General features: G+C 31.4%; 5 protein-coding genes and 1 pseudogene across 18 annotated transcripts; 3 read left to right on the forward strand and 3 right to left on the reverse strand.

Moving 5' to 3' along the window:
• Positions 1–23,860: 23,860 nt before the first annotated feature.
• Positions 23,861–25,620, forward strand: LOC126665022 (probable peroxidase 61). Its single transcript, XM_050357691.2, has 4 exons — positions 23,861–24,167; positions 24,416–24,595; positions 24,759–24,918; positions 25,050–25,620. The coding sequence occupies exons 1-4, from the start codon at positions 23,925–23,927 to the stop codon at positions 25,475–25,477; spliced, it is 1,011 nt and encodes a 336-aa protein (XP_050213648.1). The 5' UTR covers positions 23,861–23,924; the 3' UTR covers positions 25,478–25,620.
• Positions 25,548–38,618, reverse strand: LOC130014573 (uncharacterized). Of its 3 annotated transcripts, XM_050357677.2 has the most exons (12): positions 38,448–38,616; positions 37,919–38,162; positions 37,124–37,222; positions 35,047–35,150; positions 32,290–33,089; positions 32,072–32,194; positions 31,840–31,928; positions 31,542–31,742; positions 28,908–29,309; positions 28,102–28,185; positions 27,722–27,930; positions 25,548–25,876 (listed from the first exon to the last, which is right to left on the reverse strand). In XM_050357677.2, the coding sequence occupies exons 2-11, from the start codon at positions 38,063–38,065 to the stop codon at positions 27,889–27,891; spliced, it is 2,091 nt and encodes a 696-aa protein (XP_050213634.1). In that variant the 5' UTR covers positions 38,066–38,162; positions 38,448–38,616; the 3' UTR covers positions 25,548–25,876; positions 27,722–27,888. The 3 variants fall into 3 exon arrangements, with proteins under 3 accessions (XP_050213634.1, XP_050213639.1, XP_050213641.1); XM_050357682.2 differs by lacking the exon at positions 37,124–37,222 and having other exon boundaries at positions 38,448–38,618; XM_050357684.2 differs by lacking the exon at positions 38,448–38,616 and having other exon boundaries at positions 37,897–38,024.
• A 29,780-nt stretch (positions 38,619–68,398) lies between these two features.
• LOC126665021 (probable peroxidase 61) lies at positions 68,399–69,960 on the forward strand (annotated as a pseudogene).
• Positions 68,964–84,408, reverse strand: LOC126665019 (uncharacterized). 12 transcript variants are annotated; one of them, XM_056106453.1, is made up of 13 exons: positions 84,138–84,406; positions 83,607–83,857; positions 82,809–82,907; positions 80,969–81,072; positions 78,308–79,107; positions 78,090–78,212; positions 77,858–77,946; positions 77,560–77,760; positions 74,700–75,101; positions 73,890–73,973; positions 73,510–73,718; positions 70,628–70,714; positions 68,964–69,298 (listed from the first exon to the last, which is right to left on the reverse strand). In XM_056106453.1, exons 2-11 carry the CDS (start codon positions 83,754–83,756, stop codon positions 73,677–73,679), a joined length of 2,094 nt encoding a protein of 697 aa, XP_055962428.1. In that variant the 5' UTR covers positions 83,757–83,857; positions 84,138–84,406; the 3' UTR covers positions 68,964–69,298; positions 70,628–70,714; positions 73,510–73,676. The 12 variants fall into 12 exon arrangements, with proteins under 12 accessions (XP_055962428.1, XP_050213629.1, XP_050213632.1 ...); XM_050357672.2 differs by lacking the exon at positions 68,964–69,298 and having other exon boundaries at positions 70,506–70,714; XM_050357675.2 differs by lacking the exon at positions 68,964–69,298 and having other exon boundaries at positions 70,506–70,747.
• A 19,708-nt stretch (positions 84,409–104,116) lies between these two features.
• On the reverse strand, positions 104,117–105,242 carry LOC126665738 (uncharacterized). Its single transcript, XM_050358631.2, has 2 exons — positions 105,121–105,242; positions 104,117–104,631 (listed from the first exon to the last, which is right to left on the reverse strand). The coding sequence occupies exons 1-2, from the start codon at positions 105,172–105,174 to the stop codon at positions 104,218–104,220; spliced, it is 468 nt and encodes a 155-aa protein (XP_050214588.1). The 5' UTR covers positions 105,175–105,242; the 3' UTR covers positions 104,117–104,217.
• Positions 105,243–118,733: 13,491 nt separating this feature from the next.
• On the forward strand, positions 118,734–120,468 carry LOC126665377 (uncharacterized). The gene is made up of 2 exons (XM_050358157.2): positions 118,734–119,139; positions 119,954–120,468. Exons 1-2 carry the CDS (start codon positions 118,873–118,875, stop codon positions 120,389–120,391), a joined length of 705 nt encoding a protein of 234 aa, XP_050214114.1. The 5' UTR covers positions 118,734–118,872; the 3' UTR covers positions 120,392–120,468.
• Positions 120,469–144,179: the final 23,711 nt, after the last annotated feature.

Genomic DNA, 144,179 nt, shown 5'->3' on the forward strand with positions numbered 1-144,179 from the left:
CCACGTTTAAGACTCAGAGTTGGCTGAGCACTTTATAATAAATGTTGTATATTATGAACTGCTAGATTTAGGCTGAAGTCTTAGTTGCCCCCGAGCATTGGTTTTCTTGCAGGTTTATGTATTTGTTGGTTATCCACAAGGCTAGCTACGGGTTTTGGTACAACCATACCCATACCCTAGCGCCGGTTGCGATTCATGAAAATGGGTTGGGACAAAGACCCCCTTAGACATACTCATGCCTCTCAATATAGTCACAAATGGGAGAAGAAAAGTATGAAAAAGAATCATGTTCATCCATATCCTTATGCTCATTCTCATGACAATGCTCATGCATACACATATGATCACTCTTATGCACATTGCTATGCTCATACATGTGAGGCTCCTAGAGCCAAGACTAACCCATATTATGCTCACATGTTCCATAGGCTTCAATGTGTTATATGGTCATAAGAATGTTGATTGTTATGTTGGAAAGGTTCAATTGAGGTTAATTATCTTGGAGTATTCCAGTTCTAACTTCCAACGACCCAATATGATTTGGTTATCTAAAAGTTGAGTTTGTTTTCTCTAGGTGCCAAAGGAAATCGTGGTGAATAAAAACAAATGATATGTTGATAGCGGTTGTTCTAGGTACATGACCGGCCACATCTCCAACTTCACCCAATTGGAACATAAAAAGTTAGGAAATGTCACCTTCGGTGATGATGCTAAAGGTCACATTATGGGCATAGGCAAGATAGGTAACTCTTCTTCTCTTTCTATAGAAAATGTGTGGCTTGTAAATGGTCTAAAACATAACCTTCTAAGTGTAAGTCAATTGTTTGACAAGGACTATATTGTCAACTTCGATTTCAAGGCTTGCTATGTTATAAAACTAATGGATAACACGGTTATCTTCAAAGGAAATTGAAGGCAAAACACTTACATAATTGACTTTGATACGCTTGAAAACCGAGATGGCAAGTGTTTACTATCACTTAGTGATGAGTCTTGGTCATGGCACCATCGACTTGGTCATGCTAACTTAGACCTCTTAAATGAGGTTAGTAAGGATGAACTTGACAAAGGTTTGGCCAAGTTAAATTTTTCAAAAGACAAAGTGTGTGGACCTTATCAAATGGGAAAACAACACAAGTCTTCTTTTATAAAAAAATGTTGTTTCTACCTCTAGACCATTACAATTGCTTCACATAAACTTGAGTGGACCTATGAGAGTTGCTAGTTTGTGTGGCATGCACTATGCATTTATGATTGTTGATGGCTACTCTATATTCACTTGAGTTATATTTTTGGCTCATAAGAATGAAGCTTTTAACGGTTTTAAAAGTTTTGCAAAATATGTTCAAAAAGAAAAAGATTTAACTATTTCAAGTATTCAAAGCGATCATGGAACATAATTTCAAAATAAATCCTTTAAAGAGTTTTGCGAAGAAAATGGTATTTTTCATAACTTTTCCTCTCCTTGAACGCCTCAACAAAATGGGGTTGTTGAAAAGAAAAATCGCACTTTGGTAGAAATGCCTTGTTCTATGCTCAATGAGTATGATTTACCTCACTACTTGTGGGCCGCAGCTATGAATACCGCTTGCTATGTTTCAAACCGTATTTTTAAAATATCAATTTTGAACAAAACTTCTTATAAGCTTTGGATAGGAAGAAAATCCAAGATATCTTCCTTTAGAGTTTTTTGATGCAAGTGTTTCATAATGAACACCAAGGATGACCTTGGAAAATTTGATTCCAAAACGGATGAAGGTGTGTTTTGGGTTATGCATCTAATAGAAAGTCTTTTATAGTCTTTAACAAGTGTACTTTATTTGTTGAGGAGTCAATGCATGTGGTATTTGACAAGTCCTCCAAGGATTTTCCGGAGAAGGACTCATTTGTTCATGATTTGTTAGGTTCTTTTAAGGATCTCACTTTGTGTGAAAATCAAGAAGCTCCTACAAGCTTATTTTAATCTCTTTAATTTTGACTTTTAACAATCAATTTTAAGGTTCTAATATTGTTTATTAGTTTGTAGGAACCTATTAAAACAATTGTGGGCCAATTCGGAGCTTTTTAGCGAGAATCAAAAAATCAGAAATTTGACTTTTCCAGTAGCTTTTCGCACCCGCTACCTTCAGTCTGTTGCGAGAGCGACTCACTAGTAGCGGGCGCTACTTCAGCCTTTCACGGGCGCTACCTAGTGGTTTGAGAAACCCTTAGTTTCTCTTCATAAGTCGTGTGCGCGACTCAGAGTCATCGCGGGCGCGACCTTCATAACCGTTGAAATCCTCAACGGTCATTTTTTAATGCCCCAATGAAGAGGTGCCAAACTAATAAACACATAACATGCATAAGTCTGATACCAAGTTTGTCACGACCCATTTCCATGAATCGCGACCGGCGCTAGGGTATGGGTATGGTTGTACCAAAACCCGTAGCTAGCCTTACGGATAACCAACAAATACATAAACCTGCAAGAAAACCAATGCTCGGGGGCAACCGACACTTCAACCTAGTTCTAGCAGTTCATAATATACAACATTTATTATAAAGTGCTCAGCCAACTCTGAGTCTTAAACATGGCAGAAATTCATATCAACCCAAGTTACTAAAAGAATGCCAAAACAGCAATAATCCATTGAATAAGTTTATAACAAGTATTAGACATATAAGACTTATAATTACTACTGCGGTTTGAGAATAAAATCAGTTTAATAACTTTATTAACGAAAGTAAAATCTCCGAGGAAATAAAGAATCGGAGAGCAGCTGACTCGCTCAAATCATAACCCTAGAAAAATTGAGAAAACAACGGGGTCAGATATACCGAGATGAGTTCATACCACTATTTACATTTATCAAGTGGAAAACCTTTAAAACCGTTTTAAAACATTTAATATAAACATTACGTATAATAGTTGGAACCCTAATCCATAATACTAAATATAACAATAATTCGATAGGCCTGGTTTCGAGAGCTGAGCTACACCGAGTTATTCTACTGGTCCCGAGAGTCACCGAGTTACCACCACATATCACATACCTTATCTAGATCAATACTGGTGCGCACGTAGTCCTAATGATGCCCATAAGGTAGCATGTTCCAACTAAGAGCCATAATAGAAAAACAGTTCGCAATTGTACGTATACAATATATATAGGTATTAAAATAACAATTTACTTAATAAAGCGGTAAATAGTAAGTACAAACTCACTGCTCGCTAATCCACGTGAAAACTCCTGGCAAGCAACCTAGACTCGGTTCGCCTCAAAAGCACGAACAATCGACGAGTCTAAACACAAATAAATAATTATTAAAACGACCCTAACTCTAGAGAGTACTAGACACCACATAGGACTGGTACAAACAACAAGTCAAGGTAAAGCAATTCAGAGTAAACATAATACTCAGATAATTAACAAAACATAAACAAGTCAAGTCTATTGAGTTCCCGCTTAAAATTCATTTCATAAAATATTATTTAAAACGATTATTAAATAATAATACAAGTAATTTCCAAATAGTAGGTTAGCCGAGTTACCGATAACTACCAAGCTAACCTCACATGTCAGGTGACCCAAGTGCAACCCGACCCAACCATTTTATCAAAATATAAACCATAGTTATAATTCTAAGATATGATTTGATAAAATAATAATTACAAGCGGAACTCAATATCCATAAACAAAAGTAACCTTTAGTTACTGACAAAACTTACTAAATTAAGTTTAAGAAAACGTCATAAAGTCGAAACGTAACTTTAGCCAAGATGGAACACTAAGTGCCCAACAAGTATTAAACAGCTCATGGATAACTTAAACAATCAAATTAAGCATAATTCAATAATTCGTCAAATTCGAGACTTGCACTCACACAAGTCTAAACCGCTAGCTCCAATCCATAAACAATATTAGCATGCCAAAATCATCATAAACAGCCCATAAGGCATCGATGGCAGTAATTATAACATCAAACGACCAACATCCTAATCCAAAGCATTTAAAGTTAATTATGCCCAAGATATCACACATAATTTTTCAAATAATGCCAATTACTATAACATTGTTCTAAACATATCACATCATTCTGAACATGTAATTACAGCCCTAATACAAGTCAAACAGTAGCCATTACAAACATGTCAATCTATGAATTCACCAACTCGATTCAAGTTATAAACCCAAACACTTCTCAGCCCTAAGACATGAAATATTCAGCCACCATAAAACCCAAAACAGTAAACAACATCATCCTCAAAGAGTACATGAATCAGATTAATCATACTACTAATCAACAATTAGCAAACTTGCATAATCAAACATTATTATCATATAACATCAACTCAATCATTTATTTCCAGAATTATCATGCCCATAATAGTACATAATCACCATAAGAATCAACAATCAATCACAACATTAAAACGAAAGAATTACCACGTACCAAGAACGAATAACACGTGATTTTCACTCTAAGGGACATGAACAAATTTGGTTAGCAATAGAAGGTGAGTTACAGCCCTACCATGCACCTGGAACATAGAATAACAAGACATGACTGAAAATAACGAGCTTCGAATGAGATAGAATAAACGGAACATAAGGATTTCTTACCGAAAGCCGAAATCAAGTGAATGGGATGAATGTTGTAATGTTTCTGAGAGTTTTTGTCCGTGAAAGTTGGCTAGGGTTTTTAGAAAAAGTATCAGAAAGAGTTTGGTCGAGTTATGGAGTCTATTTATAGACCCTGACAAGAAATTACAGCTCAGGCGCGATGGAAGGCGCGATGCGAGGCGCGTTCATCTTATCGTGCCTTCCCTTGGCGCACAAACAGCATGGAGCGCGTTGCGAGGCGCGATGGCCCATCACGCCATCCAACGCGCCTCAAATTTTGATCCAACAGTCAACTTTTTCTCGTGCACAGCATATCCAAAAATGAGCCAGATCCAATGGTGCAATTTGGAGATATGAATGGTTTCTCAAAACATGTCAAATTCAGAAGGTGCACGATTACATCATCGATTATAAACCGAATACAAATCAAATCGCCATCGAAAACTCACACGACACATGCGACACATACAAGATACAACTCAAACCCAAAACAAAGTGTCACACTTGCTAAGTCCACCATTAACAATCCAAAACTAAGTCGGAAATACAACGAACCCATGACGGAAAAACACGGGATATTACAATACCCATACCCTAGCGCCGGTCACGATCCATGAAATTGGATCGTGACAGTTTTATTGTTATAAGTTAGAGGTTAATCAATTAGAACACAATTAAAGTTAAAGTGGAACATTATTGAATTAGTAAAAGAAAAAAAAACATAGAAGTGCCACTTTGCCATATTTACTTTGATTATTTTTATATTTCAATTTTTTTATTTATTCATGCTTTATATTTTATGAAAGATTTTTGTTTGTTTATTTGATAATTTATGTGATTATATTTAATTATTTCAGTTTTATTTTTTAGTATAATTATTTTATGATTTCTATTTTCTCATAACAATATATAATTTCAATTTCTTATGCGTTTGAATGTTCAATTTATATTTTTTGATAATGTTTGTAATTCTTGCAATTTTAGTTTAGGATTATATGATAAGGTGTTTGATTTGTAGTTATTTGATCCTTTGAATATATAAATTTAGATTAAGTAGTCTCTATGACCTTTGGTAGAAGATAATGTTAGTGATATGCACTAAATCAATCATGTTTGACCATGTTTTAACTTTATCATTTTGTTATTTATTGAGTGGAAGTTTTTATCATTCTATATTAATGATTAAAATACTTGAATGGTTAAATTTTTATAAGGTCATCAAGTATGTGACTTGATAGTAGAACCCTTAGACTTTATAAAAGAATTATATACCATATTTTGATACAGTCTTACATTATCTTTAACAGGATAATGGAATAGATTGTCATTGGATATGAAAGTAACTATGTGAGAAATGTGAGTGACTGAGAAGGAATTTGCCCCTCATTTATTTGAGTAAGATATCTATGGGCCCCTTGAAGAAGATAGACTGAAGGAAATGCATGGCCATGCTAAATGGATTGATAAAGAGTTATCATTTTCAGTATACTTAGAATCAGGAAACTAATGATTGAATATTATAAGGATGACATGACTATGCGTTATATTCAATCTGGATATCGAGAGACAAAGGGATTAAAATATTATTATAAATGGTTAAATCGGATTGTCGATATTCGTATAACTTGGGTAGTCATAATGTCTTGCTAGAGGCCACTTATGACTTGTGGGCCGAAATAGGGATTTCGGGCCTACTGCCAACGTTATATGAACCTACAGGATCGCACACTAAGAACAGGCCCAAAACAGTTATGGGTTGTACAAGCCCAATGTGATTAAATGATATATATGTATATATATATATATATATATATATATATATATATATATATATATATATATATATATATTAATTCGAAATTTAAGGATAATTGTTTTCTTTAATTTATTATTTTTGAAGATAATAATTATAATAATTAATATATATGGATGATTATCAAAAAGGAATTTTTGATAAACATAAACTTATAAGAGTTACAATGAGATTAAAATACGGATTTGTCTCAAACCCTAATGTTGTTGTTTGACTATAAATACACATTAAGGAATAATTTTGAGAATCACGAAATTCATTATTCACTAAATCACTAAAATTCGAAATTGCTTGTGAAACAATAGTGCTAGCACACAAGCACTAGTTTTGGCTAAGGTCTGTTCGTGTGGATACTCGTAGAGGACGTATTCTTTTGGAGGCGTTTCTGATTCGAGACCAGGTATCACCAAAGCGAACCACCTCCTTCCTTCCTACATTGCTGTTGAATTCGACATACAAGTAAGTATTAATTCTGTTGTTAATCTATTTATTCGAATTACATGGATCTTTGTTTAGGTTTTAGATAAATTTTTAAAATTCCGCTGTGTTGTGAACCTAGAAAACCCAACAGATGAAACAATTTTAATGACACAAATCTGATTTTCTTTATTGCTATTGTGTCTGTCATTTAATTGAATTTGGTTTATCTTTTCCCTCTCTGTACGCTCTCCATATATAATGACAATAGATAAAAACTTATTATATGTATTCAGTTCAAAAATTAAGTGAAACTTACATTATATATTTAACGATCATCTAATATTTTACAATGGTTTCAAAAGATGAAGACTTACAGGACACAATTGCCTCTTTTTAGAAAGCAATAATTTTTTAATCTTTTGCTGTCAATGTTTTTCAATTTTTGTTGTACTTTATATTTAACAATTTTATCAAAAAAAAAACAATTTTATAACTTTAATTTTTTGGTGTATATGTTTTATGGTTTAATATTTTAAATTTTTAATTAAATTGCATCTGCCTTGTGGTCTGGCTTCGTCACCTGGAGTATAAATGAATTGTTGATGTAATAAATATTATTTAATTATTTTAATATGGACTGCTAAAACACCAAAATTAGATTGGAAACAGTTTTTAAAATAAAATTTAAAATTTAATGACCTTAAATAGATAAATTATAGTTTCGTTTTCTTATTAAAAACATTTTGAAAATTCAGGAAGTATGATGTGTTTGACCCGATCTAATGGAGTATTGAACTTAACGGCTATGATGGCAAAGAAATAAAAAGGAATTTCAGTTATTTGCATGTCCTTGAGAAAAATAACTGACCAAAAACATGAACTTTATAATTTAATTCAGGGTTAATTTGTATACTTTTTTCTTTTAAATTTTTGTTTTCCTCTCACTTTTTGTGATTTATGCTTTTATTACTTTTTCTTTTAGAAAAGGGTTAATTCCTAAAATAATCACGAACTTTACACGAAGTTTCATTTTAATCATGAACTTTAAAAGTTGTCATTTAAAAGCACGAACTTTCATTTTGTTTCAAATCTATCGCCAAAGTAAAATTCGGTGTATTTTATCAAACCAAAAATTCCTAATCCTATATACTCTAACTAAAAGATAATAAGATTTAATGTCGATTTATAATTTGGGTCTTTCATTAATGGTTTATTGAAGAATTTAGTCAACAAAAATACACTGAAATGATAGATTTGAAACAAAATGAAAGTTCGTGCCTTTAAATGGCAACTTTTAAAGGTCATGATTAAAATGAAACTTGGTGTAAAGTTCGTGATTTTTTTAGGAATTAACTCTTTAGAAAATGAATAGATTTTGTCTTATAATTTCGTTCTTCTTTTCTCTTTTCATTAAATTTCAAGATTTTACTTTTCATGAACTAAGTTACTGTTATTCCAATTGCTGAAAATACACTGGAATTCGATGAGACTGAGCCATGGACTACGTCACTTTTTTAGACGTTTCGCAACACAGCTCGGTGGTGCAAAACTGATTATCAACTGCATCGTCTTTAGGATAAAACGGCTGGAATACTATTATCACCATACTGCAATAATAACTCTAAAACACTTTATGTATTGCTCGTTTTGATTTGTATGATTCTATGTATCTCAAAATAAAAACGGAATAGGTTTATATAGGGAGAAAGAAATAGAGGTTATGCAAGCATTAAAACCAAAAAATATTTTACAAATATAATATAATTAAAACGTTTTAAAAAAGGCTTAATTATTTAAAAACCACCCACCTTGTAATTTTTTTTCATTTATACCATGACCTAGGAAAATTTTCAATTGTACCCTATTTTTGATTTTTATGTTTCATCTCTACCCTAATGAGTTGAATTGACCTATTTTTTTTGAAAAAAAGTTTAAATTAGTTCTTCATTTTTAACCTACATTCTAATAAAATGTTAATGATAATCATTTATCTATCTTGTTTTTAATATTTTCATCTTTAAATTAATTAAATTATCAAAAAACTTACTCTTGGGGTACAAACGAAACATAAAAATCAAAAATAGGGTACAAATGAAAATTTTCCTAGGTCGTGGTATAAATGAAAAAAAATTACAAGGTGGGTGGTTTTTAAGTAATTAGGCCTTTAAAAAATAGTGGAGGAGAACATATGTTTTATTTAAAAAATAAAACTGTTGACAAGAGTGTTCCAACCGAACCACCCAAATTAGACCAGGCCGACTGACCGTATGGCGCGTGTGTGTGGTATATTGGGAAAACTTTCACTCTTAACCCGTTCACAAAACTTTTTTCAATCTTTTTTACAATAATTTTTTTTCAACATGTTTTCAATTAATTCAATTTTTTTATTTTATTTCACATATAATGTGTTCTTTTTTGTTAACGTTAAAATTAACTGAATATTAACATAATATCAATATAAGATCAACATTGTAACATTATAATAATTTAACATCATTATTATCTTTTTCACCAATGCTAAAATCAACAAAATATCAATAGAAAATCAACACAATATAAATACTGTAACGTTACAATAATTCAACATCATTATTTGTCTTTTTCCGCGATACTACCATATCATTATCTAGTCTCAGTTTAATTTAATTTAATTTTTTTAGTTTATTTCACATACAACATTATTTTATTTGTAATGTTAAAATAAAAAAAAACTGTTGATATCAACATAATATCAATATAAAGTCAACATAAAATCAACAACAATATAACATTACAATAATTCAGCAATCAATCATCATCAATAAATCATTCTACAGAATAAAAAACGCATAAATACAACAAAACACAAAAAAATCCAGAACTAACAGAAATTTATTTCATAAAATCATAAAATTATTCTACATAACATGAAATGAGTATTAGATTCTTTAAAGATACTCTTTATACATGTTAAATGATGAAAAACAGTAAAAAATAAACAAATTACAGATTTGAAAATGAAATAAAAAAGAACAAAAAAATTCAGATCTAAAATCAAAAAGATAAAAGAAAGATGGCGGCGAGACAAAGGCGAAACAATAGAGGTCGAACGACGGAGATGGAATGGCGGAGGCGGAACAGTGCGCAGATCTGAGAATTGTGTGAAAAGAGTTAAGAGAGAAATGAGAGAGAAATCTAAATAGAGAGAAAATAATTGTAATTATGAGGGTTTGTGTTATAAGGGTTCTATTTATATGAATGGTATAAAAGTAATAAATTATTCCTTGTATGGTAGTTTTGAAATGTCAAACATAGGTCAGTATAAAAGTAAATCAAACCCGAATATTGGTTATTTGAGTAAAAAGCCCTTATAAATTCAGCATGAGCCTTTTTATCAAAATCTGACCCATGAGCTAAATCTATGCGGTTTCGGGTTATACTTTTTTGAGTCTTTGTAACATTTTTTTTAAAAAAATATAAGTCTGATTCCGCATAAAAATTGCATCTATATAGACTCAAGTTTGAATACAATCTGGAAAAAAATATCCAAACTCAATTCAAGTGTGCGTAGAGTCCTACACTAAAAAGTTCGGGCGAAAACCCTGCCAATGAAAAACTCTAGTGATAGTAATATACTACAAGTTCAAGAAGAAATAACTATAATATTTTATTTTAAGGGGAATATTTTATAAGGCCAAATGATAAGAAAAGGTCAAACTTTTCATGGAAGTTTCACAAAAGTCCAAACCTTTCAATTTTATCCAATTTGTCCTGAAACTCATGATTTCGTTTCAATTTTATCCAATTATGTAGTTTTATTCATGTGGTGCCTACGTGGCGCTCATGTGATAATGCTACACATTGGTGCCACATAAGTAAAATTGTGTAGCTGGACAAAATTGAAAGGAAATCGTGCATTTTAGGACAAATTGGATAAAATTGAAAGGTTTGGACTTTTGTCAAACTTTCATGAAAGTTTTGGACTTTTATGAAACTTTTATTAAGGATTGGCCTTTTTTTTGTTATTTGGCCTTTATATAATTAAATTGAAGTGTATCTATCAATTAATTTAAATTGATATTTTAACTAATGGTTTGAGTTTTAAAATTAATAGAGATATAATAAAGCTAATCTCAACGTCTATTCAAAATCTTTTAGGAATTTCTATAAAAATACTTAAAATTTTGAAAACATTTATAAAAATATCTGTTGACTTTTTCATTTACAAAAATACCGAGTTGACATAAAATACCAAAAAAAAATTATTTACAAAAATACGGTATATAATGTTGGTATAATGTCGATATGTTACAATTTATGAACCAGAGAATTTGAAAATAACATTTGATTTAATATTGGTATAATTTCAGTATATTTTCAGTATATCAATAAAAAAAATTAATATATATTTTCTATTTGATAATATATATACTTTTTTATATATATTTTTACTATAGTTGGTAGTGAACCAGAGAATTTGTATACTGTTAGTATAATTTTAGTATGTTATTAGTTTAATTTTTAGTATACGATGTAGTATAATGGTGCTATTATGTTTATTAAATACTAATAAAATTTTGGTATGTTCTGATATGTATACTCTTGGTAAATTTTAATATATTGTCAGTTTAATGTTTAGTATATACGATGTGGTGTAATGTTGATATAGTTTTTATTTAATATTTAATGAAATTTCAGTATAATTTGATGTGTATACTCTTGGTATAAGGTTGATATACTTTTAGTATACTGACATTATACCAAAAATATACATTATATTTTTGTAAGTAGTTTTTTATTTTTTTGATACTTTTGTAAATATTTTTAAATTAACTCGATATTTTTATAAATGAAAAACATCAACGGGTAATTTTGTAATTCTTCATATAAATAGTGTAATTTCCTCAATTTTTTTTGCTATATGTATATTTGAGGTCCGGGAATATCAAAATTCCCAGCTTGTAGGGAAGCAATGAACTAGACAATTAGTCCAGGCTGAAATAAATTTATTTATGAAGGCGATACTCTCCAAATCCAAGGAGTACTAAAAATGATTAATTTTGGAAAATGTAATATTTCTTTGTGTTAGAGAATTTGCGATGATATTCGGTGTCTCTAAAATTCCATTAATGAAACTGCATACCATCATATTTGAAGATCGGCAATTCAGAATCGCACAACTGGGCAAAAGAAATTGAACTGCTCTTTTGTTTGATAATAAAATTTTGAATGTTTTACTTATGTACAAAATAACAAACATTCTAATTGGATTCATGGATCATTTTTCAGTCATTCATTGAATGATAAATCACTACAAGTGACGGAGATACACGATTTAAATAACGAAAAATCCAATATTTGAAAATTGTATCGAGAATGACTGGAAAAGTGGAAATAAGGCCAGATATAATTTGATCGTTATTAGCAAACCCAAAATCTTTGTAGACAGAGCCGATCATTAGTTCCCAACCGTGGGGTGAATGGAATCCTATACATAAATCGGTTAATAAAAGAATGGAAAAAGCTTTGATAAATATGCAAATGACATTTAATTTTCTGATAGCTTCTTTTATTTTCTATATAGTCTCCTTTTTTTTCATCTACCTCAGTTAAAAAAAACATTGCTCCCTCCGATTCATATTATTTGTCACATTTGAAAAATATTTTTGGTCCATAATATTTATCACTTTATAATATCAAGAGAGTATTAATTGCTAATTTTCCATTTTTGTCCCCATTAATTTATTAAAAGAATATAAGTAATAAACAAATAAAAATAATAGTCATAAATATAAATAAGTTTCAATGTAGGATTAACTTAATAAAAATGTTTACAAATTACTCCTTCCGGTCCATAAAATTTGTCGCATTTGGCAATTTCACATATATTAACACATTAATAAATGTGTTTTGATTTGTATATACATTTATTAAATTGTCTTTATTAATTATCTGAAGTAGAGATCATCTTTAACCAATGAATAATATCATGTTACCGTGTATAGATTTAAGAAAAATGAAAATTGGTGTAACTTTATAATAAATTTTAAAAAGCGTAATTAAATCAAGAAAATGTGTAAAACCGGTGTTATAATATTGACCCTTTTAAAAATGATGCTCAAATTACTAAAAACACAAAAATTAAACTTTTTTTTCCGATTAACTTAAAAATTAAAATTATCATCTCAATAGCATCTCATTCACATAAAAAGAAAAATCAATCTGCATGTTTACAACATTTTTTGTCTGAATTGAATCCCATTTGACAGCTTTACAAGAAGATGTGAAACCTCATGTGGCATGTAGGTCGGATGCTTCTTTAAGATTCACATCAGCAAAGCAAAAGTAAAATTTTATAAAATTTAATACAAATTGCAATTATGGTCGGTCATAGCCAAGTATTTTGCTCTATTTAATTAATTTCCTTCTTAAACATACTTAACCTTTAATTAAGCAGCCTTAGACAAGCTAAAGCCAGAACTTCAATTTACTTTAGTTGTAGTTTTGGACCAAAATTAAAAGGCTAAATTCAAGTTGAATTTAATAAAAAATGAGAAGGAAACTAATTAAAAACTGCCACAGTTGGAAATTTGTGTGGCATTTTGAGATTTTGATCAACAAAGATTGTTTACATTATGTTACCCATTTCAAGTCTTTACATAATCTGATAAAGCTAACATATCCATATTATAAATTAATTAACATAGATCATTCATTTATGTTTATAAAATATTAAAATTAAATCTATTTAAATTATACGATTTTGGTCCATTTGACTTCCTCATATTTTTAAACTTTTATTTTTTAGTCCATTGAATCCTTGAACTTTCATTTTTTGATTCAATGCGTGTCTAAATTTTTGTATTTTTGGTTCATTTGATCCTTAAAAGGATTTTCGTTTAAAAATCTAATGGACCTAATAAACCAAAAATTTGAGAATCCAAAAATAAATTTAACCTATTAAAATTAATTACGAACTCACGAGCCTCCTCGCATAGAATTACTAATATTAATTATTTATCTCTCTAAATATCATTAATAAGTTTTCTTCTAATTTACTGGATTCCAAATTATTTAACACATAAACAAATAAATAAAATACAAGTCAAGATAGAACTCAGCTCCTATAGCCACACGAATGAACAAGCACGAGCCCTCTCGAGCCAAGCTTGAGCTTGATAAATATTATATGAACAGAATTTGAATTCAGTCATATAAAGCTCGTATTGAATTACGTCAAAATGCCAAGCTGAGCTTATTTGTCCCATTTTGCTCAATTTGTAAACTAATTGTTTTCAAAATGGACAATTCAACTTATATATTAATTTGTCCAAATGGAGTTAATTGCTCATAATCAATTAGGAAATTCCTTTTAACCGACTAGATAGCCTTACTCGACTCTGGTAAGACTATCATGCATCGGACCAAAGATTAGGGTTCGTGGACCTCCCCGAGACTCTTGTGCTTGGCTTATCTGCTACCGACTTTATTTACTGGACATATTTGTTTATTCTCATCTCAACTGTAATGTCCCGTAATTTTCTTAAAATTTTCCGATGAATTTCCGGTTGTAATTTAAAGTCGCTTGCGAATTTAAAGATCGATTCTTGGTTTGATTATTTAATAATCAATTTTTTTTGGACCATGCATATTAATTGGCCAATCATGGGCCATTATTATGCTTGTGCGGCCCATGCAATTATCTACGTGATAATTTGCATGGGCCATATTTTGTTATTTCAACAGGTCTCTTAAGAGACCTGTTCTTTTTTATTGAAGCTGGCTTCCTTTTTTTTATTTTTTTTTGGTCGTTTTTGGCTTTTGATCATCTTATATAAACTTAACTTTCTAAACCTAAATCTTCCTTACATAATCAACTAAACCCTAGTTGTCTTTCACTCTAAACGTCCTGTGTTATAACTCTTTTCAATTATCTCGTTCCCTGCAAACTTGGTAAGTTTTCTTTGAACTTTTTCAATTGTTCGTTCATCATTCTGTCGATACCGTTTATCGTTTCTTGACTGGTTTGTTCGGGGTTACTGTAGCATCATTGTGAGACCTTATTGTCATCATTGTTCTGTTCGTTCTCAATCTTTAGGACGTTTGTCATCGTTCATTCATCGGTACGTCGATTCCTTCGTTTTCACTGTGATACTCTTTGTTTTTGGGCTATTGACATGATTTATTTTGATGTGCTGATATCGAACTGTTGTTGCCAATATATTTGATAAGATTTTGTATTGTTGGTATCTGTTGTTGGATTCTTTGTTAAACCGGGCTTCAATAAAGTTATGTTAGATTTCATTATGCGTTGTCGTCGTCGATTCGGATCCACTATTTTGAATTGAGGTTAGCGGCTGCCTTTAGTATGATTCTATTCCTTGTTCTTTTTTTTTGTATTATGGCTATGGTATAGCTTACTACTTGTTTGTTACTGATTCATGGAAGTTTGGTTATTTGAGAAGGATAGTTTCATTGTTTGATTCTGCAACTTTTCAATTATTGAAGACGATACTTTGGGTGGCAGGGCTTTGCTTCAGTCCTTTTGGGCTTGCAAATTAATGAGTTTTTATTATTGGAGTTGGGTTTTATTGTTTAGTTATGGAGTTTAATTTTCATTGTTTTGGAATTACTGCAATGTTGGCGGGAGAGTTGGGCTTCAATATGCCTTTGGGTTTCTATTGATTAATTTCTATTGGATTATGTTTATCAAATATTGGGTTATTCATTAACTAAATAAAGGATTTATAATAGGTTAATGTATGATCAAGAGTTGTCTTGGATTTAATTTCATTTGAGTCCTTTAAATTGTTTTTGCTTCATAATTGAATTGAATTGGTAATTATAATTTAAATAGCGTATTATTTATAATTTTTATTATTACTCGGTAATTATTTAAAATTAGGAAATTTTTGACTAGACGTGTCAATTGGACGTTTTAAGATTTTAAACGTTATCTTAATAAATTTTATTAAGTAAATTATTTTAACTATTGGTTATTTGAGTTTTAAGTTATTGAGTTCCATTTTTAACTTTGATTATTATTTTACCAAAGTGGTTCTATAATTATAAACTATGGTTTATAATTGAATATAATTATATGTATTTTATCAAAGTTATATTTGGAAATTATAAACTCTGATTTATATTTTCGATAAAATATTTTGGTCGGGTTAGACTTGGGTCACCCGACATGTGAGGTAGCTTGGTAGTTATCGGTGACTCGGCTAACCCACTATTTGCAAATGGATTTATTTTATTATTTAAATAATATTTAAATAATATTTTCTGAAACAGATTTTAAAGCGAGAACTCAATATACTTGACTTATTGTTGGCTTATTAATTATTAGAGTATCGTGTTACTCGATGTTGTTCGTATTTTGACTCGGGTCATTATGTAATTAATTGTCCATTTTATTTCGGCTATACTTGTGTTTGACTTGGTATTGTGCTGTTCATATATGTTGTCTAGTACTCTCTAGAGTTAGGGGTGAATTTTAATATTGGTTTTTACTCTGTTCTTAGACTCGTCGACTACTTGTGCTTCGGAGTCAAATCAAGTTTTGTCGCTTGTCAGGTTTTCACGAGGATTAGCAAACTGTGAGTTTATATTTACTATTTACCGCTTTATTAAGTAAATTATATTTTTGCTAGATAAAAATGTTTGCAGTTTTCGAAATGTTTTCGAAAATCATTATGGATATGGATTGAAACGGGCTACTCGATGGGCATCATCGAGACTGCGTGCGCACCGGTAAAGATCATTGGTATTGATGTATGGTTGGAGATATGTCTCGCCTTAGTGAGGGCGCCGGTGGTAGATTCGTCTCCTGGGACTCACTCGTTATTATATGTTGAGTGACGGTCGGGGATCGGTTATGGAGATACGTCTCACCGACACGACATTGGATATTAGTATATATATATTTGTGGTTTAGGGTTTCAATACTTATCCGTAATGAACTATATATGTATATAAAATGTGTTTAATGTTTTTTAAAGGTTTTCCACTTAATAAATGTAAATAGTGGTATGAACTCATCTCAGTATATCTGACCCCGTTGTTTTCCCAATTTTTTTCCAGGGTTATGATTTTGAGCGAGTCAGCTGGTCTCCGATTCTTTATTTCCTCGGAGGTCTTATTTTTATTAAAGTTATTAAATTGATTTCATTCTTAGACCGTAGTAGTAATTAGAAGTCTTATTTGTCTAATACTTGTTATACAATTATTCAATTGATTTATATATTATTTAGCATTCTTATATTAACTTGGGTCAATATGTATTTATGCCATGTTGGAGACTCGCAGTTGTTCGAGCACTTAATATATAAATGTGATTATTATAAACTGCTAGAATTAGGCTGAAGTCTCGGTTGCCCCCGAGCATTGGTTTCTTGCAGGTTTATGTACTTATATGGTTATCTGCAAGGCTTGCTACAGGTTTTGGTACAACCATACCCATACCCTAGCGCCGGTCTCGATCCATGAAATTGGATCGTGACATCAACAGTATATGCAGTTCACATGATATGAAAGCTGTAAATAAACAAGTATGAAAGCGGTAAACATGTTTGACGCGTATGACTCGATCTGGACTGACATTTGAGGCAAGTAGCAGGTACTCCTAAACATACATCTAACTTTAGAGGTTTCTAGCAAGTAGCAAAAGTCTGGCTGGTCTGGATTGATTACATGCACAAACCTAAATCCGGACGTATAAGTGTAATTGATTGATTTTATTAGGTGAGTCGTGAAAAACCTATACAACCGTTACTACTTTTTCGTATTAGTCCTACGATGTCTAAGTGATGGGCTGAAATTGCATTAATGGGCCAATTTTAGGTGATTAGTCCTTTAACCGATTATTATTGGATTTGGAATGCTTTTGAAAAGAAGTAAACATTATAGGCATGCTCAGGGGCAGTTGGATATGCATATAAGGTTAGAAATACTTTTAAACCTCGTTGACTTTCAGTGCCTGGCACTCGCGCGGGTTTTGACCATCGGTCAGGTCAGAATGGGCTCTCGGTCAGATCACAGGAGTTGTGCGTCTCTTCAATCCGGTTCTACTGGTTTGATCCGGAGTCGATACCGAATTCGGGTTGGCCCGGAATTGGCTCTTGAAGTCGCTGGTTTACTAGGCCTCGGGCTTGTGGGCCCGGTTTATACACTATGTTACATATTTGGACTTATGGGTCCGTTTTACATAGGGTCTGACCTGTTGCAATACAAAATATGATTCTACACTAAATTATCTACGTCTGGGTTCAAATATGGCCTAATTTGGAGTCTGAATGCGCTCGGAAATACGTTTTGAAGTTCGGATCGAAGTCTGGAAGATCTGGGAGCGAGTCTGGAGAACTGGCGAAGGAGGAGCACGGCGCCAGCGTAAGCTGCCGGTGTCGGCAGGATGACTTGGCGGCGGCGGCGGTTCGTCAGCAGTTTCAGGGCTCGTTTTGTTTTGCTTTGTTCTCACTCGTTTCAACTCCGTTTCTCATGCAAAAGTAGTCAAAATCGCATAAAATCAAATAAGGAATCCAAATATAGCATAATTAGAATGTTTAAAGCTCATTTATTCAAATTTATTTTCTGGACAGCAAGTACGAAAATAGATTTTTATGGAAAATAAGCTTAAAATTGCATCTATTATGCATCTTAAGAGTTAAAATTTACTGGGATTCCGGATTTGAACACATTAAACACATTAAATCAGTCATTGACATGCTTTTTCATTGATTTCATGGAAATTTGGCAATTTAATGATTAAGCTAATTATGATAATTTTATAGCTAAAATTAATTCATAAGCTAACATACACCCTAAAATACACAATTACAACAATTATGATATTCATGGCATGACAAGTCAAAGGAATAAATATAGAGGGCCCTTAGAATTACCGGTCTGAGTGCTTGGCTCGTTTGCTGGCGAAGTGGATGCGGAATCCAGCTTCAAATCCGTGCGGATGTTGCGTTCTTGGAGAACTAACACGTATTAGTGTTTTCAATACTGGATTTTAGTGTGTGTGCGTGTGTGGTGGCCGAATTCTACTGTCTGATTTCTAGGGTTTGTGTGCCACCTTTAGCCAGACTGGCTTAAAACTGTATTTATAGGGGAATGTGTGACCTAGGGTTCCTTATAATCTTTTAGAATATTCTAGAATTTTCTAGGGTTGAAAGAGTATGAAATGATAACCTTTTACGTTTTAGGATTAGTTAAAAACAATGTTTTGAAAACCGGACCGGATCGGATCGTCAGCTCAGACCGGATTAATCGGAACCGGTCGAGTGTCCAGTCCAATTACAAGGAAAAACCCTACAGTTAAAAAATTAGTCAGAAACTGGGTTGAACCGGTAAAACCCGATGTCTGACCAAAACCGGATGAATCCGGTTTTTGATAAAATGAGTTTAAAGTGTCCTTTTTTTTCAAGTCAAATTTTTGTGGTCCCCTAAACATGTGTCATTACTTAAACCACATTTATTTTTTCTCTTCCTTACACAATATTCACTTTTCTCTCTCTCTTACACGACACTTTATTCTCTCTCTTACACACAAAACATACTTTCTCTCTCTTAAATAGAATATATTTTTTCTCTCTCTCTCTGAAATACACATTAATTATTCTACATACTTTTAAAATATTAATTATTAATATATTTCACACAATATAATTTAATACATAATTTTTATTTAAATATATTATCACATTTTATATCTATTAAATTTGAATTTTAAAATTAATAATTATTATGTTTTAAAATTTAGAAATTATTTTTTCATATAAAATAATCATTTTATATACATATAAATATTGATTAATTATAATTGTACTTCACAAATTTAATAATTAATTTTAATTAAATGTTCCATCATATTTTATTTATCACTTTTAATTATATAATTTTACTTTAAGAATAATTATTATTAAAATGAAAAAAAATCATTTTTTCTCATAAAAAGTAATTATTCTATATATTTTCAAGTTGGTCAATTATAATTATGTTTGACATAATGATATTCTAAAAATAGTTTATATAAATATTTAATATAAATATTTTATCATATTTTTTATAAAACTAATTATTTTTAATTTAAATAATTTATATTTATTAAAATTAAAAAATACGGTCGAACCCGGTTGAAACGGTCCAACCGTGAACCCCGATGAAGCCGGTTCGCTCTCCGGTCCGGTTCTGAAAACATTGGTTAAAAACTCTATTTTTTAGTTAAATTCGTATTAAGGATTGGTGGCTAAGTAAAAGATTGTTAAAAGTGCGTTTTTGTGTCCGAAAGTGTTAAAAAATATTTCTTGGGCCCTATAGGTTTGGTCATGGTCAATTTCAGTCCGTCAAATTTGCAAATTGGCCTATAAATTTTTAAAATATGGCAATTAGTCTAATTTCTAGGCTTAAATTATAAGTTTTTTGGATTTATATGAGCTATTTACGCCTAATTACGTTTTAATCTTCCAAGTTTGCAACTGTGCACAAATTACGCCTGCTTAGATTGCAGTAAGCAAATCGAAAACTTATCACCCGGACGGATTTCTCTGAAAATCATCATTTGACGCTTCAGTTCCTTATCACTTTAAACCTGTCCGAAAATAGGTGTCTACAACCTATTTCGCATTTTTGTAAACTTTTTAAGTATTAAATGTAAAACTTTTTGAAAAATACATATTTTTGTAATTTTTTCCTGTTTTTGTAATTTTTCCCAATTAACTTAATCCCCTTGCCAATCTAGTTCGGTTTTAATAATACTGCTAGCAATTAAAAGAAAAATTGGAAATAATTAGTCTTTCATTATATATAAAAGAACTAAATACTTATTAAATTTCGTAAATAAAATTAATTATTTCTTATATTTGAAATAATTGCAACTTTATTTAATTAATAATTTAAATTTATTTTTCCTTATATGAAACTGATCATTTTTGAAGATTCTGAAGTATTTTTGACATTAAATTTATTTGACATTTGATTTATTTAAAATTAATAATAGGTAGACATACGCTCTTAAAATTTTATGAAAAATATATTTTTATTTTTAAATTTATTTCCGTACAAGTCTGACTATTAAAATTATAAAATGGATGAACATCAACCTTTTAGACTAGCTTCGTTAATTTTTCCATTAGAAAAACAATTTATTTGCACCAAACTGGACTACACCGACTTAAAATTCAAAAGCATGAATATTCTTTCATTAGAAGTTTAAAGACTTGTATACCTAATTATTCACAGTAAGCTAGTGGTAGGGAAAAAAAATAAAAAAAGTCAAATTATAAAGTATCTTCAAACTTTACCTATGCGCCAACTTTACAGTTTGATATCCAAATTTAGCATTATATGAGTAAATGGTACTCAAAAATCATAACACGCTTTTGAGACCCATAAGCATCAACAATAATTTTATAGTCATGGTCAATTACAAGACAAGGTCTTAATTTCATGATTCCACATATTATACTTTTATTTAGGCAAAAATATATTTATCTATCTACAAATATACTTCATTTACTAAATATACTGTGATTTTGAAATTTTACAGTTTTTATCCATCATCTTTTATCAATATATAGACCTAATGTTCCAAAAAAAAAACCTCGACTTTTTAACTCTTTTTTAATTTCACGTTTTAAAATCGTCAATTGTACTTTCAATTGTATCATAAGTAGTAAATTGACCTATTTTGCATTGGAAAAGGGATCAAAAAAGTCATTTATTTTGAATTTTTCAAATTGAAAGGAGTTCAAATAAGTTATTTATAAAGGGTTTCTTGAATTTTTTTTTCGAATTGAAAAGAGTTAAATTTACAAAGTTAGGGACAATTGAGATTCAAATGTGTGAATTTTGGTATAACTGGCGATCTTACAACGTCGGGGTGAAATTGCAAAGGGGTTAAAATGTCAAAGATTGTTTGAGACATTAAGCCATCAAATATATCTATTCTTAATTTGTGGTTGATGGGACGTGATATTATCTAGGTTTAATAGCAAAATAAATTCAAATTTTTGCAAGTTGTTCCAATTTTATTTGAGATTTTTAGTTTTTGTAATAATGTCCTAATTTCAACATTTCGTATATATTTGTTTAACAAATCTTTTTCAATCAATTTAATGTTTTATAATCTTGGGGTATTGGCAAAACGAATTCCAACATTTCACTTTTATAGCGATTTATCCCAACATTTAAAACATTACGAAACAAATTTCAACATTTTTTATTTTTGTAATTTGTAGCCGCGATCAGCTTTTCGGCAGTTTTGTCTATTTTTTAGGCACAAAGTGCAAAAATAAGAAAGATTAGGATTTTATTTGAAACGTTTTTGATACATGTATCTAATATGACTACCACGTATGCACAAAGTTATCGGAAAATGTTTGGAACTCTTAATTGCAAAAATAAAAAAAAATTGAGATTTGCTCTGTAACATTTTAAACGTTGTGATTAAATTGCTACAAAAATGAAATGTTAGAATTTGTTTTGAAAATACCCCTATAATCTTTCACCTCAATATAGTAGTTATTAGTTTTATTTAGCTTTTCTAGTCATTTTTAGCTACAAATTCGTATCTTTCTTCAACTAGCAAAAATGTTAGAGTATCTAGAATTAGATTTTAACGTTATTTTTTATTTTTTTTAATATTAAAAGTTAAACTTTGAAATTCTAAAAAATGAATTTTGCAATTAAATGATAATCTATAAATTCAACTAAAAATTGAAACAATTAAATTAATTAGAAAAAAAATTACAACGAAATAATAAAATCAAAACATTATTACAAAAAATAAAAGTTTTGAATAAAATTACAACAACCAACAAAAGTTTGTATTTATTTTGCTATTAAACCTATTATGTATGCCAAATAGGATAAGTTTTGTACACGTATACAAGGGCATAGCTAAAAATTAAAACTAAGGGACAAATTATACTATTTTCATGAATAATATATAAAATTTAAAATTTATTAAAATTAAGAGGGTCAATATATAATATTTATAGGTAACTAATACAGATAGAAATTAACTATACATAGAAAATTGTATTTTTTTGAAAAAATAAAAGGGGCAGATGCCCCTTTTATCATGCATGTGGCTATGTCACTGCATGGATATGAATAATTTTGCGCTATGTCATCTCTAGATGAGTTGTGAATATATTTGTACGAGCTGTGGGTATATTTGGCAGGATTGAAAAGATCAAGATCATATTATATTTGACAAACGAGGTATAATTATTCATAGAATACATTTTGCATTTTATTTACCAGTACATCTTTTCCTTTTACCAATCATCGCATCTAAGACTTGGTAGATTACTTTTTCAAAATATTAGCGTATGGTTATTGTCTTTTCAAGCAATTTCAATAAGAAATTATATATATTGCGAAAGCTCATGAGGGCGTATCCGTATTTGGCGGAGTAGGCAAACGTACTCGTGAAGGAAATGATCTTTATATGAAAATGAATCAATATCGACTTAGAGTATTCTGAATAGATAAAAGAAAAGTCGAAACAAGTGAAAAATTAAACATCATTTGATCTGCAAAATCAAAAATTAATAATCATAATATTTACATGTTGAATCGCTCTTTCTTATGTTGGTTATCGATTACTTCAACAACAAAATATATAAAATTGAAATCCAAAGATTATATGCTTTGGGTATTTAAAACAATTTTGGATCACATAAATTTTGCATTGTGAAACTTGAAAAACCTAATGCCAATGTCAAGGTCACATGCATTCACGTTTCTTGCTGCTTAAACCCCTAATTAGTGGCCATATTAATACATAACGTAATAGAATGTTGAGACACAACTTGGTCCATGTGTACAGCCTAATTAAACATTTATCACTCGTTTCCTTCATACTCAATTCAAATCTAACTACAAAAATTTATTATTTACCTTTTCACTAAAATATGTATTAACTCATAATTATCCAATCTGGCTTCCATCTGTGATCCACGTGGATAAACTCCAAAATTTAGTCTATTTAAGGACTAAATCTCCATTCGCCAAAATACTGTATCCATCAACTAAACTTATATATTTACATGCAAGCTTAGTGCAATTAAAGGGCTAAAATATTGGGGAAGAAGATGAAGAGATCGGAGAGTTTGATAATTTTCTCACTATTGATTATTGCACTAAGCTTGTGTAATGTGGAGGCAGCATCATCGCTTCAACCACCGGTGAAACTGAAGTGGCAATACTACAAGCGGTACACGACATGCCCGGAAGCAGAGGTTTACATAAGGCATCAAGTAGGGTTGTTTTGGAAGAACGATACGAGCATTACTCCTAAGCTCCTTCGTCTGCTCTATTCAGATTGTTTTGTTACTGTATGTATAACCTACTTCCCTCTTATATATATTATAGGACGAAATGACTGCTTTCTCCCTGTATTCTCAAATTATTAAACCTCAACATTTAGGAATTAGACAACTAAAACCCGCAACAGTGATTTTAACCTAAACCTTAGGGGGGGTGATAGTAATTATTCCTAATTTCCTATAAATTAACATGCACTTATAAAAACTAACTGTTCATGTTTCTCCTTGCTAAAACACTTGGTTTGAAACAATTTCAGGGTTGTGATGCATCAATTCTACTTGATGGACCAAATTCGGAAAAGACAGCACCACAAAACCGGGGACTTGGTGGATTTGTAGTCATCGACAAGATCAAAACTGTCCTGGAAGATCGATGTCCAGGAGTTGTCTCCTGTGCTGATATTCTTAATCTTGCAACCAGGGACGCAGTTCATTTGGTAAGACCCTCCTTGTCTTTGGTATCTTAAGAATATTTCATATAAAACTTTCCCCTAAATTACATATGGAAATCATCTGCTTTATCAAAAATGAAAAAACACGGGAACTAGGAAAATTTTCCTTCAGATTTCATGACTAATTAATTATCCGATAAATCAACAGGCAGGTGCACCATCTTATCCAGTATATACAGGAAGAAGAGACGGAATGACATCTACAGCTGCATCAGTTGACCTCCCATCACCATCCATCTCGTTGAGTGACGCCTTGGCGTACTTCAAATCTAAAAACTTAGATGAGCTGGATTTGGTGACCCTTCTAGGTATGAATCTCACTTCACCCCGAAAAAGTTCAACCAAAAAATCAACCTACAATCACCTTAATTTGGTGATGTACCTTCTATTTCTATAAACAAAATTTTCAGCAGAATAATCATGTGCATATGTATATCAGGGGGACACTCATTGGGTCAAACCCACTGTAGCTATGTTGAGGACCGGTTGTACAATTTCAAGGGTACAGGAAAGCCAGACCCGTACATGGACAAAACATTTGCAACTGAAATGAGAAAGCTGTGTCCACGTAGAACAAAAAAGGGCCAAAGCGATCCTCAGGTGTTTCTAAACCCTGATTCTGGTTCTAACAACAAATTCACAGAGTCATTCTACAAGAGGGTTTCATCGTACAAGTCCGTCCTTGGAGTCGATCAGCAGCTACTATTCAGTAATGACACACTACAGATTGCACAAGAATTTGCTGCTAATTTTGAAGACTTGAGGAGGTCATTTGCTCTATCAATCAATAGGATGGGGAATATCAATGTTTTAACAGGAAATACAGGAGAGATACGCAGACATTGCCGTTTCACGAATAAGAAATAACAGAATAATACCTAAGGGTAAAGTTGTCATCAAAACAGAACTTGGACAAAAAAGTCCAAGAATAAAAGCATCAAGAAATTTGTTTTCCCATTCAATATAAAATTTATATAAAATAATACTAAAAGTTAAAATTTGATCTTCAACATTTAGACCCTCATAAGATCATTTGACCTCTCAATCCAATAAGTCTTAGTTCTCTTTAAAATTTCGTATTGATAAGGGAAAATCCCATCAAAATCTTCAATACATGATTTGCTCTATAGATGTATGGTATAAATAAATCTAATTAGGAAATAAAATGTGTATTTGCCTAACCTGTCCGAAGTATCCGTAGCAGCTAAATTATCAGCAACCACAAGCACCAAAAAAGAACTCTGCACGTATTGATCCTTCCACTTGCTACAAATGAAGGGGAGAAGATATAAGAAAAAACCGTAAAATGAAAAAACAAATCCAGATTTCAAATGATGCCAATTATTGAAATACTGAAATCATCCCCAAACTAAGATTCTATAAAATAAACTTGCGTAAATAAATAGAGATACAATTATATATTGTGGCATAGTGAATTACCAATCCATTGTATTGTACAAGCTTGTAAAGCTTATTTCAGTTATCTGACCCCAAAGCATTTATTTGGCAATTGGGAATGTAAATCAGGATTTTAGGATGGTTTTCATTCCCTAAAATAACCAATGATCAATCCACTAGTATCTTGAGCTAACTCGTGCAATTTGTTCTAGTTCACTAAACCTCACCTGTAATTGACCAGCAGTCATTTTTTTTAGGACTGGTGAATCCTACCAATATTTGGTAGGGCTGGTCAATACATTCAAAGTTTAATTGTCAAGGATAAAGTTTTTAGGCTATGATGATGAGGGATGACATTGAATACAGAATCAAGGTTCAGCAATGAAACTGAAACATTTCAAAATTGAATGGTCAAGGATAAATTACTTTGAAAATCTTAAAAAAAAATTGAGGTTCAAATTTTAATTTTTACTTGTACGTGTGATATCTGAAATCAATGACAATTATCCAGATTCAAATAATTGAGCAGTCACTCAAGATGTAAAGTAACTGCTATACAGTTCAGCAGAAAAGAAACTAGAATTCCATTGCTAACTTCGCATTGGGTTTTTACTGATGCACCAAATTGCAAGTTGCAACTAGAAATTTGAAAATATATAGAGAAACATATAGATCTGGTTTAGATTATCTATTACTGTAAATACTCAAAGACCCATGTATAACACCCCTTTACAGGAACTCTTTTCCCTAACAAGTACTAATATTTAATAGTCCTAAATTAACTTGATTAAGTTTCTATTGAACAAGGTTAATAAAAATAAACCCTAGAGTTTGATCTGACACACAATTCAGGTTAATCAAACAATTCGATATTTTAAAAAGAAATTAAGGAATACCAAACTCCAATTTACGGTCCTATAAAACAAAAAAGACATCAAGCTGCAAAACACATAATAGGTCTACAGCGTACAAGCTATTAAATTTTCGTCGAGGTATAATGTGTTTTGCAGCTTGAGGTCTACAGTGTACAAGCTATTAAATTTTTGCAGATCAAATAAGGCCAAATCAAGAATTTTAGTAACCCCTGTTACCAAGTCATTATACTCGGCCCAAAACCACTAGTGCGCCTGTAACCTTTATCCCCACCCTAACTTTAATTGAGAAAGTGCCCCATATTGTATGAAGTGCTCACGTAGAACAAGAATTTCATACCAATAAAGGATCTTACATTCAGTGGTTTTATCAATTAATCATTTTAGTAGTAGTTCATATAAATGATTGAAAAAACTAAACAAAACCTAGCTTTCAAGATTAATTCATATGACATATTCCATGTTATCTTCACTTCTCTTCTTTTGTGAAATAAAACCTATAAGTTTGATGCAATAAGCTTTTATGCAAAGAGCAGAAACATGGCTAACCAACAGACACTTTCAAGAGATGAGCAAACATATGATTACTAAAAATTGGATAGAGACCACATGTCCGAAACAGAAACTGATTTAATTTAATAAAAACCTAGATTTACTTCTAAAGTGATGCCAGTGCATTAAAAGTACTTCAGACAATTTAGTTTCTGAAGGATGCACATGCGACATAAGAACTTCATATGCCAGATAGCACCAGTACAAACCTAACTTCATAACTTTTCTGGAATAGGCATTTAATGGTAACAAGAGAAAAAAAACAGAACCATAACCACAAAGTAGTTACCTCACAAAAGTCATGGAGGAGAGAATGAAAGTACATAGAATTGAACTAAGAGTTTGAGTGGCAGCAGCAGCAAAGATTCCATCGTAAAAGTTCCACATTACTGCATAGCAACTCAAACTTTGGATCACAAACCGTACTTCCTTCTATTACTAAAAGAATGGTGGAACCTAGTCACCATTCTGAGATGAAGGACTCCTGTTTCTAATCAGCTGTTCAGACAAAAATTACTTTTAGATAGCAGCCATGATAGAAAAATATAACTCCTAACAAGCATATATGACAAATAATATTTTCCTTCAAATAAAAGAAACTATGGAGCTAAAAAACTTTTAGAGATAGAACTGCTTTAGTATTTATCACTCAATATATAAGCATCTAACCTTGTAAAAATACTTCTTTCGAAGCTTGATAGCCAAGCAGGTGCATCTTCTGACATGAATCTTCAGCAATTTATCATTGAAAATCTACAGCAATTTCAATGTAAAAGGGTTAACATATTTCAATTCAGCAGACTCAATGCCAATCTAATTCATATTACACACATCTTTGCAAACAATCAACTAAGGGCATGAAAATAAACAAAATTGTAAACCAAAAAAAATTTGTGCGTTTACGATCAGGACTCTTTTTGACTTGCGACAAGTAACGCAACCACACTATATATAGATCTTGATGGTCAAAAGAACTTCCAAAGAAAAAGTACATATAACTTGATCCTAATTTAATAAAGCATTAAAGAAGATAAGAACTTAATGGAGTCCATGAAGAAGATCAGGTCAATTTTTTATTTGCTCAGCACTCATTTAGAGCAACAATATTACAAACTTGAATCTTTATTTTTTTTGAGTATACGAACTTGAATCTTTATATTAAAATCTTTTCTTTTCAAAGCAGTACATACCACTGTTGTACCAACACATCCAGTAAAATAAATCATAAGCAACAAGTATGTTGCTCCATTCTAATTTGTAATTCATTACTTAAAAAAGAGAAAGTCATGAACAATTAAAGAAGACACTGGCTAATGAAAATGTGCAGTCCCATTAATTTAAAGAAGAATAAACAAGGATTAGTGGTAAAAAATGTCCTTGTAAAAATTAATAAGAATCAAATTGGAAAACAAAAATGCTGGCACCAGTTCATGCTGAATAAATCAAGCATATATACTCCAAAATAATGCACATGCCTTAATCATATCGTCAATCGAGCGAGTTTCTCGAATGATTTTCTGACGGTTCATAATAAGAATTGCTGCCACGCAGAAGACAGGTAATTCATCATCCCCGTTCTTAGTTGATGAGACTGCAGCACTTATCTGCATGGGTTCATTTCTTGACCAAAAACCCCTAGTCAAACCACAAAAAGGATAAGCTGAGCCTGACTTTATTGCAGCATTTTCAGGCACAGGGTGCTCAATGTTTCCATCCTTTGTTTGTGAACTGTCATTTGAGCTACCATTACCATTTTCCATGCTTTCTTTTTCCATTTCCAGTACAGAATTTCTCGGAAGAGGTAGTACCAGTGCCTCCAGGCAGTTCTCCATTAAATCACAGGCCAAGGTTTCATCAAAATCAGCAGCCCACATCATCTGTGTTCAAGATGAAATTACAAAAATCAAAGTTATTACCAAAAACTCTAAAAATGCAGAAAGTTGTAACCTGCCATAATTTATTACTATTTCTCATCTCCATAGAATAGTTTAAGAAATCATGCTCTTCAAAATGCACAACTAGAAACATCTCTAATTTACTAATCAACACAAAATAGAGAGATAAAGAGGTCAACAATTTCCTATCATTTAAAGTTTTATAGATTTCTTCAACTAGGCTAATACCAAGACGAGGAAATATACTTATGTATTACAAAAAACAGAAATGCCGAAATGGGGGAATTTGAAAACTGGCATTTTCAAAAAAATAAATTAAATAGAAATGTGGAAGAAACATGCTAATATTTTTGAAATAAAGAGATTTGTGTGTGTGTGTTTGTATTTGTAAAACTTTAAACACCAAACAATTAATAAAGTCTTCCAAACAAAGGAAAAAAAGTGCTCAAATTTTCCATTCTAACAAGTGTCTATTTGTGTTAGTATTTCACATTGGTTTTCTCCATTCTTTGTTTAAGTTTATTTTTACTGTTTCCTTAAAAATTTAGGAAACCCAACACGGTTTAAAAATGAGTTTTTAGTTTTGATAAATCACGGAAACAGCCCCAAAACACCTTGGAGAATATTCTCTAAAGATTAATTTTTGACATGCAGAACCATCAATCTGAAGAATTTTCCAAGCATCATAGGTAATAACAGGTCATCATGAGAGAATTTAAAAAGAACCTGTGATTTCAACTATGCTACCTGTCAGCGAGAATGTTTAATTCATGAAAAAGAAAGCAACTTTAGGTTCACCTTGCTTTTAATATTGTCTAAACAGGCAGTAATATCATACACATCATGCACATGCAAATGATGCAATCACAAATAAATAATGCAGGTGGAATCCTAACTTATCATTTGAATTCCTCTTAACGTGAATAATTATTCTAGCTGGCAAACAATAACTATTACCCATTATAGCCTTTTTATATAAATGAACTACTCAGTGTGCCCCGAGATGCATGATTAATTGTTAAGCCTATTTGAACTTCTAAATGTAAATTTGTTGCTCCAGGGAAAAACCTAGGAACAAAGGAAAAAACAAATAACATATCAAAATCAAGCATTTTATCAAGTTGTAGCCATGTTAATGGGGTCAATGTTAATGGGGTCAATGTTGATGGGGTCATACCATTTCACAACTTAACATATTAAATAAAGAGAAATTCTTACTTACACTGTGTGTGCATACATCAGCTGTTGGATGATTGGCACCTTGTTAAATGTTAATAAAATAAGGATTTAACATGCAACTCACAAATTTAATCTATTCTTTATAATTCAATCGTCGGTTGTAATACACCGGCTTAGATAAGAATTTTCCTTAAATAAATTATACAGCTCATTCATTTTATTTTATTTATTTGAACTCACAGTCATTTTATTTGTTATACAGATATTTTGTCTTTTCATATGGATTTGACATAAATAACCAAGCATGTTCGAATATACCGATCCAAGTACTATTATTCTAAATTATGATCTCTAGCGTTCTACCGTCTAGCGGTCTACCACATTTGCAAATGTCACCATAACATGTTTTCCAGATAATTGGGTCCTACATGATCATTTCTTTATAGGGAGCTATAACTAGCAACAAACTTCAAATTGTGGAAGAACTCTGTAGATTTCTGCGTAATCATGTTATCCCTCTTTTCCACTTAATCTTAAGCCCCATCAACTCATTATACAACTGAGAAAAAAATAATGAATATCACAAACAACAAGCCCACCTCACCCCACATCCTGGTGACTAATAAGGTATGGATACCCTTGGAACAATGTAAATTGTTCTTCATTAAGTTGGTGCATCAAAACAACAAATTACGCTCAATCATAAATTTTCAGGAAAGGATAAAGAATTAAAGAGGGTGACATGAGGAAAGAGGCAAATCCGCCAAATAGAAGATCAAAAAAAATTATGCTTTTTGAAGGGAAGCAAACAGCTTCGAAGAGATATCTGACAAATTTTCAGACTACATAAGAATATGCAACTAGATTATTAGAACATCAATAAAAGTTAAGGACTCATAACCTGATAGTGTCTAATGGTCCAAACAAAAAACAATTGCAGACAAATTGTTTCCAGTAATAGGTACATATATATTTGACCAACAGGGCAATTTGCTGAAATTTAAGATGCAAGAACAGTGACTAAAGTCTACAAACCTCCCACATCTGAAGAGCCTCATCAAAAGATAACTCCCGACGGAAAAGAACCATTAGCATTCGAAATGCAAAATGTAGGCTTTCAGCACCTATACGTGACAAATGTGTAAACATTTCTTTATCTGTGAGTTCCAAGATATGCCACAATGCTTGCAACTGCTTCATCACTCCCGTTGGTCCTTCCATCTGAAAATTTTCACGCTGTAGAGGTGCAGAGAAGGAAACTTCAGAGAGATGTAAAACCACAAATTAGAGATCATAAATTTACATAGCTAACAGGGTGTGCACTTGTACATACCGTCCTCCTTAGAAGCATCTCAAAGCACCAAAATGCATCAGCATCATCCTCGAAGAGAAGAACAAAAGGAGATAGCAAATCGCTCATACCTAAAAAGCCAGAAAACCGAAGAAAGCTTCATGTTTAAGATGAACAGATGATGAGAACTTAACACAAATATAAGTTTTTTCTAAAAATGATTGCATAGCCATATATGGTTTAGTAACAAAACATAACAATCCAATGCCACAACCTTGACAGTAACCAGTGGCAGGATCAATCCATGCATAGACAGCAAGGATATCAGACATCCTAGCTATATTCTTCTTATCCTCGTAGAATTCAAGATGACTATCTGTTCGTACCACATCAACAGCTGAAAACAAGAGATAATGGTAGCTTAAAATGTAGCAATAGGAAAGGAAATTGTATACTATTTTTACAATGTGAATAGATGCATAATCATATTACCTATCCGATGCAATGTCCAAAGCCATTCAGTTACTCTGTCTTCTCCAGTAGTCCTTTCTTGTGATGTTACCTTTGACATGGGTGTTTCTGGAGCATCTGATATTCTCAATCTGTTCACTACTTCTTTTCTGTTATACTGACTATTTGACCTTATTATAGGTTCATGATCATCATGATGAACTATTTCAATTTCAGAGATGTGATGGGAAACATAGTTAGATGGTGAACCATTGGAACCGACAATTAGATCTATGTTGTTATTAATTTGAAAACTGTGCATTTTATCGTCTCTAAAACTCAATTCTGGTAGTGTTGAAGGTTCAATATCATGCACAATACCATCCTCTGTATCTTCTCCTCCCCGATTAAATAAATCTGTAACAGGTAACGAAGGAAAATTTAAATAACTCCCTGCTACATATCGTGATCCAAGGGATTCACCCCCTCCTTCAGGGGAACTACTATATGGGATAGAAGTAGGTAAAAAACAAGAAGAATCATATGCTGCACTTTCCACACTTCCCCTCACACTGACAAGCTCACCAGAATGACTAGAACTCTCTCTATCACATGCATATGATGTTTCTGTACAGCTATTATTCCAATCACTATATCTCTCTAATTTGTTAGTAGTATCAGCAGAAGCACGTCTATGTTCGACTTTAGCTTCCAATTTGCTGTCATCCTTGGATGATGTTCTCATATCCATAACTTTGGATCCCACAGCATATGCAAGGGCACCAGTTCCTACACTTGAATGCATCATTTGGCATTGTTGTATCAGATCCTTGTAGCGCTCTCTGCATGAAACATTTCAGCTATTTCATCAAATAAAACCAGAGAGCTTTACACTAATGCGGAAACTATGACAGGTTTAACCCAATAAAAAAAAACTCCCTTTGTTCCATTTTAAAGGGTCAATATGTTTTCCACACATTTTAAGGAAATACAAATTTATATTCATTTGTTCTTATTAATCCTTATTAATGATTATCTTGTAAATTGTGTCCAAAGTATTAATATTTAATTTAAAAAATATAATAAGGGCAAAACAGGAAATTCAACCTAAAACGTTTCCAAAAAATGAGACATTTAAAATGGGCATTCAAAAAATGCCTATCTTTCTTTTTTATCCAAACCTTTGTGTCTTTTATCAATTACGACCAAACCTTTTAATTTACACAATTATGTCCAATTTGAAAGATTTGTTTGCAATTGTGTCCAAAACTTTGAGTTTCATTTTTTAAATCCAAACTTTTGCATCCTTTATCAATTACGACCAAATTTTAAAAATGTTAGTCTAACTTCTAAAACTAGTTACTATGAATGTTCGGTCGCAATTGATAAAAAAAAGCAAAGGTTTGAATTTAAAAAATAAATTAAAAGCTTTGGTCATAATTTCAGAAACAGCTTTCAAATTGGACATGATTGAAAAAATACAAAGGTTTGGTCGTAATTGATAAAAGACGCAAAGGTTTGATTTAAAAAATAGTTTGGCCTTAAAAAAAAAGGCGGATAAAATACTTAAGTATCTAAGATGTCATTTATCATATTTAAGCAAAGTATTACAAACTCCAAAGGGCAATCAGACATGAGATATTTGATCAAAAAAGGAACAGAAATCACTAGTTCACTCTCCTTACATTCTGGAAATACTCGGGTATACAATATACATGAGTACACAAGTGAGGATAAGGCGCACAGGCGTCTATAAAGGTACATTGGCTTGACAATCTATGACTAAGAAGGCATCACCAGAAAGAGGACAATTGTACCTCCACTTGAATGAAACCAATAGGATGGAAGAAATAATACAACACCACAGCAGAGTGTCTCAAGGGCAATGCTTCTCTCTGCTGTTTTATCATTGATGAGCAAAGGCAATAGGTGTATAAGAGAAGAGGTTTATTGAGAAGAGAGACTGGGATAAGAAGGTAGAGAGCAAGTAAAAGAGAGAGACAGCAAGAAACAAAAAGGAAAGACAGATATTAAAAGAAGACATAAATTGAAGTAAATGAAAAATATAGCAAAAATCTGATGGTTTTTGTGTTAAGATCTTACAAACAAAAAAAAACTGAAAAAGAAATATCAGAAGGACTTACACAACTGCTACAGCATCAGTAAGTTATGATTTTTCTTCAAAGCAAACCAAACTCAGAGATTTAAAAAAAAAATAACGTTAAATCATGGAGTTCAGATAAAAAAATTCTTTCGAATAACATTATAATCTTAAGCATCCAAAATTTCACATCACAAGCATAGAGGAATGCAGTGAACATTGAACTATTCATATCATAGTACTTGGGTTGGGACCATTATTATCCATGTTTAGGAAATCAAGTTGCTTTAGAACAAAAGTTATACTCCCTCCTTCCCGTAAAAACAGAAAAAGTGGCCACTTTTTTTGTCCCATAAAAATAGAAAAAGTAGCCATATTTATTATTAATTTAAAATAAAATTATGAAACTATCCTCATAATTTTATTGTATGAGCATTTAATGTAGTGACTTCATAATAATTCACTCTTAAATTTTTAAAGGGTATTGTAGGAATACTTTAATAAAATAAGTATAATTAATGAGTTTCTTAATTCTTATAAAAATACTACTTTTTCTATCTTTACGGGAGGGAGGGAGTATGATTTACCAAGAAAATCTAAGCCATTTAACTTATATGCAAGCTGAACAGAGAAGGCAAATAGCACTTAAATGACAAGTTAATACGGAAAAACAAATGAAAATAGAAAGAATGTTAGACCTCCGGGATGTTCTCAGCTGCCTCCGATACTCAGCAGTGCTTCCCAGGGCATAACAACCAAGTAGAAATTCCCAAACTTCTGGCCTAATAGCTGGATCCACACCCTATCATATAAAATAAAGTCAATGAAATAATATGAGAGATATTACCATACTAGAAAGGATGATCTTTTAGAGGTAATATAGAGAGAAAGTCATTGAAGACATTGAAATAAGTAATGTCATTTACACTAAGCTTTAATTGATTACTTATCCAAGCATAAAGAACAGGTGAACAAGTGGGCAAGGAGGGTAGGTAAAAATTGACCAATCATTTAGAATGACTATACAACATTAAAGTTACAAATTGAAGCATAAGAAAGATTACATAATCCTAAGGTGTGGTTAGCTTAGCTGGCATGATAAGCTAAGGTTGAGCACCAATTAGATTCTGAATCCAAAAATGCAAATTCTCAAGGCAAGTAAAATTTGCAAACTCCTATAAATAGAAGCTCAAACGACTCAGACTACATCAAAAAATGCTAACTAAGTAGTCTTATCACAAACATTCAGAGCCATTCAACATGTCCCAAACATTTTGACTCGATATTTCACAAATTTTGCCCACTAATATACTAAAGTAGAAAATGTGATTGGAACTTCAAATTAAACTAAAAAAGGGGCTACCTTCACCCACCAACCCCTAAATTAACATATATACATTATTATAGGGATGCAGACTCCCAGACTTAATATACTAAAGTAGAAAATGTGATTGGAACTTCAAATTAAACTAAAAAAAGGGCTACCTTCACCCACCAACCCCTAAATTAACATATATACATTATTATAGGGATGCAGACTCCCAGACGTATTTCATAGTACTAAACAAAACTAAATATTGCCAAGCAGGCAATAACAGCACAAAGGCATACCTTAAACTGATGTTACTCTTTTCACACTTAACAAAATATTCAAATAAAATAATACTTGCAGCATTCAGATATATTAGAAATTAATTTGAAGCTGCCAAAAATATCAACAGTTTGTTCTCTGTGCGCTCCTTTCTAATTCTACAAATAATATCAAGAATAAGAATCTGAGAAAGGGATAAGTACAGCAATAGAAACTTACCCTAATGACAAGGTTTATAAAGTCTACCCAAAAAAAAAATGATAGTAGAGACAGTGTCATACTGGAAGCAAGAACTCTTCAAGACATCTGGTACAAGCAACACCTTTGTTCCCAGGTATTATTCCTATCACTCACTAAACACATACTGCAAACTATGCCTGTGTTGAGTAAAGCGAAGGATAACAGAATGGACTAGGAAGGTTTATATTTTACCATTGTTGCTTGTTTCTTTTAAAACTGTAGGACAGATAATGACAGAAATTGTAAGAGGAAATTTCTCATTTTGGACCTCCCTAGATATCTTTATTGGTGAAATTACTATGAGTAAGCATGCATACTATATAGTAAGTGTAAGACAAAAATTCCATAGTCCCTATAGAAACCATCAAGTCAAATTAAACAAAGATCACCTCCCTCTCCCTCCTTTTTTTTTTACTTCAAATGTTTCCTTTAAAATGCTGAGCATAATTATGATTCACTAAGGAATTAAGAAAAATACATGCCCATAATTGAAATTGTTACCCTCAGAAAAGCAGAATTTAAATTCAGTATTGATACAGGCTATATATAAGAAAATAATACAGTTACAATTTTAGTCTCAGGGTCTCCATAACCCAGGTAAAGCTAGAACTTCCGCAAATGGAAAATATCAATATTCAAAAATCCAAAAGATATTGATTGAAGAATACTAGAATTGCTTACATGAAAAGCTACTGTGATACATGTTAAATTATTTCAGAAAAAAAATAGCATATGAAAGGACACCAATATTAACTGGATTCAAGTGATGATTATGAGTAATTATGAGAGTCAGCAACAAGTATCTTAGTTCTATATTTGTAGGAAGAAAAAAATGAACCCTTGCCCAGAAAAATAGAGGGATAAACTCCATTTTGGAATGCAAAAATTCTATAACATGAACAGCAGAAAAATATCACAGACAAGGCAGTGGTGAAAAAACATACCCCTAAAACAATCAACTTGAGTGCTTTATGAAAACCAGAAACTTTCCCATCACTATCAAAAGTTGTTTGCCACTTGTCTGGTTTAAGCATTCTGCTTACCTGCCCATCATGGAATATGATATAAGAACTTCACAAGAAAAATTTCATATTTGTTTGCATAAGAAAAAATCATACAAACTCCAAAAGCATATCTTAGGATTCCCAAGGGACACTCTATCATCTCTATGATACTAGCATACACCAAATTCAGTTGAATCCAAACAAACTGGCATAGAACACTCTAATGATATCATAAAATACGGATACAAACGTCGAGCCGTTATTATATAAATAAGACTTCTGCTTCACAAAATCTTGTTTTTCCTATGGTTATGGAATTATACTATCTCTCACCATATAGAAAATACCTACCAGCCAATATACATGAGCTGCATTTCTGCTCAAAAGGAAAACAACTGTTTGCATTTATGAATAGATTTAGGGGGAGGATAAGGGAAAGAGAGAGACACGACTGACCACGCCATTTCAACAACTAATAAGAAATTAACTCATTTCTTTCTAGTTTGTTCCCTTGAGAGCGTAAAATGGCAAAAATCTCACATCAAAAACCTCATCAAAAGTCTAGTAATTTTATGCACAGAATGACAATAGAAATGGGGCTCAAATTGCCAAATCACTGAACAAGCACAATCTAACAGAGTCGAAAAGAAACATTACTATAAATTTAAAGGAGACGAATTAAAAAAAAATGGTTGGTGAGAGAGTAATCTTACAGGTAAAAAAACTAGAAACAACCTTTATTGTGGATTGAGCTAAACAAGGGTCTCCAATATCGCGAACAATTGAACCAACTCGTTGCAAATTGACTGATCCCGGTTTTCCACAATTCCATTGCTTCTCCTCTCCTCTTCCTCCTCCTCCTCCACCTCCACCACAAGACATTAACCTATTTTCACACTTCACCACAAACCAATACCCTCCCTTATTTTTCCATCACAAATACAAAAACAAATCTCAACTTGAGAAACAATTACAACAACTGCCAAAACAGAAAAAAATAATTAACCTAACAGATAAAATATTTATCAAAAACAAAAATGTAGCAGAATAACAAACACAAAATCAAATCATATCCAATTAAAATCCTAATAATCGGAAAACATTAAATTAAAAATACAACATAACATATAAAATCAATCCGATTAAAAAGCAACAACAGCAATATAATCAGCTCAGATTAACATAAACTAAACGAGGATCAGATAATTGAAGTTTTCGTAAAGTAATTTATTGATTAATTAAAAACTGTAATTAAAGAGAGTACCTGAAGAACAGAATTGAGATCTTTGAAAATGGTGAGATGAGGAGCTTCTGCTCCTCCATCGCCATTAACAATTTTTTGATTTTTAATATTTTGATTTTGATTAGAAATGACAGTTTCGTTTGTGTGTTTCCTCTCTAACAAACAAAATATTTTCGAAAGTTTAATGCATTGTTTTGAACGGAGCCGGATGGGTCGCCATTTATGGTTTAACCGGTCAAAATTAGTTCAATCGGACGAACTAACCAGTCTATATCTATTTTAATTTAAGGGTTAATTCCTAAAAAAATCACGAACTTTACACGAAGTTTCATTTTAATCATGACCTTTAAAAGTTGTCATTTAAAGGCACGAACTTTCATTTTATTTCAAGGCTTAATTACTTAAAAAACCCTCACCTTTAACTTTTTTTCGTTTATATCCTGACCTAGAAAAATTATCACATATACTATTGATGTTGTGATTTTGTTTCACCTCTATCCCAAAATTCAAAAAAAAATGATTTATTCAAAACAACTAAATATAAGGATTATTTCATATTTTTTTCAATTAATAAAAATACAAACAAACCCTTCATCTTTAAAAACGTTTAAATAAGTCCTAAAATTTAATTTTTTTTTATTTAAAAACAAAAATCGAACCGCCATCCGACTTCCTCCGCCACCCGAATTTTTGAAACCCGCCGCCGGAATTTTTTTAAACCGTCGCCGCCGTCCTCCTTCCATGGAAGGAGGAACACTGTTCCTCCTTCAGGAGGAGGAACGATCGGAGGAACAGATCTGTTCCTCCTTCATGGAAGGAGAAACGATATGTTCCTCCTTCCATGAAGGAGGAACGATCAGTTCCTCTTTCCGTGAAGGAGGAACAGTCTCCTTCCGGTGGAAGGAGGAGCAGCGGCGCTGCTCCTCTTTCCGGCGGTCGTCCGGAAAATTGAATTTTTTTAATTTATTTTTTTGTTGAATAGCGGGTTTTAAATCGGAGTATGGTGGTAGGTCGGAATTGAATTATTTTTTAACGGTTTTAAAATTTTAATTTTTTTAATAACTAATATAAATTAATTAAAAAGCATGAGGTGAATTTTTTTAGAGAAGAAGGTGTTTTGGTATAATTAACAAAATTAACTTGTAATTAGAATATATGCTGAAAATGAAGGATTATTTTACACTTTTTTCAATAGAAAAAAGGTCAATTTAATACCTTGAGGGTAGAGGTGAAACAAAAAGACAACGTCAATAGTATATGTGTCATTTTTCCTAGGTCAGGGTATAAACGAAATAAAGATTAAAGGTGGGGTTTTTTTAAGTAATTAAGCCTAATTTCAAATCTATCATCAAAGTAAAATTCAGTGTATTGTATCTGACTAAAAATTTCTAATCCTAAATACTCTAACTAAAAGATAATAAGATTTGATGTTTATTAATAATTTGGGTCTGTTATTAATGGTTTAGTGAAGAATTTAGTTAATAAAAATACATTGAAATGATGAATTTGAAACAATATGAAAGTTCGTGACTTTAAATGGCAACTTTTAAAGGTCATGATTAAAATGAAACTTCGTGTAAAGTTCGTGATTTTTTTAGGAATTAACCCTTAATTTAATAAGTTAATTGCTTTTATGTTTTAATTGATTTAAATTCAGATTAAGGCAGTCAAAATCGGTCAAATCAGATTTAATTATATTTGCTCTGATTTGCCTCTTTTTTTAATCAATTTAGCTTTTAGATTTTTGCCAATTTATTGATTGAATTGGAAAAAAGATATGTCCCTCCGCCACAAATTAATTAATAATTTAGAACAAATACAAAAATTAAGCATTTGATAAAGTTATTAGTGGTAATTTCTCATAATACATGTTTCGGTAATTTAATTGAACAAAGGATCACTTTACCCCCCGAACTTGGCGCAAAGTATCAAAAACGTCCAAATTAGCGAAACCGGATCACTTTTACCCCGAACTTGGCAAAACCGTTTCAAAAACACCCCTATGCTGATGTGGCACCCTAATTGGAGAGTGAGATTCTAAATTTCAAATAATTAACCCTAATTAACTTAATCTAATTAAATATTTAATCTTAATTAATTTAAAATCCATCTTCTTCTACCTCTATCACCACTAGCCCCCACCTCCATCAACCACCACCAAAAATCTAAACACCACCGCCGGAACCCAAAACACCACCGCCGGAACCCAAAACACCACCGCCCGACATCTGAGCCGCCTTTCATCTGTGAGAGACGAAGAGTTCGTCTCTCACAGATGAGAGACGAACTCAGAGTTCGTCTCTCATCTGAGAGACGAACTGAGAGTTCGTCTCTCATCTGAGAGACGAACTGAGAGTTCGTCTCTCATCTGAGAGACGAACTCAGAGTTCGTCTCTCATCTGAGAGACGAACCCAGTTCGCCTCTCAGATGAGAGACGAACTGGGTTCGTCTCTCAGGACGAACCCAGATCTGGGTTCGTCCTGAGAGACGAACCCAGTTCGTCTCTCAGATGAGAGACGAACCTTCGTCTCTCAGATGAGAGATGAGGGTTCGTCTCTCATCTGAGAGACGAACAGAGACGAACTGAGTTCGTCTCGAACTCAGTTCGTCTCTGAAGATGAGCAGCTGCCGGAATCCGGCAGCTGCTCATCAAAATTTTAAAAAAAAAATTAATTTTTTTTATAAAAAGTGCAAAAAGGTTCCTTATGTTTTTAATTAATATAATTTTGATATGTAAAGTTTTAAAATTAAATTATTATTTCTAATTATTATGGACTAATTTATACAATGTTAAAAGAATTAGGATTATTTTAAACCTTTTACCATTAAAAACCACCTATGAGAAAAAAACCACCTCCAAAACCAGAGAGTGTGCCTCACTCTCTTAGGTGAGAGTGGGGAGGGGTGTTTTTGTACCAAATTTGACAAGTTCAGGGTAAAAGTGATCCCGTTTTGCTAATTTGGACGTTTTTGATACTTTGTGCCAAGTTCGGGGGGTAAAATGATCCTTTGTTCTAATTTAATTACAACTTTACCTTATAACTTTTGACTTCTATTTTGTGACTTTTTTTATTTTCTAGAGTTACCTGTTTTTCAGATTTAATATCAAAATAACCTTCCACTCTCTCATTTTAACTTTCCGTTTAACGTCTGTTAATTGAAAGATCCACTTTTCAATTCTTATAGAACACGATGGATGTCGACGGTGGAGGAGGAGGTAGAAAGATTGGCGCATCCGACGAAACAGCTACAAGAATAGTATGATCTTTGATTTCTTCATCTCTTTCAATTCCATCTCTTTCTTCAACCAGCAGCGCCGCTATCGATCGTGAAGAAATTTGGCCGAATGATAGAAAACCATATTAAACTTTTGTAATCAATAATTAATAATTTACAAAAAATGTTTCCCTCGGAAGCGAAGAGCGTAGACCAAAGACCGAACAGGAATGAGGCGGGTGCAGCTTACGGATCGGGCACTGCAATGGCACCGAAATGGGGTCTGTAGGACGAGAACCCTACACCAGCTGGCCTAGCTTGCCCTTTCTCTTATTCGGATACAGCTACTGCGGATTGAGAGGCATCGGACCTATAAGAAAGATTCTAATAATCTCACGGGAGTACACGACGACGGCGACGAATCAGTATAATCGTCAGAATTACAGAATAGCAGCGTTTTAACGCAGCTGAAGCTATACTGCTTAGAGCTTCTAGAACTTCTCCAAAACCCTAAAAATGAAAATTTCTCTGCCATCGCTTCACTTCTACAGTTACTTTAATCCTCTCCCTCAACTATTCTCCAACCATTCTTTAAGTAAGTCTATCTTCTACTTTTTTTTCACGGTTTTTTATTGCAATCAGTATTGGAATTAACTAAGTTGAATTCAATTAACTTGCAATTTAAATTGAATTCAAGAAATTAACATGCATAATTCTTATCATGTTATGTTTCAGCTGCGCGGCCTCTGCCTGAAGTCGATCATGAAGAAATTTGGCCAGATGATAGAAATTTGGCTGGATGTTATTACAGAAATCTGAAACACATGAGCTGGTTCAATCAATCCTCCAGATGACAATGCCTTCTCTTAGGTAATCCCTGCATTTCCATTCATTACGTAATCAACTCTAACTGCTCCCTCAAATTTCATTCACTTTTTTCTTAGTGTATTTTTAATGTTTCTTTGGTGTTTGTTACTGATTTTTTGTGTTTTTTTTAGTGTTTATCTATGATTTTTTAGAAGTGATAATCTATGGTTTTTCTATGATTCTACATTCTGGTTACAAAAACGTTTTTGAGATTCTGAAATTTCATGTTTACAATATATTCTTGTAAAATATATTGTTTCAATGTTCTTTGTTTAAGCATTCCTGTTTTCGGGCAACATAAATTTGACCAGATGATTATTTGTTTGAATGGAGGAGGAGCTGCTCGAGCTCCTCCTTCCATGGAAGGAAGGAACCGAGCTGCTTCTTCCTTCCATGAAAGGGGGAGCAGCTCGTGCTCCTACTTCGAATAGGGAACCATAATATTTTTTTTTAAAAAATATACATAAATTTTATTTTTTTACGGTTTTTTATTTAAACAAATTATTAATAATTAATATAAATTAAATAATTATTATTATTTTGGATAAATAAATAATTATTATTAGTTGCATTTTTTGAAGAAAAAGGTGTCTTTGTAGAATTAATAATATTAACATCTAATTAGAATATAAACTAAATATGAAGAATTATTTTGGCCTATTATTCACATGAAAAGGGATCAATTTAGTACTTCGGGTGGAGGTGAAACATAAAAATCCGAAATAGGGTACAATTAATTTTTTTTCTAAATCAGAGTAAACGCCAAAAAAAATATAAGGCAGGAGATTTTTAAGTAATTAGACTTAAAATAAAACCATTACAACATATTTGACTCAAATTTTTATGGGTTAATTCCATATAAAATCATCACCTTTACATGTTTTTTCATTTTAATCACGTCCTTTAAAAAGTGTCAAATAAAATCACCACCTTTTATTTTTTTGCAAATCTATCACGAATGTGAAAATTCAGTGTATCTTTATTGACTCGGCAACCAAAATCAACAAGAAAAGAGTAAGAGGAATGTATTTTGTGTGTTAATAGGTCATTAGTCAAATTAAAATATTTATTTCAAAGAAAAAAGACATCAAATTTTACTCATCGATGATAGATTTGCAAACAAATGAAAGGTGGTGAATTTATTTGACACTTTTTAAAGAACGTGATTAAAATGAAAAAACATGTAAAGATGGTGATTTTATATGAAATTAACCCAATTTTTATTGATAATGACAAGCAATTATTTCCTCTGTTCATTTTTAATTATTTATTAATATAAACTAAATATGAAGAATTATTTTGGCTATTATTCACATGAAAAGGGATCAATTTAGTATTTCGGATAGAGGTGAAACATAAAAATCCAAAATAGGGTACAATTAAATTTTTTCCTAAATCAGAGTAAACGCAAAAAAATATATAAAGTAGGAGACTTTTAAGTAATTAGACTTAAAATAAAACCATTACAACATATTTGACTCAAATTTTTATTGATAATGACAAACAATTATTTCCTCTGTTTATTTTTAATTATTTATTTTTAACAATATATATATATATATATATATTAAAAAGGTCATTAAAATTCTGGATTACTAAATACCGCCCTTTTTTACTACCCACCGTCCCTACACTTTACCGTTTTGTCCTTTTCCCTATTTCTATACAAAACTAAAACCACTCAATCCATTGAAACTAAAACCATATTTTACGTGACTGTTTTCGGCTGCGACCGGAAACGTCGCAGCCGGGTTTTTAAAAAAATATATATAATTAATTTTTTTTTGTAATTTTAGTTATTTTAAAAATTTAATCGATTTAATATTTACTGAATATTAGTAGTATGCCTTAATATTTTTTCATACGTCGGGTAACGTTTATCGACGTTCGGAAATAATTTTTTTCAATTTTTTTAAATTTTTTATTTAATTTTCTAAAAGGAACATCCCTGAGGGACATACCTCCACAAGGAGGGACGTCTCCGGTGAACGTCCCTCCATAAATATGGGAAGTCCCTCCACAAGAAAGGACATGGAGGGACTTCCCATGTGGAAGTCCCTCTTTGTGGAGGGACGTCCCTCTGGGATGTCTCTCCTTGTGGAGGGATGTCCCTCCAGGACGTTCCTCTAGAAAATAAAAAAAAAATTATTTCGGAAAAATCGGAAAAATTTTGTTCCGAACGTCGATAATTGTTAACCGACGAATTGTAATCGTTGTCCGTCATTTTAATCGACATTTTGCATATTTGTTCGAATGAGTTGAGAGAATTTTTTATTTTTGGTTTTGCTAAAAGGGCGAAAATGTCTTTTGTAGGGACGGTGTTAAGTAAAAAGGGGCGGCGAATAATAAAACCCTTAAAATTGCATATAAAAGACAAAATAATCTTATATTGATATACTAATAGTTCACATATCAATAAATATTTTTTCTATTCCACTAATTACATTAAAAGATAATAATGAAGACATTTTTAAAATTTATTATTGAAATTTGTAATTAATAAATATTTTTAAAAGAAAAAAAAATTGAAAAAAGGACAATTATAAGAGGAAGTAAAAAATTAAGAGATGTTTTTGATAATTGAAATCAAAGTAAAATAAAATATACTCTCAACAATATAAAATAATGAATTAATAATTTAAATTAAGTAATAAGACAATTATAAGAAGTAAAAAATTAAGAGATGTTTTTGATAATTAAAACTAAAGTAAAATAAAATATACTCTCAACAATATAAAATAATAAACTAAAAAATTAAATTAAGTAATAAAATATAATTTTAAAAGATTAAATATTAAGTTACTTTTCAACAATAATCCAGACATCATACACTTGAAGGCTTAGCCCAATAGGCTAAACTCTAATAATATGTGTATGAGGTTGAGGGTTCGACCTTCAGCACTCACAGACAGTGTGCCTACTAAAAAAATGTCTAATATTAATTCCCGCTAACCCCCTCTAATAATTAGAGTAGACTATTTTTGATAAACAACAATCCAGACATCATGTATCCTTTACACTTTCTATTTATTTTAGATTTAATTTTTTAATTATGCATGTTTATTATTTGTATAATTCAATTTTAATTTCCTTTTTCATTGCATATTTCATTGTCAACGTAAACATATTTTAAATTTAAAAAAGTTTAAAAATAAATATTATAAGGATTAAATTTAAATTGATATCTTAAAATTAAAAAAAGGCTAAACTCATTTTAAGATCCTTAAACTTTTATTTTTTTGTTCATCAATAACCTTCAACTTTTATTTGGCTTTTTCAAATCTTTAAACTTTCATTTTTTTGTTTATCAGGTCCCTCAATTTTTATTTGACTTTCTCAAGTTCTTAAACTTTTGTTTTTTAATTCATCAGGTCCTTAAACGAAAATTAATTTAAGGACCCAATAAACTAAAAAAATAAACAATTAGGGACTTGAGAAAGGCAAATAAAAGTTGAAGGACCCAATGAACCAAAAAAATAAAAATTTAAAAATCCGAAAAAGTCAAATAGAAGTTAAGATACCTAATAAACCAAAAATATATAGTTGAAGGACCTTAAAACAGATTTAGCCTTAAAAAAATGAATGTCTATCTTCTTGAATAGTAAAACTGATTTAACTCTTATTTATTTTACTTTAGAAATTAATATCAAGTTAGACTTCATAGGCAGCTTATTTTCAATTAATGGGAATAACTACATAACTATCATAAAAAAATCACCTAATTTACAAAAATACATACTTAATAAAAAAAATTAATTTTATCTAAAAATTAGAAAACTTTACATAATTTACATACTTTTTTACTATAAAAAATATTTATGATATATATTTGATACATATTGATACTTCTCTGATACATCTTTTATACATCTCTAATACAATATGTAAAAAATGAAGACTTATTTCGTAATTTTGTAAATGGTTTATGTATTAAATGTATACTTTTTGAAAAGTACATATTTTTATATTTTTTTCCCATTTTTTAGAATTTTCTATAATTTTTCCCAATTAATTTAGTCCTGTAGCCAATCTAGTTCGGTTTTAATAACACTGCTAATAACTAAAAAATAAATTTGGAAATAATTAGTCTTTCATTATATATAAAATAATCAACTACTCATTAAAATTTCAAAAATAATATTAATTATTTCTTATATTTGAAAGGTTGCAACTTTATTTAAATATTTAATTTAAATTTATTTTTCCTTATATATATAATATTGATCGTTTTTAAAGATTCTGAAGTATTTTTGACATTAAATTTATTTAGTATTTAATGTATTTAAAATTAATAATAGGTAGACATGCCCTTAAAATTTTATGGAAAAAATATTTATATTTTTATATAGGCAAAATACATACGAAAGCCCTTCTACTTTACCACGTTTGTTCAGAAAATCCATGTACTATTGTTTTGTTCGTCAAGTCCCCGTATTTGGCATATTCTAACTATAACACTTTATGTGGATGAAAAATGGCAAGTAAAGCCCACTCTCCGTTATATGAGAGTATAAAAAAAATTGCATGATTTATTTAACTTTCAGTCCTCATACATAATGAATAAAATACATATAAAATAAAAGGACCTCAATAGAACTTTTTCCCTTTTCTTCTTCACACTTTCCTCTAAAACCAGTATGCTAACCACAAACATACAACAACCTAATCATAGTGAACCCATCTGGCTCAAAACCACATCGCCTTCTTCCGTTAATTAACGGAGAGCGGGCTTCACTTGCCTTCCATCTACGTAAGGGTGTTATAATTAGAACTTAGCAAGTACAGAGACTTGACAACAACAAATAATATAGAGACTTTATGAATAAAAATAGTAAACTAAAGGAGTTTTCGTATGAATATTGCCTTTTAAATTTTAGTTCCCTACAAGTCGACTATCAAAATAATAAAATGGGTGAACATCAACCTTTTAGACTAGCTCCGTTAATTTTTTCCATTAGAAAAACAATTTATTTGCACCAAATGGACTATACCGAATTCAAAAGCATGAATATTCTTTCATTAGAAGTTTAAAGACTTGTATACCTAATTATTCACAGTAAGCTAGTGGTAGGAAAAAGAGAGAGGAAATTACACGGAGCACGGCTAAACACCATAATAATCTCACTATTACGATCACGCATGTCTCGCTACAAAAATACATCAATCTTCTTCTTCCTTTCTTTTTTACGATTTTTCTTTATACTTCTACCATTTAATATATTGAAGAATACAACTTCTTCTTCTCAGATAGGTAATATGCTATTCTTACGATTTTGGGAGTTTATTTGAACAAATATCTCTTATATGAGTTTGTTCTATCCATTTTTTTGGTCAAAAAAGATGAGATATACATAAAACATGGAATTGATTTTATCGAGCTGAGTTGCTCTCTCCCTCAACAATCGCCTGTAACAGCGGCGATGATTTTGTCAATCGGTGGTGGAGACGGCTACAACGACGATAAGTTTGTCAATCGGTGGTGAAGGCGGCTACGGCGGCACAGGGTTTGTCGATCAGTGGTGAATGCGGCTACGGCGGCACTGGTACGTTTTCATTTCTCACAATTTGTTGTTCGGAGTTCTAATTTATCAGCTAGAAAGTTCAGTGTATTTGTTAACGCTAATAATTTATATACTCATTTTTATTTAGAGATTGTTAAATTTTCATTGTTGAATTTTGTTTAATTATGTGTTCTTTGTGGTGTTTATAGATGTATCGGGGAGGCAATATATGTCTGTTGTCTGTTTGATAGAAGTTCTCAATCATTTTTTTCAAAATTAAAGTTATAAGCTTTTTGATGATTCTTTGCTAATGTACTGCCAATAGATTAAATTTATTAATTGCTTGTAAATATTTTTACTGCATTGTATTTTCTTTTATTTTTATGATAATTGGTAATGCTCATTTTTGTTTTGGATTAATGGTTCACAAAATAGTAGGACTTTTCATTTGTTTCAATTTTTTTTTTGTTCAGTTACAATAAGATTTCAAGTCTTGTAAATTATTTACTATTTTTATTTATTTCTATGTTTCAAAAAAATTTGCGCTCCGTGGGTTTACTTTCTTAGTTTATTGATTTGTTTTTAGTTTAGCAGTTAGCTGAGAGTGGGGAAAAAAGAGATTGATGGAGCTTTTAGTTGTTGCAAAATCATGTCATTTTGTCCCGGTTTCACTTAAGATATAGATCGATAACAAACCGATAGTTTACTAATAGTAGACTGATCAATAACAGACTGATCGATAGTGGACTAATAGTTTTAAATCTAGATCGATAGTAAACCGATAGCTTTTCTGTTATTGCAAAATCATGCCATTTTTATTGCAGGTTTGTGTGAGAGGCATAGATCACAATCAACATTCCATCATGTATATAGTTAAGAATTTTTTTTAATTGGTTCTTGCAATGGTTTACTTTTGTGTATTCTATCGTTACTGTAGTGTTATCTATACAGGGATAGCTGAAGAGTAATTTGAGTTGGACATTATCAACAAGAGAACCTAATAAATTTTATTCTTTCCAGTTTTCTTCGGATGGGGTCAGTTGTCCTTGCCTGCATGATGCAAGTGATGTATTTCTAAAAGCTACAAGGATATGTAAATATTCTGAAAAGGAGCTTGGAGCTAGCACTTTATTTGGTTGAAACTGATAAATATTCTGGAAAGGAGCTTAGGTTGGAACAACAAATGGTGGAGCTTGTTTTGATTAATTAATAGCCTTCTTTTAATGTATTATATATGAAACATCAAGTGGTGGAGCTTGTTTTGATATAATGTATTATATATGGAAAATAATTTAAATTAAATTTAAAAATAAAAGATATATAATTTTTCTTTTTATGAAGATAAAGTAAAACAATATAAATATAATATCAATTATTGAAATGGATGTATTTTCAACATGAAGATTATTCATGACACTGATTTATCTTTTTAATAAAATGTTAGTAAATTTGTTTTTAAGTAAATTAATAGTAAACTAAGCAATAATATTTTACGGTTAGCAATTTTTTTGGTAATAGAAAATGAATGGGTATTGGGTAATCAATGGTTAACATTGGATAAATTGTTAGTAAATTCATTTTAATATTTATAATTTAAAAATAAAAAAGATAGTAATTTGGTTTTTAAGTAAACCGATAGTTGACTGTTAGTAAGCTCTTAGTGAACTTATAGTAAATTAAGTAATAATTTATTTTAATATTTTATAATTTAAAAATAAAAAAATAGTAATTTGGTTTTTAAGTAAGTTGACTGTTAGTAAGCTTTTAGTGAACTTATAGTAAATTAAGTTATAATTTATTTTAATATTTTATAATTTAAAAATAAAAAAATAGTAATTTGGTTTTTAAGTAAACCGATAGTTGACTGTTAGTAAACTCTTAGTGAACTTATAGTAAACTAAGTAGTAATTCATTTTATATTTTATAATTTAAAAATAAAAATATAGTAATTTAGTTTTTAAGTACACCGATAATTGACTGTCAGTAAACTCTTAGTGAACTTATAGTAAACTAAGTAATAATTCATTTTATATTTTATAATTTAAAAATAAAAGATAGTAATTTGGTTTTGAAGGAAACCAATAGCTAACTGTTAGTAAACTCTTAGTGAACTTATAGTAAACTAAGTAATAATTCATTTTAATATTTTATAATTTAAAAATAAAAAATAGTAATTTGGTTTTTATGTACACCGATAGTTAACTGCTAGTAAACTCTTAGTGATCTTATAGTAAACTAAATAATAATTTATTTTAATATTTAATATTTTATAATTTATAATTTAAAAATAAAAAATAGTAATTTGATTTTTAAATAAATCGATAGTTGACTGTCAGTAAACTCTTAGTGAACTTATAGTAAACTAAGTAATAATTCATTTTAATATTTTATAATTTAAAAATGAAAAAATAGTCATTTGGTTTTTAAATAAACCAACTGTTAGTAAACTCTTAGTGAACTTATAGTAAATTAAGTAATAATTTATTTTTTTATAATTTAAAAATAAAAATATAGTAATTTAGTTTTTAAGTACACCAATAATTGACGGTTAGTAAACTCTTAGTGAAATTATAGTAAACTAAGTAATAATTCATTTTATATTTTATAATTTAAAAATAAAAAGATAGTAATTTGGTTTTTAAGTAAACTGATAGCTGATTCTTAGTAAACTCTTAGTGAACTTATAGTAAACTAAGTAATAATTCATTTTAATATTTTATAATTTAAAAATAAAAAAATAGTAATTTGATTTGTATGTACACCGATGGTTGACTGATAGTAAACTCTTAGTGATCTTATAGTAAACTAAATAATAATTCATTTTAATATTTAATATTTGATAATTTAAAAGTAAAAAATAATAATTTGATTTTTAAATAAACCGAAAGTTGACTGTAAGTAAACTCTTAGTGAACTTATAGTAAACTAAATCTGAAAGAAACTAAGACCTAAGTAGCTAACCCATAATACTCCACCGGTGCACAAGTTGATCAATAATTGAAAACAAAAACCTGAGCATTAAAGAGATTATATACAAAATTACATGGACCAACTAGCAACAAAAAAATAAGAAAATAATGAACAAAATACACTAAACTGTATAATTATATTTCAATAGTTTATATAAAGATAACTAAACATGTGTAAACCAAAATCCTAGGAGATTGGATAACATTAAAGCATTAATTCTCTGCATATTTGTTTAGCAGCAAATGCCAGGAGCCTATATTCCTCTTTGGTATTCTATCAAACACCAGGTGTGCATCTTTCACTCTCGCATATTTTACAAACATTCTAATCAGCTTCTTAGTGATTTCAATCATTCTTAACATAAAGGTCACTGAGTTCACCCCATGTAGTAACAGATTCTTGACTACGACAATCAAAATACAAAAACGTAAATTTGTTTCTTAATCACAATAACAGAGCAGTCGCAATATCATACAATGATCACAAAATGAATAAAATCTCAACGTCGAGGCCTTGAATCCGTGAAATAAGAATATTAGTGTAGTACCCCAAAAAATTTAATTAGCTCATTAGGCCACGTGTCCAGTTTGGACTCGCCAGGAATGGCGATATCGGAAAGATTTCCGAGAAATTTAAGTAAATAAATTTCAAGTAGGTCGGTTTCGGAATTATTAATTATAAGGAAATTAAGGTTACAGTTCAGTTCTAAAGATAGAATTGGAATTAAGAGGGAAAATGTCAAGAAAAGCTTAAAATAAAGTACATGGACCAAAGTGGTAATTTAGCCACTTTGTGTCGAAAACGGAAATTTTAAATTTTGATGGGAAAGTATTAATATCGAGTTTCGTATTATTTATTGGATATAAATAATACGCGAAAGTAATAATTTAAGAGTTTATTGATTTAGTTATAGACTAAATCATACAAAAGAAAAATTTGAAAGATAAATTGTAACAAACAAAGAGGACAAGGATCAAAGTGGCACTTTTGCCAAAATATATAAAGGAAGAAGATTGAATCAGAGAGGCAGAGAAGGATCGAGAAAATTTGAGAGAAAACGATCGATACCGTCGTTTCGCCGCCGTTTCGCCGTTCGACGTCCGAAATCGAGCGATTTTCGCAGCAATCTCTTCAGAATTGAATCCTCTATCAATCCTAAGCTTCGTTTCAAGGTAATATCTCGAGAATTGGTGTTAAAATTCGAATTAAATGGTTGATTTAGTTAAGGTTAGAAATTTAACGTTTTTGGATCGTTTTTAGCGTTTTGGTAAAAACAAGAATACGAGTTTTGAAGGAAATGAAGTTTTAAACGTGTTTGGCGAGTGGTTGCACGACGGGGCGCCCGAAAACGACGTTTCCGGGGCTGTGTGCGTAATCGCACACGGTGTGCGGACGCACAGCCGTGGTGTGCGGACGCACAGCCGTGGTGTGCGGACGCACACCACACTGTGCGGGTGCACAGTGCTTTCGCACGCCCGCACAGTGGGTCCGCAGGGACCAAAATGAATTTTTAGCCCAAGGACCAAAATGGACGTTTAGCCATAAATAAATGAGATTTTAATATTTTCGATATTAGACCCTAAAAACGATTAAGGACCCCGATAATTTAAAAAGTGAAGTTTTACCTCGACGTTTTACGTGGGCAACAATAATGGGAAATGCTAAAGATAGTATACGTTTCTCGAATACGAGAACCAGAGTTCGATATATCGTGAATACAATAAAGGAATATCCAGATCACGAATAACATTTAGAATAAAATATAACCCTAGAATTTAAAGTAATATACGTATAAGAACACAAGATTAATATCTAACTATTAAGCGTTAATTTATGAATCAGACGAGTCAGCGAGCAGAGAGGTCAGTGAACGTGTGATAGCGAGAGCATATCATTTCATCGACCACGTCATTGATTGGTTTGCGGTCACTGTGAGTTGCATTTTACTTTCGTGTATAATATATTATAGTTATTTTATATATATATATATATATATATTGTTTACACACATCGCATTATATAAAATTAATTGAAATATTATATATTTCATTAAGTTTTTATATACGAGAACTAGTATGCGATCCAAAGAAACTAGCTACCTATTGGGTGTCAATAGGCTGTGTGATCACCAGTATCGAGTCAGTCTAGTGTGTTTGCATTCGAGAAATAAATTGATATGAATGACATGATATGAATAAGAATTTCGAAGTTTGATAGCGATTTGATACGAGTGAGCACTCGGTTACAGTGTAACCTGGAGTTCCCGTATCTAGTGGGTTGGACCCACCAGTGAGTTGGACTCACAACTTGAAATGTAATGATTAAGATTGGACGATATATGATTATTTAAGAGATGTGTCGCATGCTAGGATATTAGTTTCGTACGGATCAAATACCTGTTTATATGTTTTATATTATTGTTTTTGAGATGCGATGCTATGTTTTTATATTAATACCGTTAGTAAATGCAAACTCACTCAGTATTTTCCCAAATACTGACCCCTCACCTTTGATGTTTTCAGGTGCTTAGTATATGGACCTAGTTATAGGCCAATTTTGAAGTCCAGAAGTCAGCTGTGTATGTATAGTTTCTGACTTCTGTGAATGCTGCAGTAGTGGTCCCGTGTTGACAGAGTCGTAGCCTAGACAGCAGTACATTTTGATTGTACATATTACTTGCTGTCTTGTTTATATGTTTTTGTTAGGCTACATGTAGCATGTTTTGTTCACAGCCCCAGATGCCAGTGATATGTTTTATTACACTAAATTTTGTGTGTAGTACCGCGAGGCCAGTTCGTACAGGGTACGGTAACTAGAGCCCGCGAGGTTAACATAACAGTTAGTGTAAATGTTTGTGTATATATATTATGTATATTTGCTTCTGTTGTGTTATGTTATTTGTTTATTAATTGCGAAAAATTAATAGTGGTTTGAGGCTTGCTACGGGTTCCGGAGCTACCACTCCCGTTCCCTAGCGCCGGTTGCGACTCAATAATTTGGGTCGTGATAATGTTGGTATCAGAGCAGTTGGTCCAGTTACCACTGCCAATTTTGTTTGAGATGTTTGTTTAAGTGTGGATACTTTGTCAGTAAGTAAACCTAGGAACTACTGCAGCAAGAGAGTCGGACCTTAGTTGCTTGCATTTGTTTGATATGTGCATTAGTAGTATGTGGTACAGCGCGCGCGAATCAAGCTTATTAAGCTAATAAGTGATTAGTATTTGTTTATACGAACGATTGGGGCAACTAAGTACTTATTATTAAGCTAGAAATGTTATATGGTTATCTGCTTGTGAATTAAGTGCGGCTGGATTAGATGTTAAATGTTTACAGCATTTTATAAGTTGATATTGGAATTGCGTGTGGAAATGGACTCAAATGGTCGCTCATGATTGAAATTGTTTCTTTTCAGCATGTCTGGGCAGAACAGAGCTCAGTCACATGCTGCTGAAGAACGGGAGGAAGCGCCTCCTATATTTCAAAATGGATTTCACAACAAAATAGGCGAACCATCTGGGGTCCATCAGAATGGATTCCACACAAATAATAGGAGATCGCCAGAAATTTATCATAATGGCTATATGTCTGTGTCAGAAATTGGCAGTTCTTCTGGAAATAGAGGCAGAGTACATTCGCCAGAAATAGAATATAGCGAAGAAGATGAGGAGGAACCGGAAGAAGATCCGGAAGAAGATCCTGAGGAGGATCCCGAGGAGGATCTAGTAGAGAACACAGAAGAGGAATTAGAAGAAGAGTTAGAAGAAGAGGATCCTCAAGAGGAAGAGTATGAAGAAGAGGATCTGTTAGAAGAATCAGACGTTGAAGAGTACAGAAGTGAGCATTTCTGGTCTAGGGTGCAGAGATACCGCGATCTGAGAGAAAATGCAGATATAACAAATGGTCAGGCACAGATAGCTTTAAATCAAGTTAGAAGACAGATGCGCTCCTTCTCTCGAGGAATGCTAACAGTAGGATTGTATTCAGCTGATTTTCTGCGAATGGTTGAGGGAGTCCCTGATTTGAATGAAGGCAATAAAACCATCAACTGTAGGTATGTTAGAGACTTAGGGCCTGAGTTTGGTGAGTTATATGAATACGTAGGTGAACATTTTAGGACGCTCACTACGAAGGCCCGTAGGGTCGAGACTGAGCATGAGTGGAGGGGCGATCCAGTACGACCCTTCTATTTTAGACGTGAGTACCATCCAAACTACGTTAACACATCCTCCTGGGTTAGAACCAATCCCTACTTTGTGCAAAGAGGCGGAAGTAACTCCGGTAGAACAGTTAGGGGTCGACACACCGGCATAGTTATTAGGGAACCTAGCGTTCCGCATCAGGCACCTCCAGGCATCAGCGATTTATATGCTTTGAGTAATTGTCTTTATGTGTTTGCATTATTGTGTATATATGTTTGCTGCATTGCATAATAGAGTATCAATATCAGGATATGCCTATAGGATAATACCTCAGAAAGTGAGAACCTATGGGAAGCGATGTTAATAAACACGCGACCAATAAAAGAATATATAAACATAATTTACAAAAGCAATAATATAATAAACACCACATAATATATATTATCGCAAACGTAATTCCTATATTACGTTCTAGAAATTGTAAAGAAAGAGATGGGTTTCCAACAAGGAATCGATTTGAAACATCGGTACCTGCGTTTATATATGATATGATATAGTGTGTTGAATAAGTGGATGTGGTGATTATAGCAATAGAAAATTTTGAATTGAATTGAGTTATCGGAGATATGGAGAAGGAAGTAATGTGACAGAAGAATAGTCAGGAAAATGACAGAAGGTGACAGCAATATAAAAATTTGAAACATACTCATTAAGTATAAAGAAAGCTGTTAATAGTCGCAGAGTGTACAATCTAGAGTAAACTTACAATTTTATGAAAATTTTGAAAGTTTTTATGATTTTCTTTTTTTTCTTTTTAAGGTACAATTGTGCTCAGATATCGCATATGATATTGCATAATCACGATAGGAATGCATAAGAAAATGGGTTTCAAAATATAGATAATGCATCATATCTTTAAAATAATGCAGAAAACGCGATTTTGAGCAACTCTTTTGTGATGAGAGGCGTCATCACTCTGAGCTACAATTGTATTGATGATTTCAAACGATTTATGAAAAATAGTTTAAAAGAGCTAGCCAGCCAAAGAATGTTTGATATCTTTTGTTTGATAAGTGAACTCAGATGTGAAACTCTGCGACGAATAATAAAAGATTCGTAATAAATAAGAATAAGACATATAAAATAGACCCCAATAACAGAACAAAGCCATGTTGACAGTTACATGCAACAAAGCTAGCGGAGTTTAAGGAGAATATGAATAAAACGATTATCGCCGGAGAGCATGCGCAGCCAAGCTGCGATGCGTTGGCAATATTGAAAAATACAGTATCCATCCTTATGATAGAATAATGGATGAAACGACATAGAGTTATGTTAGACGAAAGAAACATAACGAATATACAAGAATAAAGAATATAATGATTACTCTTATGTTGAGATAAGTAACGTAGCAACAGAGGGACGTATTGGAGGAGAGAAATTAAAAGTATAAGAACGAGAAGACAATAATATGAGTGAAGAACATCGAATGGTATTTTAAAGGATATATAACCTTATTAATATCGATGTTTGAAGATACAGAAGTAGAAAGAGAAAGGATATGAAACGACGAAGAAGACGATTTTGCAGGATGTGAAAGTTTGAAATTTGATAGATCAAGAAACGAATGATGTTAATTGACTGACATTGAGTGAAGTCACTAATATCAGCATTAAGAGTTGTAAGTTGTGTTAACAGAAAGGAGAAAAGTTAAGTTGTAAAATTCTAGTATAAGGAGAAAGGCACACGTATAGGCATACGTGTCAATAAATGTAAGAATGGTGGATAATATGAAAGAAAATATAAAAGGGAAACTCATACACCCTTGAATTTGGTAGGGTGGTTAGAGAAATGGAAAGTTCTAAAAATACGTCAGAAGGATTATCAGAATAGAACAGTAATAATGGAGCTATTATACGAAAGAAAAACGTAATAGATACAGTAAGTAATAAAATAAGATGATTCTTTATTGCTATTGGACAGATAGGAGTGAACTGTACCTAAGAAGCCACAATGTCATAGGAGCGAGAAATGATACTAGTACAGAGAAATCAAATTATTTAAAAGGATAATTAGAATAAGGATATAAGTGCTAAAGAAGCATAAGGTATTTAGGACAACAAAAAACGAAACTATTCCCTAATTTGGAAGTTACAAATAAGATAATACCAGGATGAATGAGAATAAAGTTATAAAACTATTTGAAAATAAGAAGAAGAAGTGTAAGACGAGAAAGAAAGTTGTTTATACAGTAAGAAGGAATGACGATAAAGAAAGTAATGAAAACCTGTAAGATTGTCAGATTTAGAATAACTTAAGTACAAAAGTAAATAAGTTATTAAAGATCTATTAGATTAGTTAAAGATTAAAGGTAAAGATGAAGTTAAGCAAAGATTAGTCAGTAAAAGGATTCTTAAGAAGGTTAAATGTTAAGAGATATATGAAGTTAACGTGAATAAGGAATAGTAACATAAAAGAAAAACATCGTTGACTAAAAAGTCAATAAGAGATTCGAGGCGAACCTCAAAGAAGCAACTAGAGGAAAGTGAAGGGGATAAAAATACGAGTAGTGTTAGTAGACAAGGACAACTATACAAGTCATATGATCGGAAGTAACGTGAAATGAAACGTGTAAGACAATGGTAAAGAATGAAGGATCACGACCAACAGAACGACGTGAAGTTCACGATAGCTTAGAGAAGCAAAGGAAGGAGAAATTGAAGATGGTAAAGAATGTATCAGGCTTAGCTATGTTAAGAGACAGTGAATGTGTTAGACATGGAACAAGTTGAAAGAGATTGGTTGATAAAGAACAAAGTGACAGATACCAGTAGAAAGAAGTAAGAAACGACGACAACCAGTTAAGGAAGAAAAGTGATACGATAGATGACAATAAAGATCATAACCATAGATTATAAATACAAAAGAAAATACTTATAGAAGTATGAATAAGGTAAGTACGTCATTAAGGATGGAATCGACACGTCGTGACTAGTCGCATATAGAAGAGATAAGCCGCGACTCGATGACAACTAAGAATGAAGATTATCAAGGATAATAAATCAATAGAGAATTAAGTGAGGGTTAATCAACGCTAGTGATGATCAGAAGGAAGATTACAATTAGTCGTACAAGATGTCGGAATTACGATATCAACGATACGTCTTGAGCCACACGATTTTAGAAAGATGACGAATAGGACAAAAGTAACAGTAAGAAGATCTCTCAACGACATAACAGTAAGCAACTAGTATAAGTTGGATAGACAATTGATTAGCAATAAGAATGAAGTTATAGCTGTGCATGGAAAGTTATAAGTTTAAATAAAAGGAAAAGCTACGACCAAAACGTACTAATGGACGTCAAGGAAAGTATAAGGACAATGTTAAGATCCCAACGAGATTTATGAAAATTGGAGGATGAATTTTTATAAGGGGGGAAGAATGTAATACCCAAAATATTTAATTAGCTAATTAGGCCACGTGTCCAATTTGGACTCGCCAGGAGTGGCGATATCGGAAAGATTTCTGAGAAATTTAAGTAAATAAATTTCAAGTAGGTCGGTTTCGAGAAAATAAATTATAAGGAAATTAAGGTTATAGTTCAATTCTAAAGATAGAATTGGAATTAAGAGGGAAAATATCAAGAAAAGCTTAAAATAAAGTACAGGGACCAAAGTGGTAATTTAGCCACTTTGTGTCGAAAACGGAAATTTTAGATTTTGACGGGAAAGTATTAATATCGAGCTTCGTATTATTTATTGGATATAAATAATACGTAAAAGTAATAATTTAAGAGTTTATTGATTTAGTTATGGACTAAATCGTACAAAAGATAAATTTGAAAGATAAATTGTAACAAACAAAAAGGACAAGGATCACAGTGGCACTTTTGCCAAAATATATTAAGGAAGAAGATTGAATCAGAAAGAGAAGGATCGAGAAAATTTGAGAGAAAACGATCGATACCGTCGTTTCGCCGCCGTTTTGCCGTTCGACGTCCGAATCGAGTGATTTTCGCGGCAATCTCTTCAGAATCGAATCCTCTATCGATCCTAAGCTTCGTTCAAGGTAATATATCAAAAATTGGTGTTAAAATTCGAATTAAATGGTTGATTTAGTTTAGGTTAGAAATTTAACGTTTTTGGATCTTTTTTAGCGTTTTGGTAAAAACGAGAATACGGGTTTTGAAGGAAATGGAGTTTTAAACGTGTTTGGCGAGTGGTAGCACGACGGGGCGCCCGAAAACGACGTTTCCGGGGCTGTGTGCGTAATCGCACACGGTGTGCGATCGCACACCCGTGTTGTGCGGACGCACACCACACTGTGCGGGCGCACAGTGCTTTCGCACGCCAGCACAGTGGGTCCGCAGGGACCAAAATGGACTTTTAGCCCAAGGACCAAAATGGACTTTTAGCCCTAAATAAATGGGATTTAATATTTTCGATAGTAGACCCTAAAAACGATTAAGGACCCCGATAATTTAAAAAGTGAAGTTTTAGCTCGACGTTTTACGTGGGCAACAATAATCGGAAATGCTAAAGATAGTATACGTTTCTCGAATACGAGAACCAGAGTTTGATATATCGTGAATACGATAAAGGAATATTGAGATCACGATTAACATTTAGAATAAAATATAACCCTAGAATTTAAAGTAATATACGTATAAGAACACAAGATTAATATCTAACTATTAAGCGTCAATTATTATGAATCAGACGAGTCAGCGAGCAGAGAGGTCAGTGAACGTGGGATAGCGAGAGCATATCATTTCATCGACCACGTCATTGATTGGTTTGCGGTCACTGTGAGTTGCATTTTACTTTTGTGTATTATATATTACAGTTATTTTATATATATATATATATGTATATTGTTTACACGCATCGCATTACATAAAATTGACTGAAATATTATATAATATCATTAAGTTTTTATATACGAGAACTAGTATGCGATTTAAAGAAACTAGCTACCTATTGGGTGTCAATAGGCTGTGTGATCACCAGTATCGAGTCAGTCTAGTGTGTTTGCATTCGAGAAATAAATTGATATGAATGACATGATATGAATAAGAATTTCGAAGTTTGATAGCGATTTGATACGAGTGAGCACTCGGTTACGGTGTTACCTGGAGTCCCCGTATCTAGTGGGTTGAACCCACCAGTGAGTTGGACTCACAGCTTGAAATGTGATGATTAAGATTGGGCGATATATGATTATTTAAGAGATGTGTCACATGCTAGGATATTAGTTTCATACGAATCAAATACCTGTTTATATGTTTTATATTATTGTTTTTGAGATGCGATACTATGTTTTTATATTAATACCGTTAGTAAATGCAAACTCACTCAGTATTTTCCCAAATACTGACCCCTCACCTTTGATGTTTTCAGGTGCTTAGTATGTGGACCTAGTTAGAGGCCAATTTTGAAGTCCAAAAGTCAGCTGTGTATGTATAGTTTCTGACTTCTGTGAATGCTGCAGTAGTGGTCCCGCGTTGACAGAGTCGTAGCCTAGACAACAGTACATTTTGATTGTACATATTACTTGCTGTCTTGTTTATATGTTTTTGATAGGCTACAGTTAGTATGTTTTGTTCAAGGCCCCAGATGCCGGTGATATGTTTTATTACACTAACTTTTGTGTGTAGTACCGCGAGGCTAGTTCGTACAAGGTACGGTAACTAGAGCCCGCGAGGTTAACAGAACAGTTAGTGTAAATGTTTGTGTATATATATTATGTATATTTGCTTCTGTTGTGTTATGTTATTTGTTTATTAATTGCAAAAAATTAATAGTGGTTTGAGGCTTGCTACGGGTTCCGGAGCTACCACTCCCGTTCCCTAACGCCGGTTGCGGCTCAATAATTTGGGTCGTGACAATTAGATGCGAAGAGTTATGCATGGTCTCACGGCCGTTGACGGCGAGCTGACGACGGTAACAATCTTATCACTATTGTTATTGTTGAAAGCAGTACTCTTAGTGTTTCCCATGGATGCAAAAGTGTCGGTTGCCGTATCAATAAAATCAGAATCACAATTGGAGAAAAGACGAGGTTTTGTATGGAGAGAATCGAAATCATGATCACAGAGACCAAACATTCGAAGAAACCGTATATTTCAACTCAAAAAGTTTATTTTTGCTATAAATTTTGGTCAAATCGTAAAAATCAATAGATCTTGGTCAAGGGATATACTTGAGAATATTTAGGTGTTTTGTGGGTATTTGTCTAAAAATCCCAAAAAAATAAACAAAGTCAAATTATAAAGAATCTTCAAGTTTTACTTATGCGCCAACTTTACAGTTTGATATCCAAATTTAGCATTATATGAGTAAATGGTACTCAAAAATCATAACACGCTTTTGAGACCTATAAGCATCAACAATAATTTTATAGTCATGGTCAATTACAAGACAAGGTCTTAATTTCATGATACCACATATTATACTTCTATTTAGGCAAAAATATATTTATCTATCCAAAAATATACTTCATTTACTAAATATACCGTGATTTTGAAATTTTACAATTTTGATCCATCATCTTTTTTTTATCAAATATAGGCCTAATGTTCTAAAAACAAAACCTCGACTTTTTAACCCTTTCTCAATTTCTTTTAAAATCGTCAATTGTACTCAAATCCACACCTTTCACTTTCAATTGTACCACAAGTAGTAAATTGGCCTATTTTGTATTGGAAAAAGGATCAAAAAAGTTATTTATTTTGAATTTTTCAAATGAAAAGGAGTTCAAATAAGTTACAAAGGATTTCTTGATTTTTTTTTTTGAATTGAAAAGAGTTAAATGTACAAAGTTAGGGACAATTGAAACTCAAATGTGTGAATTTGGGTATAATTGGTGATCTTACAACGTCGAGGTGAAATTGCAAATGAGATATTAAGCCATCAAATATATCTATTCTTAATTTGTGGTTGATGTGACGTGATATTATTTAGGTATAATAGCAAAACAAATTCAAATTTTTGCAGGTTGTTCCAATTTTATTTGAAGTTTTTAGTTTTTGTAATAATACCCTAATTTCAACATTTTGTATATATTTTTAACAGTTTTTTAACAATCTTTTTCAATCAATTTAATGTTTTATAATCTTGGGGTATTGGCAAAATAAATTCCAACGTTTCACTTTTGTAGCGATTTAATCCCAACGTTTAAAACATTATGAAATAAATTTCAACATTTTTTATTTTTGCAATTTGTAGCCCCGATCAGCTTTTCGGCAGTTTTGTCTATTTTTTAAGCTACAAAGTACAAAACTAAGAAAGATTAGGATTTTATTTAAATTTTTTTTGAAACGTTGGGATTTAATATGTCAATACATGTATCTAATATGGCTACCACGTATGCACAAAGTTATCGGAAAATGTTTGGAGCTCTTAATTGCAAAAATAAAAAAGATTGAGATTTGCTCCGTAATGTTTTAAACGTTGTGATTAAATTGCTACAAAAATGAAATGTTGGGATTTGTTTGTTTTGCAAATACCCCTATAATATTTCAACTCAATATAATACTTATTAGTTTTATTTAGCTTTTCTAGTCATTTTTAGCTACAAATTCGTATCTTTCTTCAACTGCCAAAAATTAGATTTTAACGTTATTTTTGATTTTTTTAATATTAAAAGTTAAACTTGAAATTCTGAAAAATGAATTTTGCAATTAAATGATAATCTATAAATTCAACTAAAAATTGGAACAATTAAATTAATTAGAAAAAAATTAAATAAAATTACAACGAAATAACAAAATCAAAATATTATTACAAAAAATAAAAGTTTTGAATAAAATTACAACAACCAACAAAAGTTTGTATTTATTTTGCTATTAAACCTATTATTTATGACAAATAGGATAAGTTTTGTACACGTATATAAGGGCGTAGCTAAAAATGAAAACTAAGAAGGACAAAATATACTATTTTCATAAATAATATGTTAAATTTAAAATTTATTAAAATTAAAGGGGTCAATATATGATATTTTATAGATAATTCATATAAATAAAAATTAACTTTACATAGAAAATTATATTTTTTGAAAAAATGAAAGGGGCAAATGCCCCATTTATCATGCATGTGGCTTCGCCACTGCATGTATATGAATAATTTTGCGTCATGTCATTTTTAGATGAGTAGTGGATATATTTGTACGAGTTGTGGGTATATTTGGCAAGATTGAAAAGATCAAAATCATATTATATTTGGAAAACGAGGTATAATTATTGATAGAATACATTTTGCATTTTATTTACTAGTACATCTTTTCCTTTTAACAATCATAGCATCTAAGACTTGGTAGATTACTTTTTCAAACTATTAGCATATGGTTATTATCTTTTCAAACAATTTCGATAATGCATTCTATATATCGACTTGGAGTATTCATAAAAGATAAAAGAAAAGTCGAAACAAGTGAAAAATTTAACATCATTTGATCACCAAAATCAAAAATTAATAATTATAATATTTATATGTTGAATCGCTCTTTCTTATGTTGGTTATCGATTACTTCAACAACAAGTCAACAAAATATATAAAATTGAAATCCAAAGCATATAAATTATATGCTTTGGGTATTTAAAACAATTTTGGATCACATAATTTTTGCATTGTGAAACTTGAAAAACCTAGAGAAAATTACACCATATCACCCAATTTTTGAAATTTTTATGTTGGTGACTCACATTTTTTTTTTGCAACAATCTCTCAATTTTTATAATTTGTTTACATGTGTATCTCAATATAATTTAATTCCTTTTGTAACCCTCATTTACAAATTAGAATTAGAGAGTTAGGGTATATGTGTGGTCTTACTTCCGGTGGTCCGATCTCTAACGGTGGAGGTCAGATTGACGGTGGTTGGATCTCTGATAATGGAGGTCAAACTGTCGATGATCAAACAATAATATTGATATTAATACTAATGGGTGTGCAATTGCATCTGCATCCTTTTCTTTTGGTATCAACAATCTCATCTCTGATAACTTAAAGAATTTAAAGAGATCCATCGATAGCGATTAAAAGAAGAGTAAATGTAAGAACATCATCAATGCTTTATTGATTCTCGCCATGATAACCACTGTTCGATTCAAAATCATAAAAGAAAAATTCAATCTATGAATGATTTTAATTCTAATATCTAGATTCATAGCCACAATCTAAATGAACCTAGTCAATTAAGAAATTATTGCTACTTAGCTTTTGTAGTTATTGCTTCTGTGATAGCTGCAAGTGATGATATGGGCTCTGTTAATTCAGCTTAGAATACCGGCAACAAAACTACAGTGAATGGATCCTTCACTAATGAAGTTAGCACTGGAGATTAAAGACCGTTTGGTTGGATAAATGTAGTCATTCGGATTCTTTAGATGTGGAATTAAAAAATTTATGTTGTTAAATATGGATTCTTTTTCAACAGGTTCTTGCTCCTTTTGAGCAGCTGCTTTGAGCTTTCCACTTTAAGCTCTAATTTTAGAAATGTTATTGAAGTGTTGTAATTTTAGTATAATGCAAGTAATTGAATCTTCTAGTTTCAAAGATAACAACTGTTAAAAATGTTATTAAAGATAATTCAACTGCTTTGAGGTTTTCACTTTAAACTCAAATTTTAGAAATGTTATTAAAGATAACAATTGTTATTCTAAATAGTTAAGATGGAGTTGAGTCTAAATTGGCTGTCAAAAATACCATACTGAGTACAAATTGTATATCCATGACCATATTTTTATGGTGCATATAGATTGTATATCCATGACCGTATTCATCATAATCTATGTGAATATGCTAAAGTTTTCTTATAATAGATTCAAAAGAGTTGAATGTTGTATTTGATTTAGTCTAAATAATGCTTCATATTAGGGAGTTAAGAAATTTGGTTCTGCAACACTTCACTTCACTGCAGCATTATGATGTTAGTTGATTTATGTAATTGAAGTTAGGAAGAGCAAGATCAATTAGAACATATATAACAAATTGTTAGTATGGGTTAAATATAATGTAGATTTAATATATATTAAAATAAACTAATTAAGATTAAACTCAAATTGAATATCTGTAAAACTAAAAATCAACCTGATGTGAACCTTATATGAACCTATATCAACTGAACTATCTTAATTCATTTTATTATAAAATTTATCACACTGCTCTTTATAATCTTATCTGATATTTTATGTAGAGAGAATTTTTAGATATAGTTTATTATAAGAATTGAATAACTGTTTTTAAGTGAAATGTAATTGACATCTATAAAACAAAAAATCAACCTAATGTTAACCTGATGTGAACCTATATAAAATGAACTATCTTAATTGAGTTTTTAATAAAATTTATTTTACTGCTCTTTATAATCTTAACTGGTGTTTTATATAGAGATCTTTTAAGTGAAATGTATTTGACAGACTATAAAAGTAAAAATCAACCTGATGTGAACCTATATCAACTGTCATTGTTAATTTTGGTGAAATTTTTTCAGTTGTAGTTTTCGATGCAGAAATTGCTAAAGAAGTGTTAAAGATGCATGATTTGAAATTTGCATAGAGGCCATAATTCTTTGTTTCTCAGGTTGTGATTTGTGATTTATGGTGATGATCCATTTCATGATTTCATCTTTGTATATAATTGAATTTTAAGCATCAGATGTGTTCTATTTGAGGAATTATAAATGTGATGGAGATAATTGTGCAAGTTGCTTACATTTCTGTATATGAAAACTAGAAAGGAGAAAAGGATGGGTTTAAAATTCAAAATAAAATACTTCAATGTAATAATTTGTTCCATTTTGAGCTAAAATTGATTGTGGTTCTATTTCTGGATTTAAGGCTTCTAAGCTTAATTTTAGAGCTATTTTATAGGATGGAGAGTCTCAATTTTGTTAAGAATGGTGTTCTTAGACTGCCTCCTATAAAATTTGAATCAGACGTGAACCGAATGTGAACCGGATGTAAACTTATATCAACACTGAACTACCGTAATTTGATTTTTAATAAAAAAACTTTTGCTGCTCTTTACAATCTTAAATACATTTTATATAAAGAGAATTTTGAGATTTAGTGTATACAAATTGAATATCTCTTTTAAGTGAAATATATTTGAAAATCTATAAAACCGAAAATCAACCTGATAAGAACCGGATATATCAACTGAACTACTTTAATTCAATTTTAAATAAAATTTATCTTGTTACTCTTTATAATCTTAAATACATTTTATATAAAGACGATTTTGAGATTTAGTGAAATATATTTAACAGTTTATAAAACCGAAAATCAACCTGATGTGAGCCGGATGTATACCTGTATCAACTAAACTATCTTAATTCAATTTTTAAATTTTTTTGTTGCTCTTTATAATCTTAAATGACATTTTATATAGAGAAAATTTTGAAATTTAGTGTAATAACAAATTGAATATCTGTTTTAAGTGAAATACATTAACAGTTTATAAAACCGAAAATCAACTTGATGTGAACCAGATGTAAACTTATACGAACTGAACTACCTTTATTCAATTTTTAATAAAATTTGTCTTTCTGCTCTTTACAATCTTAAATGACATTTTATATAGAGAAATTTTTGAGATTTAGTGTAATCTAAATTTAATATATCTTTTAAGTGAAATATATTTGACAATGTATAAAACTAAAAATCAACTTGATATGAACTGAACCTATATCAACTGAACTAACTTAATTCAATTTTTAATAAAATTTGTCTTGCTACTCTTTACAATTTTAAATGACTTTTTATATAAAGAGAATTTTGAAATTTAATTAAATACAAATTTAATATCTCCTTTAATATTTGACAGTGTATAAAACCAAAAATTAACCCGATATGAACCGAATGTAAACCTATTTCAACTAAAGTAATAATTTATTGAAAGTGAATTATTTAAATTTTTGAAGTGGTCATTGTAATTTTAATATAAATTAAAAGTATAATTATTTATACAGTTATACTATATATGTTTCTTCTCTTATAATAGTGAAATTTAAAGTTAATTGAAAAATTGATTTACGAAAGTATTAATTTGAAAAATTGTAATTAATTTATACTGTAATTTGTTTGAAAATAATCCACAATTGTTTAAAGAAAAATTGATCATTGACCCAAAATTCCATGTCAGCAATTTGGATTGTTGTTCCATTGCATCAGTTGTATCAACTTTTTGCCAAAGCAATTCTTCACTTCTATCATTTTCTTTCTCCAGCTAAAAATCCAAAACGAAAAAACAAAAAAATTCACAGGCTAATGACATCATCACCGTTGTTGAATTTACCATCACCTCTTTCATTTTTCAACTCCATGTCGGCACCACTACAGCCGCTCAAAACGTCTATACTAACTCGCCCTCCTCCGCGCAACAATACTCGTAGGCAAGCCTGCGATAGTTCTAGCTTAGTTCCTCTTTTGTCCGAATTCAACCAAACGATGTCGAATTCATTGCAGCTACATCATCTTCGAGACTTTAAAATCCAAAAAGACGTCCATCTTTATAACGGTGGTCGGTTGGATTATTCTATACATCCATCGAAGCCCTCCATAAAAATTTGAGAAATAAAAGTCAATTTACTCTCTCCAATTTTTCCACCCAACAAATTAAATACTCACTGCTTTTATGTTGAGAACTAGAAGTCAATTTCAATTCAAAGCCAAGCATAGTAGTATCAGTAGCTGTAGGCGGAGAAGAAGAAATGGTTGGAGGGTTATAATTGTCCTATTTGCTCTTAAATTAAGTCAATTTTGGGTTATGAGGGATTTGTAAAAAGTTCTCTATTTTTTTGAGAGATTACTGCCAAAATCAATATTGTGAAGTAAAAACATAATACCATAGCATTTTTAGGGGATTTGTGAAAAAAACCAAAAAACTAATGCCAATGTCAAGGTCACATGCATTCACGTTTCTTGCTGCTTAAACCCCTAATTAGTGGCCATATTAATACATAACGGAATAGAATGTTGGAACACAACTTGGTCCATGTGTACACCCTAATTAAACATTTCTCACTCGTTTCCTTCATACTCAATTCAAATCTAACTACACAAATTTATTATTTACCTTTTCACTAAAATATGTAATAATTTAAATTTTATCCAATCTGGCATCCATCTGTGATCCACGTGGATAAACTCAAAAATTTAGTCTATATAAGGACTAAAATCTCCATTCGCCAAAAATATTGTATCCATCAACTAGACATATAAATTTACATGTAAGCTTAGTGCAATTAAAGGGCTTAAATATTGGGGAAGAAGATGAGATCAGAGAGTTTGATAATATTCTCACTATTAATTATTGCACTAAGCTTGTATAATGTGGAGGCAGCATCATCGCTTCAACCACCGGTGAAACTGAAGTGGCAATACTACAAGCGGTACACGACACGCCCGGAAGCAGAGGTTTACATAAGGCATCAAGTAGGGTTGTTTTGGAAGAACGATACGAGCATTACTCCTAAGCTCCTTCGTCTGCTCTATTCAGATTGTTTTGTTACTGTATGTATATAGTTCCCTCTTATATCATAGGGCGAAATGACTGCTTAAACCTTAGGGGGTGATGGTAATTATTCCTATGAACTTATGAAAACTAACTGTTCATGTTTCTACTTCCTTGCTAAAACACTTGGTTTGAAACAATTTCAGGGCTGTGATGCATCAATTCTACTTGATGGACCAAATTCGGAAAAGACAGCACCACAAAACCGGGGACTTGGTGGATTTGTAGTCATCGACAAGATCAAAACTGTTCTGGAAGATCGATGTCCTGGAGTTGTCTCCTGTGCGGACATTCTTAATCTTGCTACCAGGGACGCAGTTCATCTGGTAAGACATTCCTCGTCTTTCATTTCATAAGAATATTTCATATAAAACTTTCCCCTAAATTACAAATGGAAATCATCTTCTTTATCAAAAATGAAAAAACATGGGAACTGGGAAAATTTTCCATAATTATCCGATAAATCAACAGGCAGGTGCACCATCTTATCCGGTATATACAGGAAGAAGAGACGGAATGACATGACATCTACAGCTGCATCAGTCGACCTCCCATCACCATCCATCTCGTTAAATGACGCATTCAAATCTAAAAACTTAGATGAGCTGGATTTGGTGACCCTTCTAGGTATGAATCTCACTTCACCCCGAAAAATCAACCTACAATCACCTTAATTTGGTGATGTACCTTCTATTTCTATAAACAAAATTTTCAGTCAAATAATCATGTGCATATGTATATCAGGGGCACACTCATTGGGTAAAACCCACTGTAGCTATGTTGAGGACCGGTTGTACAATTTCAAGGGTACAGGAAAGCCAGACACATACATGGACAAAGCATTTGCAACTGAAATGAGAAAGCTGTGTCCACCTACAACAAAAAAGGGCCAAAGCGATCCTCAGGTGTTTCTAAACCCTGATTCTGGTTCTAACAACAAATTCACAGAGTCATTCTACAAGAGGGTTTCATCGTACAAGTCCGTCCTTGGAGTCGATCAGCAGCTACTATTCAGTAACGACACACTACAGATTGCACAAGAATTTGCTGCTAATTTTGAAGACCTGAGGAGGTCATTTGCTCTATCAATCAATAGGATGGGGAATATAAATGTTTTAACAGGAAATACAGGAGAGATACGCAGATATTGCCGTTTCACGAATAAGAAATCACAGAATAACACCTAAGGGTAAAGTTGTCAATAAATCAGAACTTGGACAATAAAGTCCAAGAATAAAAGCATCAAGAAATTTGTTTTCCCATTCAATATAAAGTTTATATAAAATAGGCCTAATCACTCAAAAAACCCTCACCATTAATTTTTTTTCAATTCTCCCCGACGTTGAAAATTTGTCAATTTTACCCACTTTTGAATTTTCCGTTTTCAGTTGTACCCCAATTTTTTAATTTTTGTTAATTTTTTTATTTAAATGATGAAATCATTCAATTAACTAAGTTTAAACATGAAATTAAATTCTTTTTTATTCAAAAAAGTACAAATAAGTCCTTTATTTTTAAAAACTAACTAAACCCATAATCATATTAACACTAACTTAAATTCTTAATTAATTTAAATAAATTTTAAAAACGTACAATTAATATATGCTAGACATGGAGAATGTTTTAAACAAATTTCCAAACGAAAAAGACGTTAATTTAATTTTTCAGGGTACAATTGAAACACAAAAATGCAAAATAGGGTAAAATTAACAAATTTTCAACGTCAGGGTATGATTGAAAAGGAGCTAAAAGGTCGGGGTTTTTTAAGACATTAGACCTATAAAATAATACTAAAAGTTAATATTTGATCTTCAACATTTAGACCCTCATAAGATAATTGACATCTCAGTCCCCAACAAGTCCTAGTTCTCTTTATAATTTCGTATTGATAAGGGAAAATCCCATCAAAATCTTCAATACATGATTTGCTCTATAGATGTATGGTATAAATAAATCTAATTAGGAAATAAAATGTGTATTTGCCTAACCTGTCTGAAGTATCCGTAACAGCTAAATTGTCAGCAACCACAAGCATTAAAAAAGAACTCTGCACGTATTGATCCTTCCTCCACTTGCTACAAATGAAGGGGAGGAGATATAAGAAAAAACTGTAAAAGGAAAAAACAAATCCAGATTTCAAATAATGCCAATTATTGAAATTACTGAAATCATCCCCAAACTATGATTCTATGAAATAATCTTGCGTAAATAAATAGAGATACAATTCCACTGTATTGTACAAGCTTGTAAAGCTTATTTCAGTTATCTGACCCCACAGCATTTGTTTGGCAATTGGGAATGTAAATCAGGATTTTAGGATGGTTTTCATTCCCTAAAATAACCAATGATCGATCCACTAGTACCTTGAGCTAACTCATGCAATTTGTTCTTGTTCACTAAACCTCACCTGATAATTGACCAGCAGTCATTTTTTTAGCAGTGGTGAATCCTACCAATATTTGGTAGGGCTGGTCAATACATTCAAAGTTTAATGGTCAAGAATAATGTTTTTAGGCCATGATGATGAGGGATGACATTGAATACAGAATCAAGGTTCAGCAATGAAACTGAAACATTTCAAAATTGAATGGTCAAGGATAAAGTACTTTAAAAATCTTAATTTCTTTTTGTGAGGTTAAAATCTTAATTTTTACTTGTACGTGTGATATCTGAAATCAATGACAATTATCCAGATTCAAATAATTGAGCAGTCACTCAAGATGTAAAGTAACTGCTATACAGTTCAGCAGAAAGAAAGTAGAATTCCATTGCTAACTTCGCATTGGGTTTTTATTGATGCACCAAGTTGCAAGTTGCAACGAGAATTTGAGAATCTATAGAAAAAAAAAGAGATCTGGTTTAAATTAGCTATTAATGTAAATACTCAAAGACCCATGTATAATAATACCCCTTTACAGGAACTCTTTACCCTAACAAGTACTAATATTTAATCGTCCCTAAATTAACTTGATTAAGTTTCTATTGAACAAAGTTAATAAAAATAAACCCTAAAGTTTGATCTGGCACACAATTTAGGTTAATCAAACAATTCAATATTTTAAAAAGAAATTAAGGAATACCAAACTCCAATTTACGGTCCTTCTATAAAACAAAAAAGACATCTTTTATTAGCAAGAGGCAAGAGTGGATCAGCAATTTGTATGTTACAACTACAAGCAATAATGAACCAAATGGATTCCATAAATTTTTGGGGAAACTTTCAAGTAGATTAATATTAAGAATTAAACCTCAAGCTGCAAAACACATAATAGGTCTACGGCTTACAAGCTATTAAATTTTTGCAGATCAAATAAGGACAAATCAAGAATTTTAATAACCCCTGTGACCGAGTCATTATACTCGGCCCAAAACCACTAATGTGCCTATAACCTTTATCCCTACCCTAACTTTAATTGAGAAAGCGCCCCATATTGTATGAAGTGCTCACGTAGAACAAGCGCTTCATACCAATAAAGGATCTTACATTCAGTGGTTTTATCAATAATCATTTTAGTAGTAGTTCATATAAGGCCTAATCACTCAAAAACCCCTCACCTTTAAACTTTTTTTCAATTCCACCCCGACGTTGAAATTTTTTCAATTTTACCCACTTTTAAATTTTCCGTTTTCAATTGTACCCCAATATTTTAATTTTTGTTAATTTTTTTACTTAAATGATGAAATCATTCAATTAATTAAGTTTAAACATGAAATTAAATTCTTTTTTATTCAAAAAAGTACAAATAAGTCCTTTTTTTAAAAAAACTAACTAAAAACCATAATCAAATTAACACTAATTTAAATTCTTAATTAATTTAACTAAATTTAAATAAATTTTAAAAATATACAATCAATATATGCGAGACATGGAGAATGTTTTAAACAAATTTTCAAACGCAAAAGACGTTAGTTTAATTTTTCAGGGTGCAATTGAAACACAAAAATGCAAAATAGGGTAAAATTGACAAATTTTCAACGTCAGGGTATAATTGAAAAGGGGCTAAAAGGTCGGGTTTTTTTAAGACATTAGGCCTTCATATAAATGATTGAAAAAACCAAACAAAACCTAGCTTTCGAGATTTATTCATATGACATATTCCATGTTATCCCTACTTCTCTTCTTTCGTGAAATTAAACCTATAAGTTTGATGTAATAAGCATTTATGCAAAAAGCAGAAACATGGCTAACCAACAGATACTTTCAAGTGATGACTGATGAGCAAAAATATGAATACTGAAAATTGGATAGAGACCACATGTCTGAAACAGACTGATTCAATTTGGCTTAATTACTTAAAAAAACTCCACCTTGTAACATTTATTCGTTTATACCCTGACCTAGGAAAAAATTCATTTGTACCCTTTTTTTTATTTTTCATTTTCGTCTCTACCCTAAAGAGCTAATTTGACCTCTTTTCGTTTGGAAAAATATTCAAAATGATCCTTTATATTTAGCTTATATTCTAATTAAACATTAATATTATTAATCATTTATAATGTTTTCATCCTTTAATTTAATTTAATTGTCAAAATTTTAAATTTTAGGGTAGAGATGAAAACGAAAAATTAAAAAAAATGGTACAAATGAACTTTTTCCAACGTGAGGGTATAAACGAAAAAATGTTACAAGATGGGGTTTTTTTAAGTAATTAGGCCATTCAATTTAATAGAAACCTAGATTTACTTCTAAAGTGATGCAAGTGCATTAAAAGTACTTCAGACAATTTAGTTTCTGAAGGATGCACATGCGACATAAGAACTTCATATGCCAGACAGCACCAGTACAAACCTAACTTCATAACTTTTCTGGAATCAGGCATTTAATGAGAACAAGAGAAAAAAAACAGAACCATAACCACAAAGTAGTTACCTCGCAAAAGTCATGGAGGAGAGAATGAAAGTACATAGAATTGAACTAAGACTTTGAGTGGCAGCAGCAGCAAAGATTACATTGTAAAAGATCCACATTACTGCATAGCAACTCAAACTTTGGATCACAAACCGTACTTCCTTCTATTACTTAAAGAATGGTGGAACCTAGTCACCATTCTGAGATGAAGGACTCCTGTTTCTAATCAGCTGTTCAGACAAAAAATACTTTTAGATAGCAGCCATGATAGAAAAATATAACTCCTAACAGGCATATATGACAAATAATATTTTCCTTCAAATAAAAGAAATTATGGAGCTAAAAAACTTTTAGAGATAGAACTGCTTTAGTATTTATCACTCTATATATAAGCATCTAACCTTGTAAAAATACTTCTTTCGAAGCTTGACAGCCAAGCGGGTGCATCTTCTGACATGAATCTTCAGCAATTTATCATTGAAAATCTGCAGTAATTTCAATGTAAAAGGGTTAACATATTTAAATTCAGCAGACTCAATGCCAATCTAATTCATATTACCCACATCTTTGCAAACAATCAACTAAGGGCATGAAAGATGATAAAAATAATAAACAAAATTGTAAACCAAAAACAATCTGTGCATTTATGATCAGGACTCTTTTTGACTTTTGACAAGTAACACAACCACACTATATATAGATCTTGATGTTCAAAAGAACTTCCAAAGAAAAGTATATATAACTTGATCCTAATTAAATAAAGCATTAAAGAAGATAAGAACTTAATGGAGTCCATGAAAAAGATCAGGCCAATTTTTTATTTGCTCAGAACTCATTTAGAGCAACAATATTACAAACTTGAATCTTTTTTTTTTTGAGTATAATCTTCATATTAAAATTTTTTCTTTTCAAAGAAGTACATACCACTGTTGTACTAAGACATCCAGTAAAATAAATCATAAGCAACAGGTATATTGCTCCATTCTAATTTGTAATTCATTACTTAAAAAAAGAGAAAGTCATCAACAATTAAAGAAGACACTGGCTAATGAAAATGTGCAATCCCATTAATTTAAAGAAGAATAAACAAGGATTAGTGGTAAAAAATGTCCTTGTAAAAATTAATAAGAATCAAATTGGAAAAAGAAAAATCCTGGCACCAGTTCATGCTGAATAAATCAAGCATATATACTCCAAAATAGTGCACATGCCTTAATCATATCGTCAATTGAGCGAGTTTCTCGAATGATTTTCTGACGGTTCATAATAAGAATTGCTGCCACACAGAAGACAGGTAATTCATCATCCCCGTTCTTAGTTGATGAGACTGCAGCACTTATCTGCATGGGTTCACTTCTTGACCAAAACCCCCTTGTCAAACCACATAAAGGATAAGCTGAGCCTGACTTTATTGCAGCATTCTCAGACACAGGGTGCTCAATGTTTCCATCCTTTATTTGTGAGCTGTCATTTGAGCTACCATTACTATTTTCCATGCTTTCTTTTTCCATTTCCAGTACAGAATTTCTCGGAAGAGGTAGTACCAGTGCCTCCAGGCAGTTCTCCATTAAATCACAGGCCAAGGTTTCATCAAAATCAGCAGCCCACATCATCTTCAAGATGAAATTAAAAAACATCAAAGTTATTACCAAAAACTCTAAAAATGCAGAAAGTTGCAACCTGCCATAAATTATTAGTACTTCTCATCTCCATAGAATAGTTTAAGAAATCATGCTCTTCAAAATGCACAACTAGAAACATCTCTAATTTTCTAATCAACACAAAAAATAGAGAGATAAAGAGGTCAACAGTTTCCTATTATTTAAAGTTTTATAGATTTCTTCAACTAGGCTAATACCAAGTCGAGGAGTATACTTATGTATCACAAAAAACAGGAACGCCGAAATGGGGAAATTTTAAAACTGGCATTTTCAAAAAAATAAATTAAATAGTAATGTGGAAGAAACATGCTAATATTTTAAAATAAAGAGGTTTGTGTGTGTGTGTTTGTATTTGTAAAAATTTAAACACCAAACAATAAACAAAGTCTTCCAAGCAAAGGGAAAAAAGTGCTCAAAATTTTCCATTCTAACAAGTGTCTATTTGTGTTAGTATTTCACATTGGTTTTCTCCATTCCTTGTTTAAGTTTATTTTTATTGTTTTCCTAAAAATTAAGGAAACCCAACACTATTTAAAAATGAGGTTTTAGTTTTGATAAATCACTGAAACAGCCCCAAAACACCTTGGAGAATATTCTCTATATATTAATTTTTGACACACAGAACCATCAATCTGAAGAAGTTTCCAAGCATCATAGGTAATAACAGCCTAACAGGTCCTCATGAGAGAATTTTTTTAAAAAACCTGTGATTTCAACTACGCTACCTGTCAGCAGAAATGTCTAATTCATGAAAAAGAAAGCCACTTTAGGTTCACTTTGCTTTTAATAATGTCTAAACAGGTAGTAATATCAAACACGTCATGCACATGCACAGGGGCGAAGGCAGAAATTATTTTAAAGGGGGCCAAAATTTTATAGATTATAAATTTAAAATGATATTATGTATAATTATACGAGTAAGGTGGGCAATATATGAATAAAAGATAATTAAATATATAAGTTTGTACCACTTAGTATCTTTATTAGTAATAAGAAAAGAAAACGATTAAAGGTGGTCAATTGACCACCTAAAATAGGGATTAGCTTCGCCCCTGCACATGCAAATGATGCAATCACAAATAAATAATGCAGGTGGAATCCTAACTAATCATTTGAATTCCTCTTAACGTGAAAAATTATTCTAGCTGGCAAAACAATAACTATTACCCATTATAGCCTTTTTATATAAATGAACTACTCGGTGTGCCCCGAGATGCATGATTAATTGTTAAGCCTATTTGAACTTCTAAATGTAAATTCGTTGCTCCAGGGAAAAACCTAGGAACAAAGCAAAAAACAAATAACATACGAAAATAAGCATTTTATCAAGTTGTAGCCATGTTAATGGGGTCATACCATTTCACAAGTTAACATATTAAATAAAGAGAAATTCTTACCTACACTGTTTGTGCATACATCAGCTGTTGGATGATTGGCACCTTGTTAAATGTTTCACTTGAAAAATAAGGATTTAACATGCAACTCACTAATTTAATCTATTCCTTATAATTCAATCGTCGGTCGTAGTACACAGGCTTAGATAAGAATTTTCCTTAAATAAATTATACAGCTCATTCATTTTATTTTATTTATTTTATTTTTTTGAACTCTCGGTCATATTATTTGTTATACAGATATTTTGTCTTTTCATATGGATTTGACATAAATAACAAAGTATGTTCGAATATACCCATCCAAGTACTGTTATTCTAAATTATGACCTCTAGCGGTCTACCCTCTAGCGGTCTACCACATTTGCAAATGACACCATAACACGTTTTCCAAGTAATTGGGTCCTACACATGATCATTTCTTTATAGGGAGCTATAACTAGCAACAAACTTCAACTTGTGGAAGAACTCCGTAGATTTCTGCGTAATCATGTTATCCCTCTTTTCCACTTAATCTTAAGCCCCATCAACTCATTATACAACTGAGAAAAAGATAATGAATATCACAAACAACAAGCCACCTCACCTCACCCCACATCCTGGTGAATAATAAGGTATGGATACCCTTGGAACAATGTAATTTGTTCTTGATTAAGTTGGTGCATCAAAACAACAAATTAAGCTCAATCGTAAATTTTCTGGAAAGGATAAAGAATTAATGAGCGTGACATGAGGAAGGAGGCAAATCCGCAAAATAGAAGATCAAAGAAATTAATGCTTTTTGAAGGGAAGCAAACAGCTTTGAAGAGATATCTGACAAATTCAGACTACATAAGATATTCAACTAGATTATTAGAGCATCAATAAAAGTTAAGGACTCATAACCTGATAGTGTCTAATGGTCCAAACAAAAAACAATTGCAGACAAATTGTTTCCAGTAATAGGTACTTATATATTAGACCAACAGAGCAATTTGCTGAAATTTAAGATGCAAGAACAGTGACTAAAGTCTACAAACCTCCCACATCTGAAGAGCCTCATCAAAAGATAACTCCCGTCGGAAAAGAACCATTAGCATTCGAAATGCAAAATGCAGGCTTTCAGCACCTATACGTGACAAATGTGTAAACATTTCCTTATCTGTGAATTCCAAGATATGCCACAATGCTTGCAACTGCTTCATCACTCCAGTTGGTCCTTCCATCTGAAAATTTTCACGCTGTAGAGGTGCAGAGAAGGAAACTTCAGAGAGATACAAAACTACAAATTAGAGATCATAAAATTATATAGCTAACAGAGTGTGCACTTGTACATACCGTCCTCCTAAGAAGCATCTCAAAGCACCAAAATGCATCAGCATCATCCTCAAAGAGAAGGACAAAAGGAGATAGCAAATCGCTCATACCTAAAAAGCCAGAAAACCGAAGAAAGCTTCATGTTTAAGATGAAGAGATGATGAGAACTTAACACAAATATAAGTTTTTTCTAAAAATGATTGCATAGCCATAAATGGTTTAGTAACAAAACATAACAATCCAATGCCACAACCTTGACAGTAACCAGTGGCAGGATCAATCCACGCATAGACAGCAAGGATATCAGACATCCTAGCTAAATTCTTCTTATCCTCGTAGAATTCAAGATGACTATCTGTTCGTACCACATCAACAGCTGAAAACAAGAGATATTGGTAGCTTAAAATATAGCAATAGAAAAGGAAATTGTAGACTTATTTTACAATGTGAATAGATGCATAATCAAATTACCTATCCGATGCAATGTCCAAAGCCATTCAGTTACTCTGTCTTCTCCAGTAGCCCCTTCTTGAGATGTTACCTTTGACATGGGTGTTTCTGGAGCATCAGATATTCTCAATCTGTTCACTACTTCTTTTTTGTAACACTGACTATTTGACCGTATTATAGGTTCATGATCATCGTGATGAACTATTTCAATTTCAGAGATGTGATGAGAAACATAGTTAGATGGTGAACCATTGGAATCGACAATTAAACCTATGTTGTTATTAATTTGAAAACTGTGCATTTTATCGTCTCTAAATCTCAATTCTGGTAGTGTTGAAGGTTCAATATCATGCATAACACCATCCTCTGTATCTTCTCCTCCCCGATTAAATAAATCTGTAACAGGTAAAGAAGGAAAATTTAAATAACTCCCTGCTACATATCGCGATCCAAGAGATTCACCCCCTCCTTCAGGGGAACCACTATATGGGATAGAAGTAGGTAAAAAACAAGAATAATCATATGCTGCACTTTCCACACTTCCCCTCATACTGACAAGCTCACCAGAATCACTGGAACTCTCTCTATCACATGCATGTGATGTTTCTGTACAGCTATTATTCCAATCACTATATCTCTCTAATTTCTCAGTAGTATCAGCAGAAGCACGTCTATGTTCGACTTTAGCTTCCAATTTTCTGTCATCCTTGGATGATGTTCTCATATCCATAACTTTGGATCCCACAGCATATGCAAGGGCACCAGTTCCTACACTTGAATGCATCATTTGGCACTGTTGTATCAGATCCTTGTAGCGCTCTCTGCATGAAACATTTCAGCTGTTTCATCAAATAAAACCAGAGAGCTTTACACTAATGCGGAAACTATGACAGGTTTAACCCAATAAAAAGAACTCCCTTTATTCCATTTTAAAAGGGTCAATATGTTTTCCACACATTTTTAAGGAAATACAAATTTATATTCATTTGTTCTTATTAATCCTTATTAATGATAATCTTGTAAATTGTGTCCAAGGTATTAATGTTTAATTTAAAAAATATAATAAGGGGCAAAAGAGGAAATTCAACCTAAAATGTTTCCAAAAAAATATGACATTTAAAATGGGGCCATTCAAAAAAGGCCTATCTTTCTTTTTTATCCAAACCTTTGTGTCTTTTATCAATTACGACCATACCTTTTAATTTATACAATTATGTCCAATTTGAAAGATTTGTTTGCAATTGTGTCCAAAACTTTGAGTTTCATTTTGTGAGTCCAAATTTTTGTGTCCTTTATCAATTACGACCAAAGTGTTGTTGTCTAACTTCTAAAAATAGTTACTATGAACGTTCAGTCGCAATTGATAAAAAAAATCCAAAGGTTTGAATTTAAAAAATAAATTCAACGCTTTGGTCATAATTTCAGAAACAGCTTTCAAATTGGACATGATTGTAAAAATTGAAAGGTTTGGTCGTAATTGATAAAAGACGCAAAGGTTTGATTTCAAAAATAGTTTGGCCTTAAAAAAAAAGGAAAGTGTCCTTTCTACGATGGGACGGATAAAATACTTAAGTAATTAAGATGTCATTTATCATATTTTAGCAAAGTATTACAAACTCCAAAGCGCAAAGGCGTCTATAAAGGTACATTGGCTTGACAATCTATGACTAAGAAGGCATCACCAGAAAGAGGACAATTGTACCTCCACTTAAATGAAACCAATAGGATGGAAGAAAAAATAAAGCACCACAGCAGAGTGTCTCAAGGGCAATGCTTCTCTCTGCTGTTTCATCATTGATGAGCAAAGGCAATAAGTGTATAAGAGAAGAGTTTTATTAAGGGGAGACTGGGATAAGAAGGTAGAGAGCAAGTAAGAGAGAGAGACAGCAAAGAAACAAAAAAGAAAGACAAATATCAAAAGAAGACATAAATTGAAGTAAATGAAAAATATAGCAAAAATCTGATGGTTTTTGTGTAAAGATCTTACAAACAAAACAAACTGAAAAAGAAATATCAGAAGGAATTACACAACTGCTACAGCATCAGTAAGTTAATATTTTTCTTCAAAGCAAACCATTCTCAGAGATAAAAACAAGAAGAAATAACGTTAAATCATGGAGTGCAGATAAAAAAAATTCTTTTGATTAACATTATAATCTTAAGCATCCAAAATTTCACATCACAAACATAGAGGAGTGTAATGGACATTGAACTATTCATATCATAGTTCTTGGGACCATTATTATCCATGTTTAGGAAATCAAGTTGCTTTAGAACAAAAGTTATACTCCCTCCTTCCCGTAAAAAATAGAAAAAGTGGCCACTTTTTTTATCCTATGAAAATAGAAAAAGTAGCCATATTTATTATTAATTTAAAATAAAATTATCATACTATCCTCATAATTTTACTGTATGAGCATTTAATGTAGTGGTTTCATAATGATTCACTCTTAAATTTTTAAGGGTATTGTAGGAATATTTTAATAAAATAAGTATAATTAGTGAGTTTCTTAATTCTTGTGAAAAAGACTACTTTTTCTATCTTTACAGGACGGAGGGAGTATGATTTACCAAGATAATCTAAGCCATTTAACTTATATGCAAGCTGAACAGAGAAAGCAAATAGCACTTAAATGACAAGTTTATAAGGAAAAACAAATGAAAATAGAAAGAATGTTAGACCTCCGGGATGTCCTCAGCTGCCTCCGATACTCAGCAGTGCTTCCCAGAGCATAACAACCAAGTAGAAATTCCCAAACTTCTGGCCTAATAGCTGGATCCACACCCTATCATATAAAATAAAGTCATTGAAATAATTTGAGAGATATTACCATACTAGAAAAGATGATCTTTTAAGGTAATACAGAGAGGTCATTGAAGACATTGAAATCAGTAATGTCATTTACACTAAGCTTTAATTGATTACTTATCCAAGCATAAAGAACACGTGAAGAAGTGGGCAAGGTGGGTAGGTAAAAATTGACCAATCATTTAGAATGACTATACAACATTAAAGTTACAAACTGAAGCATAAGAAAGATTACATAATCCTGAGGTGTGGTTAGCTTAGCTGGCATGATAAGCTAAGGTTGAGCACCAATTAGATTCTGAATCCAAATATGCAAATTCTCAAGGCAAGTAAAAATTGCAAACTCCTATAAATAGAAGCTCAAACAACTCAGACTGCATCAAAAATGCTAACTAAGTAGTCTTATCACAAACATTCAGAGCCATTCAACATGTCCCGACATTTTGACTCGAAATTTCAAATATACTAAAGTAGAAATGTGATTGGAACTTCAAATTAAACAAAAAAAAGAGCTACCTTCACCCACCAACCCCTAAATTAACATATATACATTATTATAAGGATGCACACTCCCAGACGTATTTCATAGTACTAAACCAAACTAAAGATTGCCAAGCAGGCAATAACAGCACAAAGGCATACCTTAAACTGATGTTACTCTTTTCACAACTGAACGAAATATTTAAATGAAATAATACTTGCAGCATTCAGAAATATTAGACATTAATTTGAAGCTGCCAAAAATATCAAGAACAGTTTGTTCTATCTGCACTCCTTTCTAATTCTACAAATAATATCAAGAATAAGAATCTGAGAAAGGGATAAGTACAGCAATAGAAACTTACCCTAATGACAAGGTTTATAAAGTCTACCTAAAAAAAAAGTTGATAGTAGAGACAGTGTCATACTGGAAGCAAGAATTCTTCAAGACATCTGGTACAAGCAACACCTTTGTTCCCAGGTATTATTCCTATCACTCACTAAAACACAAACTGCAAATTATGCCTGTGTTGAGTAAAGCGAAGGATAACAGAATGGACTAGGAAGGTTTATATTTTACCATTTTTGCTTGTTTCTTTTAAAACTAAAGGACAGATAATGACAGAAATTGTAAGAGGAAATTTCTCATCTTGGACCTCCCTAGATATCTTTATTGGTGAGAATACTATGAGTAAGCATGCATACTATATATTTTTTTACTCCAAATGTTTCCTTTAAAATGCTGAGCATAATTATAATTCACTAAGGAATTAAGAAAAATACATGCCCATAATTGAAATTGTTACCCTCAGAAAAGCAGAATTTAAATTCAGTATTGTTACAGGCTATATATAAGAAAATAATACAGTTACAATTTTAGTCTCAGGGTCTCCATAACCCAGGTAAAGCTAGAACTTCCGCAAATGGAAATATCAATATTCAAAAATCCAAAAGATACTGATTGAAGAATACTAGAATTGATTACATGAAAGGCTACTGCAATACATGTTAAATTACTTCAGGAAAAAAATAGCATACGAAAGGACACCAATATTAACTGGATTCAAGTAATGATTATGAGTAATGATGAGAGTCAGCAACAAAGTATATTAGTTCTATATTTGTAGGAAGAAAAATAAAAATTAGAGGGATAAACTCCATTTTGGAATGCAAAAATTCTACACATGAACAGCAGAAAAATATCACGGACAAGGCAGTGGTGAAAAAACATACCCCTAAAACAATCAACTTGAGTGCTTTATGAAAACCAGAAACTTTCCCATCACTATCAAAAGTTGTTTGCCACTTGTCTGGTTTAAGCATTCTGCTTACCTGCCCATCATGGAATCTGATATAAGAACTTCACAAGAAAAATTTCATATTTTTTGCATAAGAAAAAATCATACAAACTCCAAAAGCATATCTTAGGATTCCCAAGGGACACTCAATCATCTCTATGATACTAGCATACACCAAATACAGTTGAAACCAAACAAACTGGCATAGAACACTCTAATGATATCATAAATACGGATACAAAGGTCGAGCCGTTATTATATAATTAAGACTTCTGCTTCACAAAATCTTTTTTTTCATATGGTTATAGAATTGTACTATCTCTCACCATATAAAAAAATACCTACCAGCCAATATACATGAGCTGCATTTTTGCTCAAAAGGAAAAAAATTCTACCTGTTTGCATTTATGAATAGATTTAGGGGGAGGATAAGGGAAAGAGAGAGACACAACTGGCCACGCCATTTCAAAAACTAATAAGATATGAACTCATTTCTTTCAATTTGTTCCCTTGAGAGCATAAAACGGCAAAAATCTCACATCAAAAACCGCATCAAAAGTCTAGTAATTTTATGCACAGAATGACAATAGAAATGGGACTCAAATTGCCAAATAACTGAACAAGCACAATCTAACAGAGTCGAAAAGAAACATTACTATAAATTTAAAGGAGAAGAATTAAAAAAAATGGTTGGTGAGAGAGTAATCTTACAGGTAAAAAAACTATAAACAACCTTTATAGTGGATTGAGCTAAACAAGGGTCTCCAATATCGCGAACAATTGAACCAACTCGTTGCAAATTGACTGATCCCGGTTTTCTACAATTCCATTGCTTCTCCTCTCCTCTTCCTCCTCCTCCTCCTCCTCCTCCACCACAAGACATTAACCTTTTTTTCACACTTCACCACAAACCAATACCCTCCCCTTATTTTTCCATCACCAAATTAAAAAAAAAAACCTCAACTTGACAAACAATTACAACGACTGCCAAAACAGAACAAAATAAATATTTATCAAAAACAAAAAATGTAGCAGCATAACAAACACAAAAACAAAAACAAAAACAAATCGCATCCAATTAAAATCCTAATAATCAGAGAATACTAAATTAAAAACAAAAAATAACATATAAAATCAATCCGATTAAACAGCAACAACAGCAATATAATCAGCTCAGATTAACATTAACTAAACGAGGATCAGATAGTTAAACTATTAGTAAATTAATTAATTGATTAATTAAAAATAGATTAAAAGAGAGTACCTGAAGAAGAAAATTGAGATCTTTGAAAATGGTGAGAGGAGGAGCTTCCTTCTTCTCCTCCATCGCCATTAACAGTTTTTTTTATTTTGATTGAAGATTTTTAGTTTTTGATTTTGATTAGAAATGACAGTTTCGTTTGTGTGTTTCCTCTCTAACAACTAAAATATTTTCGAAAGTTTAACGCATTGTTTTGAACGGAGCCGGATGGGTCGCCATTTATGTTTTCACCGATCAAAATTAGTTCAATCGGCCGAACTAACCAGTTTATATCTATTTTAGTTTAATAAATTATTTTGTTTTATGTTTAATTGATTTAAATTCGGATTAAGCCAGTCAAAATTGGTCAAATCAGATTTATTTACATTTCTTCTGATTGACACTTTTTTTTGGGTTCCTCAAGTTCCCTATATTGCACCATTAGATGGCTTATATCTCATTAAAAATTAAGAGAAAATTACACCAAATCACCCAAAAATTCAAAAGTTTGTATAAATCACCCAACTTTTTCTTTTTTGCAAAAATCCCTCAATTTTAAAAGATTTTTTTCATCCCTACCTTTTAATAGTTGTGATTACTATTTTATCCCTATAGTGTATTTTACCTATTGTGTTTTCATTACAGCTAATAATTTCTCCTCATTTTACATAAACCGGCCAATTCTAACCGAAAAACCAACAGTCAGACCATTATTGGTCGGTCAACGCCGGTCAACAGCCGGACCACCGCGGTCAACGCCGGTCAACGGCCGGACCACCGCGGTCAAACGCCGGTCAACGACCGGACCACCGCGCCACCAATGGTTGGTGGTCTGACCATTTTTAATGGTTGGACCAATACTTGTTTAATAATTAAAAATTAAATAAAACATCATATTGGGGTTAAGGGGATTTGAACCCTTAACCTCTTACAAGAATGACCAAGTGCTTTGCCATTAAGGCAAAGGCTTATTGCTGTCAACATTTGCTCTATAATGTATATATATATTATATACATCTGATTATAAATTTATTAGAATGAAATTATTTTTATAGTATAAATTAAATATAAACTAAATATCAGTTTAAATTAAAGTTACTATTAAATAAGTCTAATTTAATTTATTTAATAAATATTTACACAGTAAAAATATAAAATATACATATATTTATATTTTACACTCTTTATTAATACATGAGTAAGACTAGTAAGATATTTCACTTGTTAAAATTAAAAAATATAATGGTTTATTGGTCAAACCCGAGGTGGTCGTGGTCGAATACGTGGTGGTGGGACCCGCCATGGTGGGCAAAAATTCAATATAAACCTAATAACGACTTAATGTCAACTCAATGACAACTTAATGTTAACTTTATTATTTATACTATTAAAAATAATTTATAAAATGACAAATAAAGTAATAGTAATTTAAAAACAAACTATCTAAGATTTTATTGACATGAGTCGAAAGTAAATTTAAAATAAATGAACTGAATATAAACTTAATATGAACTCAATGTCAACTTAATATAAACTCAAAGTAAACTTGATGTGAACTTAATATAAATTTATGTCAACTTAATGTAAATTTAATGTTCACTAAATATCAACTCAAAGTAAATATTTTGATAAATAATTATAAATTTTAAATGAAATTATTTTTTTATTATAATAGTAAAATTATTTTTTTATAATTCATACTTTTAAAAATAAACTAATTGTAGAATGAAAGTATATTATTTAAGATTTTTCGCAATGATTTATGTAAATTTAATGTAAACTCAACGTCGAATCAATGTAAACTCAATGATGACTCAGTGTCAACCCAATATAAACCTAATGTCAACTCAACGTCGAATCAATGTAAATTCAATGATGACTCAATGTCAACTCAATATAAACTTAATATGAACTCAATGTCAACTCAATATAAACTCAAAGTAAACTTAATGTGAACTTAATATAAATTTATGTCAACTTAATGTAAATTTAATGTTCACTAAATATCAACTCAAAGTAAATATTTTGATAAATAATTATAAATTTTAAATGAAATTATTTTTTATTATAATAGTAAAATTATTTTTTTATAATTCATACTTTTAAAAATAAACTAATTGTATATTGAAAGTAAATTATTTAAGATTTTTTGCAATTATTTTTGTAAATTAATGTCAACTTAACGTCAAATCAATGTAAATTCAATGATGATTTAGTGTCAACCCAATATAAATCTAATGTTAACTCAACGTCGAATCAATGTGAACTCAATGATGACTCAATGTCAACTCAATATAAACCTAATATCAACTAAATGTAAACTTAATATAAATTAAACTTAATATCAACTCGATGTCGACTCAATGTCAAGTAAATGTAAATCTAATATCAACTCAATGTAAAATTGATGTAAACTACATGTCAATTCAAAGTAAATGTTTTAATAAATTATTATAATTTTAAAAATTAACTTAATATCAACTCAACGTCGACTTAATATCAACTCAATGTCAACTCAATGTAAACGTAATGTCAATTCAATGTAATCCTAATGTCAACTCAGTGTAAATATCATGTCAATGCAATGCAAATCTAATGTCAACTCAATATAAATTTAATGTCAATCTGAAAAAGTAAATTATTTTAATTTTGAAATGTAACTTAATATCAACTCAATGTAAACTCAATGTGAATCTAATGTCAACTCGATGTGAACCTAATGTCAAATCAATGTAAACTTGATGAAGGTTACATATCAATTTGAAGCAATTTTTTTAGTAATTTATTATAATTTTAAAAACTAACTTAATATCAACTAAATTAACTTATATAATTTATTTTGAGTTTATATCGACTTGACATTAAGTTAATTGTGTTTCTAATACATTAATTTATAAATTTATTTTAACTTAATTTACTTTAAGTTAATATTTAATTGACACTAGTATTAATTTAATTAGAATAAATTAATTTAAATTTTAACAAGCGTAATATTTTATTAGTATTTTATAATAATATATTATTTATAATCAACCATTTTAATATGTTTATATTTAGTTTAAATGCTTTCTTATACATTATTAAAAAGTATATGTATATATATAAAAGAGTAAATAAAGACAACAAACATGTCTTGCCTTGATGGTTAGACACATGGACAAAGAGTGAGAGGTCATGGGTTCTATTCCTACTAATAGCAAATTTGTATTTTATTTAATTCTTTTAAAATCTCACCACTATAGTTGATTGCCGTTGACCGTTGGTTGACCGCCGTTGACTGTTGGTTGACCGCCGTTGACCGCGGTGGGCCGGCCGTTGACCGGCGTTGACCGCGGTGGTCCGGCCGTTGACCGGCGTTGACCGCGGTGGTCCGGCCGGTCGGAACGAAAATTGGTCGGTGGCGGTTGGTTAGTTTGTCTAACCAAATCCACATATGCCACGTGTCATCATTTGATTGATTCAAACATAGACCAATGAAATGTTGACAAATATCAAGGACAATATTGTCTCATTTTTTTTTATTTTGGGTTATGAGAGATTTTTGTAAACTTTTTATTTTTTTTGAGAGATTTTTGCCAAAATCAAAATGGTGAAGAAAAAGTGAAACACCATAGCATTTTTAGGAGATTTATGTAAAAAACCCAAAAATTAATCCTATCGTAATCCAACAGTGATTCATTGAGATGTAAAATTTAATGTCATATGTTTTATTTTCTATTAAAAACCTTTAATTATTAATAATTATGCTAAAAATCTATAATTAAATTTTGATTTTTCTAAACAAATAAATAAACACCAGGACAATTTACAAAAATCTTAAATTTTAAAATAGCATTTTTATATTTTTAATATCAAATTGAATTTCATGAATTTTTTTATCTTTAAAATTTTAAAATAATTTTAATGTTATTAACATTCAATTTAAAATATTAAAGGTGCATGAAATTTTATTTAATATTATGGTATTAATATTTTAAATATAATTTTAAAATTGATATTTAGCTGTTTCAATAACTATAAATAAAAATAAAATAAAATAAATTAATATTATATTTTTGTTTTGTTAGTAGTACATTATTTTTAAAAGAGATTATTTTCCAAATACCTGTTTTGGGTAAAGTATTTAGAGAAAATTACACCCTATGATTCAATATTTATAAAAGTATACGTTAGCGACTCAAAAAAAAATTATATGCAGAAATCTCTCATTTTATTTTTCATCTTTTCATTTATACCTTAAAACATTTTGAAGCCAATTTTACCCCTCATCAAGAGTTAATGAATAAGGGAATAAGTGGCGGTTGGACCAAAAATGGTCTGACCGGTCAGCAAATGGTGGTCGGACCGGCGGTCAACGGCGGCGGTCGGCGGTCAACAGTGGTCAATTGGTCAATTGTTGTGGTCAAATATTAAAAGAACTAAATAAAATGGCATTTTACTCTTGTTAGGGTTTAAACCCATGACCTCCCTCCCTTTGGTTAAGAGCCTAACCACTAAGGCAAAACCTTATTTGTTGTATCTGTTTACTCTTTATTATATATACAAATACTCTATAACAATTTATGAAAGTGCATGTAAACTAAATCTAAACCTATTGTAAATTTGTTGTCAACCTTAAATAAATTATATATAATTTTAAAATAACTTCTTTTCCGTTATAAATTAATTTTTTTTAACACTAAATATACAAATGCAGATTATATTATACTATATATTTTAAAAGATTTACAAATTTTTATCAATTTATTTTATTTTCTTTTCAATTTTTTTAAATTTATTGAAACTTTTCTTTTATAATTTTACTAGTTTAAAAGATAAATTAAATGTCAATCGAAAATCAACTACAAATAAACTGACAATCAACCACATATCAACCAACTGTCAACCAAATAGCAATAATATTTCTTTTTTCTTTTTTCCGCGATACATTTCAAAACAATTATTACTATTTTTTTTCTTTTTAATATCGACTAACGTCGGTTTCTACTATTTTGATGGGTTTGCTTGAATCTGTTGAAACTCTTATTTTATAATTTTTTAAATTTTAAATATCAAACAAATGTCAACAAAAGATCAAACAAAAATCAACTGCATATCAACTGAATGTCAACCAAATATTTTTATTATCTTTGACAACATTTATTTATTTAAATATTAGTTATTGTAATTTATTATCAATTACATATAAATTTGATCTTTACATGTAAAATGTCAACCGCGGTTGTCGGTTTTGTGATCAAATATTAAAAAAATTAAATAAAAATTATTTTGCTCTCAATGGGATTCGAACCCATTTCAAAACAATTATTATTATTTTTTCCTTCTTAATGTTGGCAAACGTTTACTTCTAATGTTTTGACGGGTTTGCTTTAATCAGTTGAATCACTTATTTTAAAAAAAATCAAATTTAAAAGTCAAATAAATGTCAACAATAGATCAATCAAATGTCAACTTAAAATCAACTAAATGTCAACCATAAATCAACCAAATGTCAACTAAATATTTATATTATCTTCGACGAAATTTATTTATTTAGATATTATATACTTAAATATGTATTCAATTACATATAAATTTGAAATCAAATTAAATTTATCTTTACATGTATAAAGTCAACCGTGGAGTCGCCCGACATTTGTGATAAAACATTTAAAAAGTTAAATAAAATATCATTTTGCTTTGGTGGAATTAGAATTCAAAACTTCTTTCATGACACATTTCAAAACTATTATTACTATTTTTAATATTGATAAGTGACGATTTATACTGTTTTGAAGAGTTTGCGTAAATTTGTTGAAGCATTATTTTACAATTTTATCAAATTAAAAATCAACTAAATGTCAACTAAAATCAACTAAATGTCAACCGTAAATCAACTAAATGTCAACCGTAAATCAATCTAATGTCAACCGAAGATCAACTAAATATTTTCATTATCTTTAATGAAATTTATTTATTTAAATATTAATTAGTGAATTTTTTTATCAATTTCAATTAAATTTGAAATCAAATTAAATTTAACATCTACATGTAAAATTTCAAATCAAATTTATTACTATTTTTTTATTTCTTAATGTTGACAAGTGACGATTTTTACTGTTTTGAAGAGTTCGCTTAAATTTGTTAAAGCCATAATTTTATAATTTTACCAAATTTTAAAGATAAACTAAATATCAACTAAATGTCAACTAAAATCAACTAAATGTCAACTAAAATCAACTAAACGTCAACCGTAAATCAACTAAATGTCAACCTTAAATCAACTAAATGTAAACCGCAAATCAACCAAATATTTTCATTATCTTTAATGAAATTTATTTATTTAAATATTAATTACTGAAATTTGTTATCAATTCCATATAAATTTGAAATCAAATTAAAATTAACATCTACTTGTAAAATATCAAATCAAATTTAATATCTACATGTAAATGATGAACCAAATTTCAATAAAGATCAGTTGAATGTCAACCAAAATTCAATCTAATGTCATCTGAAGATCAACCAACTGTATTTTAAAAGGGTGTGTATATATTTTATATATAGTGAAAGTTAACAACATCCAGAGGTGGCCGGCGACTGCCTAGTGGGGTCGCCGAAAGTTAGTTGGAGGTGTCCAGAGTGTGAATGGTGGCTGCTCGGAGATGGTCGGAGGGTCGGCAGAAGTTACCCGGAGGTGGCTATGGCCAGAGGGTCGACGGAAGGTTGCCGGATGGTGGCTGCCTGGAGTTATCCAAATGTATCTGAAGGGTCGTTGGAAAACTTTCCGGAAAGTCGCCGGAAAACTACCCGTAAAGTCCTGGAAAATCGCTGGAAAAATGCCCGGAGAGTCGCCGGAAAAATGTCCGAAAAGTTGCCGGAAAACTGCCCGGAAAACTGCCGGAAGTTGGTCGGAAATTGGTCGGCCGACGGTGGTCGGCTGGAGATGGTTGACCGACAGTGGTCGGTTAGTGGGTTGGTCAAACCAAAAGGTATATTGTATATGAGGGTAATATTGTCTTTTTCTTAATAAAAATATGCCATTTTAAATTTAGCCTAATTACTTAAAAAAAACATTTTTTCGTTTATACCCTGACCTAGAAAAAAGTTCATTTGTACCATTTTTTTAATTTTTCGTTTTCAACTGTACCCCAAAATTTTATTTTTTGACAATTTAATTAATTAAAGGATGAAAACATTAAAAATAATTAAATAGAAGGGTTATATCATCTTTTTTCTATTTGAGAAAATACAAATAAGTTAAAAATGAAGGATTATTTTAAGCTTTTTCTAAATAAAAACAGTTCAATTTACTGCTTTAGGGTAAAGTTGAAAATGAAAAAAAAAAGGGTACAAATGAAGTTTTTTCTAGGTCATGGTATAAACGAAAAAATATTATAAGGTGGGGGCTTTTTTAAGTAATTAGGCCTTTAAGTTTTGAGGTATTCTTGAAAACTTCTTTTTTTTAGGGATATTTGCATAAAAATAAATGGTGAGGTATAAATGAATGGAAAAGCATATTTTAGGGCATTTGTGTACTTAACTCAAGTATTTACACCATTTTAACCCATCTTTTCCTCTTATCCTACGTTACCTAATAAGCTAACTTATTTACCAAAAATACCCGCTATATAAAGAAGTTTTATCTCATTTTAGGTTAAATTTTTACATAGCCACCTTTTTTTTCTCTCTTCTCTCTCTTCTTCTCTCATCTTTTCTTATTCTTTTTCATTTGATTTTTAGTTTATCTTCTCCGATTATTTTTCTGTCCGTCTTTTCCGTTCGTCTTTCCAGTCCCGCTTCCGTTCGTCTACTTCCGATGGATTTTTCGTCGTTTCCGGTCGTTTTTCCGTTCATCTTTTCCGTTCGCGCTAGTCTGTTCGTCTCTTCCGTTCGCGCTATGGATTTCTCATCGTTTCCGGTCGTTTTTCCGTTCATCTTTTCCGTTCGCGCTAGTCTGTTCGTCTCTTCCGTTCGCGCTATGGATTTCTCGACTCGTTTTTAGATTTGTGTAATTTTTTAGGTTTTTTGTAATGATTTAAATATTTTGTAAATAAATTATTGTATATCTATAATTTTTTGTTTATAAAATTGTTCTATTATTCATATAATTATTTATTTTGTCTTCTCTTATTCATAGATTTGTTTATTTCTACTGATTTTGTAAAGAAAAAATTGATTTATGGTGCATTTGTAGTAATTTTGATAATAGATTTACGTTTAAGTGTATTTTTGGTGTATTTATAGTGTATTTCTTCCGTTTTTTAGTATATTTATGGTGTATTTACAGTGTTTATGGTGTATTTGCAGTGTTTATGGTGTATTTGCAGTGTTTATGGTGTATTTACAGTGTTTATGGTGTATTTGCAGTGTTTCATGGTGTAAACCACAAAAAACACTACAAAATGCCATAAATACACTACTTATACACTATATATACACTACTTATACACTAATCTTACACTATATAAACACCATAAAAACACTATATATACACTACTGTTAAACTATTAAAAATAAAGAAAATTCAAAACAAAATCTATAAAAAATAAAAATTGACACTATATATACACTATTTATACAATAATCTTACACTAGATAAAAAAATTGTCGGTCGGTTCTGTGGGTTCGGTCGACTGAACCGAAAAAAATGAAAACCGAAAAAACTGAAAACTGAAAAAACTGAACCGAAAGGTATTTTTGAAATTAAAAAAACAAAAAGGTATTTTTCGTTAATAAAAAAAGATAAAAAATAGTGTATATATAGTGTTAATTTTTATTTATAAAAAACAAAAAGGTATTTTTCGTAAATAAAAAAAGATAAAAAAGAAAAATCAAAACTTAGCAGGTAGAGGTGTAAATAAATTACCAAAACATGTATTTCAGGAAATTACCACTTTTTAAAATCAATTGAAGTATGTTAAATATTCAAACTGTAAACTGACAGAGGAATATAATTAGATAAAAAAAAATAGGACCCAGAAAAATAAAAGAAACAAATGACATGTAAATGTCTATTAGGAGAATTAAAAGAAAATCTCACCGTTGGATTAATTTTTAATGAGGTGTAAGCCATCTAATGGTGCAATGGAGGAACTTGAGAAAATAGAAACTTGAAGGGAGCCACTCCCTTTTTTTAATCATTTTAACTTTAGATTTTTGCCTTTTTTGAATTCGGGAAAAAATGATTTTCTCGTCACAAATTCACAGATAGTTTAAAATTAAAAAAATTAATTTATTCAAAAAATGCCATAATAATTCTCATTATAAGAGCATTGGATTCGACTTTTTCGTAAAAAAATTAGCTTTTACCTTTTAAATTTTTTTATTTAGGCGTTTGATAAAAAATTTTAAAAAAATAGAGTTTTTTGAACCTCTAAAAACAACTTTTCATAAAAAAATTAAAAAAAAATTCAACAGCTCATAGCTATTTTAATATTTTTATATTTAAACAAAATTATACCAATTAAATATATTATTTTTACTATATAAAAAATTATTTAAATTATTTTGAATTCTCTAATCATTTATAAATTATATAATTATTTTTTAGAGATTTTTTTACAAATACCGGAAAAAATGAAAATATTTACAAAAATACAACATGTATTTTTTTAACAGAAATATAAAAAATAATTACAAAAATACAAATTTTTAAAAAATATTTACAAAAATACAACTTTTTTGTATACACGTATAATCTGTATATTATCTACATATAATCCATATATTATACGAAGTATATACAAATTATATACGTCTTTTTTAAAAGAAAATTCAGATCTATCAGATTTGAAAATTCAATCTGTATATTATATGTGTATAATTCGTATATAATCCGTATATAATACAATTATATACGTTTTTTTAAATCGGATCTAAAAATAAAAATTCCAGATCTGAAAAACAAAGGAGATTAGGATGAAGACGAACTGAAAATTCAAATCACGAATCATATGTAATAAATTCTAGATCTACACATACAACAAGAACAAAATTCTAGATCTATACATACAAATCCTAGATCTAAACATACAAATCTAATTTTATAACATTTAAAATATGACTTTAAAAAATAAATTTGAATGGAAGTGCGAGGGGATGAGCAGCGACAGCGGCAACAGTGACAGCAACGTGAGGAAAAGCGACGGCGATGTGAGGGGAGAGCGACGGCGCGAGGGGAAGCAGCAGCGTGAGGAGAGCAGTGGCGTAGAGGAGAGCGGCGATGGCAGTAAAAGATGGATAGAGATTGATGTTAGCGGTGATGGATGTTAATAGAGGAAGAGAGAATAAAATTAGGATTTGGATGGAGAAGATGAAGAAAAAAGGAGAAATGAGATTTTTATTAATAAAAATATATAAGGTGGTATATTTGGAAATATGAAAAACACTATTGTAAAGAGAAAGTATAAGTTAGCATGTTTGTAAATATTTTACTTTATTATGGTATAGAGTGTAAATATTCCTATTTTTTTATATATAGTAATAGTTATGATTCACAATTTTTTTAAATAAATTATAAATTTATCAAAATAAAATATATAAACAAGTTTAAATTAAATATTATTTTTTTTTATAAAAAATAGTTTTAATTATTTTCGTTAAATATAATATAATTTATTATAATTTAGTAAATAAAAATAAAATTTATATTTTTAAGACCATTTACTTATGAACAGCAACAACCGATTAAATTTCACCAAATATGTATAGCCTATCAGCTTTCAGTTACCAACTAACAGCAAACAATTATTAGTTATAAAAAACAACCGAACCAAACTGCAGTATCCAAGAAAGAATTGTAACACTATACAACAATTAAACATTCTCTACAATTGAATTCACCTCCATCTAAATTTACCCGCTATAAAAAAAACAAATCCAAAATTCTACCGCTAAAATTTAACCGAAAAATATAAGTTTAAAGTTTTTTATCGCTTAAAAATGTTTTCATGAACTATTTAAATTATCAGCAAAAAAACATCAAACTTAGTTGTGTTGTTATGAAAATGGCTTCTGATATACCATTTCGCAACATACCTGACCAAATAAATATCATGTAATTGATCTTAGAAAATTAGCAAATTAACTAAACAGAAAAAATATTTGATTTTTTGATCCCAAAATTCCTACGTGATTTACATACTCTAGTGTGTTATATATTTATTTTTTTACTCAGTTGGTTTCTTTTTTATACTCAATTTATACTTTACATGTTTTAATCTAAGCTGCTGCTTCTTCTTCTTCTTCTTAATCAGCTAATAACTAACATAATTTAATATTTTCAGCTCTAATTCTATCATTACTTCTTGAAAAATTATTACGAATTCAAATATAGTTTCCGATCTATTCGAATTATTAATTCGTAATCAAATTGCTTATTTTGCTCAAATTCATATCCAACGGTTATAATTTTTTTCAAAAAGAAAAAAATGGTAAACTATTATTTATTTATTTTCTAATTAAAATCTATCAAAAATAGTTTCAAACAGTTTCAAAAGGTTTTTAAAATACAGTTTTATAATCATTTTAAAACAAGTTTATACAATGGTTTCAAACAGTTTACAACGGTTTCAAAAAGTTAAAAAAAAACAACTTCAAACAGTTTACAAAGGGTTTTAAACATTTTACAAAGGTTACAAACAATTTCAAACAATTTCCAAAAACACAATTTGCAACCTTTATCTGAAAACAGTTTCAAACAGTTTATAAATATTTCAAAAAGTTTACAAAGGTTTCAAAGAGTTAAATAAACAGTTTCAAACAGTTTATAAAATTTTCAAAACAGTTTACAAAGATTTTGCAGTTTATAAAAATTTCAAACCGTTTAAAACGGTTTTTTAAAATAGTGTCAAACATTTTATGAAAAAATTAAATTAGTTATAAAAAAAGTTTCATAAACACTTTCAAACAGTTTTCAAAAACACAATTTGCAACCTTTATCGGAAAAAAAATATCAAAAAAAGTTTTAAACAGTTTACAAAAGGTTTCAAATCGATTACAAAGGTTTTAAACAATTTCAAACAGCTTATAGAGGGTTCAAAACACTTTACAATACAAACTATTTACTAAGGTTCCAAACAGTTTATGAATGTTTCAAATTTTTTGGATAATCTGTACCATTAAAGAAAGGACGAAGAGTATTATTGAAATGTTCGGTAGTCATTTGGATAGAAGAATTCGCAATTAAGAAAAACAATGAGCAAATTAGCTCTTATACCAATTGAAATCTTAAAATACTACCTTAGAGAGGGTGAATAAGGTTATTTTAGAAATTAAAAATAGATTAGTGTTTGGTTAAGTGTTTGAGAGATAGAAGAAAGAACAGAAACAATTTAGAGTGGTTCGAATCAAAACCGATTCTACTCCACTACGCAACCAAAGAGTGAGATTTGTAATAAATCCACTAAAGGGGAGTTTTAAGCTTAACACTTAACTAATTACAAAGAGTATTTTTTTAGAGCTAAACACAAATTCACTATGTGATTTTTTAAGGCTAATCACAAACCCATAAACGCTAAATGATAAAACAAAGGATTGATTATCAACAACAAAGAAAAACAATCAAATAATTGATGCACAATAAAGGAAGTAAGAGTTGAATTGAATGCTTGTAGTTGTTGTTGTTCTTAATGTGTCTTATGAGATATGTATCTCTTTTTGTTTGGCCGTTGCCTGATGAGATATGTATCTCTTTTGTTTGGCCGCTGCCTTGCGAGATAAGTATCTCTTTTGTTTGCCTGCTGCCTTATGAGATATATATCTCTTTGGTTTTGCTTGTTTGGGTCGGGTTTGATCACAACCCCCACCTATCCTTGATCTTTCACGGTGTTTGTGCTATTTTATTTCTTAAAACCTTGATTATATTAAAATTAATATGGAAAATACTAATACAAAAACAAAGGCTATTGTAATTATCCCTTTAGCCTTCAGTCTCTAATATTTTAGTCACCATGAGTTGTTCATTCTTCTGCTTCTTTCATTGCTATTGTGTAGCACCTTGACGCGACTTCTTGATCTCTGTCGACGCTGATGGTTCCCCATATTGTTGATATCTTCATCACTAGGTAGCGAATGCTTGCGACTGCTCTAGAATAATATAGGAACGGTCCACCCAGTATTTCATTGATGCCAGCGGCATATCCACAATGGAGAAGAGTGTTTTGATTTTTTTGACCTTTTTTCCTCCTCTTCTGTACTCCTTTATCAGCTCCGCTAGACCATTGGGTTGAATAGGCATTCCTATGAGTCACACTATGGGTGTTGGGCAATGTTTGAGTTTTCCAAGTTCGCCTCCAATTCCTTTGTACGCTTCCTATATCATTAAGTTCACCGCACTTCCTTCATTGACTAGTAGCTTCATGATAAGAAAATTGTTGATGATTACTTCTATCACCAAGGCGTCATTGTGCGATCCTTTTACATGCGCACCATCTTCTAAGCAGAAGGTGACGATCCTTGCCATGCTTGGTTATCCTTTTGCTCTGTAATACCCCAAAATGTTTAATTATCTAATTGGACCACGTGTCCAGTTTTGACTCGCCAGAGTAGCGATGTCAGAAGAATTTCCGAAAAAAGTAAGTAAACAAAATCCAGTAGGTCAGCTTCAGGGAAATAATTGTGCAGAAATTAATGTTATATTTCAATTCCAAAGTTAGAATTGGAATTTAAAAGGAAAATGTTAAGAAAAGCCCCAAAACAAAATTCAGGGACTAAAGTGGTAATTTAGCCACTACATCTCAAAAATGGAAATTTATAAGTTTTGACAGGAAAATATTAATATTGGGATTAGTATTGTTTATCAGATATAAATAATACGTATAAGTTATGATTAAAGAGTTGATTGATTTAGTTATGGACTAAATTGAACAAAAGAAAAGTTTAAAGGACGAATTATATTAATTAAAGAGAACAAGGATCAAAGAGACCTTTAGCCATGATATATATAAAGGGTTCATTTAAAATAAATTAAGAAATCAGATAGAGAAGGAGAAGAATCCAGAAACGTTGAAAGTTCATCGATTATCTTCGGTCGTTCGCCGTTTGGAGTCCGTTTCGGACGATTTTTGCTGCAAACTCTTCGGAATTGAAAGCTTTATCAATCCTAACCTCTATTTCAAGGTAATATTTCAAGATTTGATGTTAAATTCGAAGGATAGAGGGCTGTTTTGTATAGAAAATTTCGTTCGAATCGTACGGTTAGGAATCGAGTTGTTTTTGACGTTTTTGGGTTATAAAATGATAGGATAAGTTGTTAAATGAAGTGGGTATGTATTGGTGTGAGTTTAGGGAGTTTTAGAGCCCCGGAAATGGTCCGGAAGCGCTGGAAAAACGCTGCACACGTCGGTGCACGACGTGCTGCACTTCAGCACGTCGTGCTGGTGCGCGACGTGCACCACAGGGTGCACGACGTGCACCACAAGGGGTGCACGACGTGCACCATGAAGGGCACGACATGCCCTTCACAAAAATTGAAGGGCACGACGTGCCCTACCTCGACCAGAACCTCCGTGGGACTTCCGGGAGCGAAAATGAGCCTCCGATAGCTTGATTTGAGTGTGAAACTCAGTTAAGTGTCTGGAAATGGATGTAAAACATTATAGAAATGAATGTTAATGTGATAAGTAAGAATTCAGTTAAGAAAGTTATATAATTCTCGAGTACAAGGAATAGTACTCGATAAGTCGTAAGTACGACTAAGGATCATCGAGTTTTCAAGCAAACTAGAAGTGGAATCCAATCAACTTAAACTTAGAACTTAAAAGTATTATAAATATAAACATGAAATCCACGTCTAACTATTAGATGTTTTATCAGACACCTCAGCGAACAGTGGGGTCAGCAGAAGTGGATTAGTACGAGCATATCATCATATCGACTTCATTATAGAGTGGATAGCGGTTTCTGTGAGTTGCACTTTACTTTCGTGTATTATATATTAAAGTTATTTTATATAGATATATATACTGTTTACACGCATCGCATTATATATAATTGTTTGAAATGTTATATGTTTTATTAGTTTCTATATATAAGAACTAGTATGCGATCCGAAGAAACTAGCTACCTATTGGGTGTCAATAGGCTGTGTGATCACCAGTATCGAGTCAGTCTAGTATATTTGCATTTGAGAAATGACTTGACACAGCTGGGAGCTGATGATGATTATAAAATTTACGTGGCTGGGCCACCAGCGAGTTAGACTCGCGATTGATATTTACGATTGGGTTTTTGATACGAGTGAGTACTCGGCTACGGTGTAGTCTGGAGTCCCCGTATCTAGTGGCTGGGCCACCAGCGAGTTAGACTCGCGATTGATATTTACGATTGGGTTGAATGATAATGATTATTCGAGAAATGTGTCGCATGCTAGGATATTAGTTTCGTACGGATCAAATACCTGTTTATATGTTTTATATTATTGTTTTATTGAGATGCGATGCTATGTTTTTATAATAATACTGTTAGAAATGCAAACTCACTCAGTATTTTCCCAAATACTGACCCCTCACCTTTGATGTTTTCAGGTACTTAGTATGTGGACCTAGCTAGAGGCCAATTTTGAAGTCCAGAAGTCAGCTGTGTATGTTTAGTATCTGACTTTTGTGAATGCTGCAGTAGTGGTCCCGCGTTGACAGAGTTGTAGCCTAGACAGCAGTACATTTTTGATTGTGCATTTCACTAGCTGTCTTGTTTATATGTTTTGATAGGCTACGTATAATATGTTGGTTCACGGCACCAGATGCCGGTGATAAGCTTGAGACACTAACTGATGTATGTAGTACTGCGAGGCCAGTTCGTACAGGGTACGGTAACTAGAGCCCGCGAGGTTTTTGAACAGTAAGTGTAAACGTTCGTGTATACATGTTATGTATGCTTGCTTCTGTTGCTTTATGTTATTTGTTTATATTATTTGCAAAAAATTTATAGTGATTTGAGGCTTGTTACGGGTTCCGGAGCTACCACTCCCGTTCCCTAGCGCCGGTTGCGGCTCAATAATTTGGGTCGTGACATGCTCGCTCCGTTACCTGCATTATTTCGGCCATTGGTCTCTTCCCACCCGTCTTCACGTTTTTTCCTCCTATGATGACATTGATAATTTCGACTATTTCCTTCTTCTTTTCCCTTTCTTCTTCTTTCTTCTCTTCTCGGCCAGTTCCCTCCTTTCGGCGTTCCTTTTTCTCCTTATGGCTTGTGAACTTCCTCAGCGATCCGAACTCTATCAATCTCTCTATTTCCCTCTTCAAGTTATAACACTCCTCTGTGTCGTGTCTGTGGTCTTCATGGAAATTGTAGTATCGGTTTTCGTCTCATATTCCTGTTTTGTGGATTATCTTCCTAGGCTAGGTCATCAGTGTTCGGCTTTCCTTTACCTACATTAATACATTGGCCCTTATCGTATTGAGCGGGGTGAACGCCTCGACTCTGTAACCGTATCTGCTGGACCGGTACTCGTTGCTTGGGTACCTATGATCGTTCCTCCAATGGCTAGAGTCTTTGTACGGTGTGTACCTACCAATGCTCATATGGCTCGCGTCGTAGTCCTTTCGGGAGTAAGATGATTGCCATTGTGAAGCGCTCTCTTTGTTTTCTTCTTTCTTCGGTACATCGTTGTTCTTATGTCTCCTTCCGCCATCCATGTTTATGCATATTTGGGCTACCGCAATGGCTTCTTGGTAGGTTTTGGGCTTTTTGGAGCTTAACTTATTTCCCAGCACTCCCATTCGAGTGCCTTTCTTAAGGGCATGTACCACCGTATCGTTGTTCAGGTCTTCAATCATCATTGCTTCATTGTTGAATCTCTCTATGTATGCTCTCAACGTTTCTTCTTCACTGTGTTGACATTTTTATAGCTCTTCCGAGCTCTTTTTCGGTGGGATGTTTGTGAAGAATCTTATCACAAACTCTCGGTTCAGATGTTTCCATGTTGCGATTGATCCAACTTTTAGGCCGTTGTACCATCGTTGTGCTGTGTCACTAAACGAGGCTGGGAACATCTTGTAGAGTATCGCGTTTGTGACGTCCAAGAGGATCATTTTGTTGTAGAATTTCGTGACGTGGCTCTCAGGACAGCCGGTTCCATCGAAGTTATCAAAGTTGGGTATCTTGAGTCTTTCAGGCCACTTCTTCGACAGCACACTTGTGGCCAAGGGCGACTTCCCGCTGGTCAGGCTGCTGCCCTGAACGTGTTCCCTTGACTTCTCCTCGGTTGCATTTTGCATTGCTTGAACTATTAGTCTCTGTACCTCCATCAGGTCCACACCTTTCGTTCCTACTTCCGGTCGTCTCTTGTTGGCTGGATCTATTGCCTCCTTCTTCCCATCTTTCACTATGAGTACCTCCGGTTCTTTGTCTTCGGGATTTTCACCAACATGGGCTTCGCCCTCCTTTCATCCTCCGACTGCGTATGGACTCATACTTGTTAGCGTTTGAGATTAGATGGTTTCCATCGCTTTTTGACTACCGTTGCTATGTCTTCTGGGAAGCGTCTCAGGGCACCATCCATTGTCTGGTCCACTACTTCTTGTAAGGTCTATTCTGAACCTTCCTCTGGAGTCAGGGTTGGACTGCCAAACCTTTGGAAAAAGATGCCGGAACTCCCCACTGTCGTTGGGGCTACGGGCGTTCGTGGACTGTCCTCGGTGGTCCCCCTAGCCCGGCTGGTAATGTGGTTTTTTCCTTGACTGTTGGACCTTGAGTGTCTTTTCTAACATCCGCCATCTCGAGACCTAATGAATGAATTTTGTTTGGGAATTGAGTTTCCACAGACATCGTCAAATGATGGACTAGGATGTAGGATGTACATATTCGAAACCTGGCACCTGTAGATTGGATAACACAGAGAATACCAATTATGGGTGGGTCTCCGGACCCCATATACACTCCGAAGATTAAGTCAGTGGTCGTATGTGAGAGAATATAATATGTGTTCGGTTACGTTCTCGTACCTTCAGGCGGATAGGTTCGTGCCTTATTTACAGCTTTTTCAGTGCGTCTGTCTTCTCCTGTGCGATGTGGGATTTTCCTTCTTGCGCTTTTGTTGTCTTGTTTTGAAGGCTTATTCCATCACTTTTGGTTCTAAAAAATATATTCATACAACATGATAATATTAGACCACATTTGAATGTTGATAATCTATAATGCAATAAAATTATAGGAATTGATGATTTTGATATCCAACTTTGCTTTCAACCACAAATTAATGATTTTATATCAGGATAGTCGTGCCTCTAGGCGGATGAATTTGTACTCTATTTATAGGCATCTCAGCGCGTTTTCTTCTTTTCCTGGACGTGTGATTCTTCTCTTGATGTCCCTTATTCGGTTTTTATGATATTCCATTAATTATAATCTTATTACTAGTTTGATTTCATATTCTAATAATTTAAATATTATAATAAATTAATTAAATTATGTCGTCGTTTAAAAATATTGAATAATTAATTTATGTACTTTAACAAAATATACAATTATTTAAAAAAAGTAAAAAGTAATAATACAAAGACCTAATAATGATAAAATAAAAGTTTAAGGATCTTATAAAAATAAATGTACAAACACCTAATTGATATAAACAAAAATATAAAATATTTTTAGACTCTCACTAATGAAGGGTGTGATACACACACTAACAGAAAGACCTTGTAAGATGAACATTCCAAATGCAGGGATCTTGAGTACCATATTTTTTGTATAGGGACCGCAAGTAAAAACACTTGTCAAGTGCAGGGACCTCAAAATGAATTTGACCTTTACTATGTGATTTCAAGTTGTGTGTTTATGTAATCAGCAATTTTAAAGATTTTAATTTTTATATTGCTTTGAACACTGGAACCATCACCCCCTTTTAAATCGCGTTTTGGCGTGCACCAACAGTGGTATCGGAGGAAAGGATGATGTGCATGGAGATGCCACACATGGAGATGCATTGATTATCTGATTTTAGAAAATTTTCATTTCGTGATCGTGTGATAAAGTGAGACTCTCCGCCTCAAAGCGTATGTAATACCTGTCCTTATAGATACATATGAATGTAAGCGTATGTAATAAGAATGAGTTTGTATTGGTTCACAACCTTACTATTTACTCACTACAACACTCAGGTGTTCTTTGAATACGTAAACATATTCAAAACAATAAATGTTTGAGGTTAAATGTTCAAATTAATTTTCTATTTTTTTTAATTATCACTTACCAATAAAATTTAATTTAAAATTGTAATAACATCTCCAATTAAAGAGCATAATTATTAAAATAAAGAGCATCTTTAATATAAAGAGTAATATATTTGGATTTACTCCAATAGACTTTTTAATATTTACTCTTTATTTTATTTTTATTTTTATAAAAATATTAAAAAATAAAAAATGAAATATATTAATAATATTAATTTTTTAAATTAAAAAAAATTCAAAATAATACATTTCAAATAAAAAATAATTAACTTATTTTAAAATTTAAAATTTTATCTTTTTAAAAACGAAGTAGAGAGTGAAAATGGCTCTCCATTAGACTTTGAATTATTGACAAAAATCTTTAAATTAAAGAGTTTGTCAATTTTAAAAAAATTACTAGAGATACTTTAAGTATTTTTAATCTAAATTCTTTCTCAATTCTATGACCTATTTTTCCAAAACTTTTAAATTTAATATCTTTAACTTTTTATCTCTCAAAATCAAATTAAAACTTTCAATTAAAAATTACTGATTTTAGTAATTTAAAATATTTTTCATTTTTATATCAAAACATCTCAAATGGAGTTAATTGTTTTTTTTTATTTGTACATATGAATTGAATTTTTATATCTATGCAATAATTATATTAGATTTCCATTTTTAGTTTAATTTGGTCATAAAAATGATGAGATTGATAAAATTACAACAAATAATTTCTTTTATAATATTATTATTTTATTTCATTTTATAAATAAATGCATAATTTATTTCACAATAATATAAAAAAAATATAAAATGCAGTCATAACATAGTGTCTTAAAATAATATCTATATATCAATTATTCACATGTTATTTAGCCTAGACTATAAAGCAAATTTGATAAACGTAACATTTCATAGCATATAGTCTAACTGTAACTATACAAACACAACTCAAGCTAAACTACGGTTCATCTATGCATGTGGAAATGAATCGTAAACGTACTGATGCACATCCAAATTATCATCACCACCGCCGTTACTGCTACTGTTATCGTCACCGTTAGTGTTGCCCTCAGCTTTACGTTAACCGACACATTCATTGTTTGCACACCCAAACCTTCTTCAGCACCGTTACCGTTACCGTCACCTTGTGCTTCTGCTGGTTCTTCTTCATCCTCTCCTTCACTCAATTCTCCAGCACTACCCAAATTATCACTCAATTCTCCGTCATCACCAGCACCACCGTTACCGTTACCGTTACCGTCGGCATTACCGTCACCGTTACCGTCGGCATTACCGTCACCGTTACAATTATCTTGTGCCTCTGCTGCTCCTTCTCCCATATCATTATTCTTGTCAACAAGTTCCTCTATAGTTGATTTCTGAAGAGGGCATGCATAAATTATAATTAAGAACCAATTATTGAGTAAATTATATCATCAAACATAAAAAGAATCACGAATCTTGAAACTTTCCATTCATTTCTCAGCATCCAAACAGAAACTAATTACTGTGTGTCTAATACATTTTCTGGTTCTTCAACAAAAAATATAAACCCAAGAAACCTAACCAGAGATACAAAACTGAAATCTTGATAGTTTTGACGATGAAAAGAAAAATAAAATTAATCCTTTTCTCTGTTTTCCTACCAACCAAACATAATTCTACATGCATATGACTTTGTCTTTCAAGATACAAAACACTAAACAGATATTCAAGATTATTTATCTAATAAATTAAACAGACCTTCAAGATTAATTAGAGTAGAAAAAATTCTTTAAATTCCATGAATCACAGGTTTAAAGAATAAAGATTTCTGAACTAATTAAACAACATTATAAAACAGAACTGAAGTTTAAAGAATCACTTACTTCAACATCAGACTGAATTTCCTTTGCTAACAATTTCTTGCGATCAGTATTCATTTTGATTCTGTTTCCTTGAAAAGAAAGAAAAGATAATGAGAGAGATTGAAGGGGTTTCTTGATTTTTCTGTAGGAGTAAGTAAACTGAATTTTTTTTTTCTTTGAGTTCGTTATATAAAAGGTTTGGGGGAACCAAGTTGGTTATGCATAACGGTTTTTCACTCTTTTTCAGCGAATCATATGCTGCCACATGAATCATATGAAATTAGCACAAACTTTTGAGTTTAAACCCCTTTATATATAGCTTATTGCTCAAAGGTGAAAGTAATGATAGATTAGTCAATTTTAGTCACTGTTTTTATGGATATAGAAGGGAATCAAAGAGATAAAGTGCCACTATATGGGCATGATTATTTTATAGATGACCGGCATTGTATATTCACTCATTTATATTCTAATTTTCATACTTCATATTCATCACCCGTCGAGAATTCAACTACACGCTCAGTGTCGGATCCAAAAGCTTTTTTCAGCCTGGGCTAAATAACACGTAAATAATATATATATATATATATATATATATATATAAATATTATTTATATAAAATATATATCAATAAAAATAAATAAATGACTTGTCTTCTTTATTACAATAGTTTATTTTTTTCGATGTCATAATAAAAACATTATCCACAATTTGAATTGTTTATTTTCATTAGTTTATTTATTTAAAAAGTTCACTAACAAATCTATATAATAATTTTTTATTAACTATCAAAAAAAACATAATCAATTATACATTAACTAAAATTAATTATCACTAAAATAATAATAGTTTTTAAAAATACTTACTCATTATAGTCTAATTAATTTTAATATTTTTATGACTTAATTAATTAAAATAACCTAAAAATATAAATCTAATATGATTATTATGTGGATATAATAATTAATTTTATATGCATATACACAAAACATATAAACAAGTTTGCTTAAAATTGAAGGTTCTTTGATTCTCACAAAAAATTAGAAAATAATTAGAATTACTAATATTTAATTGTAGATTTTAATTTAATTTTAAAAGAAAAAATTTAGATGTTCAAAATAAAGAATCTGGAAATTGGATAATAAATTCAGAAATAATTTATGAAGTTAATTCAAAGAATGTGAAAAATAATTGTACTATCTAGTTAAATTTAATTAATAATAATAATTGAGAAAATATGAAGGAATTGATTTGATAAATAATTAAACTGTATTTGAAAAGATATGGCTCAAATAAAAGAACAGTTTGCAAGTTGAATTGTATTGACAGAAAGTGGGCTTTTGTTAATGAATGGCCAAACTATTGGACCTTCAAACTTAAAAGAAAGGTTAAATATGAACTTTTTAGATGGTCTTCTTCCTTTCAGCTAGGGCTGAAACGCATATCTGCTGCGTTTTGCAGCACCGCCACAACAGTCTCTTGTTACTCGTACTTCAACGAACCACCTCTAATCTAAACTCCAAATTTTTAGTGGCAGTCCAGGCTGAAGCCTGATAAGGTTATAGATTAGATAATGTAGTTTGCTAATACTCATCTGCTTATAGTTAGCTTATAGATAGCTTCATAGAGTTTTGTATATATCACAACTCTTCTCTTGTAATCTATATATATGTAACTACCACATCAGAAATACTATCGATCAATTCATAATCATTCTACATGGTATCAAAGCCATCTAGGGTTTAAACACCAAAATGTCAAACCAAGCTATTGTTTCTGCCTCATCAATTATGAATCTTCCTAATGCCAATTTTACAGCTCAATTGCCCATCAAATTGAATACAACAAATTATCTTCTTTGGCAAGCTCAGCTTATGCCTCTACTTCGGTCTTACGACCTATCTTGCCACATCGATGGCACTGCGCCTCTGGCACCGTTTCTTGCCGATGAACAGCCTAATCCCATATATCACAATTGGTATAGACATGATCAGTTAGTTCTTACCTGGATCATTGGATCTGTATCAGAAAACTTCTTATCTCAAATCGTCAATGTCACCTGCGCCCGTGAAGCCTGGAACAAACTGTCTTCTGCTTACTCGTCTGGCTCCAAAGCTCAGATTCGCACCTTAAAATCTGGTTTTTATCGGATCCAAAAGGAGCCAGCTGAATCCATTGCTGTTTATGTTCAACGTGCAAAATCAATCTTTGATCAACTACTTGCACTTGGAAATCCTATCCTTGAGGATGATCTCGTTCAGGTAATCACAAACGGACTTGATTTTTCTTATCGTCCCTTTCTTCGTTCTTTAGAAAACCGTCTTGATACGGTTGGATTTGACGACTTGTATGGTTTGTTGTTGAGCGAGGAGACAAGTTTAACAAATGAATCTGCCAGACAAAATAATGTTCCTGCTGCCTCAGTTTTCTCTGCTGCTATGTCTTCCCAAAATCCATCGAGCTCCGCTTTTGCTGCTCACCACCAGCCTGGTGGTCGATACGTCCCTCCTTATCGTGGTCGGAGTTCAAGATACCGGGGCAGAGGAAGGTACTCTTCCCCCAACAATTATCGTGGCTCCTCTGTCAACCAGTCTGCAAACTGGAATTATACTGCTCAGCCAATACAATCAGCCTCTCCAAATTCTTCTCCACATCCTGATTTAATGAGTGTCACCTGCTTTAATTGCAATGGCAATGGCCACTACGCCAATACATGTTCTTCACCGAGACAACGCCGTGAACAGCGATCAAACCATCACCAACCAGTGTCTAATTTAGCCACCGCAACCAACATTCATCCACAATCATGGATTCTAGACTCCGGTGCAACACATCATATTACTTCTGATATTAACAATATGTCTGCTCCTACAGAATACTCTGGTCCGGATGGTATCAAAATCGGTGATGGTAAAACTCTTCCCATTACTCACTCTAGCACTACTTCCTTTACTTCAAATAATTCTACGTTTTATTTACGTGATATTCTTCGTGTTCCACAAGCATGTGATAACTTATTATCCATTTCTTCTTTCACTAATGCTAACAATGTTTCGATTGAATTTTTCCCATCTTATTTTGCAATCAAGGATATCCGCACGAAACAGGTTATTCTTTCAGGCCCGAATGATAGCGGACTATACTCCATCTCTCTTCAGCCGAGTCACAACAAACAAGTCAAAGCAGCCCTGAAATGCTCTCTTTCTACCTGGCATGCTCGTTTGGGTCATGCCAATATTCGCACAGTCAATCAAGTTTTAGCAAATTGTGATATTTCCGTTGATAATAAGTTGTTTAATTTGTGTCATGCATGCTGTATTAGCAAAAGTCACAAATTACCTTTTTCAGATTCTGATTCTCAGTGTGATGGACCTTTAGATTTGATAAATTCTGATGTATGGGGACCGTCTCCGGTTCCTTCTATTGATGGTTATCGATATTATGTCATTTTTCATGATCAATTTAGCAAATACTGTTGGCTTTATTTTTTACGAAACAAGTCTGATGTATTGAGCACATTTATCAAATTTCGCCATGTGGTTGAAAAATATTTCAATCGCCAAATAAAAGTATTTCATTCAGATTTAGGTGGTGAATTTGTGGCTCTTAAATCATATTTATCGGAAAATGGTATCTCTCAACGGAGTGCTTGTCCCAAAACTCCTGAACAAAATGGTTCCGCTGAACGCAAACACAGACACATTGTCGAAACGGGTTTGTCATTACTTAATCATTCTCATGTTCCATCCAAATTTTGGACTTTTGCTTTCGATGCTGCTATATATGTCATAAATCGTCTTCCTACCTCTGTTTTAGGTAATAAATCTCCATATCTTGTGTTGTTTAACAATAATCCTGCTTATACCAATCTTCGTGTTTTTGGTTGTTTGTGTTATCCTTGGCTCCGTCCATATGCACATAATAAATTTTCTTCTCGTTCTCATTCTTGTGCATTTCTTGGTTATAGCAAGTTACATAAAGGGTATCTTTGTCTTGATTTGTCTTCTCAAAAAATACTCACGTCTCGACATGTTGTGTTTGCAGAAAATGAATTTCCGTTTAAACAAAATGATGTGTTGCACCACCAACCAAGCTACTCTCCACCGGCCACTGTTTTACTTCCTTCCTTCACCACAATGCCGAACACAACCATCGATGAACCAATGTCTCAAATCCCTACCACAATATCACCTCCCACAATTTCAACAAATCTGCCCCTCACAGCAATACAACCTTCACCTTCACCTCAATCATCACCATCTACTACTACACCATTACCTTTAGCAGTTGATTTATCCATAAATCAGCCACCTAAGCCATCCAATTCAGCTTCTATTCCCCATGTTCACGGTTACAATACTCGGTCTAAGTCTGGTCACCTCAAACCACGACAGTTTCAGGCTCAATCCACTATCGAAGACGATGAGCCAACTAGCTACACTCAAGCATCCAAATCATCTTCATGGAGAGCTGCCATGTCTGATGAGATCAAGGCCTTACTACACAATCATACTTGGGATCTTGTCCCACCTCACAATCATCAAAATGTTATTGGGAACAAATGGATTTTCCGAATCAAAAAGAATCCGGACGGATCAGTTGCACGGTATAAAGCACGATTGGTTGCTAAAGGATTTCACCAACGTCCTGGCATTGATTTTCATGAGACTTATAGTCCGGTTATTCGTCCAGCCACAGTCCGCTTAGTGCTATCTTTAGCAGTAACAAATAAATGGCTGGTCAAGCAACTTGATGTATCGAATGCTTTTCTTCATGGCTCACTTGATGAAGACGTTTTCATGAATCAACCTCAGGGATTTATACATCCAGATTGCCCACATTACGTCTGCAAACTCCGCAAATCACTTTATGGTCTCAAGCAAGCCCCACGGCAATGGTTCAAGAAGCTTTCTGCAGCCTTGATCAAACTCGGTTTTCAGTCCTCTAAAACTGATTGCTCTCTTTACTACTTGTCCCACAACAAGGTGCAAATATTCTTTCTCATATATGTCGACGATATCATTATCACGGGCAATGATAATGCCTACATTCAGTCTATTATCTCCTCATTGCAAACTGATTTTGCGATTAAGGATCTTGGCAGCCTTCACTATTTTCTTGGTGTTGAAGCTGACTGGACATCACAAGGGCTACATTTAACTCAGCGAAAATACATTAAGGATCTTCTTCTTCGATCAAAAATGGATTCAGCTAAGGGCATTTCCTCTCCTGCAAACCCAAAGCAGACATTGTCCAAATCAGGTGGTGGCGTATTCTCTGATCCTTCGCTCTATCGCAGCATTGTTGGTGGACTGCAATATCTCTCCTTAACCAGACCAGACATCTCTTATAGTGTGAATAAGGTGTCACAATTTATGCACAGTCCAGAATTAGAGCATTGGTCTGCTGTCAAACGGATACTCCGTTACTTACAACACACACTAAGTCACGGTATTCTCATTACAGCAAGCTCTTCCATTATTTCTGCATACAGCGACAGCGACTGGGCTGGTTCCACTGATGACCGTCGTTCCACAACAGGCTTCTGTATTTTCTTTGGTCAAAATCTAATCAGCTGGGGTTCGCGAAAACAGAAGGTTGTGGCAAAATCATCGACTGAAGCTGAGTATCGGGCAATGTCTACCACAGTTTCTGAACTTCAATGGTTACTCTCGCTGCTAAAAGAATTGGGTATTTCTTCTCAAAACAGTCCTACACTATGGTGCGATAACCTCAGCGCCACCTATCTCACTACCACACCTATTTTTCACTCTCGGTCGAAACACCTCGAAATTGATTTTCATTATGTACGGGAACAGGTCTCGAACAAGCAGCTCACTGTCAAATATTTATCAACTCATGAGCAAATTGCCGATGCTCTTACCAAGCCGTTATCTAGTACGCATTTTGCATTTCTTCGTGACAAGTTGACCGTCGTGTCTCCCCGAGCTCAACTTGCGGGAGGGTGATAAGGTTATAGATTAGATAATGTAGTTTGCTAATACTCATCTGCTTATAGTTAGCTTATAGATAGCTTCATAGAGTTTTGTATATATCACAACTCTTCTCTTGTAATCTATATATATGTAACTACCACATCAGAAATACTATCGATCAATTCATAATCATTCTACAAAGCCTACCCAAACCCTAAGGGTAGATCGATTTGCCTATTTACACGCCTACATCAAATCAAGTTTTTATATTCGAATCTTCATATTGCGTGTTCATCACTCGTTAATGATTCGACTATTTTTTTTCCAAATTGAAAGAAATTTTGCAATGGATTCAAGAACAAATTTCATAAACCTTTAATTCATAAATTTTAAAAGAAAGCATTAAATGAATTTTTTTCTTCTTGTAAAATAGCGAATGGAATTAGAAATGGCCCAAACGCCTAATTACAAACCAAAATCAAGCTGCTAAAGATTGCACAACAGCAGCAGCAGCACCAAAACAAAACTATCTAATGTTATATTAGCAAGTAACAACTATATTAACTATCTATACAAGTTATAACGACAGTTTTGATAAATCCTTAGAAACTTGCTCGAGCTATCTCTTCTGCTCACCATCTTCAGCAACATATCTCTTCTTATCCAGCTCACAATCAAAGCCATATTCACATTTTCATTCTAAAAAATACACCTATTCCTCCACTTCCAGATGTAGTAAATTGTACTAACAAATGCAACTCTCCTAACCTTTGCCACTGCATGCTCTGTTACATTACCAAGAACATTCCCTCCTCCAAGTCAGCACATCCCTATTTATGAGGCAAGCATTGAGAGTTGAGACCTTTCTCCAAAATAATGAAAGCAATCCGACAATTGAAAAACAAATGTTTTATGGTTTCAGTGTCATTTCTGCACAACACACACAAATCATCATTCACGCATCCCCACATCTTCAGTTTATCTTTTGTTCTTAATTTCTTCTTGAATGCCAGCCAAGTAATAAATCTGTGTTTAGGCATGAAATGTGGACTCCATATCAGCTTCCATTCGGAGACTTTAGGGTTTACAGGCCTGAAATAATTCCATGCAAATTGAATGGAAAAACATCCATTACTGTTATGCTTCCACACAACAGTATCTTCACTTGGTCTAACTATAAAGTTCATTACTTTCTCCCAAGCTTCAGCTGTCACACTATTCATAGGATCTGGAAGTTGCTGTTGTATAATATTTCGAATGAACAGAGTGTTATTAAGCTTGAGGCGTGATGTCACTGTCCTAAAAGTATATCGAAGTATACTCCAGGATACAACAACTCTTCTACGTAATTAAGTAGGCGCAGGAGAAGCAGTACTTAATATATGATCAATTGATCAACCCTAATCTAGCAAGTTTAAATTTAAATAACAGATAGAAAATCTTTTTAGTTGCTAAAAATTTGAGAGATAATGGAGGCTAAGCTAATCAGAAGTTAATTAAACGTGTTTAAATGTTTAGTCCAAGTTTGTTCCGATTTTTTAGGCATTAACCAAAACTGTTTTTTACTTCGTCAAAATATGGCCTTCTCATATAAGACTTAAATAATGAAAACAAAAAATAATTAATTTCGGGTAACAAAAAATTTAATCAAGCTTCGGACTAAACCCACTTGATTTGCAACATCCACCCACACCCAAGTCCAACTCCGAGGGGGGGGGGGGGGGCGAGCCCATTCCCTTCCCTCCAACACACTTATAAGCCCATAAAGGGTTTTCACTTATAAACTCATGTGTAGTCTTTTAAACTTCTAATGTGGGACTTTTGCCTTTTGAAATAACTCTTTAAAAACAAAACTTACAACAATCCCCCACTTATTTCAAAATGCTTGCTGGACTAGATTCTCTATATAAATGCATCAGTTTCGGTGTCTTTTGAACTATGAACCAAAACCTGAAAAAAGAGAGTTATAACTCACGGTAAGCCTGGTAAAGTTTTAAACTTCTATGAACCAAGAATATCATTTGCAAGTTATAGTTCTCAACAATCACATTATATTTTCACAAACTGCTACTCAACGCGGTTGTGCGCATTTAGGCCGTGCGCGTACCTGTTTATTCATGAGTGCTCTAACGACTTAGCCACAAGTCATATAGGAGCGGCCCCACTCCACACTCATATAGGTGATTTCATCAAGTTTATATAGCAACTAAATATAAACTATCCTTAAGGACTATGAAATCATTAAGAGTTACAAACTCAACCTCACAATAGTTGCTTCTAGTACAACACACACCATAGGAATGAACTAAATCAAAATTTAGTACTAGCAGGACTAACACATGACTTGTTATTACCCGTATGAACCAAATTCATGGGATCTCCAATCACAGAGGTTGGGTTACCATCACGATTAATACTCAAATTGGCACAAGTCCCATTCCCCTCGATGTTGCAAGGATCATTTTCCTTCCCGAAGGTTTAGTCAGAGGATCGGCCAAATTCAGCTTTGACTTCACATAGTCAATGGACTTAATTCCATCCTTTTGCAATTGCTTTACCACATCATGTCTTAGACGTAAATGTCTATTCTTTCCATTGTAAGCCTTATTCTTAGCAATGGCTATTGCCGCTTGGCAATCACAATGCATAGACACTGAAGGAGTTGGTTTTATTCCCAAAGGAATACTGACTAAGAAGTTTTTCAACCACTCAACCTCATTGCCAGCTAATTCCAGAGCTATAAACTCGGACTCCATAGTAGATTTGGCAATTAACGTTTGCTTAGATGATCTCCAAGCAATCGCACCTCCTCCAAGTGTAAACACATAACCACTAGTGGATTTTGTCTCATTTGAATCAGAGATCCAGTTAGCATCAGTGTACCCTTCTAGTACAGCGGGAAATCCACTGTATAGGATACCATAATTCATGGTTCCTCTCAAATATTTCATTAGTCTGACAATGCCATTCCAATGATCACGGTTAGGATTATGAGTATATCTACTCAATCTACACACAACATAAGCTATGTCAAGTCGAGAGAAATTCATCAGATGCATCAGACTCCCAATAACCTGAGCATACTCAGTTTGAGCCACAGGATCTCCTCTATTCTTCATCAATTGAGTGTTAGCATCATAAGGAGTACTCACTGGTGTGACATCAAAATTAGCATCATAAGGAGTACTCACTGGTGTGACATCAAAATGTCCAAACTTTTTAAGAAGTTTCTCAACATAATGCCCTTGTGATAGCATAATACTATCACCATTCCTTATAATTTTAACACACAAAATCACATTTGCTTCACCCGTATCTTTCATATCAAATTGAGAAGCAAGAAAAGACTGTCTCATGTATTATACCAAGGCATGTACCAAAGATAAGCATATCATCCACATACAAACAAATGATGACAGACTCACTTTCAGTCACTTTAGTATAAACACATTTATCGACATCAATAGAGGAAAACCCATCACTAATCACAACTTGGTCAAATTTCTCATGTCATTGTTTAGGAGCTTGTTTCAAACTATATAATGATTTTAAAAGTTTACAAACTTTATTCTTTTGTTTTGAAACAACACAACCCTCGGGTTGAGTCATATAAATTTCTTCTTCTAACTCGCCATTTAAAAACGCAGTTTTAACATCCATTTGATGAATAAAAAGTTTATGAATTGAAGCTAAGACAATTAAAACTCTAATTGAAGCAATTCTAGTTACAGGGGCAAAAGTGTCAAAATAATCAATGTTTGGTTTTTGAGAAAAGCCTTTCGCAACCAATCTAGCTTTATATTTTTCAATTGAACAATCAGGATTCATTTTTCTTTTAAAAATCCATTTACAGCCAATGGGTTTTGCGCCAGGAGGCAAATCAACTAAAACCTAACTATTATTTTGATTAATTGAATCAATTTCAGTTATAATAGCTTCTTTCCAAAAAACAGACTCAGAAGAAGTAACAGCTTCATTAAAAGTTAGAGGGTCATTATCAACCAAATAGGTATAAAAATCATTTCCAAAAGAATTTTCAATTCTTTGTCGTTTGCTCCTTCTCAACTCCTCAGTAGAGTTCACTGTTATATTTTCAGTTTCATTTTCATTAACAGTGGGCATATGAGAAATTGACTCATCTTTAGTGGATACACATTCTAAAAAAATTCAGCATTTTTAGTTTCAACAATAGTGTTGCAATCAAGTACATCACTTTTCAAAACAAGGAACCTATATGCAGCACTATGTTCAGCATACCCAATAAACATACAATCAGAGGTCTTAGAACCTATTTTTCTTTTCTTAGGGTCATGCAACATTACTTTAGCTAGACACCCCCACACTTTTAAATATTTCAGGTTAGGTCTATAACCTTTCCACAGTTCATAAGGTGTTTTACCAGTTTTTTTGTAGGGTATTCTATTCTATAAATGACAGGCAGTTAATATTGCTTCACCCCACAAGTTATCACTAGCAGAAGAACTAACTAATAGTGCATTCATAATTTCTTTTAGGGTTCTATTTTTCCTTTCTGCTACACCATTAGATTCAGGGGAATATGGAGGGGTTACTTCATGTATTATTCCTTCTTTTTCACAGTAGTCATTAAATGCTATGTATTCACCTCCTCTGTCTGATCTAATTCTTTTTATCTTTTTATTAAGTTAGTTTTCAACTTCAGCCTTATAAATTAAAAACATATCAAATGCTTCATCTTTATTTCTTAGCAAATAAACTCTAGCATACCTAGAACAATCATCAATAAAGGTCACATAATATTTTTTACCACCTCTAGTCATAGTCTGTTTTAGGTCTCCTAAATCAGTGTGAATTAAACTAAGTAGTTCAGATTCTCTAACAATAGAATGACAGGTTTTCTTTGTTGATTTAGCTTCAGCACATATTTGACATTTATCCAAATTTGTTTTATTAATGCCAGAAATTATTCCAATTAATTGCATTTTCTTTATATAGCTAGCATTCACATGTCCTAATCTAGCATTCCATAAATCAATAGAGTCAATCAAATAAGCAGAAGGAGATGCAGTCTCTTTTATTATTTCAGCAACATTCAAAACAAACAAATCTTAATTACAATAACCCCTTCCCACAAAGATATTATTTTTTGTCATTACAATCTGGTCAGACACAAATGACACCTTAACTCCACCCTTACCCATTAGTGCAACAGACAACAAATTAGCCCTAATATTTGGTACATGAAGTACTCCATTCAAAGCCAATGTCTTCCTTGATATGAGCTTGAGAAGAACCTTTCCTTTTCCAAGAACAGGGGCTGCTCGGGAATCACCAAGGAACACATGTTCTTCTCCATCCCCTACTGGTTTGTAGGAGGAAAAAGCATCTCTGCTTGCACAGATATGCCTGGTAGCACCAGAGTCTACCATCCAGTTTCTCGCATCAGCCACCAGATTCACTTCAGAAATGACTGCAGCAACTATGTCATCTCCTTCGACCAAATTCGCATTTGGCTTAGGAGGATTGCCATTTCTCATTCTTTTTCTTCATTGAGCTGCAAAGTGACCTGGCTTTCCACACATAAAACAGGTACTCTTTTTCTTAAAAGCAGTGGAGTTAGCAACCTTGGGCATGTAATCGGAATTCACAACTACATGGGGTTTTTGATCATACCTCTTGAAGTTCCCCTTGCTTTGCACCATGTTTGCCCTTGCTGTTAAAGCCTTATTTCGGGCAGCTTTGATCTCCTTTCGGTTCGTCTCCTCAATGATGATGTGAGTGATCAGTTCCTGCAAAGTAAGCTGTTTGTGCTTATGTTTCAGATTCTGCTTATAGTCATTCCATGATTGAGGCAGTTTCTCAATCAGAATTCCAGTAACGAATTCCTCAGGGAGTGTAATCGATTCTCCTTTAAGACCCTCCAGCAGTTTGTGGTATTCATTAATCTGAGCAATCATATCCTTGTCCTCGGCCATCGTCCATTTGTAAAAGTTGCCCATTACAAACTTCTGTTTGCCAGCATCCTCAGCCGTGTACTTGCTGATCATGGACTCCCATATCTGTTTTGCTTCCTTGTACGGACAATAAACGTCAAAAAGTTCATTAGATAATGTACTGATTATTGTGTGTCGACAAACCTTATTGGCATAAAGCCATGTTTCGGATTTCTTGACAGCAGTAGGAAGTGGTTTTGCATCAGTTAATGCAGAGGCAACACCATGCATGTCGAGAACAGTGAAGATCCGCTCCTGCCATCGCCGAAAGTTTTCACCGTTAAAGACTTGTATCTTTGAGATGTCTGGAAAGGGTTTGGCGTATGGAACGGTCCCATTAAGGTCGGCGGAACGACAGCAGTAGGAACGGCAACCGTAGGCGGAGCGTCCGTCTTGTCAGTACCAACAACACCCGTATTCATCGTATCAGTAGACATAGCAATATACTTTTAGATTGTTGTATAATATTTCGAATGAATAGAGTGTTATTAAGCTTGAGGCGTGATGTCACTGTCCTAAAAGTATATCGAAGTATACTCCAAGATACAATAGCTCTTCTACGTAATTAAGTAGGCGCAGGAGAAGCAGTACTTAATATATGATCAATTGATCAACCCTAATCCAGCAAGTTTAAATTTAAATAACAGATAGAAAATCTTTTTTGTTGCTAAAAATCTGAGAGTAAAGATAATGGAGGCTAAAGCTGATCAAAAGTTATGCTTAGTCCAAGTTTGTTCCGATTTTTTAGGCATTAACCAAAATTGTTTTTTACTTAGTCAAAATATGGCCTTCTCATATAAGGCTTATAATGAAAATAAAAAATAATTAATTTCGGGTAACAAAAAATTTAATCAAGCCTCGGACTAAGTCCACTTGATTTGCAACATCCACCCACACCCAAGTCCAACTCCGAAGAGGAAGGGGGGGGGGGGGGGGCGCGAGCCCATTCCCTTCCCTCCAACACACTTATAAGCCCATAAAGGGTTTTCACTTATAAACTCATATGTAGTCTTTTAAATTTTCAAGGTGGAACTTTTGCCTTTTGAAATAACTCTTTAAAAACAAAACTTACAACAGTTGCCACCTTCCTCTTCTCCAGAGGTCTTTCACCTTAGCACCCTTAGGAACATCAATATCTTCAATTACAGTACTAGGGAACAAGTCTAACAGTGATACTAAAGAATCAATTTTTACACGTGTAGAAATTACCCATAAAGATTTTATTATGATTATTTAATTAATAATAATAATTTATGGTATTGATAATAATCAATGATGTATTCTACCATACTAGTAATAAATTATTTAATTATTTTAACTAATACAAATATCCAAAAAAATATTTTATAAGATTCTTGAAAACTATGGCAGAAATATCCTTTAAGTTTAAAAATATGTGTTTGATATTATCATAAGTGAGATTTTTTTAATAAAATTTATTTATTCATAATAATATTAATTGACTTATAAGCAACGCAATAATGGATCAAATAGTACCATATAAAATATACTATATAGTATATAGTACCATTTGGAACTTGATTCATATTTTATAATTAAAATTAAATACCTTATAAGAATTAAAAAAATTATCCTTCTAATTAAATTTATTTTTTTCATAAATAACTCATTAATATTTTTTTTTTTTTTATAAATAACTCATTAATTATTCTTTTATAAATGACTCATTAATTACAGATTCCTTAATAATCAGACTACGCTCAGAAGCATTGAACAGCGTCATAATGAGTTTTCAAAAAGAAAAAGAGTCACAATTATACTGAAACACAAAAACAAAACCCTATCATACATATTTAAAGGTAGATTGTGATTCTCTAATTACAGTACGTAGTGATCAACTCAATATGGCGACGGAGAAAACAGCAATGGCGACCAAGGAGGCGAAGAAGACGACAAAGATTGAGAAACTATTCTGTGTTGAGAGAGTTCTCTTGACTTTATTTGCAGAGCGATTTCTGTATATGTTATATGCTATTGAACCTTCTTCGACTGTGTTTGATAAACATTATGTTTTTGCTAATTTTCTTTATTTTAGTCTTTATATTCTCGTCATCTTTGTTCTCGCCACCAACGCCACCATTCTTATATCCATGCTCTTTAACAACCGTTCTGTAAGTTTTCTTTTTATATTATATGATCTCTATTAGTATTTGTTTTCTTAATTCATTACTATATATAGCTGAATGATTTGTTAGTTTGCATAAGTTTAGGGTTTTATGCATGACAAACAATTGTCTTTTAAATATGAGATATTAATTCTCTGGCTAATCTTCAATCAATTGTAGTTTTGGATTTGTGTATTGTAGATATATAGGAATATTTATATATATAGTATTGGATGTAACCAATTTAAGTACTGAATCAAATTAAAATTTTATTTTGATTCAATCTTTTTTTGTTAATTTGATTTTTTTTTATTTTAGACTTTTAGAAAATTTGAAAAATTCAATTAATTTGGTTGAGTTCAATGTTTAATTTAAAATTTTCGAATTAACCAACCAGACCAAGTTAAAATTTTAGTTTTCCAGATTTTTAATTACGTTTGGTGTTAAGAATTTTGCGAATTTAAAACAAATTGGTTACTTTGGCTTGTTTTTTTTTTCACTTTATATAATATGAACAGGAGTTGTCTACAATATACTGTTAGATGAATTAATATTATGGTAAAATTAACAAAGTACCTCTAGAAAAAACCTTATGAATATTAACACCAAATTTTGTTTTTTTAAATGCTTATTATTGATGAAATTAAGTTATAGCTAGGGTTAATCAAAATAACTTATTTTGATTTTGGTTATAACTATTTTTATATATATTTCTGTTAAGGACATGGTACGATTAAAAATGTTACATACCAATTCTGATTTTAATATTTCTATAGTTTGGTTCGGATTGATCTTGATATCGGTTGTATGATTATTGTAGGCGGACGCGGAACCTGAAAGAAAATTAGAGAACAGAGAAGTATTTTTATTGATTTTGATGGAACGATTGATTATCATAAAATTATTTATAGAATTCTTTCGTGGAGGACAAGGAAACGAAGAGGCTATAGCAGTTTCTACTTTGATGGCTATTCTTTTTTCTGTGTCCACTATAGCATATACGTACCATTACTACCGAATCTACTCTAAGATCTATTTTCAAGTCGAGGAAAAAGAGACGTTAGTAGCCGAGCAACAGGAGAAAATTGACGGTGACGGAGACGACGACGACGATGATGATGATGAGTATTGTTGGATTGGGAGCAAACAAGAGAAAGAAGCTGCGGATAAAGTGAAGATGATGAAGAAGAAGCATGAAGAAGAATGGAAGAAGAGGGTATTAATGTTCCATGATTTAATAGGGTTTTTTATGGATTAATAAATAATGCACATTATGCACTAGAATAGTTTCATTTTTCTTCTATTGATGATTAGTTTTTTTATGGGATTATATCAGTTTTCATGTTCTTTTTGTCATTAACTAAACTTCAATAAATGAAGTGAGTATTTATAATGCAGAGATACTAGCTCCTCATCAGAATGAGTGAGTGATACCAAAATTCAATAGGACTTTTTGACTATCAAATAAACACCCTGACTAAAAAATTAAACTGAAACTAATTCATAATAATTTTTCTATATGTGTCTAAAATTTCAGTAATTATGCCATAATTAAATAAGCCAAATATTAACCAAAATAAAATAAAATAAGCCATCAAATATAAGTCTAAGATTACTTTATTTGTAAAATATATTTTAATTTATTTATTTATATTATTGGATGAATTGTATCAATTTTCTTTCAATAAATAAATAAATAAAATAAATTAACAAAATAACTATAGAAAAAGCTATTAAAAATATATTTATATTTTGTGTTATTTCCACAAATTCTAAATCACTTATTAAAACATTATATTATGCAACCACATGTACATGATATCTATAGCAATATTTATAATATATGAAAATATTAATTATTTTTAGAAGTTTGTTATAAATACAAAACCTAATACTTTGTGACTAAATGTTTAAAATTTTGAAAAACAAACAAAACACACAACTGAAAAAAGCATAAACGTTATCTTGAAATATTATTCTCGAGACAAACTCTGATAAATTAAATATATATATATATATATATATATATATATATATATATATATATATATATATATATATATATATATATATCACAAATTATCAAAACAAAAATATGTAGATTCTATCCTTCTTTTTTAAAAGTCAATATTGATGAACAAATTATATTAAAAAGTAATAAATCTTACTAACTATATATTATTTTCACAAGATCAAAATAAAACAATTACTAAACTAATAAAAAATATGCTGAAACAAAATTACAATATATATAGAAAAGATAAAAAACAGATTAATCAAATTAAACGAGTATATATTTTAAGGTACTTGTCATTACTGTTGAGTGTTGAATATCTCCATATTTCATCCAAAATTAAAGATATTACAATTTATCCTTTAAGAGCATCTACTATGGAATCTTTATAGTTTTAAAAGTTTTTATTACGAAGATATAATAAAAAACAATGCTTCAATGAACTTTTTATTTAAAAATAAAACAAAATTTGAATTTGCAAATTTAAACAGCTAAGACAAATCTCTATTTAAATGCAATATAAATTTTATTTTTTTGTCACTTTTTTCTCAATTATTAATTTTAAAATTACAAACACTACAATCATTAAATTTAGAAAGTATAAAATAAAATTAACTTTTACTCTTTAATATTAAAAGCTCTTTATTTATTTAAAGATGTTTTTAAAAATAAAGAACACCATCTAATGATTCTCTAAAGGGAAATCGTCAAGAATGTGATATATAATCACGCCAAGTTAGGGATAAAGAGTTAATACGAAAATATAGAAAACAATATTTTGGTGAATAATCAATGGATATTTTGTGAAAAATTTCCTTTTTTAAAAGAAAAACACTGTTAAATTTTATGAGACTGTTTGGTTCAGTTGTTTCTTGTAACTGGTGGCTGTTAGCTGCTAGCTGTTGGTTGATAGCTGATAGCTGATAGACCATAAGTGTTTGGTGAAATTTAATTAGATGTATGTTTATATATAAAATGATCGTAAAGGGCATCATTTTTGTATTTATTTATTAAATTATGAATATATTATCTCATATATTATTTAATAAAAATATTAATAATCTTTTTTTATAAAAAGAAATATTTAGTTCAAATTTATTTCGATATTTTTTTGATAAATTTATAATAAATGTTTCAAAAAATTATTAAATTGTAGTTGTTTTAATATAAATAAAATAATTTTATATAATTTATAAATGATTAGAGTATTTAAAAATCATATAAATAATTTAATATATTAAAAAAATGATATATTCTAATAAGGGTAATTTTGTCTAAATAATGAAACATTTATCAGCTATTGACAAAAAACTTCAAAATAGAACTTTTCAAACAACAGCTGTTAGAGGTTCAAAAAACTCCAAAAAACTTTAAAAAAATTCTCACCAAACACTTTGGTGGAGCTTTTGAAAAGCAAAAGTCAAAAACTCCACCAAAAAGCTGATCTTTTGGAAATTTGAAAACGATAGAAACCCAAAATAATTGAGAATGGATTTGTCTTAATTTGGAATTGGAACAAAAGGATTTAAAAAGGGAGTTGTTGAAATTGATGGATAATAAAAATGAAAGTGAAAAAGATAATAAAATTGAATATAATTTTTATAAACATATTAATACACAATTTCCATTAAAAAGTTTATTATACTTTATACCTTTTTATGAACATATTAATACACAATTTCCATTAAAAAGTTTCCGCTTCCCGCCTCATTATCATCGCAAGTGACCGTTAGAAAGTACGAAAGCCTCTTAACGCTTTCTTTTTCTTTTTTGAAATTTTTATTTATAATTCTCTCAATAGGAAACTCTAGTTTTATAATTGATTAAAAACCAATACAGATAAATACTATTAATGAAAAATTATAGCAATCAATCTTCTCTAATATAAAATATTCACTTCGTCCATATAAAAAATAACTTAGGTTCGTCATATATTTTGAGTTTGAGTCACTATGTTCATGAAATATGAATGATTGATAATACAAACATCTTGTGAGTTTGATTCCGGAATCTCATATTCTATTGTAATAAAAATATTAAAAAACACTTATATAATTCCTCCAACTACTGTTTTTAAGTTATGAGTGGCTCCCCTCAAGTTCTTAATTCCTTCATTTTCCTCCATTTCATTGGTAGATAAACGCTACCACATTAAAATATATCCAACGGTGGAAATTTTAATCAATAAATAAGATTGAAAAACATATAAAATTTTCCTTAACATATACAAATTATCTCCATAACTTTGAGAACTATTCCACCATATCTGAATTCATGGTAATCTTTCCAGTTCCCATCATTGTTTGCTTGCAACACTATTGCCATCAGAATAATCTGAGCAACTAAAAAACAACACGCCGACTAAGTAAAGAAATGGCTTAGAAACTTCAATTTTGCCTCCACTGCTTTCATCTTTAATGCCACAAAATTAACAGGCTCAACAGTTTCCCTCAGCCAAGCAAGGGAATCAAACTCAGCGATCAAGTAAGGAAATCAAAATCTACTGTCTTTATAGATAATAACTTCCGAAGATTGGCTATTGAAGAAGAAGAGAAAAAGGAAATTTGGCTATGAATATGAAACAGCTGTAAATGAGAAGCCAAAAGAAAAAAAATTGCTTCTTAATTTATTGGAATTTTGGCACAATACATAAGTCTCAACAAGTATACTATTTGGCGTTTAATTTTAGCAGTGATGAAGATGTGTTGTAAAATTTCTTTCATCTTGAATTATGAAAATAAATTTTCACTATTGCATATATTTTAATTTAGTAGCGTTTATCTAACGGTGGAATGGAGGAATTAAATACTTGAGGGGAACCACTCCCATAGTAAATTTGTTAATGATAGGCATAAGAGGAGAACAACAAACTCCAACATATTGATAATAATATTTAGTCGTTGTTTCGAATTTGAAAAGTTGGTTAGACTTTTTTGAACATAATTAAATTCTTATAAAGTATTTAAAATTTTGTTTTGTTGAACGTTGCAAAAGAAGTTTGATAATATGTACCTATTATGAATAGGATCTGGACCATTAGGAATTTTTCGCTTCCATTTGTGGATCATAATTAAGTTTTTCTCTTCCTAAATCCACTGTAATTTGTAAGTAACCGCATTCCATTCCTCCTTCAAATTAGTTAATGTTTTTTTTTAGATAATTATATTATAAATTTTCCTCTAATGAACTGTTAGTTAGATCATATATATTAACGATAATATGTTTATGTAACACCCAGTAATTTCTAATGGTCAGCATAGGCCATGTGTCAAGATATTATTAGCTGAGAGTACTCGCAGCAAAGAGGAGCCACTCCGATTTATTCGATAATTCACACATATACGAGGTCACCCTCTACTTCCAAAAATATTGATTTTTCGGGCCATAAGCCCAAGGTCGATCCACGCGGCCCGAATCACACTCAAAACAAGCTCAAACATCAAATAATTGTTATACAAACCAAACCAAAGTTTTAAGAAAACAAACCATCAAACATCAATCCAAAACACATCGAAGAACTTATAGGAAGGCGGAAAAATAACGAGTGTTACACTAATTACATTAATATTGCTTTGGGTTATTAAAATAATTTTTAAAATTTCGCTGCATTATGAACCTAATAAACAACAACAACGAACGACGTAAGATATTATCAAAGTAAACCACCTCTCTTCCTTTGGGTTTTTAATAATAATTTTTAAATTCTGCTTCGTTATTAACTTAGAAAACCCAAATTTTTTTATGATTTAAAAGTCTCTTTCGATTGTTTTTAGATGAAAAAAAAAAATTTGTTAAGGATACTCATTTTTAACTTATTTATAAATATATTTCAGATTTGAAATTTAATTTTTTTTCCTCTTTTATTCTATTTTTTCTATAGTTGTTTTATGAGAAAATTACACCAAATCACCCAAAATCTCAAATGTTTATGTTAGTGACCCAACTTTTTTTTTTTTTGCAAAAATCCCTCAATTTTAAAACATTCTTTTCATGCCTACCTCTTTATATTTATCATTCCTATTTTATCCCTATCTAAGGTATATATGTCTTATTATGTTTCTATTGCATTGTATAATTATTCCCACTTTTTTCTTCATTTCTATACGGTGGTTTCTGGTCCTACTGGAAGTGGTCGGCGGTGGCTAACCGGCGACAGGCGGTAGTTTCGCCATTGATACTCTTGTAAAATAAAAGCTGTTGCCATAGGAAGTTGTTACAAGCTAAATGGAGGCTGATCGTCTTCTTCAGCACTTCTTGTTGTAAACGCTTCCATGGTGGAAAATCCTCCTTGCTCTAAGCTTTTAGGGTCCCGCTTGTTTTAATTAAAAGTTCTAAAAAATCAAAAGTGATGAATTTGAAAGTACGGTGATAAGAGATTGATGATTTCATTTTTGTCTCATGAAATGCATCTGGATACTCATATATGTGTTGGGGTTTTGTTTTAAGTTTTGGCAGTGGTGCTTATGGTTCAGATTTGTGAGAGACAGGGAATTGAGTCATCAATTGAAGTTTAATTGTGTGTTTTTTCCTGTCATTTTTGGGATTTTTTTTGGTCAATAATAGTGAGCCTTTGTCCCATTTATTTGGTTTCTTGGTTTGTGTTGGTTTTACTGCTAGCTTTTAAATATGTTGTTCAATGAATTATATTGACATCAAAATTTGAAAAATTGCATTCTATGAATTTGTTGATTTATATGGCAACTATGGCTGTTTTGATTTGGTTGCCATTTACCATTACATATGAGGGAGTGTCACTGCAATAACTATTGAGAAAATAAAGTTAGATCTTTTTATTGCATTTGACTGCAGTTGAAAATTCAAATTCTCAGGCTGCACATTCGAATCCTCCTACAATGAAGTCAAAGTCTGATTTTATTTTTGGTCATTATGATTTTTGATTTTGGTTACTTCACTATTGTTCTTGCTCATCACATTGCTATCTCCGGTCACCTTGTTGCTGTTTATGTTCATTCTGATATTGTTCTTGATCGTCCAGTTGTTCCTCATTGTCATTTTGTTGATGTTCATGGTCATTTTGTTGATGTTCATGGTCATCCTACTGTCAACCATGTGCATTCTATTAGTGAAAGAACACTTGGGGCTGTTGTCAAAATTCCATATTTTGTATTGTTTGGATAAAAGATTGATTAGGTGACCTAACTTATGCAACCATATTAAATGAAAATAACAGTATATTCTAACAGCTATCATGAAATTGTAAATATTTTCATTTTCAGCGTTAGTTGGTGCATTGTAGAATAGAAATTTGTTCTTGCGGCTGGAGTTGCTGAAAAGCATATTATTATTGTTGCTATAATAATTGTAGTTAAATTAGTGGTTATTTAAAATTAATGATTGCTATAATTTTAGCAGCAAATTTATATGTTTCTGCATTTTATAGTGAATCCAACAAAGCATGTTATAAATATTTTAGTTTAAGTGTATTTGACAGTCTATAAAACTATAAATCTACCTGATGTGAACCGGATGTAAACCTATATCAACTGAACTATCTTAATTCAGTTTATAATAAAATTTGTCTTACTGCTCTTTGCAATATTAAATGATATTTTATATGGAGACAATTTTCAGATTTAATTTAATATACAAATTGAATATTTCTTTGAAGTGAAACCTATTTAACAGTCTATAAAACTGAAAATCAACCTGATGTTAACCGGATGTGAACATATATCAACTGAATTACCTTACTTCAGTTTTAAATAAAATTAGTGTTGGTCATCTTCACAATCTTAAATGACATTTATATAGAGAGAATTTTGAGATTTAATGTAATCACAAATTGAATATCTCTTTTAAGTGAAATATATTTAACAGTCTATAAAATCAAAAATCAACCGGATGTGAAACTATATTAACTGAACTACCTTAATTAAATTTTAAATAAAAAATTTCATATTTAAATTGATTATAAATTTAAAATTAATTTATTGATAATTTAGACTATAAAAATTAAATTTGTAAAGTGAACTGAAAGTAAACTTAATGTGAACTCAATGTGAACTAAATATGAACTGAATGTGAATTAAATGCAAACTCTAATTAAACTTAGTATAAATTCAATGTAAATTTAATGTCAACTTAATTTAAATTAAGTTTGTATAATATTAAAATAATTTATATAGTGACAAATAAACTAATTATAATATGAAAATAAATATCTAAGGTTTTATTGGATTTAAACTGAAAATAAATTTAAAATAAACTAAAAGTGAACTGAATGTAAATGTAATATGAACTAAATATAAACCATTTATCAACCTAATATCAACCTAAATTCAATTTGAATAAAATTTTTTTTGCAACTTTTTATAATTTTAACTCACACACACACGCACACACGCGCACGCGCGCGCGCACACACAGACACACACGCACGCACACACACAGACACACACGCACGCACGCACAGACACGCACGCACGCACGCACGCACACAGACACACACGCACAGACACACACGCACACGCACAGACACACGCACGCACGCACAGACACGAACGCACGCACACACACGCACAGACACACACACGCACGCACGCACGCACGCACGCACGCACGCACGCACGCACGCACACACACACACACATATATATATATATATATATATATATATATATATATATATATATATTCTATTATAAAATTAAATAAGTTTTTTAATTGAAATGTATTGGATAGTCTATAAAACCGAAAATCAACCTGATGTGAACCTATGCCAACCGAATAATTTTTGTTTTAGTACACTGTTAGTAAACGTTGGGTTAACCGTTGCTAAACTTGTAATAATTTTTATTTTGAATATATGGTTAATAAATAGTTAGTAAAACCGTTTGTAAACTTGAATTGTGTATTTTTAAAAAACTGTACTTTTAAAAAAATAAATAAATATATTTTTAGTACACCGGTAGTAAACGTTTGGTTAACAGTTGGTAGACTTATAGTTAATTTAATTTTAGTATATCGATATACATTTAAAACATAAATTGTTTTTTAGTAATACCGTTAGGATAGTATACCGTTAGTTAACCAAAATCGTAGATTAAAAAAAATATTAAACTAATTAAAGTACACTTGGTAATGATAGTGCACAAATTGAAAGACCAACAAATTATTAATTCTCATACAATTCTAAAGGAGACCAGAGATTAAGTCAACTTGATAGAGATACACAGATTGAATGTAGTAGAGCTGCATTAATTTAAATTTACATCAAACATAAATTATCACTATCAAGACCTAGTGTAACACCAACGAAAAGACTATTATAACATATGAACATTTAAGAGATCTTGAAACTTGCCGTCTTCTCTATTTGTGGAAGGTTAGAATTGTCACATTTGATTTCTGTAAGCTGCGCCGATCTCTTTGAAAAAAAATACAATTACCGGTGCACGTTAGTGATTTCAAAGTAAATGTTTTCATAAACTCCAGTCTACTTTACCCTTGTTGATCTCTAGCAGTTTGATGTGCTCCAATGTTTATATTAGAACATCTTTACTCTGCAAAATACGACCCACAAATACAATTGATTACAATGCTTTTTCTCTCAACATTTCTTCAATGGATTCTAATTACACCTTATATCAATGCTTCATTCCTTATGTGAACTAATATAGAAGCATAGCAGCAATACCTATTTTAAACTCATTCTGCTCTTTAATTTCATTAGGCAATTCATCACGCAACAATCTTAACTTTTCAAGCTCACTGGTTAAAATTAAGATCCAAAGAATGCTCGCCGAGAAATCCGCTCGCCATCTTCAACTCATTGGCATGTGAGCCACTGACAAGACGTACGCTGTGAAACTTCAGCTTGATAACCAATCGGAAAAAAATATTTTCTAGTTCTAAAATTATCGAAGACTTTCATTTTTTTTCTATTGTGGCGTTTGTGTAAGAGAGAAAGACAGGACAAGAGACGACTAAATGTGAAGGTCAGACCTTCGTCGGACTTTTAACCCTTCACTTTGAATCTGAATATCTTACGGGCGAATTTCCGTCGAACCATCGCCGGACGCCGCGGGACCTCCACGAAACTGCTACCGAACCAAATTGTGTAGACCCAAGACAATTGTAGTATCTAATTTTAACATACCCATCATCTTTTTCTTTGGCACGATTTGGAGAAGGAGGGGGTATAAATGTCCAATTCTATTATAAAATCAGCTAAGTTTGGGGTATGAGGGATTTCTGCAAAGTTTTCTTTTTTTATGAGAGATTATTGCCAAAATAAAATTCTTGAGGTAAAATTAATAGGAATGACCTCTTTTAGGGGATTTATGTAAATTACCCTTGTTTTATTTTTGTTTTTTTAGTTGGAAAACCCATTAAGAGGTCCTTGTAGTATTTTTTTTTGGAAGTCTTTATATTATGTTTTTGGTTTTGCTAGTTTCTCTATTTCTCTATTTTTCAATTTTTATGCCTTATGTGTGACTAAAAAAATGTAAGTAGATATTTAAAAAAAAACTTAAAAAAAGACTTAAAAATAAAAAATTAAACAAGTACAGAGACTAAAACAACTAAAAATATAAACTTCTAAAAACATATAGTGCATGAATCTTCAAATGGGTTTACTCTTTTTAATTTTCATATTTACTATTTCTTGAACACACTCTTTTTTAACTTTATTAATAAAATATACTTTACATTTAAAATTTGATTCTTGTTCTCTTTTTTGTTCTTAATTTGTTTTCTAGATCATCATCTTCTTATGAAATCTTCTTATTTTGAATCTTTTTGCTCATATAAATTCATGAGATGTTTTGAACGTATCTAACTATAAAAGGACATTTTAAACCTTTTACATTAAGACTAATCCTACTCGAGCCGAGAAGTTCCCTTTCGAGAGGGAAAACTCTGACTCTAAATTTTAAACGGCTACATACATGAGTACAGTTTAAACCCGCGACCTCATTTAAATTAGAAGAGCGCCTTACCGACTCACATGCACTTTGCAATTATTATGAATCATTTTTTATGCATCTATTTGTTTTACTATTTAGGCTTAATGTCTGAAAAAAAACTCTGACTTTTCATTCCCTTTTCAATCCTACCCTGATGTTGAAAATTTGTTAATTTTATCCCATTTTATATTTTTTTTATTTCAATTGTATCCTGAAATATAAAATTGACCTTTATTTATTGACAAAGATTCAAAAGAATTCTTCAAAAATTGTCAGTTTAATATAAAAAGTTAATCTAATGCAAAAAGGATCGATTTAGAGAATTTTTGCCAAATAAAAAAAAGGTCAATTTTATGCTTTAGGGTACAATTGAAATGAAAAAAAAATACAAAATAGGGTAAAATTGATTGATTTGCAACGTCAGGTTAGGATTGAAAAGGTGATGAAAGGTCAGGGTTTTTTTAAAGACATTAGGCCTACTATTTATTTGTTTTTAATTATCGATGTCTTTGTTGAGAATAGTTCTCAAAAAAATCAACCGATTTTTTCATGATAATTACTAATATATTATTTTGAATTATTTTAATATTGTTCTTTTTAGAAAAAACATTCACCTTTTTTAAAATATTTTTTTAACAAAATTTAATTGGTTTATCGTTTTTTTCACGATTTGATTTTCAATAAATTTGTTTGGATTTGTTTTAGGAATGTTTTTGAAAATATTTTTAAAGATATATGAGAAACTGTTTGAAATTGTTTGAAATTATTTTTATATAAATAGTTAAAAACTGTTTGAAACTATCTTTTAACTACTGTTTTTTAAAAATATTTTTTAAAATGTTTAAAACTATTGTCCATACTTTGTTGGAAGCTGTTTTTTGAAACGATTATTATAAATATTAAAATATATTGTGGAAAATCATCCAAAATTATGTTTTAAAATTTCTCTGAAACAGTTGAAAAATACCACAAATTGTATTTTTAGAGATTATTTGAAACCGTTTAAAATTGTTTTATAAATAATTATAAAAATGTATTTCAGAAACGTTTAAAATTATTTGAAATTGTTTTTTTTAAACGTTAGAACGAGAGGAAAGTGTTAGTGTAAAAATAACTAAAACAGGTTGAGATAAGGTTTTCAAATAATAATTTTGGAATTGTATTTTGTAAATATATTTGTTGTCTTTGGTGTTTTTGTAAATCTTAAAATAGAGGATGATATAAGGTTGGGGCTTCGTGGCCCAACTCTATAAGAGTTGGGATAGTTAGTAGCGTACGGCAGCCAGTGTATTTGCAACTTGCAAAGTCTCTAATCTCTGTCGCCACCATACTTATCAAGGCAGTCCATCAAAATTATTTTTAAAGATTGTGCATCTTTCTTATAATTTTTTAATGCTCTTCTATAACACAAAACAAATTTTTATTGGGCTTTAGTGCAAGAAACAGCAACTTGCTTCTTATCTTCTGAAAATAAATGCTATAATTAATTCATGACGTATAAAACTAAAGGGTATTTACAGCAGCAATTATTGAATAAAACTAATTGACTTTTTATTGTTTATCAAAAATGTAATTTAGTTGACTACTAATATATTTACTCCAAAATAGCATCATCACCTATAATGACTTCTCCAGTTTCTTTGGAAGGCTTGCGTGACGTTAATTTCTAGTTGATTAATGGAATTAAAATTTAGCATTATTAGTGGATTAATGGATTATAAAACAGGAGTTGATAAGACCGAAATTTTGAATATTTATTTCTAGTTAGATAGATATGTTGAGCAATATGGATTAAATACTAGTTAGGCTTAGAGGTGGTCACGATGGGCGGTTCCGATTCGGAATCGACGGATCACGATTTAAAAAAACATAGAACCGGTTCAAAACCGTCTAAGTGATGGTTGCATGCCAGTTCGGAACTAGACGGTTTCGATTGCGGATTCTAGGCGGTTCAAAAAATATTAAAAATAAAAATAAAATTTAATTAAAAAAAAAATATAATTTAAAAATAAAATAACATGTGAAGATAATATTAAAAAAATAAAAAAAATAAATTATAAATATTATATAAACTAAAAAAATTAATTAAATGATATATATATATATATATATATATATATATATATATATATATATATATATATATATATATATATATATATATATATATATATATATATCGACGGGTTCGACCCTTGCCAGTTTGGACCCGAAACCGCCGGTTCACGGTTCAAAAAATTTAGAACCGGCCCGGAACCGGACTTTTCACGGTTCCGGATCAATTTTGGTACGCTTCCGAGTTTGACCGACTCCAAGCCGGATTTGATCGGGTCGATTTACGGGTTGATCTGCCCAATAGCCAGCCCTAATTGGGCTTCAATTCTAATAAAATAATTTAAACTTATACTAGTATGTTAATATTTCAGTAAGTCTAAATTAGCAACTGAAAACTTTATAAACACTCATAATAATAAAAAGAAAATAATTTATAATGGAAGCGTGGATAATTCCATTGAATTGCTAATTATGTTAGGCCTCTATTCATCCAAAAAAGAAATAATTTGTTAGGCTTCTCTAGAAACCAAAATTTAGACACTTCAGCTTCAGCCTCACTTGTTTCAAAAATATACAATTCTCGAAAAGTATACTTTCTGAAAGGAAAGTTAATTAGGCTAATAATCACCCATGGCCCCTCAACTTTAGAGGTATGAACGCTAAACCCTTTGATATTTAAAAACGGACGCTAAACCCCCTGTATTTTGTGGCAGCGCTCACAAAAGCCTTTTTGGACAAAAATACCCCTGGCGCCGTCTTTCGTTTGGCGGCTGTCTTTTGAAACAAAAAAAAAATTGACAGCACCAAGTGTCAGATGACATGTCATCAAAAGACAAAAAAAAAATGAAAATATCTAAAACACCCCTTAATATAATATCTAATAAAATGAAAAAACCTAACCCGAAATCCAACCACCCATTTAAATCCAAACCGCCACTGATCTAACCACCACTGCCACTCCACCACCACCGGAAAATTTTCCGGTCATCTTCTCCGAGTGAATGATGACCGGAAAATTTTCCGGTCACCAAAATTTTCATCGGTCTGAGGAACAGATCCGGCGGTCTGTTCCTCAGATGAGGAACAGATCCGGTGATCTGTTCCTCAGAGGAATAGATAAAGATGACCGGAAAATTTCCGGTCATCTTCAAAATGGAGAAGATGACCGGAAAATTTTCCGACGGTGGTTGGGTGACGGGTCGGTTGGTGGGGTGGTGGTTGGGTCGGTTTTTGGGTTGACAGAATGGTTTATATTAAATTGGGTTGGTTTGATTTTTTTTCTAAATTAAATTAGGGGTATTTTGGATGTTTGAATTTTTTAAGGTATATTTCTGACGTGTTAGATGATATGACAGTGTCAGATTTTTTTTTAAATGTCAGTTGACTGAAAAAACGGCGTCATGGGTATTTTCGTCATATTTGGAGCTTAGGGGGTTTTGTGAGCGCCGCCACAAAGTTCAGGGGGTTTAGCGCCTGTTTTTAAACATCAGGGGGTTTAGCGCCCGTACCCCTAAAGTTGAGGGGCATGGGTGATTATTAGCCAGTTAATTACTGAGAAAGTTAATGTGAAGGATATTAATATTTTCATTGCTTGATTAACTTAATAGCTTTCCGGAAAGTTACATTTTATTTTCAATTAAGTAAAATTTAAAGACAATATTACCCTCAATAAATAAATTGACTAATAATATATAGGAATATAATAGTATTTTAATTAATTTAACTAGAGAAGATAAGTTTCTAGATTTTTCTCCCCTCTCCTCTCTCTCAAATAGAAAACCCTAGCCGTCAAGCGTTTCTCCTTTTATTTTTCGCTTCGGCTGCCGTCAATATTTTTACCGTTGGCAGTAGCCATTTTTTTTTATTGCTTTAGAATAAAATAAATGACCGATGACCGACTCCTTTTCATCTTTTTCAGTTTGGTTGGTAAATCTATCGACGAGGCGCATCAATTTCAATATATATACAAATAAAAATTCAGAGATGGATCAAGACCTTTCAAGATTGAAGATGAAATCGTTATAGGTTATATTAGTTTTTTTTGTTGATAACTATTTTACAGCGATTGTCTTTATTTTTTGAAAGTTTTGTTGTTCTTTCTATATGAAAGATTTGTTGTTATTTTTATGAAGAGTTTGTGAGTCTTCTGTTAGACAGAAAAGGATTTGATCTTATTGTGTTAGAGCAGTTATGTAATTTTGATTTTATTCTGTAAGGCGATCTGCGAATCAAGGTTTATATCTTGTTCCATGTCAGGTCATTAGAAACGGTTATACCCTTTCTGAATTCTTACACCTGTAACTGCTATTTATTATTAATGAAAGATTATTCGATTGTCAAAAAAAAATAGGGAAGACGAACTTACCTAAGTTTTGCTAGGGAAGTCATTTTTCTAATAAAAGGGAAGTCAACCCCTTAACTTCCCAGGAAGTAGATTAAAAAAAGTGAATCAAGTGAGAAAAAAAAATATTTCCCGAAAAGTTAAACTTTCTTAGTGAACTTACCCCCAACCAAGTGAGGCCGAAATTAAAGGCACATGAGATGGAAAATGCTAGTCCTTTTTGAAAGCAAATTACAATGAAATCTCCTTATATGTCATTATTCACACTTTAATATTTTTTATTTGAAAATAAAAAAAATGATCCTTCATTTTTATTTCCGTCAACAATTTAGTTCATCCGTCCATTTTTGGTGTTACTCAACTGAGTCAAAAGATTTAGAAGAAAATTAATCTTTAAACATGAAGGAAGAAATCGTTTACGGAAATAAAATGGGAGACTACCATTTTTTTAAAATTAATTTTCTTTTTAATTTAAACCTTTGACTCGGTCGACTAACTCAAAAATTGATGATAAAATTAAATTATTTATAGAAACAAAAGTGAGATATCATATATCGTTTGATTTTCAAACAATAGAGAAAAAAAGCATGAATTATGATAAAAATAATCGGTCTTATAATAATCTGCTCTTTTTTCAATATATCTACCCAACTTGTAAAATGGGTATACTTAGATCTGTTTATGAGCTGATTTAGGAGGGCTTGGGCTAGATTTGAGCGAGCTCGACTTTTTAAATTGCAAATTAAAGCTCCGCCTAAATCTGATTCAGACTTCTAATTTACTATTGAGGAAATTACACCTTCTACCTCTTTTTCTAAAATATTCACAAAAATACTCCACCATCTTCTTTCTTATCAAGCGTGCCTCTTTTCAAAGTTTAGTTTGCAACTATACGCTTTTTATTATTTACATCAGTTTTGGTTCTTTTCTTCCTACGTGTACCATATTTGGGTTTATAAAGCAAGAAAGTGTTCTGACAAAAATCAAAAAGTGCATACACTAGTAATTACTAGCAATAGGTACTGATAATTACTAATAATTTATTACTTTTACTATTATACTATTAATATGATTTTTTTATGTTCCTTTCCAAAGGATACTTATAATAGAATCTTACTTTATTTTAGTTTTTTTTTTCGATATTTGAGTATTTAAGTAAAAATAAATACCAACTCATTATAGTTCGTTTTCTCTTTTTTTCTTCTATCAAATATATAAACATAAAACATAATTATACTTTTTATATTTTTAGATTAAATATGAATTATGATTTTTCTTCTTCAAATTCTTATATTTTATGAAATTTTGTCATTTACGTTGAAAAAGATACTAATTATAAATATATGTTGTATAAATACGATAATCTACCAAAGATTTATTTGAATTATTTCAATATCACTATATTAAACCAAAAAAATTATAAGTGTTAAAAGCTATTAAGGAGCTACTGAAAAACTACTAGCGAACTACTAAAAGACTACTAGCGAGTTACTGAAAAGCTACTAAAGATGTTGAAAGTAAAATGTATATTTATATTTGCAATGAACATTGTTTTGACTCATAGCTTTAAAATGACTAGCATGAATGAGGCAAGTTCAACATCATGTAGATTCTTAAGGGGATAGAGACATACTATTGAAAGAACGCGAACCATTACCTATTAATACATAAATCAATAAATATAAATTAAAAAAAAACATTGTTAGTTATCATAAATTCACTAATGAATTACACATATTTTTAAACATCTATACATAATTATATAATCATAATATGACTAGAATGATTGTGTGATATTTTTTATTTAGCAATATTTTACAAGTTCAATTTTTTTTTTTGAACACTCCTCATCTGCAACATCCCTGCTGATTTTTAAGTATTCATGCTATCTTAATTTTTCTCCTATTAGGTCTTCCATACTTTAGTTCTATCATGTGGCGAGTGCACTTTTTTGCAAGCCAAATTTGATGATATGTATGACATATTTTGATTGCCAACTTGAGATAATCAGTTTGGTTTTGAGACCTGCAATTATTGATCAATTATAATAAATATTAAAAGCTACTAACGGGCTATTCAATAACTACTAACGATCTACTTATAAACTACTCAAAAGCTATTCAAATCATGCCAGAGTAATATATTACGTAACTGCAAGAAACTGCACTAAGGAGACAACAGAACCAGCAACAAAATAGCATTAGTTTAGCAATATAATACTTTAGCAAATACAAAATAGAAATACTTTAAACAAGAAAATATTACGTAATGCTATTCACCTTCTACTATTCATATTTTATTTTATTTTTATATTCATATAATACATTCGTTAATACTAAAATAGACATATTATTATTATTGTGTATATAACCATTGAAATAAATATAAAAACAAATGGATGCCCATTTCTCAAACCGGGAATAGGCGCTCAACAAATTAATCGCATAAATCACAAATTAAGAGAGTAATATATAATTATGTAACATTCATTAATATTCAGAGTATGAAAATAACTTCAAATAGTCTTTTAGGCATTTCATCGAACATGTTGCATGCATTATAAGAAATAAGTAAAATGTATATACAAAGATAATAGTGCTGTAATTGCCTCCTTTTTCTTTCCACAAATCCAACATTTAAATCTTAGTATTTACTAATGACTGATTTTCTATAAAATTTATTTTTCTAATTGACTGCTAAGTAACAATTTCATCATTGGAGCAAAGAAGGAAGAAAGTAAAATAGAAGTTTACAGAAAAAGAAACTTACACATAAGAGAAGAGATGATGGTGGGATCAATGAACACATATCGCAGTCCACTGTTAAACTAACACATATTCACTATTGGTGTTGTAAAACCACCGCCTGAACCACCGTTGAAAGAGAAACCTAATAGCAGTGGCGAATGAAGAGGAAATCGGGCGCGGCTCCGATTAAGAGTAGAAATCGGACAATTTTCTTTGCAATTTTGAATTTTTTTTAATTAAGAGTCTAATTTTGAATTGCATTTCTAGTTGAGGCATGTTTGCTATCTTTCAATTACAAAAGGCGTAATTGTGCTAACTTTTTAGTAGGAGAGTGTTTTTGAAAAGATCAAGTCCAATTCAAGCATTTATGTACAAAACCCTTTACTATTCAAGTCCGATCCAAATATACTATTTATAGCCGGATTTGGCATAGCCTACATTAAATTTGACGAGTAATAAAAGTTAGACATCTTTTTGATTAAATAGCAGTGTATAGGAACCTAAAAAATGTTTAACCTTTACACTCATCGGTATTTTTGTGAATATCCACAGCAACAACAAATAGAAAATCTACTCCTCTTTTTTTACTTTTTTAATTGCTATAAATAATTTGTTTATGTTTTTTCAGATGACCTTGATTAGAATAACATATGATATTGTGTTAGGTTGCACCACACCGTAGCTGGATCTCCCACCTCATCTATATCTATACTATATATAAAAGCACAGACGGGGGAAGGGAGGGACAAGCAAATTTACTGAATAATCATTTTTTCAGTTTCTACTAAATAAAGGTTTTATAGTCATTAACTAATTAATTATGTAATTAATCACTATTGTAATTAAATTCTTAATTAGAATAGGTAGCTAAATTATCTCCAATTTAGTTTTTAGTATGTAAAAAATAACTAAATTGTCTTCAAATTAGTAGGAATACCTATCTTTTAGTTTGATTGAATAACAAAATTAAAATACTGTATTTGATCAATATAATATTATTTAAATTTATATCTTATTATTTTTAAAGATATTATTAATAAAATTAAGTTAATTATTTAATTATGATTATTATAAAACCAAAAGAAGAATAAATTCAGTATGAAAAAAATTTAATAACCGAATATATTATATTTATTTTTATAAAAATTCATAACTAATTTAATATTAGTTATAAATAAAAAATTAATATAATTATAATAAATTTATTAATATATTCATTGACGATAAAGTCAAATGTGCATTCATCCACAATTGTCTTTAATTTCTTTGATGCCCTAATAGAGTAGAGCTATCATGAAATGATGGCAGTGAGTTGTGAAAGTCACAAACAAGAAAAAAAAATAGCAGTTCTTTATGCAACATAATTCCTTAAACACCTCTATGATATTTATATTGATGATTACAATAAGATAGAGCTCTTATAATTTAGAGTGAGGGTTAATTTTTTTACTGAAACATACATTATTGTTGAATGTGAGTACGATAAACTGCTGGTTAAATACAAAAAACTGATAAGGAGATTTCGTAGGTGTAGACACCTATTTTCCGGACAGATAAAGAGTGATAAGGGACTGAAGCGTCCAATGATAATGTTTAGAGAAATTCATCTGTGTGACGAGCTATCGATTCGGTTGTTTGAATCCAAACAGGAGTGATCAGCGCACAGCTGCGAATTTTAGAGATTAAAACGTAATTAACCATAAATAGCCTATAAAAATCCAAAGAAATTGTTGTCTAAGTCTAGAAATTGGACTAATTGCAACATCTTAGAAGTTTATGGGCCAATTTGCAAGTTTGACCGACTAAAATTGACCATACCCAAATTCTTTGGGTCACAGAAGCCTTTTTTAATACTTTCGAGCACCAAAATCAATTTTTAGACACCCTTTAATTAGCCATCCAGTTTTATACGAGATTAATTAATAAAATAGAGATTTAACTCAATCCCAATACTAAAAGTTTATCAATTCACACACTTTCACTCATCTAATACTCTACCGTTTTGGAAACCTAACACAAGATAGACTCTGGTAAACCCTAGGTTTCCCTCACCCCTGTAAATAGACCCCTAGACAGCTTAACTATAGGTCGGCAAAATTTTCCACCATAAAAACATAGAAATCCTAGAAAAATTGTTGTGTTGACCGAACCCCCCTCATGCACACACATAAACACCAGTTTTTCAAACAAGCTGAAACGCTTTAAACACTCAAAAACACAGTGTTGTGCATTGATCCAAAATCGGATTTTACATTCGAATCACCAGAAAACGAGCCACAAAATAAAATGGTATAGTTCATAGGTCAAATGATGTATTAATCCCTGCTCAAATATAATGTATGGTTATTATTGGTTAGTGGGGTGGTTTTTTAATCCAAGAAAAGAAAGTTAATGATAAGTTGTATTTTAGTACTTATCTTACAACTTAACGTCAAAAAAAGTAGTGTTTAGATTGAATAACTTCTCATGAAATTAAATATTAATTTGTATGTTTTACCTTTTTAAATGAAAAACAAAAAGAACGAAAAAAAAAATTAAAACTTCACTTTTTTCTTTATAAAAAAAGGAAGAAAAAAGAGTAATCAGCATGTATAAAAAAAATCTTATATTATTTAAAAAAGTTTAATAAAAATAAAAAGGTTAAAGAAAAAAATAATATACTTAAAAAATTTAACATCAAATAGGATATGAATGAAAGTATGTTCATTTTCTATAGTTGTGTTATTAAATTCAAAAGTCCTAATATAATTATGTAAATTTAATTTTATAATTCTAATTTAATGGACAAATTATAGATGTTTCTCATAATGGTTAGAAATTGGCACAACCAGAAATTTCGAGTCGAGACTGGCGCTAGAAAATGGGGGTGGTTGCTCTGAAACCCATAACAAGCCTAAAAACCTTACAAATGTTTCACGTTTAAAACATAAAAGGGTTCACAACCTCGTTGCAAAAAGACTTTAAAACCTTTATTGAAAACGCGATCCAAAAAACCATTACTGTATTTCAAGACACCAGAGCGCAGACATCAATCTCTTATGACATACTTGCTCTGTTTCCAATACAATACTAAAATGTTATAAACATAAGACTAGTGTATCACCTTAAACAACTGGTCAAAACATTTTAAACAAATGCGCAGTTTTTCAAATATATATCCTATATAATAGTTCCAATCAGAGTTTATAAAAATAAAGTTGAACTATTGAAAACAGAAAGACAGACTTCCCGATACCCAAGTACTTGCAGCTCTACAAATACAGACGGCGACTTCCAGAATTATTGTGGAGTTCTGACCTCGTAGCTCTATAACCTGAAAGGGAAAGTAGTGGAGGTCAGAAATATAAGAATTTATGAGTGAGTTCACTTTACAAATGCATATTAAATAATACAGGATCGCATATATCAACACCGTTATAACCATAGCCAAATATTCAATCCGATCGAAACTCTAATACAAAGTACAAACGCTATACTCGTACCAAATCATATCAAATCAAACTTAATCTAAGTGACATGGTCCCAAGAATATCAACCGAGTTACCAATACCATATGGCACAGTCCCGAAAAACTCCACTGAGTTACTGATACCATTTCTCAAATCCAAATTGTGAGTTCTGACAATCTCTACCGAGTTACTCACTATATAAAGGTTCCGAGAATTCCGCTTCCATCGAGATCTCAGTCCCTAGAGCTTCTACCGAGTTACCTCGTATCTAAGAAAAAATGTCCTTATGACAATTCCCAAACACATCTAACCAGACAGACACATAAGACTTATATCAACACTGGTGATCACACAGTCATATTGACACCCAATGGTAGGACGTTTCTTCATATCTATACTGGTTTTTCATACTACGATATGAATATATGAAATTACAGTATAATAATCAAAATACATAATATCATATGATATGTGATGTAATTATTATAATATAATATAATAAAAACTTTTAATATTAATACGCAGAAGTAAACTGTAAACTCATAAAACTGTTATCTCCGAAAGCACATGCTTCTGATAGTCCGTTAGTCAAACACCCTCATCGAATCTAATTGGAATTCAAACATCACAACTTAATATGAATAAATTGTATTTAACTTATTTTATTATTGAACTTCTCTTAATAATCCAATATCAATTATATTTAAAAATTTCCATTACTCTTTTAACACTTTAAATTTTTATAACCAATTCATTATTAATTAACTCTTTAAGCAGTTTGATACGTGACCAATTTGTGTCCCGCAATTGCAGGAGTAGCCTTTCACTCACATGCCACAATTTGTTGTATAAGTGACATATATCAAATAACAAATTGCGAAATTGTAAATATAATACAATTCAAATTGGATGGCTAACAATTAGTTAAGCTACATAAGAATAAACAATCATTAATTTATATTATTCCATTAGCTGATACTGCACACTGAAACCAAGGCAACTTGAATATTCTTATATTAGTGTATAAAAGCATATTTAGCAAGTAATCCTACGCACCATATCACTATCATTACCAAAAGATTAAAATTGGTCAAGGTAGTGTTATAATATGAAACACACGCACATGAAAAGATTAAATGCTAACAAATCTTATATTTCAACACTTATATTAAAATTAAACTTAAAATCATGATAATTCTATAACGATCGTCACGGTCGTGATACACCATCACAGGCATGATTCATTCATCTCGGGCGCGACGCGACGCTGTAGGATTTGCTCTTTTACTATAACTAGCCTCTTAACTCGATTCTTTCAGCCTTTTTTCACCCTACCAGACCTAATGCGACCCTACATTCAGATAAACCTTATATCTGCCATTATTTTATGATCCTTGATGGTTTTTAACAATTGTTTGGTGATTGTTTATCCGTTTTACTTTTTCTACGCGATTTGCTTGTGGTGTTCTTCGTTGGTGTGATTGTAGCTCTTGTTGCTTCTGGTCCAGACAGTTCCCTAGGGGTTAATACTTATATAATCTTTTTATTCTTCATTTTAAGATAATGGTTTCCATCTCTTATGTATTGGTGAATCGTTGTTCATGTCTATTGCGTAGAATTGCATGCATGTTTTAGGGTGTTTTGGAGATTGCAACTTTACGATTGATTGTATGATATTTATGATTTGAATTTTATATTTTAAAAGGAGTATTGAATGTTTACAATCTGATGTATATGGTTTGGAATTGGATTTGAATGATTTAAACAACGAATTGGCAAATTATAGGTTTGTATGAAATTGATTCGTTTAGCGATTTGTTAAAGTGTTGAATCTGAGTTATTTGGGATATTATGTATTTATACTACAATAGCTAGGGATCTGACGAGTTAGTATTTAAAAGTGATAATTGGATTTGATCTATGTTGTAAAATCTTTACGATTTGCGAAATTGACAATTTTACAAAAGATAAACGCTATGATTGCAAAATGATTTTCAAATGCTATACCTACTAATATAATATATTATATATGATGTTTTGAAGTTTTTATATCAGTAGGTATCATGAATTGGTTCAGCGATTTCTTGTTTTTGATTCGTTTGACTAGTTTAGGCAATTTTTAATGAAATTGCCAATTTGATCAATTGAGTGCTTTGGCTTGAGTTAAATATGATCTTAAGTTGTTTTACATGTTTTCTTGAGATGTACCTACTAATATATATAAGTTGTATTTATTGGTTAATGTTTTGAGTTGTGTGTTTCAGATAATTGCCGAAATTAACTACTTTTGCGCTTAAATGAGTTTTTAAGCTAAATTTGAGTTCCCTTATTTCTAAAATGGTAAATTTGGTTTATTAAAGTATTTCCGGATATAAAATGAATTGTTCTACTTTGTTTCGATGTTTTGGATCGGGTTAGACTTGTGTCGACTGATATGTGAGGTCGAGCTTGATAATTATGGTATTTTGCTGACTCACTACTTTGGTATTGTAAACATTGGTTTACATTTTATTTAAGTTATTGAAATGATTTCCGGATCACGTTATAAAGATGGAAACTCAATTTGGTTTGGTATTCTTATAACTTTGGTTATGCTAATTGTTAGTCTACTTTGATTGTGGTTTTTGTTGGTTTGTGCTAGTTCTAAGTGGTGTCTAGTATTTTTAGAGTTAGAGGTTGAATTTTCGTTTATTTTATGATTTATTTCTTAGAACGTCGACTGCTCGTGCTTTGGAGTCGAAACAGGTTTAGTTTCTTACCAGGTTATTACGTGAATTCCCAAGTAGTGAGTCTATAGTGCTATTTACCTTTTTATTAAGTAACGTAAATATATTGTGGTATCGTAAATGTTTTCGAACTGTTTTGAATGATTATGGATTTGGATTGGAATAAGCTATTCGATAGGCATTATCGAGACTGTGTGCGCCGGTAAGTATTTTGAGATTGGCTGACAGAATGTCTGACCTACTTTGAGATCGACGAGGAATTGTTCTCGTCTACTTTGGATTATATATATCTATACTCATCTCAGTATATCTGACCCCGTTGTTTTTCCCATTTCTAAGATTTAATTTTGAGTGTGTCGGTGACCTCTATCTCGTTGATTTCCTCGGAGATTTATTTTTGGTTTAAAATGAAGATGTCAAACTTATTTAAAACTCTTAGACCGCAGTAGTAATAGTTATGCCTTTATTATTTTAGACTATTGCTGTCAGATCGGTTTGATTATTGTTTATGCATATGCTGGTATGTATTTCTTTTGATTTGGATTATTCATAGTATTGGCATATTGTTGGAGTCTCGGATTTGAGCCAAGAATTTTCTTATATAATTGTTTATATAAACTGCTATACTTAGTTTGAAGTCTCGACTGTTCCCGAACATTGATTTGTTTGCAGGTTTTGTCTGTTTGTATGTTATCCGCGAGACTAGTTACAGATTTCTGTACTACCATATCCATACCCTAACTCCGGTCATGATCTCTGAAATTGGGTCGTGATAATTAGAAAGATT

This window comes from Mercurialis annua, linkage group LG1-X (assembly GCF_937616625.2).
Source record: "Mercurialis annua linkage group LG1-X, ddMerAnnu1.2, whole genome shotgun sequence".
In the NCBI taxonomy this organism is placed as follows: domain Eukaryota; kingdom Viridiplantae; phylum Streptophyta; class Magnoliopsida; order Malpighiales; family Euphorbiaceae; genus Mercurialis; species Mercurialis annua.

What these genes read in the sequence shown, in the direction of transcription:
- LOC130014573 (XM_050357677.2), bottom strand. Translation starts at nt 38,065, where the DNA reads ATGTCTTGTGGTGGAGGTGGAGGAGGAGGAGGAAGAGGAGAGGAGAAG. An exon ending in TGCCACTGGTTACTGTCAAG is followed by an intron (nt 31,929 to 32,071) that starts GTTGTGGCATTG and finishes CTGGCTTTTTAG; the next exon opens with GTATGAGCGATTTGCTATCT. An exon ending in CGATTGACGATATGATTAAG is followed by an intron (nt 28,186 to 28,907) that starts GCATGTGCATTA and finishes AAATTGCTGTAG; the next exon opens with ATTTTCAATGATAAATTGCT.
- LOC126665377 (XM_050358157.2), top strand. Translation starts at nt 118,873, where the DNA reads ATGGCGACGGAGAAAACAGCAATGGCGACCAAGGAGGCGAAGAAGACG. An exon ending in TGCTCTTTAACAACCGTTCT is followed by an intron (nt 119,140 to 119,953) that starts GTAAGTTTTCTT and finishes TGATTATTGTAG; the next exon opens with GCGGACGCGGAACCTGAAAG.
- LOC126665738 (XM_050358631.2), bottom strand. Translation starts at nt 105,174, where the DNA reads ATGAATACTGATCGCAAGAAATTGTTAGCAAAGGAAATTCAGTCTGAT. An exon ending in AAATTCAGTCTGATGTTGAA is followed by an intron (nt 104,632 to 105,120) that starts GTAAGTGATTCT and finishes TGCCCTCTTCAG; the next exon opens with AAATCAACTATAGAGGAACT.
- LOC126665019 (XM_056106453.1), bottom strand. Translation starts at nt 83,756, where the DNA reads ATGTCTTGTGGTGGAGGAGGAGGAGGAGGAGGAGGAAGAGGAGAGGAG. An exon ending in TCAAGTTGATTGTTTTAGGG is followed by an intron (nt 81,073 to 82,808) that starts GTATGTTTTTTC and finishes TTTATATGATAG; the next exon opens with GGTGTGGATCCAGCTATTAG. An exon ending in TGCCACTGGTTACTGTCAAG is followed by an intron (nt 77,947 to 78,089) that starts GTTGTGGCATTG and finishes CTGGCTTTTTAG; the next exon opens with GTATGAGCGATTTGCTATCT.
- LOC126665022 (XM_050357691.2), top strand. Translation starts at nt 23,925, where the DNA reads ATGAAGAGATCGGAGAGTTTGATAATTTTCTCACTATTGATTATTGCA. An exon ending in ATTCAGATTGTTTTGTTACT is followed by an intron (nt 24,168 to 24,415) that starts GTATGTATAACC and finishes AAACAATTTCAG; the next exon opens with GGTTGTGATGCATCAATTCT. An exon ending in GGATTTGGTGACCCTTCTAG is followed by an intron (nt 24,919 to 25,049) that starts GTATGAATCTCA and finishes TATGTATATCAG; the next exon opens with GGGGACACTCATTGGGTCAA.